This window comes from Vanessa tameamea, chromosome 16 (assembly GCF_037043105.1).
Source record: "Vanessa tameamea isolate UH-Manoa-2023 chromosome 16, ilVanTame1 primary haplotype, whole genome shotgun sequence".
Lineage (NCBI taxonomy): Eukaryota > Metazoa > Arthropoda > Insecta > Lepidoptera > Nymphalidae > Vanessa > Vanessa tameamea.
In genome coordinates, this window is record NC_087324.1 from 9236646 (window position 1) to 9380824 (window position 144179).

A 144179-nucleotide genomic window follows, 5' to 3' on the forward strand; every position below is an offset into this window, starting at 1 on the left:
CTTCCCTTACCGCAGCCTTATGCCACTAGAGCAACAAGCCAATTAAATAAGACATACCGTACCGCATGACGCCGATTTGAAAACTCCCTCTGAGCAGCTGTGATGTGTGAAATATAGTCTTGAATTAGAAATATTCGCGAGTACCAAAAGTATGCGAATATCTTGAAAAGTCATATTTTATTAATCTTAATCGAGATGAGACCTGCTGTGAGTGAAATGACCTCTTATCATCTGTGAAATTTACTTTTGTCATATTTACATTACACGGTTTTTGAGACTTAAACGGGAATAAAAATGAAGTCATCTCCGAACTTCGGCCACTGAGACTAATTTTAAAGAGTCAGCCAACTGCGTAGAAGATTTTATACTGAAAAATTGTGTGGACATACAAACGTACACTTTCAATTCCTTCATTATCATAATCCGATGCAACGGCAATCCAATACCACCGGGAGAAATCAGACAATACTAAAAGCTACAAGGTTTTCCGAGGCACAAGATCTTATCACCAACTTTCTAACTTGCGACGGTTACAGAGATTTTTCCGACAAAAAACTATTTTTATCGTCCCAACCTGGGAATTAAACATACATCGTGATTTACAGCCTTGTAAGCTAACCACTAAACTTGCCGTTAGCCGTGAATATTTAATATGTAACAAAACGAGCAAACTTACCTGAGTATAATATTAGTATGATAAGGGTTCATTCGCCGGTAGAAGCACAAGGTAATCTCCACGACTCACATTGATTAAAATTTACGCTGCATACTAGTTCCTATACGGGTATTAAATGCACCGTTATGAGAACCTATGTAGGCGCATTATCAGAGTTAGCTCGTTGATAATAATGGCGGTCAGAAATATTTTTATGAGATAATGCTAAGATACTTAGCATTATGTTGGTTTTATCTTTGTTATTGAAATTATATATTGGAAAATTATTATTAGATTTAGACACAGATAATTTTACAACTATTTACTTGTATGACGTTCAGTTATTCCTATCTAATCACTAGTTGATAATGAATAAGGAATAACTAGTTATTTCTGATGCAAAAAAGCAGATCAAACAGTCAAGCAGCACAATTACAAAATATTATAAAACAAAGATGCCCCCGCTGCGATTATCTGACAATCCGTTTGAACTCAAAATCTACTGAACGGATTTTCATACTGTTTCACCAATGGAGTATCATTAAGATTTTATGTAAATAGGCTAACGTGTAACGATGACGTATTACTAGTAAACTAGCGTGCTGTACTTAAACCAATAAAGTCATATGTTATACGAAATAAACGTTTTATATAAGCCCTTATTCTGTTAGAAGCCTATCCGGACGTACGAGTATGTACGTCAGAAAATAATCCCACTGTTTCATGTCACCTATGTATATATATGTATGAAAATTGTAATATGAATTTATTTACATAAGAAATTTTAACATAAAGTCCTAAAGAAACATGTATTGTAATGTAATTTAATATTTCATGTAATCTGTATAAAAACATCCTTGACGTTATCATTAGTAGTTTTAGGTATTATGGATACGATTCGGGTTGAATGCGAATACAAAACAAAGTATAAACTGTTTCGTACAATTAAATTAAATCTCTTACACAAAGTTAAATCTTTTTACAATGATTACTTTCCAATTACTAACATAATACTTCAATCAAAGGGTTACATTCGAGTGACGGATTCGCTACACCGATCTAACTCCACTCAACATTATTTAGTAATAAATACTCTCCCAATGTTCCACTTCAATCCAAAAATTCTTCACCCTTGTTGCTAAATTTCCATCACTGGCTAACAAATACGTCATTCCCGCCAAAAACTTTAAGATGGCGCTTCACCCCACCAGAGGCCTCTTCTCTGATTGGTCGTGAAGTATACTTTAATATAGTTGTACATTTAGAAAGTAATTAGTATGTAAATTAATAAATTGTATCATCAAAATGTAACAACTGCTAGCAAACCTAATTAAATAAATAAATAAATATTCTAATAGCAATTTTGAATAAATTCGTAAAATATTACACGATAACAAATGTAACAATGTAAATATACATTATCAATTTTATAAACTATTTAAAATGTTAACAATAAACTATATTCCGTCACATCCTCCAATATACATATATATATATATATTCTAATATCTGTCACTCTTTCACTATCAAACCAATGTATCGAAATCGATGAAATTCTATGAAAAAGCCGCGAGCGACAGCTAGTTACTTTATATTTTTGCACATTCATTTTTCTCAGAACGTCGGTACAAGAGTTTAACTTTATTACACTAGCCCGACGCTTACCTCAGTTATTATATTTTGCATAAAAATGCATAAATAGCTGTCTGGATACTACATTTTATTTAAAAATATCCCAGGGTGTAATATTTCACGGCAACTAGCAACAAAACACCAATATTAGTTGCCTTTGTTACGCGCAGCTTTCTTCGAGTAATTAAATCTGTACGTACGCTTCAAACCTGAAAATAACGCCTAAACAGTTTTTACATATATTTTTTTAAATTATAATATTTGAAATATAACGTAGATATTATTTAATATAAATTCATGAATAATCTTTATTACTACACCAGATATTGACTATTTATTCATTTTATTTTTACTTTAATTTATATTATATTAATAAATAAAAAAATATATATATTCAATAGAAATTTATACATAAGTTATTTATTGTTCATTCATTTTATATCTATTATAAAGTTATTCGATTCTATAATAAGATTCCACAGATATTTTTGTAATAAATTTAGAGACATATTTGTCAATGTTTTTGGGAATTTGATGACAATAAATATCATATAACTGAAACAAGGCTTCTATTCTTGTTAAGAAGAAAGATTTCCCTTGATGGTAGGGCTTTGTGCAAGCCTATGTGGGTAGATACCACCTACCACCACTCATCACATATTCTACTCCCAAAGAAAAAACTTAGTAGTGCTGTGTTCCGGTTTGAAGAATGAGTAAGTCAGTGTCACTAAAGGCAATATAAATAACATCTTAGTTTAAGGTTTCAGTTTAAGGTTGGTTGTCAATAGGCCAGCTGATGGTAAGTGGTCACATAGACATTGGTACTGTAAAAAATAATCGCCATTCCTCATATCACCAACGCGCCATCAACCTTGGAACTAAAATGTTATTGCCCTTGTGCCTGTAGTTACAGTGCCTTCACCCTTCAAACCGAAACACAACTGAGTGATGAGTGAGTGGTACCAACCAAAGTAAATAGTATAAGCATATGATAGCTTCTTATTTAATTCATCTCATTAAATGACAATTATAATTAATTCTTTGTACGAGTGTATTTGTAGAATGAAATAAAGCCCAATTTGATTTGATACAAGTTCGTATTACATTTACGAGTACAAAAGATTACCGAAGAAGATAAGTAAATGGCATAATATATTATATTTATATAAGAATGCTTGTTAGATTTTAAATTAACATGGTTATTTTTATTACTAACAGTATTTAAAACGTCACGTAAAAGAATTTAAAAGTCTCGTGAATAAGACATTCGTAGATAATGTCGAAATATCGAGCTCCACCAAATAAAAATAAAAAACATGGTAAATATCCCGTTTTAAATACTGTTAGAATACTTGTTATTGAATAGATTATTTGTTAATTATTTTATAACTAAAAAGCTTCTATTACAAAATAAATCATTGATATATTGTTCAAGTAGATACTCAATGGGCTTCTCCCATATACTTTATTCAATAAGGTTTTTACAACCACTTTTGAATACCACCAAATGTGTTATGCTATCACCGGATCGGAATGTAGGTTCTGAGAAGAACCGTCAAGAACCTCAGTAGTTACTCTTTTCCAACGTTAGAAATACAATATGCTAGTTAAATATAATTACATAATATTTCCTGGTTGAAAGTCAACAAGTTCCACGCTTTTTTATCATCTGAAAACATACAATCTGTTTCATACAATTCCACGATATTTCCAATTTAATCCAGTTAAATATTGTGCAAAAATTTGACTATCGATATTGATATTAACCCGACTGTGACGTTACTGACACGTATCTAGTTAGAAGTTTAAGATGCCGCTTTAAACATAGTAACATCGTCGACATCTCATCAACTAATTAGCTATTGTGTCAAGTATTCTGTCCTTGAAATGAAAATATTAACAGGTAAGGTTATACCGACATTTACATCATTTTAATAACGATAAAACAACACTGTAAGGATTATATATATATATAATTTGTATTATAATGGCGTTTATTAATAACGAATGTTATCAAATAGGTTTTATTAATAACGCTTGTTATTAAAGTATGTTTTCATAAACGGGTCGAAGGTAAATATGTACATTAAATTGATTAAACTATCGATCTCTTTCAATTATTATTATTAATTCTATAAGTGAAACTTGTATATTGATGACCATTAAATACTTTCTTTGTGTAAAATTTCATAATTAATATGTCTAGCTATTCAGAGACGTGCCGTGAAAAATAAATAATCTTACATTTATATTCCTAGACATTTTCCTTACTCACTGTTCGTCCTAATTGATATTTCTTTCTTTACTATGCGTAATGTCTCTTTTAACGCACAATGCAAAACGTGTACTTGAGAATAAGATAACCTAAAAAGGCCTGCCTTTATGATTTTCATACCTTTTTCGGGTATATTTAAATGCCAACTGAAAGGGACTCCATATTTTTTTGTCGTAGTAACATTCAAGTGACACAAATTGATTTTGTGATTTTATAAAAGGTATTTTTTGGTGAGTGTTATGACTTTTATAAATTATTATGAAGTAAAATGTCTTTCTTCCTTTCACGGATTACGAAAATAATTCTCAAATCTAATACGACTAAATCGGAAGCGTCAGGCTAAGTAAGACACGAAAATTTTGAATTAAATTACGACTCCAAATATTATACTCAAGTTTATATCATAAGTTTTACATATATAAGTCGCAGTGAATTTTTTCCTTACATTATTCATTTTTATTCTAATCAATTACGAACGAGATCATGCTGCTAGCATTATTGCCACCATTCCATACGGTCATGATTTTCACAGTAACTATTTATGATTTTTATTTTATATTATTTACGTATAAGGAGCCGAGATGGCCCAGTCGTTAGAACGGATGCATCTTAACCGATGATTTCGGGTTCACCCAGGCAGGCACCACTGATTTTTTATGTGCTTAATTTGTGTTTATAATTCATCTCGTGCTCGGCGGTGAAGGAAAACATCGTGAGGAAACCTGCATGTGTCTAATTTCAACGAAATTCTGCCACATGTGCATTCCACCAATTCGCACTGGAACAGCGTGGTGGAATATGCTCTAAACCTTCCCCTGAAAGGGAGAGGAGGCCTTAGCCCAGCAGTGGGAAATTTACAGGCTGCTAATGTAACGTATAAATAATTTTAATAAAAAAGAAGTACCTATAATAAAAATATTGAAAACAATTATTACGCCATCTATTCAATAGAGTGGTACAGTTTTTTGTTATAGAGAATCGTTTGATTTTCGCCTTTGATGCGAACAACGATAAAACGCTTGGAACTTAAGGGTGAAACACACTGCTAATCTTTGGGGGAAAAGTTATAAGAAGACATTAGGTAAACACTGGTTTTATTAAAATTGTTTACATTGTATGGTCAACTTCTTTTCTTTGCTGACATTCTGAATATTTTATTAAAAATTTGATCCGTGAATATTAAATAACTACTTGCCTACAAGTTTAAATATTGGATCTGTTTCAACTATATATAAGAATCATTTTGGCAATAATCACCACCCAGAGTTTTGACATTATTGGATATATAATACATGTCTATTTGTGAATTCGTTCGGAAATTGACGTATTTTGTTTATATATTTTTTTATGAAAAAACTTGTAAGTTTTATTTAAGGCGAGATTTGATTAGATAAATTAATTGAAATTTTCTGTGGGATAATAAAAGCAGATTTCGAAAAGTTGTTAATTACTCAGAAAAACTTTAAATGGTTAATTTGGGAAAAAAAAAATCTGTATTTTTATTTGTTAAACAATGTGTTTTATTCATAAAAAATATCTTATGTTCTTAATATTGAAACAAATAAATTTAGATTTAATTCCGCAAATTACGAATATAGATTATAAAGAATAAATATATATGTATCGTCGTACTATATATATATAACATACAACTTAACACATTCGATACACAATACACAAACAGTAATGTGAATACCCTCACGCACAGCTCTTCCAACAAAACAGTTCCGATGGTTGCATGGCAAGTTCGCAACTGGTCCATGTAAAATATTCAAGGTGGCCGCTTCTGTTTTATTCATGCATTTGTTGTCTCTCTTTGTTATCTATAGGCACGTGCGTGCATATATTGCTAACCCCTAAGAACAGGGCTGGCAGGAAATTATACGTATTTCCGGATGCTAAACAAGAAATCTTTTTACATTATTTTTGTCACTACTTCCTTTTATACTTTGAGTAGTCACACAATTGAGTTCTTCTTCCTTTTTTTTATTTAATTTAACAACATCCTCGGGCTCACAGTTGCCCGTGCCTTTTTTTACATTTAACTTTAATACATTTCGCGTTTAATATTTTACATTTTTTACTGAACATCAGCAGATCTTCGCTGGTGTTCAAGCTAATCGTCTTCTTGGAAGTCGAGGCCCACACTGACTTTTTTTTTTAAATTATTATATATAATTAAGAAAGTATTATATATATACATACACTTGGCATAAGATAGTAAGCTTTTTTGATCCTATTAAAAGCTTTACTGCAATCAGACGGGCCCTGCTCCGCGCTCGATCAGAGAGAGGTCCTTCTTCCTTTTCAGAGAACTAATGTCGATGTCAGGTCTTAAGCAAACATCGTCGATAACAAGAGCCCTTTTTAATTTAACCTTGGGAAAATAGTGACGGAAAATCTTACCTAAATTTCTTAGCTAAAATGAATATGTAATTATAAGCCATGTAAATCTCCTCTACTCTGTAATATTTTTGCCAACCCTATATATTCTCATGACCATAACATGAGATACATTTTGCTACAATAATTGCAATATTAATATTTTATAGTACACAACATTTGTATTCAAAGTCATTGTTATATTCTAATATAAAGGTAGTAATGTGTATAAACATTACACGTATACGTTTTATTAAATTAAAAATACTAAAGACCATCACTAATCGCTTAAAAAAATCACAATTCATCGAATTGTATCCCGGCCACACCTCTAGAGACTTCAATAAAGCGACTTTTGCACAAAAGTCCGTGACGTCGAAACAAAAAAAAAAAGTGTGAAAAATAGATAACTTCGCGCAACTCGATTCAACCGAGTCTGTCTACGAGATCACTCACCGCAAGTTTCACAAAACAACGGAACGTTCACTGCTTTCAAGAAAATGAATTAAAATCCGATTTACTTTGAGCATACAAATTCCGCTGAAATTATTTTTGAAGACTAAATATTTTCGTTCAAATGCAAACACAAAGAAATAGTTTACATCTAGTTTTGTTTTCTGTTTTCCTTTGCCGTTATTAACTTACTGCTAACGAGGCGTCGTATATGTATTAAAAGACTTCGTATTAGTAAGATAGGGTGGAAAAGGATATTATATGTATATAGATTAGGACATAGAAGGATGGCAAATAATAAAAGAAATTACATACATGTACGATAAAATTATAAGAACTCAAAGTACTAATCTTAATTTTCTTCTTCATCTTCTTCATTGTCTTCTGGTTGTTGAAGAATACCAAATTTATCTTCATTATCGCCGTGTATTTGAGTAAGTTGCCTTTTTTAATTCCTATGTATTTATTTAGTGGTTTAATAAAACACTTTATTATACAGATTATAAAAGTACTAAAAACAATTGTTAATATATAAGCCAATCATTAAAGAGCTGTACCAATATTTGGTAAAAACCAAAAAGCTTAAGCTTTCAACCAGACCACTTAATAGAAAATAAATGTTATAACAATAGACAAATAAAAAACGTATCTAGTAATTATCTATTACATATACAAATAAAAATATGAACACATCTAAAGATATAAACATATACTTTCATATATGTAATAAATAAAAATAAAATTTTAGTAAGTTATTATTGCTAATTTTTAAATGAAAGTTAAGTAAGTTAGAAAGACGAAAATGAAATTAATTTAACCGTAGCGTTATCGTAGCACGAGCTCTACATAAACATTGCAGAGATTCATTCCATTCTAGAAGATAAGATCTTTACTATTCGAATACTCACTGTTTCCCTAATAAAAGTCAGTATTCAAAAATCTATTGAGTACACTTTTATTACCACTTTAATTGCCTTCGTGCTTTACTTAAGCAGATTATTTTGATTAAGTAATGAGCGTTCGAGTAAGATTATATAAGATTATATAGCTAGAAGAACTAATAGCAAAAAATCGCCTTATGATGAATGATGGTGGTCGGGCTTTGTGAGAGCTCTTCTGGATAGGTACCACCCATTCATCAAATATTCTACTGCCAGCAATACTTCAGTTGGGAGATCTAGTTGGGAGGGTGAGTGAACCAATGGAACAACAGATACGGGCATAACATCTTTATGTCCGTCCCATTTACCTTAACCGTTTTGTATCAATGATCGCATTGCCACAAATAGCCACCAGTTTGACAGTTTTGCTTTTGATCACTGCAATTTTAGTTTATTCTTGCCCTTACAAATCTTACCCATAGCCAACCTAATCAATGTTTATTTCGAAAAGTTAAATCCCCGTCTTTGGTATTAACCAATACGTATAATAAGTAACTTACAATCGTATTGCTATCTGGTATACCCTGTTCAAGTTAGCTTGATCTTTTTGACAGACGGGCTAGTGATGAAACAGAAAATATAACTTATATAACAGTCGATGAAACGATGGAATGCGTAATTCAAATTAGAATTCAAAAATTTTTATTTCTATTTTCTAAAACGAGCTATACCAGTTAAAGAGACCCCAACCACTAGCCAAAGAGATCCCAACCAAAGGGACTAAATAATGATTTTTTTGTAATCGATATTTGTAACAGTTACTGCCTGTCATTCATATTTTTTTAAATTCTTTTACAATTTTTAAAATCATTAAATTAAGAAAATAATATGTTCGTCATTCCAAAGTTGTGTCGATCAGAAAAATTTACATCTGTCAAAAAGATCAAGCTATCTTGTACAGGTAGTGCATAATATATCATCAGAAAACAAATCTATAAAACTTGAATATTGAATGGAGGAAAACCCGTCGATCTTAGTCTGAATTTAATTTTATTGATTAAGTTTTCATCATATATTATTAAGAGAAATCTACAGCTTATAAATAGTCTTTATATTTTTAATGTATTAAAATCTTAAACATAAAATATACATTACCGGTACAAAAACTACAAACAATATAAGTTACCATAAGCCAATTAAATTGTAATCCTACTTACAACGATACAATAAATAAAATGAATTACCAAGTTTAATATTAACTCTGTATATATGTAGCGAATAAAGTTAATGGCATATCTTTCATTCGTCGATATATTTAGATTAAATCTCAGAACTGGCACATCAAAGGCTACGTAAAATATAATATGAAATATGTTTCAGCCGATCCATTACAAAGAAAACAAAAATAAAATGGTTCGCACACGTTCATTACAAATAGTCGCAATTTTTTCATTGTTAGGTGTGTATCAGTTTGCTAATGTCGTTAATCATTGCTTCGGTCGCTGGGTGTTGTGTTCGTCACGTGTGTATCTCCAGACAGCTATATTTTTATGGGTACTTAATTAGTTTACAGTTTGCTTTGTAAACGACTGCAAATAAAAACATCGTAAAATAAACCTACACGTTTTACGATTAAATATTCGTACATCGACCTGTAATAAAACTGTGTAGCGAAAATAAAAACAAAATTATTATTTTATTTAAATATTTTGTGCAAGCCCCTCTGGGTAGGTACCACCCCCTAGTCATATATTCTACCGCAAAATAGCAGTACTTAGTATTATTGTGTAACGGTTTGAAGGGTAAGTGAGCCAGTGTAACTACAGGCACAGCGGACATAACATCTAAGCTCCCAAGGTTGGTGGCGCATTGGTGGGATGTAAGGAATGGTTATTATTTCTTACATCGTCAATGTCTATGGGGGGTGGTGACCACTTACCATCGGTCCTTCCAGTTGCTCTTCCGACTATCTATCTTACAAAAATGTAGAACAAAATAATAAATTTAAAGTTTTTTATATATTAAAGTGTTTGATATTTAAGTCAGATATTATTATTAAATGATTTGTATAGAAGATAAAACTGCATAAAATACTATTGTGTAATAAATAATGATACATATTTGTATCTATTTTATTCCCGATAACATATTTGTGCCACTTGCAGCTTATACCATAGAGGAAATGAGAAAAAAGAAACAATGTGAAAAAAGCGTCTCATTCCACCACCAGTGACAGATCTTCATTATTCACCCAGTCAATTAGACTTCTGATTCAAAGCGATAAACATAGATACTGCTAGAGGTCTGCCGTTACACGTGAAGAAGATTCTGGACAATCGAAAGTAAAATAAGTAATCGATCAAAATAAATAGAATACGTTAATAAATCATTGAATTTTCCAATGTAATTAGAGCGTCATAAAAATATATCAAATTGTATACGAAATACATATTAAAAATCATAACATATGTTATTACTATATACCTCGTTAATTACAAATTAAGATAAAAGACTTATGTTTAAATACATAGATAAAATATAAAAATATTTACTGTTACAAAAGTCGTGTCGGATGTGCTCGAATACCTTTAGGCAATATTGGAACTAATTCCAACTTATTGCTTCTTAGAAACACTCTGCTACACATAGAATATTATAATGTTATTGTTGTTTTAACTATGTTTTTTCATTTATTGTATTTGAAAGATATATATGAAAAGTTTTGCTGTATATTCATTCATGAATACGTACTAGAATATATAAAATAGAAACATTCTGACTTTTGATATAACTTAAACAAGTTATTTTCATTTGTTTATTTTTTTTTTCAATAAAAAAAATACATTTCAATATTGTGTATAACAACATACCTATATAGTTGATATGTAAAACATAACAGAAGGGTTAAACCCAAGCAATACTGAGTTTTCAAAAACTTGATTAATGTTTTTCCTGTATGTTAAAGGTAAAAAAAAATATTTTTTTCCTGTTATACTGTGGATTATTTTTTGTAGGATATATAATCATAATAATTTATCTAGTCTGTGCTTGTGGCTTTACTGACTTTTGGGAAGTTTAGATAGAGTCGAGGAAGCATGACAAACAAATAAACTCAGTTTCACATTACCATATAACCAAGACAACTTGAGTTATTATTGTCAATAACAACAGACTAATACTAAAGTATTAGGTATATAGGTACTCATAATGAATATAGGATATTATATCAATTCTAATGAAAAAATAATTAGTATTTCAAATAAATATAAAAACGTATGTGTGAATTCCTGAAATAAGAAATGTATTCACAATAGAAAATCTCATTTCACGTACTACAGCCGAGAGCATTGAACTTGTATTTGTAACTGACGAGCTCCTCATAGCTATCTATGTACGCACAAAAGCGTTGCCATTCCTAGTAAATACGAGTGTTACAGTTTGTTTCGAATATGGAATACCAATACATGGATACATACCAATAAAATGGGAATATCTGTCTGTTTCAAAATAACTACCATTTTAAGTTAATATGGATATTTTCAAATTACCAAAACAAAACAACCATTAATTAAATTTTCGAGATATTTTAGAGGTATTCTACTTTCGTTTACTTTTTTTTACAATAAAAAAACAGTTATTCTAACAAAGGTCACATTTTTACTGCCGCTACATAAAGTAATCAGTAACTACTTTCTAGATAAGTCCGGAATAGGAAAAAAAACGTTGCTTTAGTATTGTTAAGATTAAAGACTTTTTATCAATTCAATTCAAAATAAACTCTGGTAAAGTTGCAAGGCGGTACATCTACTAAAAAACAGTAATTAATAACTGCATATATGACATTTTAATTAATGCCCGTTATATATTTGCATAGAACACATAAGAAAAGCAAAAAATGCAGAATTGTCATACGGTTGTCATATGTTTAATGCAATTATATTTCTTTTTCAGACAGATATTTAGGCAAAAGGCCTAAGTTGTAACAGTTCAATTGGCGATGTACGAGTAAATAATTTAATATAAATTATATAAGATTTTAAATGAACATGGTTATTTTTATTACTATAAGTATTTGAAACGGGATATTTACATTGTTTTTTATTTTTATTTGGTGGGTCTCGTGAACAAGACATTCGTAGATAATGTCGAAATATCGAGTTCATATTGATTGCCGTTTTATCTGTGACGTTATGTGCTATGTCAAGCGCAGAGGACAATTAGCACACTACCCATCTGGCTCTCCAATGCAAATCATTAGTGCTTAAAGGTAGATTGACTGACGTTATGGTGGGATATAATTGGTATTGAATAATGTTGAAATCAAACCTTTCTATTTCGATGTATCAAATGTTATTGTGATCTTTAACTTATCAATAAATTATCGTAAGTTTTTTATACAAAAAAATATAGCTATTTTTAACCCAGACTATGTAAACATTTTAGATAAATATTTATCAAAGGAGAATTTAATATCTAATTTATATATTCCTAATATAGAATGTATAACATTCGGCCCCCCTGGGAAGGTACAACCCGACACATACTTAAGAACTCACTCGTGATGCTAAAACCAAAGGAATATTTTGTATTACTTTGTTTCATATTGAATGGTGAGTGAACCATTGTAATTACAGTTTGCTGAGGATTAAGAGTGGGTGGGATGATGACCACTTAAATTCAGATAACTCATTCATCGTTTTAGTAGTTAACGTATTTTGCAAAAATTCAAGACAATTTTAATTTGGCTTACAATATATCAAGTAACATCGTAAGCCTCTTTAGCTCAGTGGCAGAGCACTGGTCTTGTAAACCAGGGGTCGTGAGTTCAATCCTCACAAGAGGCACAAGCAAATGTTTACTAAACAAATATTTTATTACTCTCAAGTATATATTTTTAATGTATTAAAACAAAAAAAATAATTAAAAGAATTGATACATATGTATATATTATATAATTATTACTTATCAAATTACTATATATATTATAATTATATAACTTGATAAGTAATAATAATAATTAGACAACTAATAAAACCTACACTAAATGAGCACATGTTATAAATTCCTGTTTGTGCACTGACAACAGACAAACTCGGTTCTTATCTCATTAGTATATTGCGAGTATCCAAACTGTGAGCACACGAGACGCCGAGCGTAATAACTTTAGCAATTTGAAACAAGCTACAATACATTTAATATGTCTGATTAAAAGTAAATTTACTTATGTGAATAAAGGAATTACTATTTATTTTTTATCACTGTGTATTTACACACGAAGACATATGTACATACTCCACACACGTATATTCTATAAAAATGATGACACCTTCACTCTGTGGTAGAGATTTGTCCAAACTCGTCTGTGTGGGTACCATCCACTCATCTAACATTCTACCGCCAAACAGCAATTTCAATCAATGGGATTTTTATAATGAGCAACGATGATTTTCAAGACACAACGTCACACGATGTCGCAACGTGCTCTGTCACGACAATTTAACGTGTTTATTTGTGGTAGCCTAAAGTCTTACAAAACATTGGATAACAATAACCCGAGGGCTTTGATCGCTGATTTCATTTCAACATGAATACGTCATACAGTACACTCTAGATTATATTACACAGACATAAAGCCTCAATTCTTGAAATGTCGTGGTTGGAACCCTTTTTATCTTGTGGAAAAGATAATAATTGCACTGTTTCGTTTCGTATAAAATATCTTTCGCTAAATAATGTCTGTGAGATATTGCTTTAGGCAATAAGGTCTTAGTGTCACATATTTTTACTTCTATGCCATCATTTATTTACTTTTATGGAATAAAGTATAAATAAATAAATAGTAAACTTCTTGTAGTAACCACGGATATATTTTATTACTTTTTCGAACTCTTTAAAAGTCAACCACTTCTACCATTTGACTGTGCACAACAATATGAATGAAAATAATAATATATAATCTATAACAAAGCTAAATTTTACATTTCCAGTACAGCTATTGGTACTGTTTATTTTTTTTTATATAATGTCATCATTTCTCGGTATAGAAACGCAGTAAGAAATACTTTTGTGATTTTTTGATAATACGGGACTGATTTATTCCTTCAACTTCAATCAATCAAGCGGTTAAATCATGCTTCCTAACAAGCCAAGACAAATAAATAAATATGCCAATATATAATACATTTAATATCATTTTTATATTACGGTAATACATAAATAATAACTTTGTACATGGCCAGCGCAAATCGTTTAAAACTTTAATGCATCCTACACGTGTAGCATAAATGTATTGTACTCTAGTCTGATTCCAATTTCAAACACAATAATGAACTGACGTCGTGAAAATGTTTTATCTGTACATATGTATAGACAACTATGTAGTAACAATTTCCGCTTCGATATAAATATTAACATAATAATATATCTTCTTGAATTAAATTTGTGATTTAAATAAATATATACTAAAAATATAAATATAAATAAAGTTGAAAAAGGAATTCCATAATAATTTTAATATAAAAAAAAACTTTTTTTCTTAAATGATTATTAGGCATATATTCAAAAATTAAAGATGCTAAATAAAAAATAAATGTTTCAGAATGATGATTAATTTAACTCTGTACTATATTTATGTAATGTGTGTTATATGTAGGTAACAAAATAAACGCTATGGCCCTCAAGATAGGGAAGCAAAAATCTAAATCATTTGTTAAAAATATGTTACGATATTAATAAACGAAAATAAGTGGTCAATAGTTGAAATGTACGGAACCAAAAACCGATATGTCGGAAACGACTTGGAATTTATGACACTATTTTCAAATTTTAGACGAGTGTGATTAAACTAGACTGATACTCTATTTCATGTACGTAAAACGAAACGTCACAATAGTTAAACGTCGCAAATTGAATTTGCTTAAAGCCTTTCTCCGTTGAATCGGATATACAAATAGTATTATTTATGGCTGTATTTCGAAGTACTTTTACTGGAGCCTTATTCTATCTATTTATTAGCGTTATCTATACCATTTACCATTTAATTATATATATATATATTAATGTTATAGGTAGGCGGACAAACAAATGTGCCACTTGATGGTGTGCGGTCACCACTGCCCATAGACACCGGCGCTGTAATAAATATTAATCATTCCCAGACGGCCTTGCACATAGAAATTTTAAAGTATTCAAATTGAAGTTATTAGGCATAAAGGCATAAGTAGGATTATATTATTTTTTATTTAAAATACAAAATTTTAATGCGAAGCCCCTCGACCGAAACTGGGTTGCTCTCCCCTAAATCCGATCCTGAACCCTGTACAGTACCCTGAAACTTAAGCTGTAAGAGAGACCCTACCGAAATGTTTACAGATGTCGAAATTAAATTGTCGTAAAGTTTTGGTATGAATATATATAAAATATATTATAATATACATTATAGTTTGCTAGCAACCCGTCCCGGCTTCACGCGAGTACAGGTCTATATACAACTTTTAAATTGAAGAGCAAATATAAAAACAGTATTATTTTTTCAGGCTTGAAAAGTTGAAATTCTTGGCTTCTCTCTAGGGGAAATTATATGTATAAATATGGATTTATACATATAATCTCCCCTCTCACTCTGTTTATTTATGAAAAACGCATTAAAATCCGTTGCGTAGTTTAAAATATTATAGCAAATAGACTGCGGAAAGCGACTTAGTTATATATGTATATTTATATCATAAAATCTATATATATTAAATTATCGTAATTTATAACTACTTACTATTAATTATTTGTAAAACTAGATGGAATTAAAATAATAATTTCCAATTTAAACGTTTTTGACTGGACCCATCTTGTGGCATAGGGGTACAATCGAACCTTTTTCAAATAATTTTAACTTTGCGCATTTTTTTGACCTTACGTAAGAACTATCGAGACTCCTTCCCACCCCCTTGTAAGAAAACATAAGACATGGTCGACCCCCACCCCCCTAAATCGTCTTACGTAATAAATGAATGGCCCCATATTAGAGAACTGTTAGCCTATTCTGTAAGAAGAAATTCGAAACTCAACGCAGAACACGATGTTGAAATGTCAGAATGTGATATAGACATCTACTATTACCAGCAATATTGATATACGACATTGACTATAATAATAATAAAAAATATAGAACACACGTATCAAAATTGCGTTTCACTGTAAAATTGATTGTCAATATTTCAAGAGTGAGATCCAAAGTGATTTCTTACAGAATCGGATATCTGGGTATCGGTTTTATAAGTAATATATTAATAGTTACCTTAGTACATTAGTAAATCTCAAAAATGCAGTAATTGATAAAAACTTATCTTTTGCACAGAATTTTTAAACCAATAGTTTGTTATATTAACACATTAATTATTAAGTACTGATAGCGGTCTTGAAAATTACTCTTAAACAGCACTTTTTATATACATAAAATCGGCTTAAACGACCGTTGAGATTACTTTGAAAGTCTGAAGCCTCGAATTTCACAAGAAAAATATTAGCGACATTTATCCCTGCCAACTCCATATTTAATTTAGTTCTGGCCTAATTCGAATCCAGACTCAGACGCTAAGGAACATTGTATCATTAATAATTAGTCGTGAACTTATGATAATTGAATTTGTTATCAAGGTGAAATATTAAGCAAAGTAGAAAAAACATTTTAACAGGCAATATTTTTTTTGAAAATATTCTTACTGGAATGTTATAGTAACATAGATTATACTCATACCCATACATTAACTCTATATTCGAATCTAAATTTCAAATAATCGTCATTAAAAACTTGATTGTTTTTCTTTTATTCGAATTCTCATTTCTACGGAAATTTAATCGTAATTTGTGAATTTTAGATCAATTCTAGAATGTAAGTTCCAAATAAAGAAAATTAGAAATGCTCTCAGCAAGAAAATATGAAGTTGGTACATTTGTTTTATAACTTTATTATTACCTATAAATATGTAAGAAATTAATATAATAAAATAAAATGAAAATGATTTGATAATTTATATTATTATATTGATTGAAATCGTAATTTTATTGTAAAAAATGAATAAAAATTTATCCAAGGTTTAATTTAACGACTAAGGCCAAAATTGTACCATTACTGCCCATTTCACAGGAACGGTTTTTTGGTTGCAAATTACATATTTGGAATTGATGATAAACTCTAACGTATTCATTCGAATGATATAATATAATAGACAATTTTAATGTACTATAAATGCCCAAGGTTACTAACATATGTATCTGTACTGTGTGTATCTTAAAAGATAGACACATCTATACTTTTCAACAGGCTTTTTTTAAGACCTACAATTTTCTTCTACGTTGTTTTGATGTACCTCTTAATGTTTAGACACCGTTAACCATGTAAGCGTATCAGAACCATTTTTGAAGTGATAACTTCTTATGGGAGGGTAAACCGCTGCGTTACGTAACGCGTTACGGCGCCAGTCTGTCTGGCTTCCCCTTCTCTTGCGCATACGGCAACGGTAGCCAGACTCCTCCTCTCTCACTCTAACTCTCTGTCGGACGTCCCAAGACGCACACATAATTTTGTATCAAAACACTATCATAGTTCAACCTACTCTACAACATTTTTACAAATTATACATATAAACCTTTCTTTTTCAAAATCCATTAAGTGGTTAGAAAAAAACCGCGGAGATATAATTAGAGACAGCCACATTATCCTATTTATATATCGTATGTAATATAGTAGATGTCTATACACTACTATTGTAGAAATATTTGGATATCGTTTTAATTTCGCAATCCATTAAAAATTCGTATGCAGTCCCGCTTTAAAATCCACGTCGGGCCGCGTTAGCAAATAGGTTTAAAATATTCAGTAGAGACAAACGAGTTACAGCCGAAAGAGTTTAATTTTAATCCCGGTTCAGACTCGCCGATCTCGCTTTATGAGAATTTGTTGTATGACTTCATTATTAACATTTGTGGCAAGGATTATTAATGTCAGACCTTACTCGGTATTAGTATTTAAACTTATATTTAGGTAAACGTTTTAATAAATTGTTTGGTCGTCTTAGTTAAAAAACAATTTTCTCTTTTTAAATCATAAGTGATATAAATTTTATTCATATAAAAAAGAGGATCCATTCTACGGATTTAAAATTAAATATACCGCAATGAAAATCTACAATCTTGTCACTAAAATACAGATCTTTTCTATGCAAGCTTAAGGTAGAGTAAAGAAAAATAATAGAAAGGAACACGACCAAATTGAGTAAGTGGTCTCCATTAATAGATAATGATTGCTGATACCGTCAATTCGCCGCAGACGATGATAATTGAAAAAATAAATGCTATGTTCCTTGTGCTTGTAATACATAATCACACCAAATCACACATATAACTAAAGTTTTATAGTGTGACATCTCTTTTAATTAGTTAGATAATAATGTAATATCTTACCTTTTTTATAAAATACCATCTAGAGAGCTTATTTAAGCCAATATTTATGGATAATTTTTGGCTTTTAGGCATTAAATACAGATAACTTTATAGGATCCCTTGAAACTAGTGTAGGAAAGCAACGCTTATCAACATTTCCCACAAACACAGAGAAGACGGTCGGTAAATTATTTAACCAGAAAATACCATGCTGTCTAAAATCTGAACGTGATCTACAAATCTGGGGCTCGCGTTTATCTCATTACGACTGTTATAAAATTTATGAATGAACATTTTTACAAAAGTAACTTCTCGCTCAGATTTTTTTTCTGTTATATTTTCGTGATGTTAAAAGGAATGAGTAACCTCCTTCGCTGTGTTCGCTTTCTGTGCTCTTTTTATAATTTTTGCTCACCATTAATTACTGACTTTGTGAATAATATCACGTTTTACTTAGCTCCTTACTTATGTATGAAGTTTAACTCACGCTTTGTTCTTTATGGTTAAGTCCAAGATCTACAAATATATTTACAAATTTCTATGGAGATATTTTTAATCTTTATTCGATCGTCGCCAGGCTACTTTAATAAGTCGACTTAATATAGTAACTGCGACAATATTACTGAAGTTGAAAGACGATTACAAAAATCTTGCGCCATCATCCGCATCGTATCTAATATCTGATTTCCAACAAAAGTTAACGAACATATACTAATATACTTAATAAAGATAATAATTTTTTTAACTTTGAAGAAAACATGAAATATTATTCGCTATGGTTTTATCTTAATCGTGTAATGTCATTATAGGTCAAAGTTACCGTCACTTGTCATTGACGACTACGAAATTGACTTTAGTAACTACTTTACATTAGTTTAAGTGTAGCTCATTGTAGATCGGTTTCGTCACCATTGTTTTGGAAAGAATCAGAGAATTCAGGTCGTCAATTTTCTCTTCGATTACGTTACCATAATAAGCGATCTCAAAAAATATGCCACATACGAAAATATATTGGAATATTCCGAAATTTAAGACTAATATAAATATGATATTAGTCTTAAATTAGTATGATAGATTAGTCGCGTTACAGCAATCATTCTTTTAACTATTGCAACTAAGACTTTAGTTGAATGACACTTAAACAAAAAACACTCATGTGTTTAGAGTGAGACAAAGTGATTTGTTTCTGAAAGACATTTTAGTAATCGTTTAAATTAAAATGTCATTAATAACTAAAAACTGAACTTTAAACGGATATTTTCTTTGAATTCACTTAAGCTACATTTAGAGATCAGACTATGTGTTAAAGTGGTAGAAACAAAAAAATGACCTAGTTCTAGACGCAGGGTCATACTAAAGCGTTACAGAACACGATGACCTTGTTAACTCTTTCGTGCTCTGAGAAAAATACAGACCAGGTGATAAATATTTAAGTCAAGTTGGTTTGTACAAAACGCCAACTTGCCTTATGTTAGTATATAGGTCAACTTTTATTTACTAGCTTTTATTTAATTTGTACATTTGATTTTATTTAAAGACGACGAACAAATGGGGCACTTGGTGGCAAGTGGTCATCCTTACCTATAAGGGGCATAATGCGCCGCCAACCAAGAGACTAAGATGTTATATTTATTTGAGCCATCACTACATTCGCTCAGATCGAAACAAGACTCAGGATGTTACTATTTAAAGGTAGAATAATTTGTAAACGAGTAACAAGGCCAGACAGGGCTGCACAAAGCGCCTGCATCATTAAAATTTAATTATGAAACATTTGAAACTGAGAAAAAGTTTCAAGAACAATATAATAAATCCTGAACTAGTGCTGCAGCAGCTTAGGAAATGTATCCTTAAGAGAAAACTGCAAGGCAAATGTTAAATAATACGATGCATATGAGTTTTAATTTTATTGAAATAATTAATTCTGGGGAATACTATTACATGTTAACAAAGGATTACCATCGTCGACGCAAAAAACATTCGGGATGTATAATTCCACGAATTAAAAGTAATGACATTTCTAAAAATAAAGAATTAACCTATTTTGATATTAGCAAATTCCTATTTATTATTAGTAACAGTAAAACATTTAAGAAGACAATAGCAACTGATATTTCCCTCAGATTATTATCGGTAACGCAGGAGAAAAGTAGGTCACCTAATCCATATCGCTACATCAGAAAAATTGCTACAGGGGTCATGTATTTCCGTGTGATAATTTAATTTTCTGAAGTACATCTGAACGCAACATCTTCCTTAATTGCATTTTAAATTTAGAATATTGGATATCGATATTAAATTAATTGGATACTAGTTTATCGATATGATAACATCTTCATAATCATAACCACAGCTATTTTTGTTAGGTATTCTATATTTCGAATTAGATGAATTTACATTAATATTATATATTTAATAAATACATACTTTGTTATTGTATCCGAATTTATAAAAATAAGTGTAATCGATTTCAGAACGTTATTTGTATTGCTTTGGAATTAATACTAGATTTGTCCCGAGTAGAAATAGAATTAAAAGGGATGTCATGATTTTATTCCAACCTCAGTATTATAAGGTTTTTAAAATTACTAAATATAATTACAAATAATAAAATGTATTCCTTATACTATGTTATTTGTTATGAGTATTATCGAAAATGATTTTAGTCTTTCTTGAGGTCGTTTCGAGGAATCTTCACCTTATAAACAACCTACTTACTTTCATGACTTCAATTTTGTAAAGTTTTAATCGAAGTATACAGACTGCGTTCCTTTCGGACCCGGACTTGTGTAGGATATTAGTATGTCAGACCTTCGTCTAACCGCAGACAGTTGACATTTGGCAGCTCACGTTATGTTCTATATTTTAAGCCACCCTTGTGATCCTTAGATGGCAATTTGATTTTCACTTAGTATACAACTTTAGTTGATTATACTTTTCTGTATAATATAACAATGTAAATCTTCGTGGAGCTGAATAAAATATGATTAAAAAAACATTTTTTTGTGTTATTTTGTTTTTCTTTAACCTTATTTTGCTACTCTAACGTGTTGTGTACTTTATGTACATGATTTACAACGAATTATAAATAAATAAGTAGCACTGTTCAACTAATTAGGAACTTAAAACTACATTTTACAACCGTAATAGGTGTAGTAAGCAGATGCATAGTTAACATGACTCCCCGTGCAGTCATGCAATTATTTATTATAATTTAAAGTCAATAACACCTACTAAGTTTTTAACGGTTTTGAATAAATTAAAGATTTAGCATATTTTCAACCACGGCGGCCAATCTCAAGGAGTTGCTGCATGAAATATTACAGTACATAAGTATGTGCGCAAACATGGGGCGCTCAGTATTCCCTCACTCTACTGACATTTTCTAGCTAAACTGTCGCAATTCTTGATCTGATAACAGGAACTCGGGATTTAAAGGACCTTATAAGTTAATCACTTCCAACGAGACAGACAAATCATAATGACTATTCAATAATTTATCACATCATTTCGGTGAAGAAAATGTGCGAATTACGCACCCCTTTATGAACCCTCGACTCCTCATACGGGAGATTATGTAAATGCGTGCAATGCCAGCGATAACCGTTTCAGAAAACGGATTTAAACAAATCCAATTTGAAATATAGAATACTAGGTAAGCTTAGCGACCCCGAGTTTGTAAGAGTGTAAAGTAATGTTTTTAACTTAAAAATATTTATTTTATATTGTGAAATACTAATATCTCACTAATTACCTACAAATGTAGCAGCATAAATCTTTGTCTTACTATTATATCATGTATTTTATCTTGCAATGAACATTTCTTGACAGAAAAACTAAATAATTATTTATTTGGCCTCCCTCGGCACTGAAATCTGTAGTTATATGGGTTCGTGTATAAATAACTCCTTCGATTAGGAAGTAAACTCACTAATTATATTAGTAACCTTTCGCACACAAGCGTTCGATAACATTTTTTTAAATTTAGCAACAGAGGCATTTTGAACGCTTTCTGGGATCCTGTTGTAAAACCATATACATTGCCCCACAAAAGAGCTATGCAGTCGAGTAACAGAAGTAACAAGTTTGTTTTTGTATCTTGTACCAATGCTACGAGTATCACATTTTCTCATAAAATCATTAATAGTTTTCCGTACATACATAACATTACAGAATATGTATTGAGAAGTAGCAGTTAATATCTTAATTTCTTTAAATTTAGACCTTAATGATTGCGCGAATAGCCCTTTTCTGTAGCAAAAATATAGTATGGATAGCGGCTGCGTTACCCCAAAGCATACCGTAAGACCTGACATCCTGACTCCCTGACATTTATCTATTATCTGAATGGTAGCCATTACCAGTTTCTATGACGACATTTTTGTTTGCTACGACTTATCACCAGGGTATTCCTAGAAATGATTTTTTTTATGATATCGGTAGGCGCACGAGCAAATGGGCCACCTGATAGTAAGTGGTCACCACCGCCCATAGACAATGGCGTTGTAAGAAATATTAACCGATCCTTACATCACCAATGCGCCACCAACCTTGGGAACTAAGATGTTACGTCCCTTGTGCCTGTAGTTACACTGGCTCACTCACCCTTCAAACCGGAACACAACAATACTGAGTACTTCTATTATTTCGAATAATAATAATCATTTTATGTTATGAAATAATTAATTCAAAATTAGTACATTTTATAATAAAATTTCCAACATCAAAGGCTAAGTTTCTTCTTAGTTTTTTATAAATTCTGAGTTTTCTTACAGTATTGAAAATATTAAAATGACAAAGCAAATGATTCCAAGTAAATTTTTAAATTACGTTTTTAAAAAATGCATGCTCATGCACATGCAATATGCAACGAAGTTCATGTAACGTCACGTATGATGACGCTGTTATCAGAAGCGTCTAGTTTGCATAACGAGATAGCAGACATTTTTCTGTTATTCTACGGCCGCTGGTAAATTTTTCATGAAAATTTAAACGTTTCAGTAACATTTCAGAGATTATTTAAATGTTTTGTCTAGATTATGATTCACATTCAAAATGTTTAAAGCAAATTTAATAAACTTGTTTGGTAAGTACAGAAAATATAGAGCTTATCGATAAAATAAAAACTAAAAACTTGGAAATATTTGTAAATAAGGAATATACATATTTGTTATTAAATATATATTCCTCAATGTTCCTGTTGTTATATTATAACGAATTAATCAACACAAAAGTATTTCTCCAATCATATTATTTACGATTAAGGCAATTTTTTTTTAAAAGTTCATCAAAATATACATAAATGCAACCGGTGATTTCATTTTTATTAAATATCCAGAAGCCTCTCCGTATCGTTTATGTCATAAAACGTGAAACCAAAATATTAATACTGGTAAATCACTAATTATTTCACTAATTATATTTAAAATAATTATGCATGTGGTTAATAAGGCTTAAATATGATATTAGTCGTATCCACGTATATCGAGAAGTACTCGTAACTATCTACATATTATATTAATACGCTTACATCGAATATTATCGATAGCAATAAATACATACATGTAGTGAAAATAAATAAAAATGATTTTTACTAATAAAATAAATATATTTTTCGTATTATTATAATAATTTAAAACAACAATGTATATCTAAATACGGAAATACACATACTTGCATATTATCATGCCAACTACTCGCACATGCCAGTTACTTTCATGTGTTAACTGGCATACTTGTATCAGGCAAGCAAGTCAATTATATATTTGATAAACTGGCATGCGATATGTGGAAGGATATCGCGTACCCTTCACTATATTGCATGGCTGCGGAACTGGTACGTGTGAACTTACACGACAGCAATGAGCATGCCAGTTGGTAACCAAATCTTTTTTATTTCTCTCATTAAGTTAGCCACACATATCACTATGTATCCACAGAATGCCAGTTACTTAATCATGCTGTTAACTAACATACAGGCTACTGCTTCGATTCACAGGCAAGGCTTCGCCTTACGGGATTTGAAAGCGGAGAGGGGAGGGGGCATGACCATTACAAGAATTATTATTATTATTATTCGAAACTAATGTTGTTAGTTAACAACATTAATCTGGCTGTACAAAGAGTACCTACTATACATAGGTATAGTAATTTGTTTGAATGTATAGGCATTCTATATATATATATACAATATGTACATATTATAAAGATACAAGTACAAGCATTCAAACAAGAATCAACTGCTAATGTTAAAAAAAAAACCATTGGAGTTAATACGTTACTTAACTATCAAATTATGGTAAGAGTCAAAGCAATAATGGATCAAAGAGAATATGCTAACAAAAGTAATTTTACTTTTAACACTCATGTATACTGTTATTTATATTTTTCCTTTTTCAGATCCATTTGCATTCTACGTTTATACCAACCCACATTGGTCAACTTGGTGGAATAAGCTCCAAGCCTTCTCCACAAAGATCAGAGGAGGCCTTAGTCCAGCACTGGGATATTTATATACTGTTACGTTACTACAATACTTGCAATATCCATTAAGTGTAGATGAATGCATCAGATAAGACAATGTTTCATACGATAGATCGGATAAACAACAACACAATTTCCAAAGCTAAAACTTGGCTAAAACTCACTTGAAATTGTGATTACTTTCCTTTGACAACACCATCAACCGTTTATAAATCTGTGATCCATAACATTAACTAAAGACAGGATACGCTAAATTTACCGGTATACCGTTATATTACAGTGTATATTGCTGTAAACGCTTCATAAATTTCAAACGTGTACGGTTAGTGTTGTGTAAGCGATGCACTAATGGAGTACACTAGAAACAATGTGAAAATCTCAAATAGTACCACAACGCCTTATGGAATATAGACTATGGATCATACGCTTGTAACATTATAATGGCTTGTACTATTAGTACTTTATATTGATGCATAAAGTATAAGTTTAAAACATCCGTGTAATATAAAATAGTATATAATTATGTTATTTGAATATATATATATATATATAGACTATTCCGATGGAAGTAGGAAAAAATATAAACAAACTTTAGATTTACGTATTCCATGCGATTTGCTAATAACTCAGCTATATTGTGCACCACTAAAATTTAATTATTAATATATCTTTATTTATAATACACCACTATAACAGTTACCTACTTATTTCCACTTTAATTTGACTTCCAAAATTATGAAAACAGTTTCGTCGATATTCAAAACGCCATTTATCCGCAAATCCATAATGAATAAATAGATTAATCAAGCTCTCAACCAATGATATCGCATCAATTTGGTGTCAAATGTTGTTTATTTTTTCCTGTTGTGGTTGAAATATAGTATATATATATACATATATATATATATATACATACATGTCTGACAAACAGAAATGAAATAGGTAAATTTATTAAGGTCGAATCCCTAATGTATGGGTAATCAATCTCTGATAGAATTGGAGCTATAGAGCTCTATAGATATAGAATTGGAAAGATTGGAAGGATATCTGACTATTATCAAGGAAACCATGTGAATACATTTTCTCTTAACTCTTTCAACAAACATAATTTTAAAGGTGACAAAATCATTGAATTCATTCATTCATTGATTTCATTCAGCGATTCTTATATTTATATTGTTTTTACCACTCGATATTTTTAAAACGAAAACAATTGAATATAGAATAAAGAAATTGAGTATTTATTTGAATTAAGAAACTACCTACTTTTCTCACCAGAAATGTAAAACATAATGATAATTCTTGAAAATAAAAGCTTCACTTCAAAAATTTAATCACTAAGATGAAAAGATTCTCAGCATCGAGTGCAAATTTCGCTAGGTATAAATGAACCGATATTGCCGACGCGGACTATTCAGATTTTTGCTGTGAAGTTTAAGGTCAAGTTCCCCAATCAATAAATTGAAGTACCGGAATTTTTATGCAAAAATCTCTTACATGACCTCAATTGTTTTGCTGAAATATGTAATATTTCAGATAAAAACACGGAACAAGTACCAGTTCACAAGTTAATTTGTTTAAATATTCATGTGGAACGAAAAGAAACAATGAGGTAGGTAACCTCACATCACGTATGTCACGAACGGAAGTCTTACAAGGTACAATGTACATACGACCCGTACCCAAAACCAAACTGACCCTTAGACCGATAACCGTAAACAACTTTTCCTTACGGGGTTAGGACTCAAGAGATGGTCTTTTGAGTCCAAACCAGCAATTAGATACAAAATATAATTTAACTTAAGTGTAATAAATAGAAATGCCAGTTGTTATCGGTAATATACCATCCACACTGCAAACCATCGGTAGCTACACATTTAATTTAAGGCATATGAACCTAAAAGGTGGAGTAGATTTTCACAATAAGTTAAAAGTAAAAACTAAATTTCAATCTTTTATTTTTCTATATTCTCGTTCTATATTACAACGAATAAAAATTCATAAAACTAACCTAAATTTTAGAAAAATGCAACCGGAAAGTATATATATGGCAATTTTCATATTTTGACGGAGAACAGAGTTATGGCCAAACAACAAAATTTACTCCTTGTTTCATGACGGCGGCGACGGCTCATAGGACATCATAATCGCTAGGACGCTACGCAATACCAAACAATCTGCCTTCTCGTTTCTCATGTATTTATACGCCATTTGTTCCAAATGACTGGACTTCTTCTTCAATGACGATTCAAGTGCCAATCTGTTCAGTCTATTTAAATATTATGTTATTATAGGATACAATCAATAACAAATTTCTTTTGTTTCGCGTCGTTATCATATCCTGGGTGTGCCTAGAGATGGAGATTAGAATCTTAGATATATGTATAATAACTTTCTACTATACCACATAAGTTCACCGGAGTATCTGTCGTAAACAACTGAACTTTGTACTAGTTTACTGTAATGATCAATCAATACAATCATCTTTATTTCTGTGGTTTCCATTGAAAATATAAGAAAATCGTTATATTTCTCGGAATTACCACTACGTTGTCGTTTAAAATGTCTGCTTTCCAATGCGATAGACTGACTGACCTGCCCGATTTCGGCCAACAGGACATCAAAGGAGCGTAGCCAATTAAAAGGAATATAAGTGTGTGTGCAAATACAGATGCACGCTCGATTCCCTCAAGAGTACGGAGGGAATTAGGGCATACAACCAACGTACTGTTCGAAGCTCGGGAGTGTAAACACTACCTACATATTTCCTAACTTCGGGCTACAGCTGGGAATTTATTTTCCTTTTTTTGCACGACCCGGAATTGGAAAGCAAAATCTCGAGATTTTCAGCCTTTAGAGCTAACCAGCAGTTATACAAGTGCCACAAACCATAAAAGTAGGAAAGGTAAAATAAAACAATCAAACATTTGCTTTATCCGTTCATATTTAACAAACTTAACTGGTATAAATAAAATCATTTGATAGTTAGAGTGAAGAACATTAATTAGGCGCGAAATAAAAAGATATCAATAATAGATATTACAGTAGAAAGATTACATGATTGTAACGTTAATTGTCAATAATCCTATTAAATTGTTTTATTTCATTGCTATCTACTTTACCCGAAAGTAATTCAAATTATTAACAACAAGCTAAGGAATTATATCTCCTAATTTTGCGTACAATTATTAAGACTTTTTTTTCAATTTGGCTAAATTCTTTCATAAACTTTAAGTAACATTTTTATTTGTAGTAAAATATAATTGTTACTTATAAGAGTATAAAATTAATTTTGGTAATAATTTGTAATTTTCTCTACGTTGTTGAAATATAATGATACATTTATACTTAAGAACAAGTATTCAAATAAATGTCAGAGATTATGTGATATGTTAAGTTGAGTTTTGTCTTTTATAAAGATTTCCAACTCAATATTAACATCATATTTTGTTCGAATTTAAAGACGATTTTCAGTATATAATTGTTATACATCTCAATATATCAATTCACTGGCCATTAACATTTTAGGCCACCTCTTTCTAGAAGATGCGTACATATCACCATTTATACTAAAACAGCGTAACAGTCAACACAAAGACGGATATTACATATTTTGAACACCAATGAGTATTTTTATGTTTGAAATATTTATGTATATATATATATATATATATATATATATATATATATATATCCGTTTATTATCAAACGGGTATACTTCTATGATAATAACCAACAAGAATTTTTAATAAATGTATCAATTACGAATTCTAATTTTTTCTAAGGAGTGTAGAGTTAAGAAGTATTCATGTGGGTCTTCTGAAAAACCAAAGTTTACAGAAATATATGAATATAATAAAGGTTCGATAAATTGATAAACATTAATGAACTGAAAAAAAAAACATTTACGCGTTTATCAATTGGTATTTATTATTTTAATTACCATAATAATTTGATAGCGTCTTTTAAAGGCAAATGACTAACTTTTTAATTTGGAAATTCTACACTAAATAGCACTAGAGCATTTCTTAAAATTTCACCGTCCATCCATTAGCGCCATCTACATTTCATACATTTTCAGGGTCACTTTGTATAAGCAAAGATACTCCTTACCTCTACACTCCAAACGCAAAGATTGCAATAATGTATTTAATCCAATTTTATAAAAATACAGAACGTTATGATAACACATTCATATGAAAATTTAATTCTTAATTATCTGTATAAGCTTACAAATTATGTATTTCATAAAGCATATTATAAATGATTTGAGATTCTATATTGTCATCAAAAGCTAAGTATTATAAAACATGTAGATTATATAAACTAGTTTGACCATAGACATTTTTTTTTATTTGTATTATGTATTGCTCTCCATCGTGGTTATTTTGAAATATATAAAATAAAAATCATAATTTAATTTACGTGTCCGTACAACCATCGTCAGTCTGCAGTCAGCATGCATAGCCCTCCATATTTTATCAAAAGCTACAATCACCTACAATCATTATCACTTCGTTCCTGTACCGTAGTTAATTTTATTATATATTGTCAATAAGCCAAAAAAATATCTATAAATTTATACTATCGTAGTCAAACTACATTTAGCTAGCTTCATGATGATATCGAGGCTAGGCACCCCTTAACGATAATTAAAACTTTTTACGATGACATTATTATAAATACAAGAATACATCTTTTATGTCAATAGTATATAAATGGAATTTACAATGTGTATTTCATGATTATTTAATAAATGGAACGTAAATAAACAAAAAAATGTCATTTCAAATCGGCGAAAACGGAAGCAAACAATAGTATTTAACAAAGTCTATAAAATATCATATTATTTATATGAATTAAGACTTAAAAAAAAGAACAAGAAAGAATGACAAATGACTCAACACGATAAACTAAAATAAATAACTTTAATAACTTCCCTCATTTGAGATAACAGCAACTTAGCTATATACATTAAAATACTTAGCGTCATTATATTGATTACCCATTAGTTAACTGTTATGACTCGATAACTCACTATCCCAGGACTAACTCAACAACATTGTATGAATGCAGTCACTTTTACGAATTACTCATTTCGTTTTTCGTCACTCTATGTGAAGTCGTTGAACTGTGCGAGCGCTGTTTTCACTCTGCGGAAAGAAAACCTGTTTAAAACATTTTTAGGGAGGACGATATCCAAACAAATTAAAAAGGAAACTAGATATAATTATAAGTCTTACACGTATTTTTTTTTTTATATAATGATACAGATATAATCTATAATAGTAGTAAAAATATTCGGTACGAATTGTAAATAATAGCCCACCACATGAAATAACACTCAGAGTTCTGAGATGATGTGTCTAACTTAGTTTAGAAAATGTAATAATGACTCACACGTGTCGTCACTCGTCATCGCTCTCTCTTTTAGACATGCATTAGAAAGCTAGCCCGCCAGCAAGTCGGCGCTGTATGTTAACGTGAGCGCGCAGCAGGCCGAGGTCCGCGAGTCGCGCGCAGTACTCACTTCTCGTGCAGGTGGTGCGCGTCGTGCCGCGCGCGCAGCAGCTTGAGCGCGCGCAGCACGCCGAGGTCCGCGAGGCGCGCCTGGCGCGCGGCGGCGCCGGCCTCTCCGCGCCACACTAAGTTGCCGGCCACGAACAGCGCCGCTTCCTGCAGTTTGCTCTCGGGGTGCGCCTGCGAACGTTAAGACGTTTGTTAATAAAGACATCATACCTATCCTACCCACCTACATTCGTCTACTACTTCAATACCTATAATTTACAATGCAGTCCATTGTAAATTATAGGTATTGTGCACTTTTTATTGACTTGAGAACATAAATAATAAAAAACAAATTTGAATAGAATAACATTTGAATATCTACAATATTTTTCCTATAAGGAATATTAAGGCTTCTACGCCTATACAAGCGTAACGGGACTCAGGCGACCCACTTATCCTACGCCTACGATTATTAAACTTTACCACTTTTACCCGCATATTTCAAAAATATCAATCACACGATAGAAATTGGGTTAGTATTGAATTTCTGGAGAACCAGAAACAATCATTTGTATGTACTGCAAATATATATATATATATATATATGTACTACGTAAATTCAACCACAAATGTGCATTTAGCTTAGCTTTACAGCCCGCACTTTTGATATTATATTACTTACTAAATAATCTACAAGTTTCCTTAACACATCCTCGTTAGCCATTATTAGATCTTTTGCCTTTTCTCCATCGCCGATATTTCCCAAAATACACAGCGCTTGCTCTTTCACTTCAGCTGGATAGGAACCCTCTAGTACTACTATGACTGCCTGTAGACAAATTTATATGGTTATTATTTTAATAACAACTAGTTATTATTTTTATGGAATTTTCAGATTTAAATATAGGTAATAACAGGTATTTTTACTTATAGTATTTTTCAACAGATTCATAAAAAAATCCCTTCAATAAAATGTAAAAATATTGGACAACAGTAACTTGTTAGCTTACAAACTAAGAGACAGCCTGTTATAATGTCAGTGTCTATCGGCAAAGGCGACCACTTAGCATCATAAGGTCCAAAAAACGTCATCTGCACCGACCGACCTGCATGACCTGCGAGGAGTACTCCGCCATGATGGCGTCGATGTGATGTCTCGTGGAGAGCAGGTTCCGCAGCAGGCCCAGAGTCTTCATGATGACGCGCGTGTCTCCGTCGCCCAGCAACCGGAACATCTGCTCCGTGCCCAGGCAGCACAGGATGCGCTGCTTCACCTTCTGCTCCGCCTGGTTGTTTTAAATAAAAAGATTTAAGCCACACACAAAAAACAAAACTTGTAGCCGTGTTATTATACTTTCTTTTATAAATAATTAATATTTTACCTGGAAAGCCATATTCATAAGTGCCCAAATTCCATTTAATCTTAAAGCTGCCTCGGGCCTCTTTGTCAAGTTACACAACATTTCCACAGCACCTGAAAATCAAAACTGATTTAAAGTTTATATAGTATAGCAAGGAACATGCTGATTAACGTCATTGCTTTAAAATAAATATAAAATTCCACAAAGAAAGTTGACATTAATAATAATAGATGATAAAATAAAAGAAACCTGCTAACACAATACAAATCAAACCTTGGTCTAACATGGGCTCTTTTGCTGGAGAGAATTCCAAGAGGAGGTTGCATAGAGTTGATGACCCCACTGTTAAAAGTTCTGTTCCAGGTGAATCATTCAGGAGTTGCATCAACGGTCTCCAGACCGAATGGTCCTAGAATAGAGGAAATTCATTTTTAAACTCGATACAATTCCAAATCAAACATTACTTAAGCTTATACCAATCAAAGTAATAGTGAAAACATCAACAACTTTTACATTGAATTGACATGATATTCATTATGAATTTGTGAATTCTTTTCACCAATCCGGACTTTTGTCGTTTTTGAAACTTTTATGTACATTCGTACTTAAATGTATATTAAGAAAGAACTGTTTTGTGGTACATAAAATAGACAGAGCAAATCGAATGAAGTATATGTTTAAAAAAAATTATTTAGATTTCTAAGTATTGTTTATATTCACTCATTCAATTTGAATGAGCTATACATATTCTAATTTTTTTTATTTTTCACGGCCATACCACTGAACCGAATTTTATGATATTTGGCTTGAACTTTAAGGACATATTCTTTATACCCAAAACCATACGAAGACCCCTAAAACGTGAGCGAAGCCGCAGGAGACAACAAGTATCAAATAAACATTTTCTGTGTTCTTATGTGACCCCAAAATCACTTTAAATTATTCAAAACATCCATTGTAACCTTGGTTACATCTTATTATAAAGACATGATTGGATACGGTTGGCAGCAAGCCCAATTTAATTAATACGTATATTCTATTCATTTACCTGAAATGTCGTCCGTAACTGCTGAACTGACCTTGAGAGCGAATGCAGACATCTCACAGCTGCTAATCGCACCTGAAATAATAAAATCAAACTATAAATGTTCTTTTAATTTCAATTGTTACCACCAAGAAATATTTTAAAAAGCCCAATCTCTGGGATCCTTGTGAAGATTCGAGCCATAAAAGCCAATAGCTGCCTCAAGTCAGGAAGATGGCAAGTTGATTGTTACTCTTCAATGCCTCTGAAAGCACACAAAGTGTGCCCGATCTCTCTGCATTTGAGTCGGATTACATATCCCATCGGACATAGAGTGAGTAGTGAGTAGAGTGCACTTGTCTGCACTCACTGGCGGCCACGACACTCGGACTGCACTCACGGAGGGCTCGGGGTTGTTCATGCCGTTGACGACGTGCACCATGAGGCCGTGGGTCTCGATGATGCGCTTACGGATGTCCTCGTCGTTGGCGCCAAGCGACGCGAAGCACTTGAAGGCGCCTTGCTTGGCGGCCGCGGACGGGCAGTTCACGATGTCCGCCAGTGAGCTCATCAGATGGTTGGATATTGCCGCTAGTCTTTGTAGGGACGTGTCCACCTTGTGAGGATCATTCAAAAAGATACTTAAAAAATGTTTTATTAAAATAGCATTTCATATATTTGCCACTAGGGGGCAAACGGGTGTTCCTGTTATTCTTACGTATATACTTATGTTTAACTTTAGTGGAGATAAATTTATTGTTCAAAAAGTGCAACTTTCCCACGGCAAAGATATTATATTCGTATTTTTTTATCGCGTTTGAAATAATATAATTGATACATACTTCTGCTAAATACGCTAGCGTTTCAGCTGCTGTTGCTCGAATATCTTCGGGCATATCTTTCGTACAAAGCCGAGCGAGACATGGTAAAGCTCCAAAGACAACTCTGTAAAAATATATTTATATTTAAAATTTTCACATCTCTAAAAACTACTTACAGATATTCCTTGTGGGAAAAAAAGCCTAAATTATACCTTAATAAATCAAGAAAGGATTGCACATTGCGTCATATTTTTCAAACAAGGACCAAATATTTTGTTGATTACTGTAACTGGATATAAATTGTTTTTTAGAACTTTGAAGCATTCAATAAGTCGAATATTCATATGAAATCATGGCACAAAATTGTTACAACCATAACAATTGTTAAATAGTTAATATATACAATATACATCGAAGCACAAAAAGAAAAGTCAAATAAAGTACATTAGTAAAAATTATTTAATATCAATATGTTGGACTCTATAATTAATTAAAGATCAACTGTATTTTTTTTAATTAATTAAATATCATGATTATCTAATGACAGAGATATAAAGATGTATTATAGCCACAACATAAATACCTGGTATCATCAGCCGTCAAAGCTCCAGCTCTATGTATGAAAGTAAGACATCTTGCAGCACCCATAGCAATTGCCAGTGGTTTGTCTCTGGACACGAGAGTTGTGAGCAATTCGGGGATTGTTTTATCTCCAAACCTAAAACACAGATAACAAGTTATTAAACATTATGTATTTATAATAATGGAACCAATTATTTATATATATCTGTGTCTTAAATCCAAAATTGTATTACCCAATACATATCATACAGTTTCAGCAATAATACATATAGTTTTGAGATCATAGATTAAAATTATAATTTTATTTAACACTACTTAATGGTACTAATTTTCTTGCATGTTCCTCTTGATAGAATATAAATCCTAAACAAGTGGTAGCTTTACATTTAATAAATATTGTAAAGTATATTATATAAAAGGTACTTAAATAAAAAATATGTAAATTTCTGAAAGGATATACAACAATAATGTGATTAGTGGTATCTCACAGTACTATTACCAATCATTCTGTAACTAAAAGTTAGGTTAGTAAGGTTTTGCCCATTTACTCACTTTTCCAAACAACCTTTTGTTACAGTATATAACAGTAATAAAGGGGATTTAGAAGGGGTTTCAACATTCCCATTATAATAAACAATTCTGGTGCTTGTGTCCTATCCTTGTATACTCAGTATTGGAGGCTTAACAATTTTCCAGAACAAACTTACCCTATATAATTACTACTCAATATAGATGGGTAACCTACAGTTCTACACCATTTTTAAAAACCAATTATACGAAGCTCGCATCAACTTACCTCGTATTGAGAGCAACTTGTGAAACATTAGCATTTTCAAAGCACATGGCTGCTAACAAGTCAAGCGCAGGGAGTGCTCTTGCTAAAGGTGGTGATGAGAAGCCTCTGCTGGCCAGCAACGCCGCTACAGCTGCGCATGCGCCGGCAGCACATAGGGCTTCTTGTTCTATGGGACCACTGCACCATATTGACAGAATGCGAACTACACAAGCTCGTGCCGTTGGTGAACCTTCACGTGCTATTTCTGCATGAAAATACATTCACCACAATATTACTTGCTAATTTATTTCTAATAATAATGACCTTCGATTTATTATTGAATGCACGTTATAAAATATTTAAAACATTAAAATAATATTAATCAAGATTAATTGACATTGAAGTTAATTGAAACCTAATTGAGAAATAGTAAATTATAAAAAAGATTAAGCATTATGTAATATGTTTGATACAAGAATTCAATTAGCAAGGCAATTCAAATTACTATATAACAGTACAAATCCATGAGCAAAATAATACTTACGTGTTAATCTGGTCAAAAGTCTCATATCAGCAGGCAATGCTGATATTGGCGCTGGAGGTTGCTGAAAGATACTCCTTAAAGCACATAGACAAGCTTCAGCTAATCTTGTACCAGTTGGCACTATCTTTAATAACTCTACGAGTACTATGGTTGTGCCTTGATCGACCAATGATGCTACATTCTCTGGTGTGCCTTTTGCTAAAGAACCTAAATGAAGAAAAAAGTTTTAATAGCTATAAAAATTTTTAAAGAAAGTTTTTTTTTTTTTAATTTATGTATTTTTAAAACAAATAACACTTTATGGAATTTACCAATAATATTCCTATTTACCACACTAATTATGTTTAGAGTTCAATTGGAGGGGTAAATTAAAAAAATGTATATGGGAATGGAAATAAAAGTAGATAATAACAGTAAATTAAGTCAGTAAATAACACAACTGGGCAAAGAGAACATCTTATCATAAATTGCAGGTGCTACTCCAAAGGTTGATGGATTTAGATGCAGCTGAATTTATTTTTATATTTTTCCTTCAATATAAAACATGATATGAATTCTAAGCCCAAATTTAGTACATGAAATCTCACCTGTACTTGCTTGGGTTTGAAGCTATTATATTTTGTTAAAATTAACACATTGAAACCACTGAGCATTCTCAGTTTATTAGGTTAGGTTACAATATGAAGAACTTTTTGATAATTTTTACATTACGCATTGTACACATTACCCCAACGAAGGCAATGGCTTATGAAATATAATAATTCTATAATAACCAATAAACTAAGAAGAATATAACATATATAAGAAGACTATAACTGAATAAGAACATAGTGAAACTATTTCAGATTACAACACTTTATGGTATCACTAATGTTAAGTGTCAAATGTAAATTAAATAGTATAACAAAATAAACATATATGCAAAAATAAGATAAGAGAAGATAAAAGAAGAAAAATATCAAATAAATGTAAAAAATAATTCTCAGCTATTGAACTTGATGAGGTCAATTTATTTTGAATACATATTTAGTACTAAATAGTTATATTTTTAATGTAAAATAATAATTTTAAAATACATATATTCCATATATATGTTATTATATTCATTTTTTGCCTTTATAATTTAACATATTAAATCTGTTATAAAAATAAGATGCAACTTGAAGCTATTTTTTTAAATGTAAGTTCATTCGTAAGTTTGTGCATAGAAAGTCAAAAATTCAAAATATATATATTTGTTATTTTCTTCGAATAAGTTCTATTAGAAGAAAATAATAACGATCTTCAAATCGATTCACTAGAATAGTATATGACATGACATTGATAGTAAAGGGCAGCTTGTCACTACATTTTGCTGAGGCCAAACTTTTAGAGATATCAAGGCTCATATGAAATATAAGAGATAAGAAAAGTCAATATATATCCTCACCGATTGTAATTGTTGCTTCGAGTCTTATGTTCGGATCGAGGCAATCGTCCGTCATCAATTGCAATAATCTAGGTACTATTCCTTGTTCGATTACAGAACTCTTTTGCCTGTTGCTACCTATCACAGAATTCTTCAGTGTAACCAATGCATCCATGATTTTCTCCTGATTCGGCGAATAGAGCTCGTCGATGTAGGAACGTGAGCTTTCAATATCCTTTCGGCAAAATATTATAGGTTATAAAGTTAACTACTTTTTATTAGATTTTGATAAAATAAGAAAAAATATATATATATACCTACCATAAATATAGTGAGCTGCTGCATATTTTGCGATATCTACGCCGAAGTGTTGTTAAAAATATCACCAAAATTACTTTGCGAAACCGATTGGTGAATACGCTGTAGCTGTCAGACCCGCGAAACTGCTGTCAATATCATGGCAATAGATAACATATTTTATCATAGCTAATAGTCTCTTATGTAATGCAATAGTGTACCACAGTGTAGAATCGTAATAAGACTTTTACTAAATAGGTTAACTTGATTCTTTCGGAATCTGTGGTAGGTCACTTTGAATTATTATGACAATTTACATAATTTGACATTTGTCAATTTGTAGAAAGTTTTGTTGTCCTCAAACTGTTATTTCTTAAAGAAATTGTGTGGTCTTCCGCACCGTTGTAACGGCTGGTATGTGTCCTAAATACTTTATTTAAATAGACATAATAAATATGGCTGATTCAGGTGTGGACACAGGTAATGAGAGTAGCGACAATCCTGTTTTCGACCATTCGTACTGTGTGTTAGATTTCAATCCACGAGCAATACCAATTAATTTAGCTGGACAACCAATGCCAATTGAATTTTTAGACGAACCTCATGAACATATTGGCAAAATAAAATGTTCAACAAAAGCAAGGCATTGCAGATTGAAATATCGATATGTGGGTACAATATGTTCTTCGAGAAACAAGAAGTTACGATTTGCAGCGTCTACAAACAATACCGATCTGGTTGAAAAGCTGCTTTTATCAGGTGCTGACCCAAACTGTTCTGATGAACACAAAAGAAGCCCTCTGCATTTAGCAGCTTGTCGCGGTTATGTCGAGGTTGTTAAAATGTTAATTAGACACGGCGCTAACCCGAATATTAAAGATACTCTGGGTAACACGCCTCTTCATCTTGCAGCATGTACAAACCACATCCCTGTTGTCATAGAATTGCTTGATGCAGGAACAGATGTTAGCTCTCATGACAAGAATGGTCGTAATCCCATTCAGTTGGCGCAGAGCAAGTTGAAATTGATACAAATGCGACCTAGTGGTGCTGGCCACTTTGAGGAGACTAAACAACTTATCAGCGAAATATGCTTGGTTGTTGAAATGATGCTTAAATACATGAAAATACAAAAAGCAGATGCATGTGAATTGGAGTCTGTACGAGAAAGATTAGAAAATGTTAGCACAAGGGAACAAGTTGATTCTGAAGTACAAAACCTTCTTGACAGTCTTGACTCATTGAAATTAAGATAATTCTGTCGATTTAAAATATTAAGACTGTTCAAAAAAATGTAACTGCCTAAATATAGGAGCTCATAATAAAATAGTTTTAATAAAATTAATTGTAAGCTACAGGTGTCATCATTTTTATTTCTTAATTTAGAGTAAGATTTAATAATCATATAAAATAAGACAAAATTTCAACTTATTATTGTAAGTACTCTAATTGTCTTATTGATTGAAAATATCCATTGTTGCAACTAGTGTCTTGTAGTAATAAATTTACTATTGTCTTTTGAAATTTCATTTACTTACACACTATTATAAAGAAATAAAATAACACAATAAATGTATAACCATTTATTGAAAACAATTCTTATCATTCAATAATTTAAAACTTAATATGAAGATGGAATGCCTACTGCAATTATTATATAAAAAAAAAACAAAACATTATTTCCTGTTTTATTTCCTTAGCCCATATAATAATAAGGAAACAATAAAATACAATAATTATCTGTATAAATTTTTAACACAATTTTAAATTCTTATTAAATAAATCCATTCCTTTGAAAAGTTTTTAAATAATAATTAACATGCATACATTGACTATTACACTACACATTTTAAAAAATAAATGAATAAAGTTATTATAACATGCATGCAAAAATAACAATTTTATTTTAATGTTTTTTTCACACCCAATGCCTTGTGCTTTATTATGTTTAAAAAATATAATTATCACAGAAAAATAATGGAAATTATTATTAACACAGCTCATTCATTTCTAAAATGATAAACTCAACTGCAATGAAAATAAATACAAAATATTTTATTCAGAATCTTTAAAATAGTAAAAAGTATTAAACTTCTTATTTTGATTACAGAACTTAATATTCTGTTCTGCCAAAGATTAAATAGATAATTAAATGTATTTAAAATTAAAAAAAAAACTAAGTGAATATAATTTAAAAAAAACAATTCAAACAAAGCATATATTTAGTAGTGTAAACCTTTTAAATGGTTGTCAAAATTTATGAAGAATAAGATTAGGCACAGACTGTAGGGTTAATGTGAAACTAATAGACCATGTGATAGAAACTAATGTTATCACAGAAAATTTACAATATGTAAGCTAATACTGCTAAATATATTAAGTATAGTGAACAAGATCCTTATTTTATCATTAATTATTATTTATTATAAAGTTTAGTCATAAACGACTGTTCATTCTGAAGTAAATAAGATATGTTCACAACTTAATTTTAAAGAATTGTTTAGGCAAAAAACGTCGAGCTATCTAGAGCTTATTAACTTTATAATAAAAAGCTATGCGATGATTTGAATAAAGTTTTTTTGTGATGTAAATTTTTATATAATTGTAGCATTTCGTATTTATTTTTTTGGAAATATATTGAAAGTTCTTAGGTATCTAACAAATAGTAATCATACTAATTAACTATTTATTACCAACTGTATTCTAATTTAATAAAATAATAATTATGCTATAAGTAAAACCCACTGGATACGGCAAGCTAATGGAGCAATATGAAAACAATAGCCAAATTTTGTGCTCTAATGTGCAAAAACATCCTTAGAATAATTTCTTTGAAAACAAAAAATATTGAGTTTTAGGATTTCCGTTTATAACGGGGAACAAAATGTATATGAATATTTAAAACAAAAATTTTAATAGATTAACAAATTGCTTTGAGCTATAAAAAAAATATATAGTGCATTAAATTCAGCTAAGTAGGTAGTTTCTGTCTTTGTGTACAAGTGCCCTACATTGAGCAACGTGTTTAGAAGTATTGACAAGTTATTAGTAGTTATTACTGATCAATTCCTTCCAATAAATGATTTAAAGTGCGGAATATTTGGCACTATTTTAAATTTCGATAGTTTTGACTAGTCGCAATAATTGGATTTGCCTTTATCGACAGAACCGATTTACTTAAAATATTATCACAATTTTCGCTATTAAACGGATACATTAAAGTCATCATGTTTAAAATATTGAATTGATAATATAAATCACAATGATATTGGAATGGCATAGTCGATTGTACTTAAATATCTTACTTTGGTATTAAATTATATAAACGTGTTTTCTGGCACAACCATTTTTAGATATAAGAATATTTTCTATTTAAAATATTTAACACCATTTATTGCACAAACATCGGCTCGGTAAGTTTCATCTAACTAAATCAGTCAAATTAGAGGCCAACACATCACATGTGAAATTATCTAAACGTTATTTTGTATCCGGTACCAAGAGATTAACTATGTTTGGAAATATCTCAGCCTGAATGGGACCGTATTCGACGAGTTCGCCATCCACCGTGAGATGGCCATTTGGACCCTCCGGTACTATCCTAAATGCACTGACTGGAATCATTTTAATATGCTCCGTGTTTATTTCGGAATGATTTCCCTGGCTCATACCTAATAATAGTGATAAAATTTGAGATCTCGATATACCAGCTTTTATGATAAGCATCCACATGATGCCGTCTGACAGGTGGGATCGTGGAGCAAATAGTAAATCCTCGCCGATATATGACTGATAGGAAACGTAAACCATAACGAATTCGCCTTCCTCGTGCACCCAATGAGACGGCAATTGGAACATGAGGGAGGGTAAATGGGAAGCGGGGCCGTGCATGCACGCGTGAACAGGCGACCGCATTTCAGAGCCACTGCTCGTTACGCTATGATACTCCGAACCTCTAGTGCTATAAAATGCACTTCTCCTTGAGTTTACGGAGTACCAGGAATCGACACGTTGATGTCGTTTGCCGTTAACGGCGCTCGTAAATACTTCGGAATTTTCGTCGCAATCAAAAAATGCGTCAGCTTCCGGCGAATCGAGCGCACCGTCTTGACTTACGCTATGGCTGATCGTAAGCGGGTGCTTCGGCTTCGGTAAATTGCTCACATCCTTTATTTTAGCGTAACTCACCACACCTTTGTATTTCCTCAATCCCACGAGCCTCGCTAACGCCCAAACGGTGAACCTTTGCCCTCCGATTGCTCTTAATCTTTCACTCTCAATATCGATGTCTGATAATAAGCCCCAGCCGACTGATAAGAAGGAAAACATTATCTGCAAATGAAAGTAATTATTTATACGTCAAATTTCATGAGCTATATGTTTTTAATTAAGAGGGGTAACATGAGTTATAATTTTGAACATATGTTGAATAGAATATACGACAATGTATTTGTATTGTAAAAAAATATTAAGCTAACAAATACGCGTTAGGGAGATAATCGCAGATACGGATGTAATAGAACGAAGTATATGAGTATAATTGTATCCGCACTACGCCGTTCCTTGTTTGTTATGACGGACGCACTCAATTGTATAGTGTAACATTACACTTGAAGGTGAAAAGAGATAAATTGTATATTATCTACTAGTAGAGACACCATCTAATTGACAATAAAACAAAAAAAATCTGAGGTAAGTAGGTCTAATGCATAAGCTAATTAACAAAACGATAACAAAATAACGCAATGTTGTAATCACAATTAGGTGACCTTCGTGAAGTAGATAATATGTTTCAAAAATTAAATTACAAAATAAATCTTATGTTAAAACCGCTAAAGGATCTTGAAGCCTCAATAGCTCAACGGCCGTTTAGTCGTAGGTTCGAACCTGATCCCTCAGGCTATTGTGGTAGCCACTTCGGAATTAGATGAGAAAAGAGGAATATTAGCAAGCAATATAATGGGTAAGTAGGATTCAAACGATTACACGTCATCAATTTTAATCAAAAAAAATCAAACATATTTTGTTGCACCTCATGCAACTTTTTGTTTCAATATTGTAATTTTTAGTTTTAAGTTTGGGTGCAATAAAGTATAAATAAGTAAATAAATATTTTCAAAATATAAAAATACTTCTTCAACAAGGCTCTAAGCGGATTAAAATCGATATTCACAAATGTAGTAAGTCTAAATATGTGTGAAGTTACAACCCGTTCGGAATGTGAATTTTAGAAGCAATAAACTCAATAAGGAGAGTTGATTAATTAATAGCCAACTTCAAATAAGGAAAAAGAAATAGTAAATATTTTTTATTTCATTTCAACCAATCAAAACATTGGAGAAATCAATATTGAATGTTTTTTATACTTGTATTTCTATTAAAGTATCATATCGATTTTATCTTGAACAATTAAACAAATAAATAAGATACGAATGACACAAAAATTACGTCTCCTCAACAAGTGTTTTCGTACGATAATGAGGTGTTTAATTAAGCTAGGTGTTCAATTATGGAACATTAATACATACTTTTGATTTAGTCTCCACTCTGACGACATCCATATGCGCTGTTTTACCTCTTGCGAGAGCCATCGTCAATCCCGTCAAATTTTGAGGGATGTAAGGTTCACTAAAACAAAACATCCAGGTTTTAATACAACAACAAACTAATTTCACTTATATCAACAGAACCCTTTGACCGGTCTGAAAAAGGAAAAACCAGAGAATACCCGATAAGACAATGAATAAATTACGATATAAATGAAATTTACGTTGTTGAAACAACAGACGATTTAGTAAAATCCGATTCTAACCTCGCTCTACTTATTTAAAAAATGATGATTTATGTCACCGGATCATTGTTAGTAATCAATGAGACTTAGTGAAAGATAACTACAAAGTTGAGTTTATTTTAAAATATTTTATGACAATTTATTAGCAATGTGATTTGAAAACAGAGGTTGTTTATTTAAAATTGTGTGCGATAGTCGATTAATAGTAACATACAAAATGATAATTATGTGCAAAATGTTAAAAGATTATTTTTTCGATTATTTTTTATATTTATTGGAAAATGATTACCTCATTTATCTATTTTCTGGGACAATAAATACTCGTGATTAGTGTACTGAAGAAGAAATTCTAAGAAGCGAGATGTTAATAGATTATTTAAAACGAAAATACACACTAAACTAATATATTATGTGATAACTTTAAAAATAAATGTAAATTTGGTACTAAGAAGAATCAACAAAGTACGAGATTTACACTTATAGGGTTATTTGAAAACAATATATTAAGAGAAACGTTAGGTAAATAACTCGAAATTTCGAAGCCTATTAACCGGATCCCCAGCTTTCTTATTAAGCCTATAAGCTACTATCTTTGTTGTGGATATCGTTCGTTCTCTAGTTATCATTTGCCATCCGATTCACAACAAAGGTTAGTGATGTTTAATTAACATCTGATAACTGATATCCTTAGGAATCCATAGAAAAAAAGATTAAAACCAATTATTAGGTATTAGTATCGGAAATTGGAAGTAGCCAGTGTTATTTTCTCGTGCTTCGTAAAACAGAAATCACGACAATATCTCCAGGGCGACGACTTATCATTTTAGATCGCCGTCGCCGAAATATAAAAAGGAGGACGTTCTTATTAAAAACGTTCCAACAGCTGTTAGTTACAAGCTGTACAATGTCGTATATTTTTGCATATTTACAAAAAGATACCCTTATTACTTAGTCTGCATCAAATTTTCATCAATGACAAGATTATTTGTAGAACGCTTTAGATTCGGATAAGATCGTAACCGAAACTAAAGCGAAAAAAGTGAAAGTATTTATAAGCGGCCATTGAATACGAGGTAAAATAAGAAGTATGAAATAGTAGTCCATAATTCTACCGGATTAAGAAATTGTGACATAACAACAATATAATATTTAGCACGAAACATAATTTACGCGCAACGTAGATAGTAGAAATACTTTTATCTTTATAAAAATTACAATAAAATGTATGTCTGTTTAAACATATTTACTGACCTAACCTTGGCCACGGAGGTTTTTCACGGCGTTACCTCATTCCACTACTTACTTGCTTTTAAATGTTATTTACACATCTCTTAACACAAAGCTCTCTTACCACGTCCTAAATCTGTATTCATTTTATAAAGAGTTAATTGTACCTTAATATTACATTAATTGTATACGAAATTAAAGATCTCTCTTTAAAATCTTTACAAAAAATATATACAAAAAGTATTAAAGTCATTGAAGCTCCGGAAAACTACTAGTACATTACAATACAATGAGTTATTGTCTGCATTTAATACTAAAATCAGTTGAGAAAAATACAGAATAATGAGTTGCCGGTAATATTTTTACAACGTAAATACATGTATTTTTACACACACTTGTAATCGTCACACGAAAACATCTTGAGAAAACCTGCCTGAGAAGGGGATAAAAAATTGCCACTTATATACAATACCACGCATTGGAACAGCTTTATAATAATAACATTTAGAATAAGCTCTGAACCTACTCCTCAAACAAGGACAAGAGGCCTGCCTACTTTTCTGCTTTTATATGTGTATAATACTTTTATATAGCCCTATACGGTTTCGTTATAAATGGATAGACAACTAACGCAACAAGATTTTTAAAATCAAATGATAAATCCTGAGATAACGGGGGGTGGTTTAAATGTACTAACAAAAAAACTCTTGTACTTTATATTAGGCTAAATTTCTCTTCAGTTATTATACTAACTCGACTGAGGCGCACAGCTTTAACTACAAGACATCGGGAATTGAAATTGGGGCGTTACGTAATGAAAAAGCGCAGTAATAGAGAATTACTAAGTTTTGAATTTAAAGAACGCTCGGCGTACACTTCGTCTTCTATGCTGGTTTAATCAATCTTTATCACACAAAGAAACAATAGACAATATCCGTTTTTAGGATTAGAGAAGGGTGTCGCTATGAAAATGCGACAAATAAGGTTAGTAAGTTACAAAATATTTGAACACGATTAATATAATATAAGAACGTGTAAATTGATAATGAAGATTACGATGCGATAATTTATTAGGTATAAATAGTAATCGTGAAAAAATACAAAATTTACAAAAGTTAAAAAATATTTTAAAATTATTTACAGTTACATAGACATTATACAATATACATAAAGACGACATAACTAGTTGAAAAATTAACTCTAAAATTTTGCAAGTATTTAGAAGTATAAACTTTGTTAAAAAACAAATACTTCACGAGTAGTATTTTCTTTCATGACAAATTTGTTTAAATATGAATACATTTTTATGTCAAATGCAGATTATTTTGAAGAAACATAAATTGTCAAGACATCGTTATATGTACAACAAACTATAATTCTGCTGCAGACCTATTATAATCAGATTTTCTCAACTCGTGTAGATGAATCAGCGATTGAATGTAATTTATTATTTCAATTGAATTATTATCTATCAAATGTTTATTACACAAGTGAGATAAACACTTCACTTATCTTCTAAAGACGTTACGACGAGAAGATCTTCAACAACACTTTGACCAAGGGCAAACCAATAGCCATGCGAGTGTCTTTCATAGCGGAAATTGAACTTGCAATCATCAAAATGAGATGGTGTGAGAGAAATGTATTTCTAAATCAACTGTGGTAATAAAATTTTAAGTTAAAATAGATAAAACCTAAACCAAAAACTAAACCTAGTCCATTTTAACCCCAAAAAGACGCAAGTTTGCGCGTTAACCGCCAAAAAAACACTATTCGTCGTATCTCCACGATTTGAGAACATTCCGATAGCCGCCACAGCTAGTATCGGAATACTTGGCGTTGATATTTCGAGCCTCGTTCAGTTCCGCGGTCAATTGGAAGGCAAAGCCAAATTGGCATCAAAAAAGTTTGGTGTGCTCAGCAAGGCAAGACAGTATTTCACGTCGGCCCATCGCCTAAGACTATACAAGGCGCAAATTCGGCCTCACATGGAGAACTGCTCTCACCTCTGGGCGGGTGCTCCCCAGTACCAGCTCCTTCCATTTAACCGTATCCAACGTAGAGCAGCTCGAATTATCGACGATCAAGCTCTTTCTGATCTGCTGGATCACTCTGCATCTTCTACCGAATTTTCCACGGGGAATGTTCCGAGGAATTGTTTGGATTAATCCCGGCAGCTGAATTTCACCTTCGGACATCTCATCAAAATTCTAAATTTCACCCGCACCACGACAATCCACAACAGCACGATTTTTAAGGCATTTTCTGCCTCGCACAACCACTCTGTGGAACCAGCTTTCGCCGGCGGTTTTTCCGAACCGATACAACTTGGGAACCTTCAAGAAAAGAGCGTACTTATTCCTTCAAGGCCGGCAACGCACCTGCAACCCCCCTGGTGTTGCAGATGTCCATGGGCGTAAATAATCACTTTCCATCAGGTGAGCCTCCTGCTTGTTTGCCCCCTATAACATAATATAATAAAAATAATAATAATAAGAATATAATACAAAACAGTATGTATTGTTTTAAAACTTGTTCGTCATCTTCAGTAGCATATACCCTATTCCAACCGGAACAGGAGAAAAGCCAAATAAACAACATTTGACAGCAAATTGACGCGATATAATTGGTCGAGAGATTAATCTATGATATTCACTATAGATTTGCGACAAAATGGTATGTATCTAAATTTTATTTTAAATTTGTATTAAGTAAGTATTATAATTTTGTGGGAATTTTAAAGAACGACTTTTAGTACGAATTCGGTCATGTTCGATTACGAATTTCCACCAGCGTCCTTTCTGATCATTTTATTTCGGTTGCTTTGAAATAAATTCCTAGTTTTTATACATTTTCGGAAAGCTAAGTAAATATTTATGTTTTTAAAATAATCTGCAGAACAAGTTTCATAATGATTTTTTTGTTTTTCAGGCATATTTGAGGGAAAAAAATAAAAAATAAATTTAAATAATATCGTTTTCTGTCTCGCATTTTTAAATTTGGACCGATAATTATTGTTTAAATATTGAAAAATATCCAGTTTAATCGTTTTTATAAATCAGAAGAAAAAAATAGATTTTAATTGATACTTTTTTTTTAAATAAATTTTTGAAGTGGCAATTTTGACTTATTTTGAAAAATCTAAAAAACGTGATAACTCAAAAATGGTTCACTTTTGCATCATGCATATGGGGGTTAAAATTATCGCAAATAATCACCCCTATCACCTCCTAACGGGAATACGTCGAATTAAGAATAACACATCATTTGATGTGTTTTTCATAATTATTACGATTTTTTTTTGTCTTATTAAATCCATTTTAGTTAGGTACGTTTGAACTTAAAAAATAAGACAAAGCATAAAATTTAACATCCTCCTTTGTTTTACATAAGAATGAGTCATGACTTAGATTAACTATTGCTAACAATAATTATTGTTAGCGACATGTTCAAAGACAACAATTTGTGACGAATATTCTTATAGTTTTCTTTATTTATAAAAGACGGACGTAATTTTAAATACAAATAATGTAAAATTGTACATATATGAACAAAACATGTTTTTATAAGATACTTGATATTTGCGTGCTTAAAAATAAAACACGATTTCACTTATTACGAGTTTGATGGTGTAAATAATAAATTTTTAGACAATATATATTTTTTTTATTATTTGTTTGTTACGGCAATGCCGCTTCTTGTCAACTCTTTGTCTATTATAAGGACAATATAATTGACTTATAATTGTCAATTATCATCTGGACCAATATCTTATTGTGATTATTGTCCGGGAGTATCTCTTAATGGCATAAATTGAAACAAAATTTTGGTATAAAGACCTTCGAACTGAGTAACATATTTGAACAGGTATCCTAGTTGACAGAGAAAAACATATTAAAACGTTATAAATATAATGTGAAATACTAATTGCCTTGTGTTGTCTTGTCTTAGATTTTACATCGCTAAGCTTTCAATATACATGAAACAGGAATTAATAAAAAAAACTAACAGACCTCAACATTTTTATTTTAAATAATATATATAGCATCGTACTTTTACTACTGAGTACAGACTTACTTGTTATCAAAGAATTAATTAAACGCAGACAAAAAGAGTTAAGAAACAAATCATAAATTATAAAAGTAATAAGCTACGTTATGAAATGTCGAAATAATTAAAACCATTTATAGACACGGATTACCTACTGATAAAACTTTAGGCACCAACGATATCAAAAAAACAATAACTAAAAAATGATATCACTTACAAATATCATAAATATAACAAACGAGTGTCCTCATATTACACAATTTATGAGAAATGGACTAAATAACCTCATTAAAATAATGATAGCAATATAAGGGAAAATGAGGAAAAATAGGGACGAATAAAATTAAAGAATATGCACAGTCATGACGATAATACAATGTTTTGCACGTGTTACAAAGCATTTGTTGTGGGATAATATATTTTTAGCAAGAGGCAGCATACTGAGTTCCTGTCGCCTCGAGTTTTTTGCCAATTATAATAATTAATTTCATGTAATACTTTGACTATAATAATTATTGTTTAAATTTGGATGAATAATTTTGTTTTATATCAAATACCTTACATTTTCGTTACACTCACAGAAGTCAAATTATGGATATCTTTTACCTCATACTTTTGCCAGTGCGAGAGCGTTGACAATATCTACATTTACTTTTTCATTTTATTTTCTTTCAGAATAAACTATTAATGGTTGTGTACCTAACATCATTGATTTCAGTATTACATTATTACAGATAATCGATATATATCTATACATTTCTTTGCTTAACTTATAAACTATACAATTTTAACTAGCGAACTTAAAGAATGTTTATGAAATTTCTGATAAAAGTAATAGCCGAGACAGATCGTTTAAGGTAACTCACGAGAAACAATGGAAACTGCAAAGAAATATACCAAATATAATTAAATACTTTTGCTTTATTAGCAATAAAGTTGTTTTTTTTTCTAAAGAAATATAAATTTATTTAATAATACGAGAAAAAAAAATAACCGAATAAATTCATCAACACTCGTTTGCCAATGTCCCATTTATTTTATCCCAAAGAGTAGGCTCAATGTTTTCCTGTATTTTATATAGGTAGTCCTTTCTCATTATATATTTTATATTTTTTTATTATTTTTAAATTGCGATCGATTCGCATAGTTTGCAAATTATCTAAAAGGTCTATTCAAAATCAAATTAAATCAAAATATTTCATTAAAAAAATTGTGTCATCATGTTACAGTATTGAATTAAATGTAAATCTTCCATCGGTTCGTAAAGTAGATTCGAGACGAACCGGCAAGAAATTTTCTAGTTACTTTTTTAATTAGGAGGATTGTCTAATCAGTCAATCGAGTACAATTTTATCTTTTTATATATCCAAGCATATATAAGCAAGCATCGCATTGAATACGTAAATCTAAGGTTTGTTTGTCTTCATTCGTTTGCCGATTGGAATAGGCTACACGTATATTATAGCTCTGTAAAATATTATGTTTACAACTAAACCATGTTATGTACAAATACAAAATAATTATAACCGTTGCTTATAGCAACTACGTCGAGTCAAAATTCGTTTGGCATTTGAGCAATACTTATTTATTTAAGTACAGGAGCGTGGTACTCGACCTACATCGCCTACTTATCAGACCAGTTCAAATTATTTAAACATGACGTTAAATTGAGTATCTCATAATCAACGTTTGAAAACTTTGCGAATCCATATGCGTCAATTTTTTTTTTTTAGATGCCGTAATTCCCTTACCTAATGTAATACTGCTGTCCTTGCCCAGCTCCAAACCGCCCTCTGTATTGAGTTTCATTATGATTCAGTAATTGGTTTATTTTAATTGTACAAATATTTAGAGCTACTATTAGTATGATTTACACTTGCAAATTTCTAATTATAGGTCATATATCAAAATAATTTGTTCTTAATTTGAATTAGAAAAAAAACATAGCTTTTTTTTAACAATAAGAATATGTAGTAACTTTGTTTTATTGTTTTCTATAGTTTTTTAAATGACTTTGATCTGTGCCTCAATAAAAGCGTTAGTCTGTTTTAAAACACTGAACTGGTAGTTTCATTAATTCTATTCATTCGAAAAGGTTTCATTTCCAGCGTTTGCATAACATTTCGGATTTTATATTTTGAAAAAATAATTAAATAAGAATCAAATACCAAGAAAATAGTGAAGAATAAACTATAACCGTTTCGATAGACCACAATAGCTATTGACTACTTCGTTTCGAATTACGAACTACCGCTTTATATAAAAATGATTTATAAAAAAGTAACACATTTTTATTCCGTAAACACAAGACACGAGTAACTTTAACTATAATATATATTATTTGAACACTTTTAGTTGCATTGTAAAAGCGCAAAACAGTACAGAAAACAATGACAGTTATTAAAACATTTTAAATACTTAATAGCCGTGTACCCTCTCTTCGGATACGTTATACAGAAACCCACCGATTTTTTAAAGTATTTCCACCTTTTCGGTGATGAATTTTCAAAATTAACTTTAAATCTGTTTTTAACTCATTAATAAACCCAAATACGCATTTTCATCTCTAACTTCAAAAATAACGAACTTACATACATACATACGAACTTTCATCCCCTTAGAATACTCAGTTCAGGCGCTATGTTATGTCAGTCAGTAGTCATTTTAAAATTCTATTAAGTAGATAAGAATCGCGTATCATCCGAATAAAGCAACATCTTATATATTATTATAATATTAAGATGTGGGTACTATTAACACAATTTATATTGTTACCTTTACGAGTTTTTAAATAAAGACTTAAGATAATAGAAAATATTTTTTTTTATTTAATCTATTTACATATTAGCAAAGAAGTTACGTTATTATCATTATTGAAAATGAAACATGATAAAGTAAAAGATAAGAAAATCCAACATTATTGTCGCTTACCTGCATAATTTGCATCAATTCATGGATTATACATAAGCATAAAACTATATTATTTTTACAAGAGTGCTTCACTAGAAGCTAAGCTTTTATTTTGTTATTACATAAAAAAACGGTAGGGATATGGTCAAATGGGTCATCTGATAATATTTACCATTCCTTACATTGCCAATGAGCAACCTTGGGACCTATGTTATGTCCCTTGTGCCTGTGTTTTTACAAAAACACATGTTATGAAACATAGCTAAGCATTGAGAATGTTTAACAAGGAATGCATTTAGGCCAATATTTTCAATACAGCACAGCTATTAATAATGAAAGGTAAGAGAAAATAAACACACAGTTACATTACTGGACTAAGGGTTCATCTACTTTTTAGAAGAAGGTTTGAAGTTTCCCACTCTTCATTAAGATCCACATAATATTCTATCTACTAAGCCATCTTGGCTCGTTAAAATTGAAAATAATTAAGTAAAAATAATCAACACAATAAAATAAATAAAAGATTTTGTACGTGACTTTAACAAAGTGTAGGTGTAATTTTAACTTGTTTGTATGCTTTATCATCTTAGCATTTCATGGTCAAATGTCAATGTACTATAGCCAATTCTTTCTGTGGCAGATTCATTAAAAATAAAATAAGATCTTACAACAAAACATAAAATATGAATATAGCACATAACTACAACAGTACTATTTATATATTCATATATTTTAACCTTGATACATTTGAAACAACCATTTTAAATATTTTTCCTGACAAATTGTAGTAGGTATGATTATTTTATTATTTAGGCTAGTAGTAGTATATGATAGTAATTAGCATGAGTCGTTTTTAAAAAAAGATGTTCCACAATTTTAATCCTTTTGTAACTTTAAAACGGAATAGCTAAAAAATTCAATATAGGAATAGCTTTATCAGACACCAGTGCAGTTTCTATACCAAAGAAAAGCGTTGTGGATCAAGCAATAAATCAAAGGGTTTTGTTGGTTAAGCATAGCTTTTTGTTTTACTCAACGTGTTATAATTTTTAAACAAGAATCATGGCTTAATTCTTTCATAATTGTAAAATGTAACCACTTTATATATTAAAATAATATTTGCTACTTTTCATATAGGCTGGAATCAAAATGAGGAATATATTTAATAAAAAACCTTATTTAACATATCTGTACCAACCAAATTTTCCAAAGAACACATCTAAAACAGACTGTCAAATTTTTCCTTTTATAAAAAAAGTATATACTCATACAATTAAGAACTTATCTATTTATAAACGGATTGCTTTTTCACATTTCATTATCATGTATTTACAATATTTTTATTAGCTAATAAAGATCCAAGGTTTATGATAATTAGCAAAAACTCTAAGACTTATGAGAAACCTGGATTAGTAGTGGGCCGGGTTAATAATTAAATTAAAATTATTATTATAATTTTACTTACTTGTAGTGATGACAAATAGTTCTCGCCAAGCCATTGCCAGAACCACATGGCAGAATAGCTAATGGAACTTCAGCAAAAGCCTGTTGCCAATCAAGTCGCTCAAACATTCCATTCAATATTTCAAACAAAACCCCGTCACCTCCCACTGCCACTATTCCGCGCCAAGCGTAAACATTTCTCGTACGCACAAATTCACGAGCATATTGGGCATACTTGGTAACATGGAGATCGTAAGGTGTATCGGACTCTTGCAAAATTGGAGCGGCTTTTGTCTGAAAAAGTTCTCTTGCCTTCCCGGGACCAGACTTTGGATTCAATAGTATTAATAATTTCTTATCATTATAAGGTAACGTGTACGTAATCGGCTGATCTACTAATAAACATTTTATTGTTGTTCGCCACTTTTGTGCTTCCCTGTTATTATCTTCGTATTTATCGTAAGACCTGAACCTGAGTGTTATTGTTGTTCTCTCACGTTTGAAACTACGGCGGCTGCGCTTTAAATTGTAAGCGTATATGTAAAGATACGCACTGATATCGCTTTCATCAAGGTCGCCACTGTTTTCATCTACTACCTTGAGCTGTTGGTGACCCACAAATGAACTGCAAATACAAGATCTGGCTCCAACACGACGTCTCTTACTTCTCATACATTTACTGCCGATAATATCCCGCAATAGTATGGTTTGCTCTTTTGAACAGTCGTCAGTTTCTTTTATTAATGATAACCCTTTTGATGTAAGCCTCACACGAAACACAGACTTCTTCTTAGAAAGAATGTAAAATGTTTCTTCAAGGTAAATATGCTCTTTCGAGTCGGCATTTTCATCACTTTTGACGTTATACACGTCTTTACTGAGCTTAGGTTCCGCCATAACTGCCAGAATCAAGGCCATTAAACTACTAATACTAAGTTTACCAGTTGTTTTATGATTTTAGTTGACAATATGAATAAGATAAATGTTAATTAAAAAATCTTTTATCAACTGATCAAAAAATAATTTGAGTAAATTAAATGTTATATTTATTTACTAATAATATATTATATGTAGGTATATACGAATTGTTATTTAATAATATCCACAGATCAGTTGATATCTACTAAACATAAAAATAAATTTTTACTTGTTAAAATTCTCATACCACATTTTTATTTAGTATTTTTTATAAATACGTAATAAAATATGTTGTTATTTGAAAAATGAGTAAAGCAACTTTAAATCAGATCCACATATTTGTGAACGTTTCACAGAATTTAAGCCACAATTGTTATATCTAACATCCGGGGTAAATGGAGTTTAGTTGTAATTAACTCTTACACACATTTATTTCAATTTACAAATCTGAGTTGAATCCAGTACACATCAAATTCTTTATCTTTGATAATTTAGAAATTAATAATTAAAAAACATATAAATAAATTTCGAAAATTATTTGAGTTAGTATAGCAAGCAAAAAATAATTAAATATCGACTTTATAACTGATTAAATTCATTGTAGAAATTATGTTAAAATACCGTGTCATCAAAATACATATTTAAGATTTTATTTATGGGATTTTTTATTGAAATAATAACCTTGTGCAACTTACAAAAAAGAACGGATAGAATGCAAGTGCGTACTGATTCGACATATTATCGTGTATTATTGTATTGGCATTTGGTAGGTGCACGGAGTACTGTATGGCACATTGTGTGGCATAAATCTTTTGAAATGAAACGTGTACTTTTTTTCTTGATCTCTCATTTTTATATCAACATTTAAGTTATAAAAATAAGTACACAAATTAATGAAGAAAATAGGAAATATACGAGTAAAAAGCATTGTAGTTAACCCTGAACCTAGAAATTTTTTTTACTGGTAGCACCATATTAAATTATACAAATCCTAAATTTATTTTCTAAAAGACTTGTATCCAGAGCTGTCAAAAAATATATAATTTTGAAGTTTTACAAATTACAATATTAGTTATAATGAATATAAGTTATTACAAATAAATAAATTGTTATTCGTAATCAAATTTCTTTGACTTTTTAACTAATGAAATACTAAGTATACTTTGTTAAAATCATTGTCATATTTATAAAGAATATTTAATTAATATGACGTTACGACACAGAATCTTAGAACTGTATAGCGGTATTGGTGGCATGCATTGCGCATGGAATGGTAACAATATCTTTAAATGTTATACTTTATCATATCACAATATATAAATTATTCTATTTTTCCTAATTTTAGAATCGGGGTTGGAAGGTGAAGTAATATTGGCTGTTGATATAAACAATGTCGCCAACGAGGTTTACAAGTACAACTTTCCCAGCACTCCATTACTGAATAGAAATATACAATGCTTAACACCAGATTACATCGATAAGCTTAATGTGAATACAATTCTTATGTCTCCCCCATGTCAGCCCTTTACCAGAAACGGTAAATATTTGGACGAAAGTGATCCTAGAACCAATTCGTTTTTATATTTAATTGACATGTTTATACACTTAGACAATATTGAATATATTTTATTGGAAAATGTAAAGGGTTTTGAATGTTCAACTGTTAGAAATATATTTATAAACAAATTAAAAGAATGCAAATTTGATTATCAAGAGTTTCTGCTATGTCCGTCCAGTTTTGGTGTGCCTAATTCCAGATTGAGATATTATTGTATAGCTAGAAGAAACAAGTCTGAATGGCTTTTTCGAAGAAAAGAGGATATTGTAAGTTTATCTCATTTTACAAAACATGATAAATCTTTAAAAAAATAATAATTATACTGTTTTTTTTACATATTCAGATCAAAAGTCTTCCAAAAAATTATGGACATCCTATAGCTTTAGAAGATATATTAGAATTGAATGTTCCAGAAAAATATTTAGTTAGTGACAAATTGTTAAAGAGGGCTAAAGTATTGGACATTTGTTATAAGAATTCTAGACGATCCTGCTGTTTTACTAAAGCATATACACATTATGTCGAAGGCACTGGTTCAGTTTTTACTAATGCTACACCAGAGGAAGTAGAAGAATGTTATAAAGTAGCAAAAACATTTGGTGATAAAAGTGATGATTTTGTAGACACAATAAAACAATTAAAATTGAGGTTTTTTACTCCCAATGAAGTTCTATCACTTATGTCATTTTCGAAAAATTATAAATTTCCTGAAAATATTACAACAAAACAATGTTATAGGTTATTAGGAAACAGTGTAAATGTTAAAGTTATTACAGAATTATTAAAAATACTCTTTGAATGATTAAAGAATTTATATCATTTTTTTTTATTTTTTTTATTTTATACATTCTGATTTGCTTCATGTAGCAGTTTCATATTTAAATACTTTATTATTATTTTTTTTTTACATTTATTTAATATTAGATAGGGAGGTCTAAAAGTTCACTGGAATAAAAGAGAAGAGATGAGGTTAGTAGGTAGACCCATTATCTGTGTATAAAAGATAATTGAGCATGTTAAATTTCTTAACACGTTGACTGTCCAGGCCAAATCCAACAACCTTCACGTGGCGTCCTGCGGTTTTTTTATTAAAAGTAGTTGGAAATACTTCACATTTAATAAATATATACTTGAAATCTCCGTCACTGTAATATTACAGCTATTTTCAGCATGTATCACATGTGATACAAGGACGTCTCGTCCTTAATTTTAGTGTATCACATATGATGCAGGGAACGTCGAAGTAAAAAATGTGGGTATTCATATAACTAATTGTTTTAGTTTTCTTGCGGTAGTTGCATAAAAATAATTATAAACGTTAATCATAATTAATCGAGCATCGCAGATCTATTGTTGCACAAAATAGTTAGCAAAAATGAGTTCCCGACCGTTAAGTGATGCTAATTATTATACCAGTGTACCTTTAGCTAGATTTCTTAAAAACCAGAAAACAGATTTTTGTGGAACTGTCAGAAAAATAAGGCGAGGGCTTCCTTATGAGGTGGTACACCAACCATTGAAAAAGGGTGAAGTCGCCGCTCAACAAAATGACTGCATGACGTGCCTCAAATGGCACGACAAACGTGATATTTTCATGTTATCTACATGAAATGTAATGCAGCTATCTGGAGGTTTTCGACCTATTATGAAACAAAAGATGGTGCTTACGTACAATAATGGAAAAAAGGGAATTGATCTAGCGGATCAATTAGCAAGCTACAATTCTCCTGTGCGAAAGACATGTATTTGGTACAAAAAGATAGCAGCAGATATTTTGTCTATTGGAGTTGTGAACACCATCATCCTTCACAATGGATTAAATCCAACCAAAAAATTTAGATTATTAGCTGGCCATGAATACATAATAAAAAAAATATTGACAATTGGAGCATTAGCTGTACCCGCTACAGGGCCATCAAGATCTCTAATGGCTTCATCGCATAAAATTACCAATATACCTAGAATAGCTAATGGTAAAATTGCAAGAAAACGTTGTCTTAGTTGCTACAAGAAATTGAAGGATGCTGGCAGCACCACAAAAGAAGCTCAGAAGAAATCACCTCAGGTACACACAGAGTGTAAGCAATGTAATAAGCCATTTTGTAGCCCATGCTTTAACGAATTTCATTGATTTTTTGTCTTAGCAATATTTTCATTCAGTAAAAAAAATGTGTTGGTTCATTGGTGTTTTACTTTTCTTAATATCTATTCTAGACGTCCTAATAATATTTATTTCCCTAACTCAGACGTCCTCGCCAATAAACGGTGTAGAGTCTGTACGCCTACTTGCATCAGATGTGATGCAAGGACGTATGGTGAAAGATAAATTTGTATCATATGTGATGCAGGGACTGTCAACGTGTTAATAAGCGAAAGAGATTTTTCAGAAGATAATGAAAGAAAAAGATAGTGACAAAAATATTTGAAGACTAATTTAACCCATTATGAGGGCAAAGACAACTCGTTTTATTGACGTTGAGGCTTGGTATGCCTCAACACCAATAAAAATTAGATTTATTATTTTATGGAAATTATTACATTTCTGGATGACAAACTTTTGGACCTCCGCTCATAAACAATATAAATAAGGTTCTTTTTTAACATATTCATATTGATCCATTGCTGAGAACTTGACGAGCTCTTAGCTTTGCTTTGTAGTTAAGTACTCTCATTCTAAGCATGACAGCTAATGATGACACCATTCCAATAACAAAAGACCAAATAGTAAACTTCCAATATGCCCTTTCTTCTAAATAAGCAACTCGATCACAGCTGTAACATAAAATTCACTGATAAATAAGAACTAATCAAAGATTTAAAATAAAGCAAACTTTACTTGTCAGGTAAGTTTAAAAATGTAGATTGATGCAAAAAGCACTGAATTCATATAGTAGGCAATTCATTTGAACCATTATTATCACATTATTGTTTTTTTTCAAAAGTAAACAGCATTGTCTTCATTTGAAAATGTATTTGATTATAAGTCTATTACCTCCGAATTAATACAAAAGATACAATACAAGATTGTTTCTCTGAATCCATAATAGTGAAAGTAGCACAAGCTATTATACATATATATATAAAAACTTTTATTAATACCTTCTTGTTACTGTTTCACCATTATCACATTTCAGAATTTCTTTGAAATTTGTGTGGATACATACTCCAATGCTCTTACTACGTATCTCAAAATCTGTAAAATGATAACATACATATTATAATTATTTAAAATAATAGTATTATCACTTGTTGTGTACAAGTATGGTCAATTACCTGAACAGGGATGACATTCACTAATTATAGTATATGGTTGATGCATCCAGCATGTAGAATTGTTCTCTGTAGGAAAGGTCTTGTTTTTCATTCTTTGGCTGCCGGATAGTGTATCAGCCAATTGTGATTCTAATATAAGAACCACTATGGTTAAGCTGAAAATTACATCAAACGTTAAAGTCTAAAATAATGTAGTTCTAATGTACCTTCAACACAAATTGTTTTAACACTTACACCCCCAAAAAAATCGTTCCTAAGAGCATACATCTTTTGGAACACGTCTCAATCATTTTTTTTTTATATGCAGGACTATTTCATCATGATTATTATAAAATAATATTACGATTCAAAAATTCTAATATCGAATAAGTTAACCATAGTATTTCTTATTTATGATTTATCGTAATAACCACTACTTTAAATGAATAGTAGTCACTAATTATCTTAAAAAAAACTATCGTTTTACAAAAATTAATGGTATTTATTAAAAAAATAAATAGATTAAAGCCATTAGCCAACGAACGAAATGTCAATACTCAATTGTCATTTGTCATTACACAACTGTTTGTGTTGTTGCTAAAGTTACAATAGTCTGGGGTAATGGGTATTTGCGATTGGGGTAATTAGATTTTTACAGTAATGACAAATTGTTGCGTGAGTGAAATGGATCAAAAACTTCTTAAATGTATACACACATAGGTGTACTCATTATTGAAACAAAATATAAAAATACGTAAACTGTTGAAATTAATGTTTTTTATATGATGCTTACAGACTGTCGCTATAAAGTATGAACTCTGACCAACCGCATTCGACACATTTGACAGATTGTTTTATTCGTTTTATTTGGAGATTACAACAACCGTTGAAAATGTTGAATCTATAGTATATTCTATATATATATTTGTATTTTACAATAGTTGAACCCGCGGCATGCTCCAAGAGCTTGGTTGTACACCAATCATCTTTAACTAAAAGTAGCCTTTGTCCTTCTTTGGGATTCAAATCTGCTTGGTATCGAGTCACATTCAGAGATTAAGCCGCGAAGGCGTAAAAGACAGACAAAAGTAGTTACTCTCTTATTGATAACTAATTTTAACTTTAATTATTGTTAAAATTTGCACAAAACCTGATGTTGATCAATTTTTAATTTCAATGGCTTTGGTTTTTATATTTGTTATGATCTCAAATCTAGAAAAAAATAAGCACTTTTAATATAATCGATGTTTTTTGTAGGTTTGGAAATATAGAATAGAATGTTACAATACCTAGGTTATACAGTTTCTCATATTACACCGAAACCTTATGAAAACATTATTTAATACAAAAAGAGAGCTGCTCTCTTTTTAAAGGAACTTCATAATGAGGAAATAATGATTATGGCAGTAAGAAATATTTAAAATAAAACTGTATGTACTAATACACGTTTGAGTGTTTGAGTTATTTATTAGATAACTAATCTAAGCTACTAAAAATGGCGATAATATTCGAGTTATTTCGTTGTACAATATGTTATAATTATTGGTTTTACAATATATAAATAAACAATAGTATTTACGTTTAACTACGATTTAAAATAATTTAAATCACAGCCGGCCAAGCTAAGTTACACCTAATATCCTCTATGAACGTTGTGTTCGTTAAATTGCACGAGTGTGACCGTAGCTTATGAATAATTTAGAATAACTCTACATTTTATTTATATCAGAATCTAGATACGATATAGATGTTATTCAATTAATCGGACTAATCATCAGTGATTAGACATCACTAATTCACTATCTCATAGACAACTTTAAAAAAGTAATGCAAACGAATCAAACGAAGCGCCATGTTAGCTAAAAACGTAAACGGAAAAGAAAGTGTTTTTTTTTAAAGATTTATGGTGTTATTGTCCGACGTTATAAACGTTCTTTATTTTCTTATAAGAGTTATGTGATTAAGTATTTATTTATCCTATTAAGAAAACGTTATCTGAAGAAAGGTGTAAGCCATGGCTCTACCTGCAGAAGCTCAAAGATCTTTCAGACTTTACGTGACCCATGTGGATGGTGAAGGTCTTTTTCTGAAGATAAGTGGTCAGCTAGATCAACAATCTTCCCTGATGGTCGAAAGTTTATTTGAAACCGCTCGAAATAATTTAGAACAGGGCGTAGGAGTTGTACCACCGACAGCTATCCACGAAGGTGTAATTTGTGCCGCCAAGTATAAAGATGGAACCTATTATAGAGCAAAAATTATTAATGTGACGAATCTCGCTACCGGCTTAGTCGGAGTGCACTTCATTGATTACGGTAACAAAGACATTATTTCATTAAGTACTATACGCTTCTTAGATAGTTATGATCCTATGTTTTTACAATTACGAGGCCAGGCCACGGACTACTATTTATCTCGTGTCATGCATCCGTCTGGAAGATGGGACGAACCTTTACTTTTAAAACTTCAGAGTTTGCTCTGCTACGCTGAATACCCTGCGACAGTTGAGGCTCAAACAATGTCATTACCAATTATATCAATACAATTTAAAGGGAATGATTTATCAACACATCTTGTATCAAAAAGGTTTGGAGTTGCATTACCGGTACCCAAACAAGAAGTTCTGCTGTTGCAAATGGCTGACAATCAGCATGGAACAAGCTGGTCACCAACCTTGCTGACTGACACTTCACCTTTCACGGAACATGTACCATTCTTAATTAATCAAAACTTCCCTAACCCTGCATCTGCTATGCGTTTGAATCAAAATGTAACAGTACCATTTAATGGTCCCCTTGTTAACTCTGGGGTGGGCCAGAGATTACTAGTCAACAGAGCCTCAAGGAACATGGTGAATCTAAGAGCCCCAGTACGTCAACCACAAAATGCTCAAACTTCAGCTCCATTAGCTTTACCTACTACACCACCAGCGGTATCTACAATAACAAACAAATCACCGTCTCCTAAAAAATCTATAACTTACAAGAGTAGACTTCTTGAAGTTAATTCACAGCACAAAGTATTTGTATCATTTGCTGAAGAAGGCCCTGAGCTATTTGCTGTTCAACTTGTATCAGATGCAAAGAAATTGCAAGACATGATGGATGATATAAATAGAAGGCCACACAGTAGTCTCACCGAGCCTCCTATGATTGGAACAGTGTGTCTTGGTAGAATGTCTGGAGATCGTATTATTTGCAGGGCAATTGTAATGAATTTGTCTGGATCTCAGTGTAAATTATTCTTTGTGGACTTTGGAGATACAGAAATGGTGTCATACTATGATATTTTTGATATTCCTGAGGAGTTTGTTAAGCCAAATGTTTTTGCTATGCGTTTTTGTTTATCTGGTGTAAAGAAGTTACAGAAGAGCCCGCATTTGAATGAGGCATTTAAGCAACTAGTTAATGGTAAGGTTTTGACTTTAAGAGTAGTGTCACCGGAAGGACCACCTCTGATTCAGTACGGAGAGCTGTTTTTGGACAACAAAAGTATAATCGAATTGTTAATGACAAATATGAAAGATAAATTGCAATTTAAGTGGATGGAGATGCTGCCATTAGGGAGTAAACAATCAGTATTAGTGTCATATGTAGATAGTTGTATAAAATTCTATGTACAATTGTCTGACAAAATTGATGATCTTAAGGCTGTCATGGGTGCTGTTAAAAACCACTGTGAAAATACTTCATCACCAGGAGAGGTAACTGTGGGTTCTGTATGCTGTGCAAGGTTTCCTGATGATGATAACTGGTACAGAGCAATGGTTATGGAAACTTCAGGGAACAAAGTTGTTGTTGCCTATGTAGACTATGGTAATGAGCAACAAGTCGAGATCTCAGACTTGAGAACAATTACACCAGAGTTGACAAGACTGCCTGCACAAGCCATGAAATGTGCGCTTAAAGTAGGTTATATAATTTATTTTTTTTTTTAAAACAGTTTTTTTTTAAATATTTATTCTATTTGCTATGACACAAAAATCAATTTACAAACTGAGGTACTGAAAATTTCAATATAGTACTGACTGATTGTATTTATTGACAGGGGTTTGAAAACAGACCGATAGAAACAAAGACATCGAACCAATTGGAAATGTTAGCCTTAGAGAAAACTCTAATGGCACACATAGGTGGTGTTTTGTCCAATGACACTATGCTTGTTACGTTGATTGATGACACTGTTACACCGCCACTGGATGTGGCTAGAAAAATGAACCAGCTGTCTCAACCAAGAAGCAACACAATTGAGGTGAATTTATATTATTATGTAGATGTTGAGTATCAATTTTTTTTTATTTTAACCTTTTTGTATCAATTATTTGTGTTAAAGTTTTGTCTTCTTAACTTAAAATTGCTCTGAATAAAATAAGTCAACTGAGAGAACTACATAAAAATATTTCTTTGTTATAATTATTTGTGTAAGATAAACTTTTATATAAAAACTATTCTGTATTTGTACAGAATACTTAGTGAAATAAGTTTTGCAAAGAAAGTATTTATACAGGAAATATATAATTTTGTAATCAGACCAAAGCGACAACACCGGTACGTAAAGATGCTCCAGAACCTTTCAGTTCTCCGGAGAGTAGTGTTCCTGATGACAGTAGGAAAAGAAGTTTCAAGCGCGAAAAGAGCTTCAAGGATGAGAGACGTAGGGATGGAGAGGAATTCAGTCAAAGAGGAAGCAGCTTCCGTGGACGGTAAGTAAACATTCTTGATACCTGTTATACTTGGTTATTCAGAAACTAGGTTAGACTCTATTTATGAACATGAGACACTACAATTTTTAAATCTAACAATTTAAATATTTTTATTGAGTGTTTATTACATTCGCAAAATAATTATCGAAACAAAAAGGGAAGTAATTTTGTTACGAAATACGAAACCTAACTCACAAAATGCATAGGTGTTAACTTTGTACATGAACGCATAAACAACTCTATGTAAACAAACTGCTGTTGTATATCAATTATGTATATCTCATAAGTTATAACTGCCTCGTATCGCTAAGTCGCTAACATAAACCGTACGCTAACTGAGCCTATAGATAATATCAGTGTCATCCCGGAGTGTTGAAATTAGTAATGTTTGCACTGCTGCGCCTCGATAAACTAAGACATTGGTGCCTGAATACACCGGTTGGTTTTTATAAGAGGGACTATAACGCACCTTTTGCTTGCGCACACACTTTTGCACGATAATGTTTTCTACGCAGTTTGCTGCACTCGCCGCATTTCATTCACATGGCCGATTTTCTGCAGGATATCATATTTTATAAAACCATTTAATTGTTTCTTTAGTTCGTTGGCGTGTTATACACCATTTAAGTTTTATATTTACGATAATAAGTACTTCTTGTTTCATTTAGTTTGTTGTTAAAATATTAATTTATTCTATTTTTATTTAATTTACAAAAAAAAATTGTTATCTAAACATTATTATCATTTCATTACGTCTTGAATCTTGAACGATTTATTAAAGAGGGTACATTTAACATATCACGTACTAATCGTAATATAACTTTCAATTCAATTGACACTTTCTGTTCACTACTACATAACAGTCTTAGTACTATTATATGTTTATATAATACAGTTTATTTTACAATTCAAGTTACCATGGAGAGAAAAAATGGACAAAAAGAAATCATATTTTCGTATTATTTGTAAGCATTTAAGTACAATAATTTATAACTTGCGTCTTAGTTCTTTCAAATGGTTTAAATTTTTGCATGTATACTTTCTCGTTCTTAATAACGGTTCCTGCGAATACTTTAAATTAATTACGTAAGTCATATAAAATCGTCGTAATGAATATTTTGGTCTAAATAAATTTCAGTTAACTTTTTCTTTAAACTGTAACAAAAAATGTATAATGGATCCTGAGTCATGGTAACTGTGGCCTTCGTGCGCGGTCTTTGAACTCGTCGAATGAAATTTTTAGTTGATGCGAGATTTCGTACATACAGCATGTATAGATACTGGTACAGGTAAAATATGGAATTTACATTGATATATCATAATAGATGCAGTGAAAACGCTTTATTGTTTCGATTATAAAGATGTAAAATGTCCAAAGATTATAGTTTTGAAGTGGTCGTTTCTGTCTCAGAGATCAAAAGGAGGGCTTCGAGAGATCAGGCGCGGGACGTCACAGTGAAAAATACGGCTCGAAGCCCGAAAGAGGCGAAAGGTAAGATCATTATATATAGTATTTATTATTTTAATAATTAACAGGTTATTTATATGAAAATGGGTTTAATAGTTTTATACCTTTCACGTTATGATAGGTTATCGTATACACACGTTTTTTTGTATATTTTTTTAAATATAGCATATTATGTAAACAAAACCTCTTAGAAAATTATCGGCTCAAATGGTTTTAGAAGCGATCTGTCATATGATTTTTTTTTAATGAAAGTCTTGTAGACTAGACTTGTAAGTAATTGGTAGATTTTTGACTTGGTATGTATATATATAGCTCAAGCCATTGGTACATAACTAGGTAAGGCATTTTAATAATGTATACGTTGAATTTATTTTAAAATATTTGTCTCACAGTATTAATTCTGTACAAATAATAAATATAATACCATTTAGAAATCTTAATTTTAATGGTATTATTATTAATTGTATTAAATATCAAATTATTTATAGCATTAAGATACTTAATATTATATCGTGATCATACTTTACTATTATTAAATATAAATATTTATTAAACACAAATTTACCACTTAGTGCGTACATTTATTTGAATAAAAATTGTTAGATAATGATAAATAATTTGCGATTTCCGATGTAATACACCAATGCAATTGAACGCAACGCTCTCAATGAAATTGATCTAATAAGATTCTTTAATTAATCGTTATCGATTCTAGATCTTCTCTTTCCACTTTGTATATAAAATATATATATTTTTGCTTTGTTTATGAATATCGTTTTAGAAGAAATAATCTGCGATTGGGTTCAATAATATCACGGTCACAATGATCAAATTCTTTATTATCTACATTTCAGTCAAAATTCAAATATTTATTTCAATAACAATATATTAATGTTTCATATAAATACGCAATAACTATTATAATAATACGTTTGTTAATATATTTTCAAGCAAAACTAAATCCGTTCCCACCATACCGGTTTTATAATAAAACGAAACATAAATTAATTCGAATAATTAAAACTATGAAGGTTTGTACGTGCATTTATGATAAAAAAATAAATAATCGTACTGAGTGTTAATCAGGCAGCTGAGATACGTGACAAAAAGGTCACGAATACAAATCCTTGTGTTCGGTATAATCAAAGAATGTACTTTAAAAATGTAATGTATACTAATATTGTAAATATGAGAGTGATTGTATGTCTCTTGCTATTTCTGAACTAAATTAGATGATATTTGGTATGAAGCAAGGTTGAACACCAAGGATATGCTACTTTTCTATGTCTGGCACCTGATGACAAACTCCTAAAATGAACGAACAAAACCACGGGCGACAACTAATCTTGACTTTGCCAACGAGCCGATTTGTTCTTATAATGACTAAATGACTGTGTGGTATCTCTGTATTTAACAATTTCAAATATTATCGAAATCTATAACATAATCATAAACATAATCAGCCTGTAAATTTCCCACTGCTGGGCTAAGGCCTCCTCTCCCGTTGAGGAGAAGGTATGGAGCATATTCCACCACGCTGCTCCAATGCGGGTTGGTGGAATACACGTGTGGCAGAATTTCGTTGAAATTAGACACACGTAGGTTTCCTCACGATGTTTTCCTTCACCGCCGAGCACGAGATGAATTATAAACACAAATTAAGCACATGAAAATTCAGTGGTGCCTGCCTGGGTTTGAACCCGAAATCATCGGTTAAGATGCACGCGTTCTAACCACTGGGCCATCTCGGCTCACATCTAAATCTATAACTATAACTGCAAGGAGAATTCAACTGTTCATCGTCTTTCACCTTGTACTTGTTAGGGTGTAGTTTTTACGATCATTTTCCTAAAACGAATCCACCATGGGAATTTTAACGGTGCATCGGTTTGATCCGCTTACGTGTTTAACTGATCGTTAAAAATAAATCTCATAGTCGGTAGTTACGACAGGGATACCAATAGTGTTTCTTATTTCTCTTGGTTGAAATAAGTCTAAAGGGCTCAATCGGTATACCAATCGGTAAAATCAATTTTGATACGTACACGAAAACCTAAATATCCTTTACTATTTTATGAAACCTATTTTGAGTATGCTTAAGTTATCTTTTAAATACACACAGAGCTCAGTCAGTTATTAATAAGATATTTAATTTTGCTTTGTGGAAGATAAATTGGCTATGATGGTCAGTTTATAAACACTATTTTGATGTCACAATTTAATCTTATATCAGACGTGGTCCACCGAGGCCTCGTGAAAACAACGCTCCGCCTCCCACGAATAACGTAGATGACTGGGAAGAAAACGCTCAGACCATGCCTCCGCCGGCAAGGCCCAACAGAGACAACGCGAGGGAAAGGTGAGATATGATTCCAGGATCGAACACACCGGTTCAACAGAACGAACATAAGTTTGTATAATTAATATCGCTTAGTCACAAATGTGACCGTAGCTTTACAGATTGCGTCGCGGTGCAGTTTGTTTGGACAGGTGTGTTCGGCCCTTACTAATAAGCAACTACTTACTGTGTTATATTTGGATCAATCGTTTTTTTGTAAATGATAGATTTTTACAGGTGAAAATTCTTAGTTTATATGACGATATCACAATTCTAATGTTCAACATATTACATACAATACACTAGCTGTGACCAGCGATTTCACCGGCCGTTTAATTTAAAAGAAATCGGATTATTTATAACCGCATCGCATTGCGCGCTCGCGCTGTTAATTCGTTTTTAATTAACGTTCTTTTTTTTAAAGGACAAGGGTCGTATCTTTAAGGCATAAACTTCGTCTAGACTTTGGCTATCAAATGTAAAAATATTTCGTCAGCTTTATTATATTCGTTTAAATTGAGCTAATTTACCTAAAACTTATATTCTGAAAACTGAAACAGGCACATATATAATGGATATGATGTGAGATGAGTGAATTGAGGAAGTGCAGGAAAATATAAATACGATTATCGTATAATAAACATTTCGAATTATGGTAAATTCTTAGGAAATAATTAGCTCGTTATGGAAATGTGATTAATTATTTTTTTGCTCACTTCTTCGTTGTTGCGCAAAGAAGTTATGATGAGATTGTTAAATAAAAATTAAATTTAAAATTAGAACAGCATATATTGAGTGCCTTGCTTGAAAATAACTATACACAGTGTATTCAGGAGTTATTATGTACTTGTAAAATGGGACGTTCGGCAGATTTGAAAATCGAAATTAATGAGATTTTGAAATTAAAAAAAAAAAACAGAATTACTTTAATAAAATTAATAACCACCAATGCCCACCATATGTATAAGAGAGTGTCATGACGTTTTTCGTCACGACATACGCCTCTTTCTAACACACAAGATGCGCCATTTTGGTTCTCATTTTAAAACAAAAAAAAAAAAATTACCGTTAAAAATGTTACAATCAATATATCGCAACATCCTAGCTATCATTATTATATTTGGCAATATGCCTTTTTTATTTGACTCTATAGGCACATGCTCTGTTATCATACATACTTTGTTTTGTATTCAATCAAATGATACAATAAAAAGAAAGCTGTTTTAAACGCTACACGTTCGGACTAGAAAATAGCTAGCCTTCAATTTCAGTTCGGTTTCGAAACGGCGCGTTAATTTACTTTTCCTTATAATTTTTCCAACTGAATGCACTAGTGTTTATTTATAAGAGCAAAAAGTTTAGTATACAGCAAACGTATCAGTTAATTTTATTTGTGTGCAGGTTTATGCAAGAAGTTCGTTTATGAATAAATTGTATTTATAACGATTTTATGCATAGCTATGCGTATTGTAATCGTTTTTAAAGTTACTTATGAAAATGTACTGTTATATTAATATTATTCTGTTAATCTAATAATTGCTCACATTCTCTATATAATATCAGAATATCTATATACGCAAAAGCATTCAATTCTATTTAATATTTAGACTTTACTGTACTGTTTCCTCGACAAAGGATTTCTAGATTGTTGTCTATAAACGTTTAATTTATAATCTGTATAATCAATACCAACACCTACGAAGCGATCACATTCAAAAACAGTGCATATTCGAATTCATGAAGATAAAATACTTTAATAACAAAATTTATTTTCAATTATTATATTATTCGCTGGGACGATAAAATATAACTACTATAATTAAAATTGTATATGTTATATTTAAATAATCAGTTTGATGTTTACATGCCAAGGATTAAAACAACACTTCTCAAGAACTATGAAAGTTTTTGTATGTTTTCTATATTTAAATTCACACTATAAATGACAACTGTTGCTGAATTATTTCAATATAACAGTTCGGTGGTTAAATTTAATTTGAATCGTCAAACAAAAAAATCATAAAATGACCATTTACTTCATTATTAATATTAAATGAGTTTAAAGTAATACAGTTATATCGATATATTTATATTAAAAGTTTATTATGCTAGCAAATAACGATGTATCAACAGAAGAAAACCTAGGACAGAGCTTCAAGACAAAAGAGGCGCGTGGAAGAAGGAAGGAAGTGGAGTTGGCAAACGACTAAGGCAGGCAGCTGAAGCCGCTTCGTTAGACGCGCAATCGCATACGCTTACCGGCCAACAAAGGGCCACCTCCATACAGGACAGATTGAAACGGTATTGAGTGTATCGCTTTGATCCACGCAATTAACGCTTCGTAATATGTACAGCACTGCGTCATAGTTAATATCACACGTCATTGGCAACATTCTTATGTTTGTGTTGAATAAATTATTGTTATATATTGTAATAATTTAATCGCCGAAACATAAGTTTTAATGTTATATAATTTTTTTCACTCGAAGTAACCGATTCTATGTGAATTAACAGACATGGATAAATGATACTGTACAGTTATAATAATTGTAAAAAACAAGAAATAACAGTTGAATCGTTTGTGTTTCCTCGCCCCATTTGCTTGCCGTCACGCTTGGTCACGCAACAGTTTGTAACGTTTCATTATTTTCATTGTACGTTGCAACTTTATCTGAAACTACATACAAATCGTTCTATTATATAAACTCAAAAGTTATTTTAATGAGTATGAAATTACTACTTGCTTTGTTAATTATGACGCAATTTATTTTATTAAACATTCTCTTACTCAGTTTAGAGACGTTTTGTATGTAGTTTGCTTCTTACATGCACTGATATTTCCAGTTTTTTGTCGTTTCAGCACGATCTTCATTATCATTCGTTTTCACTTGTCTTTCGTGTATGTAGAAGCTTGGTGTGGAATGTTGTGTGTCTTCCAGCGGATAACCGATTTCTCTTTCTTTTGTTGAATATTTTTATTTCATTTATACTACGACTATTGTTAACAATTAATTTATTTCTAGTAGTAATGTTAGTTTTTTTTTTTAAATATATTTTCACTTGACAATGCTATTACATAAAAGTTAATACAATAATCTCTGTATGGATCTTTCTATTGGAATGGATTGTATATAATATTTGTTTCTTTGCAGTGATAATAGATTCACTCAAGATGAAAACCACAGGACTGATGATCGCGGCAATAGAAACTTTAGACCCGAGAGAAGGGACAATCGAGGTGAGAGACGTGATAATTGGGGTGACAAGAAAGATAACTGGAACCAAAAGCGAGATAACAGAAACGAAAGAGGAGAAAGACACGATAGAGGTGAAAGGCATGACAGAGGAGAGCGAGTAGGCAGAAATAATTTCTCGCCACGAGAGCGAGCTGAAAGAAATGACCGTTCGTTTGCGGCCGACGGTGACAAGAGATCCGAAAGGAGCTTCCGGTCTCAAGATAGCGGAAGAGAACGTAACGGCCGAGCACCGCCATACAAACCTCGGGGCAAGTTTACTCAAGTTCAATACAAAGAATTAACCAAACCGCTACCCCTAGAGACACCGTTTATTGAACCGTCCGTCGAAATAGGATCACAGCATGAAGTGTCCGTCACGTGGATAATCTCACCAGAAAACTTTTACACACAAATATTATCGTTACAACCTAAATTTTTAGAAATGATGCACATTATTCCCGAATTATATAAAGGAGTTAAGTCTTATTCTGGAAACGTCCCAGTTGGTGCTTCGGTATTAGCCCGATACCCGTCGGATGGTGTACTCTATAGAGCAACAATAGTTTCAGTCCAGCCGTTCTCAAAGTTCATAGTTCGTTATGTGGACTTTGGTAACAAGCAACTCGTGGATGCAAAAGATATTTGGCAAATGGAGGAACAATTGATGGAGGTTCCAAAGATGGCTGTTCATTGTTCCCTGTCTGGTGTAGGCCCTAAGGATGGCGATTGGAAGGCAAATCCAGAAATAGATCTTTGTTTCAACGCCCCACGTTACCAGTGCGTGTTCCAAGAATGTTTAGAAGATCAGTACAAGGTGTCTCTATGGAACAATGGCGTTAGTGTAGCTGATCATCTCGTTGAAAAGCAGCTAGCTATTATGTCGGAAAATCAATCGTCAGTCACTTTGAAAGGTTAATTTGTGACATTTTAAGTTATATGTTGAGTATGTTTTATATTTTATATAGTGTTATATGGTACATTTTCAGATGAGGCAATTGACTTGACAATCATTGTTGGCCAACAAATACTATGCAGGGTGACACACGTGGAATCGTTCGATAAATTTTTCGTTCAACTTGATTTGGATAAAGCTGATTTGGTTGAAAGTGCCATAGCCAGCTTCGATGAGGCTAAGGTAATATAGACGTGCTAATAACTGTGGTTTTGTGAAAGTCAATTATTATATGCATTGTAATTAATTAATTCTTTAAATGTTAATTAACAGTTAACGCCACTGATTGCTGAGAGTCTTCTAGACGGAGTCCATTGTACAGTTAAACATGACCATAAAGTATATCGCGCAATACTTAACGATGTCTCCGATACCAACAATATAGAAGCTATTTTACCAGATTACGGGAATTCTATTACTACCACTTTGGATAAGGTATATATACATATATAAATTATATAACTGCACTTGTGAATTATAATATTTATTGCTTTTTTTTTTAAATGTAATGTAGTTAATCTCTAGTATTTTATTAATATAAAATTATTTTAGTAAAAAAATATACTTGTACCTTAAATTGCATGTTGTGGCCGTCATAATGAGTCGTACTTTAAATTGAGTATTAATATGTTTTTATGTATAACTTGTGTAAGTGTAGTGACTGCTGAAGGTTCTTAATAAATAAATATATATAAGGACTGTCGGAATTCTTAAGAACACTCACTATTAAAGTAACGATCAACCTAATTTTCATTGTATTTTTATTTTTTCAGCTAATGATACTACCAAAAGAACTGAGTGTTTATTATTATCAATCTCTACAATGCTGTCTAAATAATTATACAAAAGACTCGAAAACTTTAATGTCTGTTGATGACCTGAAGAAAACACTGACTGGAAATAAGTTTATAATATTCGTTAATAATGTCGAAGAGATCTCGTAAGTATTATATCATGAAAAGTACAGTTCAATAATAAAATATTTTGTTACTAGAGAAAGTATTGTCCGTAAAATGCATCAGTTGGTTAAGCTTTCTCTATTAAATTGGCGACTTGGCAAAGCATTGCATAACAAAACAAATGGTTCTATATAGTTATGCGTTCATTAGAAAGAGAGTAGCAGTATAGTTAAGACAAATAAATAAATAAATTAATAAAATGATTAATTAATTAAATTCTATAAAAAAACACTAATCATTTATAGCCGAGAAATAACCAGATTACGCAAGTGTTAAATGAATGTTGCGTAAGCCTGGGCAAAAACTATTGAGTTTTCATGTGCTTGGTTTGTCTTTATAAATTACTTTTTGCTTGGCGGTGAAAGAAAACTCGTGAATAAAACTGAATGAGTCTGATGAAAATGTACCAAATATGTATCTATACACAATACATTGGAGCAGCATTATGAAATATTTCCAAACCTCCTTATTAGGAGAGAAGTCTTTAACCCGGTAATGGAATATTTGCAGCACTTTTGAATCCAATTATGTTTTATTTTTATCTTTAGGTTGATTTCAACATTGTATGACGGATTAACTGGTCATAAGGTAGCAATATTCGAGCCGGATTATGGAGCTTATGATGAAGTAGTGCCCCTGTGTACGAGAGCCGTGTTCAATTACAATTTCGGAAACGCTTATTTGTCACATATAGAAAACCTTAACGAATTTTATTTGCAAAAATCTTCCGATGGTGATAAGATTGCTCAATTCTTAGAAGATTTATACAAATTCTACGAAGAAGGTAAAATACGTTGAAATTAGCTTTTATGATTGCATTTAATTGTTTATGAAATTTGATTTTATTAACTTTGGTTTTATTAACAGGTACACCTGAGGCTCTAACTGAATTTGAAGCAGATGCATTATGCGCAGCTAAATCATCTGACGGTAACTGGTATAGAGGAACGATACTTAGCTCATCTGAGACTGAAGTGAAAGTACAATTCCCAGACTATGGTAACTCTGAAACGGTGTCTAAAGAATCGCTCAAAAAACTCGATTCTAAATTCTTTGAACCGTGTTCTTTAGCTCTAGTCGCTAGCTTGGGTCTTGTCTCTCTACAGGATGATACTATTAGTAAACTGCTAGAATGGACAACTGAAAAAGAAATTCAGGTCACTCTTGCATTTGGTAATGATGGATGGCTTGCAAATCTACACTTAGACGGTGTCGATCTTTCTATAAAACTAATTAATGAAAAGTTAGCTGCCCCTCAGATCGCTTCTGATGAAACATCCGAAGAACCCACATCCGAAGTTCCTGTGGAAGAGCCAATTTCATTACCGGAAGGTTGTACACAAGTTTACATTAGTCATATTGATACACCTGGACACTTTTGGTTACAAATGTTAAATAAAGTAGACAAAATAGAAGAAATCCAAGCAGAATTGCAAAGTAATGCAGATAGTTACACCGATATTGAAGCTAGAGAAATGGGAACATTATGTGTTGCTAAATATTTAGCAGATGATCAATGGTACCGAGCAGAGATTCTCGATTCAGATTCGGATATAACAACTATTCGTTTTATTGACTATGGCAACACTGATGTTTTAGATAATCAACCCGGATTACTAAAAATTATCCCAGAACATTTAAAAGAAATCGAACGATATGCCATTAAGTCTAGTGTAAATGCGATACCGACAGGCACTGGGCAATGGTCGGAGCCAGCATCCGATTACTTTACACAGCTTGTTGGTGATGTATCGTCGCCTGTAGATGCACTGATCGTTCTTAAAGATGTCACAACTTATGTAGATATCTTCGTAAATGGCCAAAACGTAACCGATAAATTAGTTTCAGAAGGCCATGCTACTAGATCCGAGGAAACGGAATGCGGTGATTTACCATCTTGTTTCGCTAGTCATGTTAACTCTCCGTCCGAATTTTGGATTCAACTTGAAACTGCAGCTCCAGAATTACAATCAATGGAGGCAGCGATGATTGATGCCGAAAACTTCCCTGAACTCACTGAAAAAGAAGAAGGCGTTTTGTGTGCTGCTAAATATCCTGAAGATGGTGCCTGGTACAGAGCACAAGTTATTGTTGACGGTTCTGAAGGCACAGAAGTGTTATTCATGGATTACGGAAATGCATCAATTGCAAACGAATTACGTAGTCTTCCTGATGAACTGAAAGTTAAACCGGCTCTTTCTAGAAAGTGTGCTCTACAAAAGCCTCGTGATGTTAAAACTTGGTCACGAAAATCTGAGATCAAATTTAATGATTTGGCTGCTGAAGGAGCCACTATTTTTAATGTACAGTTTATTGCCTCAGGTGACATTTCTATAGTAGAACTTTATCTGGAAGGGAAATCTGTTACTGAGGAGCTGGTTGGACTCTGTGAAGAACACCCAGTCTCTGAAAGACCTACTCCTGTAGGACAAGACTTGAATGCTAATGGAAAAATTTGTTATGTTAACTCTTTAGATGAGTTTTACGTACACTTAGATGACTCTATATCTAATCTTGATAAAATTACAGAGAAATTAAGGGAAGGTGAAGAATTCGAACCTATCACGGAGCTCAAAGTGGGCTCTATATGTGCTGCTTTCTGGGATGAAGACCAACAATGGTACAGATCTAAGATCTTAGAGTTTTGTGACACAGGATATCATGTGCAATTTATTGACTACGGCAATAAAGCTAAATGTGAAAAATTCAGACAATTACCTGAGTATATTGCAATTATTGAGCCATTGGGTAAATGTTGCCGTCTAGCTGGATTTACTGATTATGTTTCAAATGAATCCGCCAAATCAAAACTCGACGATTTAGTTGCTGAGCTTGTAACATTCCAAATAGAATTTTTAGATAGCCTCAAAGAACCATCTCTAGTAAGACTATTATTAAATGGTACAGATCTAAGCTCTGTACTTAAAAGTGATTCACCAGATATCGCCGACGAAGCCGATCTGGTAGATGAAAAAGCAATTGATGCACCTAGCAACCAGAATCATTCCGAAGATTTAAATTCGTCACAGCAAGACTTGAACGAAAGCATAAGTAGTAGTAACACAGTAATAGAAAACAAATCATATGAAGAAGAGAAAGACAACTTAAATGAGAGTATTAAATCCAGTGAATCAAGCAAGAATCAAACGCTAACACCTGAGAAAAATGTTTCAACAGATACTCTAGACAGTTCTAATGAAGCATCAACAATACATGAAAAAGTAGATTCTTTGTCAGCTATGACTACAGATACTAACAATATTAGTGAAGAAAGTCAAGATAAAATAAACAAAGATGCAGTCTCTCCTGAAAAAAAAATTGAATCAAAGGATGATCAAAAAGTTGAATAATAATATTTTAAAGTTAACACATACCAAAAGCATATTAACATAACTAAATGTTTTATGTAATATTCCTTGTTAAGGATATTTCATGTTTATGTCAATATGTATTTTACATATTTACCCTTGAAATGTAAAGACTCTCGAGTTTGTTTCGGATCAAATTTTACGATGTGATAATTATCACAATAAAATATTGTGTTGTTTTAATAACTTATGCAGTTATTATTTCATTTGTTGAAATTTTTATTACTTAATTATAGTCTTGTGTTATTTTTTTTATAATTTTGTTAAATGTCTGTACTTGACACTTAAATGAGCAGTCATATTATTGTTGTAACAAAAAAATAGATTTACTATTGACCGTGTTGTATAAAAATAAGTGGTGCTTTTGACAATCTAATTATATTTTCTTGTACCCATATAATATGTTATTGTACTTTAAAAAATACTCATTTTTATAAAGTGATTTTTCTTCTGTGTGAAGATTCTAGAGAAATGAATAAAGCTAAAATCACATTTTTTTTCTTAATATATAAATTTCATTTTTGCAATGATTACTACAACATTTCTTACTCTCTGAAATATTTGAATGTTTAATAAGTACACGGAAAATATTTTCATATATAAGGAGTGCAATGTAAAGTTAATTTTGTTAAAAAAAATAAAGCTATGTAAATTAAAACGTTAAGTTTAAATCCCCAAGGCTTTCAAGTACCAAGTACTGAAGAAAGAATTACAAAACATGAATTATGGTTTCATAATAATAAAAACATATTAATAAGAATTAAAAAAGAAAGAATAAGAAAAACATTTTAAGATTAGGCCTTAGCCCAGCAGTGGGACATTTATAGTTTGTTACTTATTTATAAATATTTGTTAACATTTGGAATTTATGATAGGCGAGTTATTTTTTTAAAATACGCAGAACCGCTGACCTTGTTCTGGTCATCGGCTCTGCTATAGCTATAACAACTTTGTTTATGCTGAATAGAAAATTTAAGATATAGAATGCATTGCTAAAATATTACGAAGTTTAAGGAAAACAAGCATAACATAAGTTAATATGATAAATCAGTATTCAGTAATCAGAAATAAATACCACAAAATTATATGCTAGTTGCTATGACCATAAATTTATTTTGTTTATTTCTTCTGATTTATTTTCAAAATTTTGCTTCTTTGATAATAACCAGTCATTTCATTTCATACTTTATTGCAATATTTATTATAATAGTAACAAACCCAGTCTTCAAAATAAGAACTACCATACTATAAAGGGCTATTGGTAATTCGACGTATTCCCGTTAAGAGGTGATATATTATTTTGACTATTTTGACCCCTATATGCATGATGCAAAAGTGAACCATTTTTGTATTATTAAGTTCCACAAAGTGGTTGTGCGAGGCAGAAAATGTCTTAAAAATCGCGCTGTTATTCATTTTCGGACATCAAGGTGATGCGAGTGAAACTTCGAATTTTGACGAGATGCCCGAAGGTGAAATTCAGCAGCCGGGATTAATCTAAAAAAAAGCCGGGAACAATTCCTCGGAGCATTCCCCATGAAAAATTCTCAGTTTCAATTTAAAATCATGTTCATTGTGGTAGTTAGTAATCCCATCTTGATCGAATATGGATTCGTCGGTCCAGGGGATTTTTTTCAAAAACGACGCGTTTCCTTTATTCGTATTAAGAACGAGTCTATAAAAACAACTCTCCCTTCAGGGTCCTCTTCGTAAATAACATGCGCAGGAGTATAATGATAAGGATCCTATATTATGCACTGTAGACCACGCTTTCCATCATGTTACAGAGTCGTGCCGGGACGGTGGTGTTTAATTTTATTATAAGGAAATTAAAACTGAGTTAGCAATTATTTTTTAATATTTTAGTCTGAAGTTTTATTTATATACAACGCTTATAATGCCTGTGATATTGATGGAAAAAATTAGCTTCTATAAACATTCCTTCATACATTCATTTCTCGTCCACGTCAAAAATAATTCAGAGTATGCTATAGCATTGGAGGGTTCTATTAAAATTCTTATATTTTTTGGACCAGGGTTTCGGCTGGTACACGCAGAACACTTCACCAAGTTTCATGAATAACTAATGTTAGTTATAGTTAATTTTACAGAGGTGGCAAAAAAAAATAATGTATCGTATCATACTTTTATTTTTTGATATTATTCAATATGGATAATAAAGAATACAAAATAAACACATAAAAAGATTTGTACAATATTAGAACAGAAACTTCATTGTTCAATAAAAAAGGGCAAGACCATACCAAACTATATTTACAGAATAAATGTCCAGCACTGGTAATTGAAGGAAAACCCTAAATTAATATGGCAACAGCATAACAAAGTCATTAGTTTACAACTATTTAGCAAAAATGAGTCGATCTTTAGCTACATGAGAAAATATTTCTCAATTAAATACAAAAAACAGGTCTCAGTTTTTAATAAGACCTAAAATACCTATATCTTTTAAATCATCTCTCTTTTCTAATATAAGACCTTTTTCATTTGCCAAATGTAGAACTGATAATAAAGCGAGTGGAACACTTAATGATTCTCTCATGTTAGTTGATAACTTATTTGGTAGCCGTGAATATATGGAACAAAATGTAGTCTTTGAAACATCTTCTTTTTCTCCTTCAGGTGTTTCTTCTGTTAGCATTTTCCAAGTGCAATGCTTTAATTGCTTCATGTCAACTTTTTTCGCACGCATAGCATAAGGTATGAAGATCTTCGCAACCTGTTACAGAGATTAGATTGTTAAATAATGATTTGTGAAAATTAAGTATTTTATGTCAGCATATACATATAATAAAATTATAACAACTCGACATATCTTACGAATTAATATAAGAGAAAAATTTGTTATTTCAGTATTCTTACACACCTTAGTTGGTGGTTCTAACATATCCCCAATCTCCTCCGATTCCATAGCTTTAACTTGATCATGTAATTCTCCAGCTGCTGTAGCATCTTCGTTACCCCATTCCTCGCCATCCTGATGATTTAAAAATATTTTCTACTTAATTCAAGTTAATCTTGGTTGAATGTCAAATTTTATTTTGTATTATTTTAAAATTTCTGAATTGCTTTTGTAAGCTATTATCGCATTATCTAATATACAAATAAAAAGTCTCGGATTACTGTTTAATTTGTATTGTTGATTAACATTTAAGCGTAAGTAATAAACATTAAATAAATTTTAAATATTTTAAATACCGGCACATGGTTAGGACAATAGGACGCATCGTTCTCATTGTTGTAATCGTAATCTTTAGTTTCTTCTACAGTGACGGGTTCAGTATTACGTTTGCTCAACTCTGCATCTTTATCGCGCATCATCAATACATTGCGTCGTAGAAACAGTTTACGAAAATGTGACTCATCTAGTCCTCTGAAAAATAAAGATATGATATAGGAAAAATATTTTTATTATTTATAATGATGCAATCACTATTTTACTTTAATTTTTAATGAACTACCGTCAAAGCGCTGTTGCAATTCTGTTACGGCTTCAGAGTAATAAAAAACTTTGTTACCTATCAATTGGTGTTTTAAAATTAGCTTCATTCCAAGTATGTCCAGTAGCTAGGGTCTTTCTGCTGATCATGATTTTTGTAGGTTGAGTTGGCTCATAGTCGGGAACATTCGTTGTACGCGCATCAAACGCAAGTCCACACCCCATAAAATCTAATTGCCTTTTCGTTCGCGCTGGCTTCTTGCCTTCGACAGTCAGTCTACCTGCCATTGACTGCGTTCTTTCAGACATTTTTGACGCTGTAAATTTAACATGTATTTAATATAATGCCCTATTAATAAATAATTACGATATCAGGGATAATTATAGCCATCAAATATATATATATATGTATATGTCGTAGAATAATGAAATAAACTATATATGATTGTCAATTATTAATAATTGTCAGCACCTCTGTTGTTCTTGAGACGCCAGTGCGAAGGCCCGGCCCAGGCGGCGACGATGGCGGTGCTGTAGGAGTACTCGAGGCGCGAGTGGTGCGGCGCGCTGGGCCGCATGTCGGCGAGGCGCGCGAGCGGCGCGGGGGCGATGCGCGCCACGAAGGCCGCCACGGCCACGTCCGCCTCTTCCTCGCTCTCGATGCCGCCCAGGGGCTCGTCATCTATTCAAATATCTACTGATTCATTTCACGCGTTCCTAACCGTAAAAAATATTTTTCAACTTTGAAGTAGAAACACAGAGTTGCTTCACTTTAATTAAGCCAAAAAATTATAAAATAATAATCTACCTAAGGTTATGTCGAAAGTTGACCAAATTAGATCATTGATACACATCAGACAATCACAAAGTCGACTTTTTAATGGAATCTGATGGTGGATTTTATTTTAGCTAAACAGCTACCAAAAATGAATGTTTAAAGAAGAATTGAAGGACCCTTTTGTTACACTTTATGTATATTGCTGTATGTTTATTTTTTATTATATCATAATGCATGCAAATTAAAAATATATTAAGATTACATTTGATAAAACCAATTATGTAAAAGTTATATACCTATAGATTCTATTTATAATTTATGATCAATAAATAAATATTTAGATTTTAAACACATACCATGTAAGTCATTATGAATTTCATCCAGTGGTATAGGCTCCACTTCTGCATTTACATCAAAAGCGAGAGCTTGTTGAGACAGATTCAATCTGTTGTCTTCTACCCAATTTGTAATGCGATTGTCCCTGCAACATATTCAAAAGTTACAAAAGGGAACAAATAGTCACAAAATGATTGAAAAATGGTTGGCTTTATTATGTAGACAAAAAGTGTGCAATGGTATTACAATTACAATGGTTGTCAATCATTATAAATATCCAATTAGCTAACCTGTGTTCTGATTTGTATGGTGAGTGATCCAGTGTAAATACAGGCACAATGAACACCATGCTTGTTGATATCATAATAGATTTATAGTTCTTAAGGTTTATCCATTATTATTTATTAAAGTGTCAGTTTATATGAGCAAAATTACTACAATAATTCTATTTGAACTATATGATAGGTTAACTATTTGCATTAACTGCTTTCCTTTTAAGTATTTAAAAAAATTTTATCTCATATTTATCACTTACGTATCTTCGGTTTCTGGATCCCAATTGTTAATAGAGAAACTAGAAAAGGGCTCACAGAGCTGATCATTTTCTTGAAAAGCTGGGAGCAGCTTCAATGCTATTGTTGTTCGCTCTTTCAAGTCTATGCCTGCTGGTATATTCTCTTTTATTGGCTCTAAGAAACGATCATCTGTCCTAAAATAAATTCAGTTTTGTTAATAGGAATAATAATTTTTGCCATTTATTTTAAATATATTTTTTTGGCATTTTATGGGAACCCTAATTTAACTTCCTGTGATAGTAACTACCTATTATAGCAATGGTAGTATTGCAATAACCTATTAAGTTTATGTATATTAGATGCATAGGCAGAATTGTTAAATTGTTTAGCCTTTTAGCTTATTAGCAAAAATGTATTTATAGAATTTATTATATAAGGTTGAAAGCTTGTTTTAATTATAAAATACTAGGATATAAATATGCCACCTCTGAGCAGTTGTTCTCTTATTTTAAAATATAAGTTTACCAACAAACTGCTTCTCTGCTGGTTGGATTTTAAACTTTTGACAGAATTGAATTCAGGCTTCCACAACATTTTTTCCATCATTCTCCAGAGTGAAGACTTTATACCATCTAAACTCAAGATATTATTGCTAAGTTTCACAATTTCTATACACTGCACCATCTTGTATGTTTTATATTGAAATTTATTATTTTTTTAAGTATTAATAAAACAATGAAATTACCTTAAAATTAATGCTAATGTTTTGTCATGAATAGGCAGTGTTGCATTAAAGGCTCTGTTTGATGATGTAACATCACCTGTTGTAGCTGCAAGCCGCTCGAAGAATGGATCTATAAAATTAAAAATAAATATAGTCAATTTTTTTTTTTTTTAAAGTAGTTTTTTTGTTAGGAGTGTAAGGACTACAAGCGTATCTTGGGTTGGTATCACTCATTTCTTAGATATTCTACTGCTAATGTCAATACTTTAGCAATATCTTTGGAAGGTGGTTAAGGTGCATATCAGCCTATTTTATATGGGAAAGTGTTTGTACTTGCATGTGAAAACTTTGAGTGTACCAGTAAAAAAAAATGTAAATATTATCAACTCACCTACACAGTCATTGGCCTCAAAGTCTCCATTAAACACTTCAGGATTAGAAGCTATTGCACCTTTAGATCTTTTCTTTTTCTTTTTAGGTGCAGCCGTTTCTCCATCTGCTGGGTTTTCATCTTGGGTACCAATATCATCATCTTTTTTACCCCTTTTAGTCTAATAAGCAGTTTCAATAAATAGGTGAAGGAAAAATAAATTAAAAAAAATATTGTACAAAGAATTTAATATTTATATAAATAGTTAAGTGGAAATATTGCTTCATCATACAAAATGTAGTTTAACTAACCTGAGCAGCCTTGCTCAATCCACCAGCCATCTTAAGAACATCATAGTGCACAGCATCTACCCTAAATGAGTAGATTCTAGCTGATGCATCTACCACTGTAGATGCGGTTTGGAGATTGTCCATTCGGGTATCATGCCGCCGTAACATAGAAGTCATAAAGTCAATGAGCTGTAGATTCCATGCATTGTCCTTATTTATTTTCTGCAAAATAGACACTTATCAGAGTTTAGACATAAGAAAAATCCTATATCCTATTTTTTGAATATTTTCTGAGGATAAAATACTAAATTTAAATGGACTCTCATAAACACTTTTGAATTATCAGGAGAATCAAAATAAATCAAGTAAATAATTCTATTAGAAATGTGCATTGTTTATTTACTATTATATTTGTATATTGGACTAGAAATTTAAAAATACTAATTAGTATTTCCAGTTACAATCATATTTATGCAATTTTATTGATATTGTCTAACATCTCAATATAATTTTATTTTGATTTGAGGCTTTAATAATGAAATTAGGACAGTTGAATACTTTTTCTATTTAAACTAACATTTTCCGCATAAAGTTTTAAGCATCCCTGGAAATGCTCTTTCTGTGGAGAAGATGACATTGTGTCCCTGCCTCTACGCGGGGAAGCAAGAGGTGTTGGAGTAGCCACCGCTCGTTCTGAAGCCACCAGGGAAGACCTCTCGGCTTCGTCATCATTTCGCTCCTTGAAAACATTAAATGTTAATAGCATGAGTTTCGGAATGTATGACAATGATTTACTTTCGTAATTTGTTATTAAATAATGTATACCTCATCTTTTAATTTTGTTATGCGAGTTTGTGGAATTAAACTCCTTCTTCGTATTGAACTATTTCCACTGCCGCCAACACTTAATCTTGACAAACTAGCAGGTGTTGATGTAATTGGATTTTCAACCATCATTGCACATAAGTATACAACACCGTAAATTAACTCAATACAATGCACATTAACAATAACTTAAAAATACAATTAACGTATATTAATTTAGGAAATCAGTAAACGTTTAATGTTTATAAAATTAAAAACTCAACGGACAGATCCAACCTTTACAGATTAAAAAATTACATGGCTATAGAATCAATCAAAAATGTAGATAAAAATATATTAAGTTCTAATTATATTACAAAGCTGATTTTGTTAGCGCTTCCCTTACCAAAATACAGTATAAAGATTAATGAGGAATTAAAAAATAAAACAAATTATGCTTATTCAAATAGTTTTATTCTGTTAAAATTTAAGCTTCTAGTACACATTGGGCCAGAGTATTCGGCCTGTTGGGCTAAATAATTAGATCACAATAGCAATGAGAGTACTATTTACAAGTTTACGTATACTTATAAATTATAATTCAATCAAAATTGTCCGTTTGATAAGGACTATTATTATAATGAATGACTGTAAAGAAAGTTTCCAAGCATAATTAATCGGACATCAAAAATAATAAAAAAATATGATACTAACAGAACTAAATTATCAAAAAATATCTGATTTTTGTTGAGGCTTTACAACTTAAATAATTATATTTACAATTCATATTTATGTAAAAAAATAGTTTATATATAATATAGTAAAAATATGGGATAAGGGCAGGAGGATGATGATGATAATAGAAAATATATTTTGTGTTCGCATACATAAATAAAATTTAGTGGTTATAAATAATATAATGTATTCGATTATAATTATAATCACTACCATTAAATATGTAATATTAAGAATGAGTTTTAAATATTTGTACAATATTTTCATTTTTATTTGGATTATTGGAATTTATAATAATTGTATGTGGAATCATTTTAATAAATTTATATCTTTATTTTTATTTACAAACTGTGAAGTATTTTTTATTGATGTTCATAATATATATGTTAAAAAGGCAAGTATAACTCAATATATTTATAATATTACAAGTCATATGCCATGTACAGAGCCCCGTATTGCTTCGAAAGTTTATTTTTTATCTATATCCTCAGCTGTTTGTAAACGCCCCGCTTGTTGCCAACTTCCCGTCAGTCATTTTATTCGCTGGCTGTTAGTTTACGGTCGACAATATCCTTAAAAATCTTCGTCATCGGAAGTTAATTTCTAAAGTGACATTATGAGTTCTGGTATGCCTGAATTGGGCTCCAAGATAAGCCTAATATCGAAAGCAGATATTCGTTACGAAGGCCGACTCTTCACCGTCGATCCTCAGGAATGTACCATCGCTTTAGCTAGCGGTAAGTTGACAAATGGATGCTTGTTGTCCTGTAATGTATTATTTTCTATCAAAACCTTCCGTTATGTTATTGTAATTTATTGGAATCTATAGAAATATATAATTTTCAATCGAATTATTACAAAATTTCATGAACCAAATAGTCTAGTTTCCCTCCTAATGTTCAAACCGCTTATATTGTTTAAAGTCTTGAAATAGTTTAATTAACTTTTTATAATTATGTAAAATACTGTTCAATGATATGCTTTTTAAGATAATTATCTGCTTTACCACATTGTTTTGATACTACCCTCACTTTAAAATCTTGCTGAACCATTGTGACCGCGGTTTCACATTGATGACGTTGATAACGATTTGTTCTTGTAAACAATAAGTTTAGCGTTAGAGGATTCCAATTTGATTTTAACAATTACACCTATCACACAAATGTAATTGTAGAAATAATAATATAACAAAAACTTTGGTTTGAGCTTGTTATGCATTATTAATAACATATGCTTAAATCTCAACAAATAGTAGAACTAATATCTTTAAATTGTTTAAGATTTGTAGAATCTTTGTATAAATATGAATATATTTTATAATATATAAATTATGAGCATCATACTTATTTAGATTTATGGTTATCATGTAGGTAAATATTTTAGAAAAAAAGCTTGTCATCAAATTTCTGCTTTCACATTTTTAAACTGATTAATAAAGTGTTAATTCTTCATTTCAGTGCGATCATTTGGTACTGAGGATCGAGAGACCCAATACCCAGTGGCACCGCAAAGTCAAGTCTACGACTACATCTTATTCCGTGGATCAGATATAAAGGATATTAGAGTTCTGAACAATGTGCCTTCATTGCCAAATGATCCAGCCATTGTGCAGATGTCTGTACCACCGTCCCTTGGGACCGGTGGACAGGGGCAGTATACAGGGCAGTACAACCACCCTGTCGTTGGACAGACGCAATATCCTCAATATCACCCCATGGCTGGCTTTCCTGGGAGTGTTCACCCTCAGCTCAGCAAGACCAGTGAGTTATCCCCACAAACCTCCGTGGATTTGACACCACAACCTCAACCTGTTAATGCACCAATTGGATCAGGAGTGGTGCATCACAATCAAGTGAAAGACCAAGGTTTTCATTAGATAATTTCGCTTCAGCTTCCTAAAATGCTATGCTTGCGATTTTCCTAGCACATTCACCTTACTTATTTTCATCATCATCCATTATGTTAGATATATTTTTATTATACATATATTTTCTCTAAATGCTTGAATTTCAAATTAATTCTGGAGAAGGTGATAAATTTCTGTTTCTAACATTCAAATTAGGCAGAACTTAACAAAATTAAGTAACTTTTGTTTTTATATCCTCAAAGATGTCACTTTGTTGAAATGGCTGAAAATAATAATTTTGTCTTTTTTTCCAATAATAATTAATAATAAATAATTCTAGCTATCTAATAAACATGCATAAAATAACCAATCAAAATCGCAATCTGCATTTCCCTTGGTCTGTTACTTGCAAAAAAAGGATATCAAAGTATTACTTATACATAGTATTTTTTGCTTTTTTTTATATTTATAAAGGCTAGAAGCTAGGCTAGGAAGGCTGGCTAAGAAGATCAACAGAAGACTATAAAATGAGTTTTTATGAATGAATTTTTTATTGGCCTTCTGTGTTTAATATTCTCTTTATAGGCTGTTTTCAAATTATAGCACTATATTCATCATACATTTATCATGTAATATGTATTTTTTTAAAGTAAAATTTTGTTATTTATTTTGTAGATGGTATCAGTATATTTTGCTTATAAGGTGCTTTACCTTAGCACAAAAATACGACAATATGCTTATGCTGTTATGATGCTATGGCTATGGTGAGGTTTATATTCCTTCAAAAAAAACTAATCATAATATTTATTAATTACAGGTTCGATGTTAGATCTTATTGGAGGTGGTTCTCAACAAAGTGCTTCTCGATCTGGTACTCCAGCTGCCGTGGGACATAGGAAGAGCCCTACAGCTGATCAAGGCACTCAGGTAACATAACTAAGGGTCCTTTACTAATAATCTTAAGAAAGTGGTAGTAGAAAAAGGAAATAATAACAAATTTATTTATCTGTTGATATTATGTATCAGACATGTAAAATTTAATACAACATTTAACACACACAAAATTATTGCAACAACAATATTTTTACTATAATAATGTATAGAGGCTTAAATGTTAATAAAATATATATTTACATATATATATATATCTATATTAAAATATAAATATACTATGATTTTAAATAACTTTTCAAATTCATAATTACAAAACACGCAACTCCTATTCTATCATGTAACAAAAATATCTTAGGCTGGCTCTTTGGCACCTATTTGTTGAAATTGGCTAATATAATATAGGTAGGCAGACAGAAAAATGGACCACCTGATGGTAAGTGGTGACTACCACCCATTGACATTGGTGCTGTAAAAAATATGAATAATTCCAAGCTTGTTCCTGTAGTTACACCAGCTCACTTACTCTTCAAACCAGAACACAATAATACTAAGTATTGCTGTTTTGTGGTTGAATACCTCCTGACAGGCTTGCACAAAGCAAAGACTACCAACGATTACGACTACTAGACCAAACCTAACCACATTGCACAGTGTTAGATACTGGTATTATCCAGATTTCTTCATTTACTGAACACTTTACATTGTTAGCAGGCGGGCTCTGGAGCTAGTGGTTCGGGCCAGCGTGACAGCCGACGCACGAGCACCAGCGGTGGCCCTTCCGCCAAGCCGACTGGCCAGCGCCCGCGACCTCTCTCTCGCACACGCCAGCGACAGCCTAGCGGATCGCAGCCTCCACAGATGCACAATCACCAGCCTGGTGAGCATGTTGAAAGTAAGATGCACTTATGTTGTTATATGTCACCCATGTGTATGAAAAGAAAAAAGTTAAGGTAAGAGTTAAGTAGTTGCATGGTCACACTTTTTTTTTCGTAGTAGACCAAAAAAATAGTTTTAGATGTTTGGTTTTAAAGAAAAAATACTTTTTTTTTGTATTGTGTTTTGTTTTTTTTCTTTTCTTACATAATTTTAATATTTTTTATCAATGAAATTAATGAATTGAAATTGTTTGCACAGGTTACAAGTGTTCATGAGGTTTTACGTGAACATTACTATTTCTTTTATGAATTATTATTATTATAAAAACTTAAATATAATTATATAAATTGTATTGACTAATAAATATAAATATTCCTTCAGTGCAAAATTACAACCGTGGTGGATGGAGGGGAAGGTCACGTGGACGTGGCCGTGGCTTCGTGCCTCGTAACAAAAACACGCTCAAATTTGACAATGACTATGATTTTGAGCAAGCTAATACTGAGTTTGAAGAACTCCGCAGCCAGCTGGCAAAGGCTAAGATCTCGGATGCTGATGTTAAAGTTGAAGTAAGAGACTTAGAAGATTTAAAAGAGAAAATGGTACAATATAAAATTTCCCAAATATTTTAGATATACATATTTATTTAACATTCATGATCAGCATTTTAATATTATGCTTCTATTATAATATGATACTTATTTGTGGTAAATTTTTATGCTAAATTTCAACAGTAATTAATATTCGTTGATCTTAAAGGGTGAAGTGGACAAGAAGGATGATTCTGGTAATGAAACTGGAGCTGGTGAACCCGAGTTAGAAGAAGACAATCTTGCATTTACTGGCTATGATAAAAAGAAGAGCTTCTTTGATAATATTTCCTGTGAGGCTGTGGAAAGGTGAGTAAAGTAGTAATACCTACCTAAAATAAAACCTAGTTTTTTAACCTAGGTTAATTTAATTGTTATCATCATAATTATTTATCATGTTATACAGACTTTTTATTTGCTTAGGATTAAACTAACTAAGGTCATTAACAGTATAGGAATTTATCGTATCTCTAGGTCAAAGGGTCGCAGCCAGCGAACGGACTGGAGAACGGAGCGTAAGCTGAACTCTGAGACGTTCGGCGTAGCGTCGGCGCGTCGCGGAGCTTGGCGCCCGCGGGCCACCTGGCGCCACCCGCCGCACAACCCGCACCCGCACCCGCACGCGCACCCACACGCGCACCCGCACCATCCGTGAGTTCATGGCTTATGGAGAACTACTTATTTGTATCAATGCATTTAGCCTACAAACCAGTAGTACAGTAAATAAATACTTAAAAAGTATTACTTACACAATATTATAGAAGAATTATTATATTTGTATTATAACATATTTTATCATGAAATAATAGAATTGAAATAACATTTATGGAATTCTTAAGGTAAAATATATTTTTTTAATTTAATGTATGCTGTTTTTCTGCTTGCATATTTTTTCAACTCCTAAATAATAAATAAATGCTTGAGAACAGTAACCATAACTCAGAGGATAGTATGTCTTACTTCCCCAGCTGGAGGCCGATGCGAGGCGGGCGCGGTCGACTCAACCACAACAACAGTGGCAACATGAATAACAACCACCACAACCAACACAATCAACATAACCAACAACGCCGCAACAACGCGCCCGCTGCCTCTGCATCCGTACAGCCATCGTCGCAACAAGCCTCCGCTGCAGGTACATACTCAACTTATATAATAAAGATAAATGTGTCTAGTTATTTTTAAAGCCATATTTGCTATGAAAAAAATCTTTATAATTACTAATAAACTTGATAGAAGTTTAATTTTGTGTTTGACAGGGTAAAGCCTCTTTGACTTGAAACAAAATATTAAATGATTATATTTAGTTATTTGATTTCATGACATAATATTATAAGGTTACATACAGAAGGCAAGCTAAATAATAATAATAAATATAAATGAATTTGACAGAATTTTATTCTTTTTCAGCGAAGTAGGGGTCAAATGACGTGAAGAGTATACTGAATCTTAATTTATTATCGCGAGGACTAATCACAAATGGATAAGTAACGGAAAAGTGTATGTTGGTGATTGAAGTGTGTAATTATGTAATCGATTTAAATATGTAAAGGGAGCTGTAATACGGGAAGACATAACAAGGTTAGGAATTAAGTGATGGACATTGCTATGGTGTGATAGTGTTGTATCCAATATAAGGAAGGTGTTAGAAATGATTTCCCGTAAGCATGCGACAGAACAAATCGTCTTCGTCCAGGCGCTTATGGCTAGCGCGGTGTAAGTATATGAATAGGTGAGCCACACATTCAGTCAATGGGCTGTATTGACCTCTCGAATCTTGTCACAAGTCGACCGATACGATATTAGGCTAAATTCTGTGATGTGAGGTTTCAATATCATTTATTGTAATTGTTGCCTTTTGTAAAGAATATAGAGCCGTGCATTGTATAATTGAAATCTTTATTTATAATATGCCCAAAAAATCTTTATATTTTTTTTGTCCTAGCTTCTCACCTATTACGCGCATTTGTGCCTATTAAGAATTGTAACGAGAGTTAGATTATAAATGTGTTTTTATTTTTTCCAAAGTGTCATTGCATTTTTAATTTTTTTTGTAAGCAATGACGCAATGGTCAGTGTTACAGCAGTCCTACTAGATTATAGTAAAAATGAGCTTATAGAAATACCCTTGAGTGCGTTTGATCCTTTCTGCTGGACAGGTTTTCTTATGAATGTAGAAAAATTTATTAGTGTTTACTAAAGTACTTGAGGTGTTTCGGCTCAAATTAAAAATCCTTGCAATGATTCGATGTGATTTATTGACTGTCATTTTTTATTGTTAGTTTTAGAGTAAATGAAATGTGATAGTAGGACTGCTGGCATGATCCTGTGGCAGTCTCACTGGAGTGTAGTTTGTGATAGTAGGTGAAGATTTGTTAATGTTGAACTGAATTGTGATCTGCCACGAGGATTACAGCCAGATTGAGCTGCAGTGATTCAAAGTGTTTTATCACACAAATTTTATGATAATATTTGTTTAAATAAGGACTCCTTTGTTTCTCATATCAAATTGCGATCATTATATTGTAAATTTTAAAGTCGATTGGCTAAAGTTCCGTTTTGTGCGGATTATCGAAATAAATTTTTTGACAAAATGCAATATATTTGTAAATCTGTAACTCAAAAACTGTACCTGGTGATTGTATTAATACGGAAATATACATTTACTACAAATCTTCCATATGGCTATTTGATTAAAACATCTTTATATTTTCAAATTCTTTTTATTGCAAATTAAAACTCAAGCTTGTACCGAGTGTACTTAGCGATAGTTTTAAATAACAAAAGTACAAAATGTTTATAAAACATATAAAAAATTCTCAAAACAACGGGTTACCATAATCGTGTTTTACCAATACACAAGTAAAACAGATTGTAACAATTACCTAAGTACAAAAGTGTTTTATAAGGATCATACTACCCAAACAAAATAAGTCTGGGGCATCTTTTGGTACAATGATACATCAATAAAGCTATTTATAATTAAAGTCACTTACTTAACTTGTGTTGCTAAGTATCAATTTTAATAGAATTATCTTAAAATTTCGTATAGGAAAAGAAACATACTGAACTAGATAAGTAGAGAATTTATATTAGTAAAGTCTGGTTTTTCAAAACATTCACGATGCCGTCAACACGTATAAATGCGTACCATGTCATACATTCGTAACTCTTAATAATTCAGTGTTATTCATTACTCAAATACATGCTCTAAATAACTATAATATGATAAGAAATTCCAATAATTACATACATGAGTGAGAGTCAATACAAGACCTTAGGACCTAATTTATATTACAATTTATAAAACACTTTAAAAAATATAAATACCGTTCTTAAAACTACTATTACGAGAAGAAAATATGTACACAACCGTATATTACGTTTAGTATATAATGCATAAAGCCTATCACCCACAAGTTCTGATAAAAACGGTACTAAACAAAGACATAACTTTTTTACCAGGTAACGTAACGCCATTTTTTTTTTATTTAGAATTTAGCAAATTGGATTATTTTAATAGCTTATAAGCATCTTATAAAAGCAATTACCGCTCCTTCCTTTAAAAGTAATTAAGAACCGTGAGCTTGTTTTTAAAGCTATTGATGTAATTAATAAGTCTTTAATTTTATTGGTTTTTCTAAATAAATAAAATAAATAAATATTGGACAACATCACATACAAGACAACATAGAAAACTAATGTACTTTTTCTACATTGACTCGGCCGGGAATCGAACCCGGGAGCTCGGAGTGGCGTACCCATAAAAACCGGTGTACACTACTCGACCACGAAGGTCGGTTTTTTTTGGTTTTTGTAATACACATATCACATAATTTGAAGTTTAAAATAATCACTTAACTGAGTATATAGGTTTTATGTATTACAATTAATGCTAGTATTATTAGCTGTACTTATTGTAAACATCTTGAGCCTTATATAAAGAGACTTTGATTTTAATTTAATACAGGATTACACAACAATGGTATACATACATATTTGTGCATATTTCATTTTATTTTATTAGTACTTTAAAAAGTGCTTAGGGTAATTTTCACACATCTTGCACGGTAGTCGGTAAGTTACGAGGTCCCATATGTGACACCTGTGTTCTTAAGTGAACAATATTTATTTAATTCCCATTAGTTTGGCATAGAAAGAAATAAATATTACATTATTATTTAAACAAAGTTTATAAAGTTAGTTTCGTGACTTGTCAATTGGAGGTCAAAGCAAGACAAAACTATTCACCACGATTTAAATTGTCATAATTATGATTCAAACATTTCTATATAGAATAGGTATTATTATCTACAAGCAACATTCTCAAAGTGATCATTATTATTTTTTAATTAAACTATTTGTAAAAATACTAGAGTAAAAATTAAATAAAAATATGTGTACATATAGGTACGTGGCACTAAATCAGATATTGAAAATTAAAAAACATATTGTGTAAAAAAAATTAACCACGCCATTCCCTTGCCGGTTGACCGTTTTCTACTATCCAAACAGACCCGCTCTGAGCCTTCATCAAGACCTCGATCAACGTTCTCCCAATATGCTCCGGGCTGGAAAAGTCAAAATAATTAACATACATCAAACATAATCCACAGATTAAAAAGAACATCGCTGTAAAAATATATATACAAGTATTTTAAAATATATGCGACAACTTATATCATTCATGAAAGCATAAAACATTGAAAACAAGAGCGCAACCAACTCGGTGCTCACTTTCTCGTGACAAAAGTGTATAATAATCACGTCACATTGCTCTACAATTTCACCTTGAACTCTCTACCCAAAGAAGTTTCTCTTCGTGTAATATGTCTCTAACATTTAATGGAAATCTTAGAAAAATTACATTTCGTTTTATACATAATTTCTTTATTATTTTTTTTATTGTAAGGCATTACCTCTGAGCCTTGCAGTTGGCGTTGTCTCGCTGCCAAGCGGCTTCGTATTCAGAGGACATCAGTTGCTTGCGGATCTCTTTTACAAGTCCTGTATCTGTCAAGCCCGGGCATAAGGCTATGCTCCGAACACCAGTCAAGTTCACATGGTATTGGTCCTGCGTTATGAAAAAATATATTTAACACAAATTTAAAAGTAACTAACTCATAGACGAATTTACTACTGTTTACTATTTGATATATACAATGAATGAATAAATGCATTAAATGACACACTTTTGGGTCAATAAATAATTTGAAAATATAAAAAAATAACACTGGAAGACAATTTAAATGCTCCATTCGCATTAGTACCTAAATTATCGATTGTGATGCTGCCTGGAAATAAAAACAAGCTGGCATTCGATTCTTACATCTACAACATACTATTTAAAATAATACTAACGATTTTTGTTGACAATTTAGTCAAAACATTTTGATTGCCAAAAGCTTGCACGAAAGAAGACTTTTACAATGGGTATAAAAATCTCCATACTATTCCACCTGAAACTTACCCCATACGATCTTGTAAGACCAACAACAGCATAGTTAGTAGCGGTGTATATTGGAGTTGAGACTTGAGGTCTGACGAAAGCAGTCGACGCTGTATTAATAATCGTACCGCCCTGACCTCCGCGATCTTTACCCATGAACCGGTAAGCAAGAAGAGTACCGCGAATGACTCCGTTCTAAAATACATATAATTTTTAAGTAACAACAAAAACCTCAAGTACAATGTATTATATATAGCTCAGAAATTGATTGAATATTAGTAATAACGAACCAAATTAACGTCGACTTCCAATTCCCAAAATCTATCATTCATAACTCCAGCATTGTTGATCACTATATCCAGTCGATTAAACACCTTTATGGTCATTTCAAATGCCTCTGTAAAATAAATTAGGATTAAACAAAGTTGTCCCCAGTAGAAAAAATATTTTAAAACGTCGATACAATATTTTCACATCACAAATAAAAATGTTTTTTTTTCAAAAACAAATCTGACCTTCGTATTGTGGATAATCAGTAACGTCACATTGACAAAATAAAACGTTTTTCCGACCATACTTCACGCCCAACTCATCGGCCACCTGTTCTCCGATTTCAGAATCAATATCACACAGCGACACCTGAAAAATAAATATTGTATACATATTGTGTACAATGTTTTTCGGCTGCGGTAATAATTTATGAAAACATATTTAAGTAAGCATATAATTTATTTCACATCCCATATAAATAATTTTAAAATAGTAAAAACCTTTGAAAGAAAGTGAAAATTAGTATCGTCAAATATCCCTTTATATTTAATTCACATTTTACCGTTTCTATAATATCTTTATATATAGTCTCATATTATCAATAATCAACTCACTGCCCATATAAGTAATTGTATATTTCAATCAATTACTTTATATTTTGAATAACTCAGAATCAACAATTTATCATTTATTAAAGTTTACTTTACCTTTATCATGAATCAGCGAGGGCATAAAAGATTTACATTTATAAATGACGATGGCCAAATTCGGTTTGCAATTACAATTTTGTGCAAGTTTGTTCGGTTAAAAAGCTCTTTGGTGTTAAATTGAATCGTCGTGTCTGCTTTAATATTAAAAACATCCATTTATACATTGACAATAGGGTAAAATAAATTGTTCATGAATAATAATGAATTTCAGAATACTCCGTTTATTTGTTAATAGAATCAATTATATTACTTTCAAACAATTTCAATTAAGGATATATTTCTTTTACAAGCGTTTCATTGTCATTCATTGTCATCAGCTTTATTTAAAGAGTTCACTATGATTTTTTACGACAGTTTTTCAAAAATGGAATCTTATTTTAAATTTGGACATAAAAGTCTGTAAATATCCCACTGCAGGGCAAAAGTTTCCATCTTCACTAGAAGTATATTGCTAACTCGTTAACGTTGTTCCAATGAATTTGATTTCGGTGTAGAGTGTAGACATAATAAATACAAATAGAAGGCACACTACAAGGCACTTGAAAACTCATCGTTGGTTGGCCGGATGGCCGGGTTTGATTTTTATTATGTACTAAAATTTTTTTTTTAATCTTTTGTAATGAAAATAGAAACGATGAAAAATGACATCTTTATAACACTTAGTAGGAAGAGTAATAAATATTTAAAATATTTTAATGTACTTCAATCATTGTAGTATACGGTTACGTTTTTGTCGAAACTCTTTGTTTAAATAGGTTTCTATAATAACCACAATCATATATTTTAATGAAAAACTAATCATTAAAGAAAAGAATAATATTATACCAATAAGATATGAACAACAAATAAAGAGAAATATATACTTTAAAATGTAATTCGATTATTTAATAAGCCTTCGATTCATCGTCTTTTTGGACATAAACATTTTAAAAAAGGGTCCATTCTTAATTCCTAGACTATTATCTTTTATATTTTAATAAAAAATATATGAATTTAACTTCGACAATTAAGTAATCAAATATTTAAATTTTAAGCACAATAATGACATCGTTTTTAACGGGTTTTATAGGTTATCGCAAAGCGCAAAGGCTTAAAAAATTTAAGCCATTTTTTTTTTGAGAATGCAATTTGAATGTACTATTTAGCTTTTTTTATCTAAGGCTAATAATATTAACTTGGTTAATCATTTATATACGCACCCGCCTTTTAAAATGGTTACACATACGAGTTTAATGAAATGTTTATATTTTACATATATTTTAAATTCTCTTTTAGTTGTGAACACATTGTAAATATAACGCCTATTGTTTTTTTTTTTATTTTAAAGTATCGCTTTAAAATAAGTAGATATTTTCCGTTTCGTATTGAATTGATTACTTAGGTACCTACTTATGTATTTAACGAATAACAAAAAATCCCTTACCTACTTTCATAATACACAATAATAATTCCAATATACATAGATATATCACGGATAACATGTGAGTGGAGACTAAAACTTTTGATTTCGACACAACAACAAAAATCTATAAAAATATATTCATTAAAGAATATATATAATAATTCATAAGACTAATGTGATAATAATTAAATATTACCTACTAATCAAGGAAGATATATACAGAAAAATTAATGAACAGTAATATCTAAAAACCTTTTAATTTTCTTTAACATGAAAATCTACTAATTGAAAAGGTATGTACAGATTATAATCAATACTTTAAACTGTAATACTTCATAAAAATAAGTAAACATAAACGAAACGAATCAACGACCGAGGCGCGGCAAAAATCAATACAAATAATAGCTGCCTGTGAAGACACTTGACATCTTTTCTTACATACTTTACGTTTAGGTATTTTACGCACATATGAATTATTTACGACTCAAACAGTCAGTTTGGCTTCTTTCCAGCCCAGTTTAACCTTTTACCTTGAACTTAAGATTAGTAATGCACCATGAACGGCTTCCGTTTACTTAACCGCCGACTCACCTTAGCTCCTTGTTTCAGTAATTCCTCGCTATAAGCGAGTCCGATACCTGCCGCGGCGCCTGTTATTAAAGCAACTTTGCCTTTTAACTCCATTTCGAATTTTTTCTATTTTAAGAGGACTGCGCCCGAATGCGGCAACCACTACGCTCAATGTGGGTGTGCTTCGATCGCGACGGAATCTCGGGCTAAAAGGGGAGGTTAGGGGGGTGTACTCCCGGGCCTCCCCTATTCCCCTCCTGTAGTAAATATACGCACGATTGCACGCCACTCTCGCTATCCTACGTCGATTCAGACTCGTGTGGACGGTTCACAGGACACTTTGTATACCGCTATAAATAGGCCTCGTAGTACGACACTCATATGTTTTATGGTATGAATGCGTTGTAACTATGGCGCCTTGCAAACTTCGGTCAGTATTGCGATATAAATAAAACAAATCGTTTCTTGTATTTTACTTTATTTGTCAATTTCTTATTAGTTCACTTGGGTATAATTTTTCTCGCTAATAAACAATTTTACATTTTTTAATATTATTTATCTATTTAAAATATCACAGATCAAACGATTTAACGGATTTTCGATTACCGCTGCATCGTATTTTTACATAGGAGTTTAAAAACGCAGCCCTTTCGATTGCAATGGACGCGAGCTATAAAATACCTAAATAAAATTTATCACAAACAACTTTTTAATATAAAAAAAATATTTCAAAACCTCTTTCTCTAAAATGACTTTCGAAGTAAAAACTAAATATTTTATATTTTGTCATGATTTTAAATAATTACAACACAATCAAAATGCGATATCAATAAAATAACCATGATTTACGTTAAATAAAATAGGATAGACAAAGTCTTATGTACAATATTAATATATAATATATCACAGTTGTTGAGACGGATACGTTTTAGCAAAATAGGCACATAATTAGTCTCAATAATAAGCGTTTTAATAGTAAAAGAATAATTCGATAAATTATTTCTGTCCTATCAATACTAAATTATTTGAGCATGAAAAAAGGGTGACCTAAATTTTATCTTTCAGAACAGGATATAAATAGAAACTTTAAATTTAATCATGAGTTTGGTAATAATTTATGAATGATATACTTGATCTGCGCCAGCTGCTGGCACGGCTTTTGCAAGGTATGAGAATGATCGAGCGTTAGGAAGACCGGCGAGGACACAAGCGCTGAGAGCGGAGCGAGTGAGGTTCATAGGAGCTGCGTCGTACCATTCCAATGTGTCTCCATCGTAGCATTCGACATGAGGTATCGTTGTGGAACCTGCAAAATTTTATATTTATAGCACACATCGTTACTGCAATATGTATGTATAACCAGTTGTAGAACGCGGATCTGTTTGCGTCAGGTGTCAGGCAAAAAAATGCCCTATCCTTCCTTGCGGTTCAGCCTTGCTTCATACCAAGTTTTATGACTTTCGGTTCAATGGTTTGGCCGCGATAAAGTAACAAACAGACAGATTGAGTTACTTTTTCATTTGTAATATTAGTATAGATTATCACTATTGAGTTCTTAGCCTTGTTCAGTTTAATATTTACGCTATATCACTACAGAGTCCCCCAGCATAGACCTACTCTAACAAAATGAGATTTAGACAATTTTATATCATACAATATATTCTTAGAACAATATGAATATAAACTGCCTCTTTGATAGCCAGGCTAGGTTTATAAGGTAGATCCTGAAGTTCTAGATCCAATTCCCGAGTTAGGATGGCGATATATATTTTTTTTATGAGTAGCTCAGAGTAGTAGGACGTTGACTGTGTTTAATCTCCTGTGCAAAACCTAATATAAATTCATTTGTTCGTCGCCTGAACTCGTATAGGTTCTGAAACATCTTTCCATCGCATTATAAGAGTACAATTGCATTTACGCATGCTTTTGAGCATTATAATATCCCCTGTGCAAAATGTATTCGTTCTCAATTGCACAGAAAATCTTTTTAAATATAAATACTTAGGTAATTTAAAAAAAGTAGGTGAATAAGATATGGAATAAATATAAATTTTCAAAAAAAACCTCAAACGTTCGTTGACGTTTCGCCACAGAAATATTGAATTGGACTGAACTCTCATTCCAATCGAAAATCTAACATAAAACCTTAGTTATCCGGTTAAAAAAATCCCATCACTCTCAAAACACGCATATAATGGAATAGTTAGTAATTTATAAAATAACGAACCATTGAAACCTCCTATTACAAAAATCATGTCGTCCAGCAAGACTGTAGCAAAGTTGCTTCTGGCGCTAAACATTTCCGTCACTTCCTGCCATTCGCTACCGCGCTGCGGACAAAACCGCTCCCCTGTGTAAAAATAGTACTCTCATAAGGGGACTATCTTACCTCCTTTCTGATATATTAAGTCATCAAGTTATTTTGAAACTTATACAAATATCCGAGCAGAGCTTAACGTGAAATATTGTTTCATAGTGTCGATGTCAGTATAGTTAAATTTACAGATTAAGAAACTTCAATACATATTTTTACATATTTTATTCTGACAAATTTTGGGTTTATTTTTCAATTGAATTAAAAAAGAATAACGTACCGAGCCAATGTCTATGGTACCTACCTATGATAATCAATAACGAAAAATGTCTCGAAATGCCTTAATAATAAAAATTTGCATTCACCAGTATTAAGACGACTGTAACCATTAAATCCACCCAAAGCGTACAATGAGTCTCTGTACGCAATTAGACTGACTCCGGAACGTGGACTGAGCATTGACCGAATGAAACTCCATTGCTTAGTTTCGGAGTCAAAAATCTCAGCTGAACTCAATACCTCTTGACCGTTGAAACCTCCTACTATGTAAATCTGTAATGATTTGTTCTTACAAAAATATTTTTTAATATTTTTAAACATCAAGTAATAATTATATTAGAATAATCAAACAATAAATCCTGTAAAAAGGTTTTTAAAATAAAATTGTAATCAAATTTGACTCTTTGCAACAGTCTTATAAGCAGTTAAATTATTTAGTTTTCTTAACTTAGCCGGGGAGATCAATCATTTGAATATGAAATTTTGATTTCTCTGTAATCACTCGGAACACTTCTAAGTCTAATGACACGAAGACAAATCAAATAAGAGTTTTCCAAATTACTTTAAAATAAATAGTATCGTGTTATTTTTAATTGATTGCAAATACCTCCTTATCTTAAGAACATTTTTCATTTTACATATTTAAGGATTTATCAATGTATATAAAGTCAAATCCGCAGTACTATTTTTAGGTTTAATTTTCATGTCGAAATGTCAATACATACATACAATCATTTAGCTTTGCATTTTATAATTTGTAATGAAAAAATATGTACATATATATTATATATACTGCTAAGTGCTGCGTTGTCGTATTTACGTCTCCAATTAGGTGAATGTACTCAGTTGAACAGCAGTTTACAGAACGCTACTGAAACGTCAAAAGTTAACTACGAATATCTCGATAACGACATCGGAAACAGCTTTCTTTTCGTAAAGAAAAGAAAAAATGTATGAAGTTTCAGAAAATCGTTTTTTTGACCGTGCATTGACTACGATACATATTATACTTTTTTATCATCTTAGTTCGATTTCGTCAACTTCCGTTACGAATAACACGGGACTTTAATGAGGTTTTTATTTTAAAATATTTCTATCGAATCATCGGCTAAGTGCCTTTTTCTTTTTTCAATCGATGCATCGATCGATACATGTGATCTATTACATATTACAAATTTATGAAAAATTAGACAAGTAGATATATTTTACAGTTATCCTTTACAGGTTTTTAGGTGAAACCTAGTACTCACCTTTCCTCCAAGTGAAGCCGCACTAGCATCAGAGCGTTGTTTATTCATTGGCGTTGTCATTTCCCACTGGTTCTTTTGTGGATAGTAACGCTCGACTGAAGACATACGAGTACGACCATTGTAACCACCTAATGCGTATATTAAACCATCTGAAACACACTTTTCTATTTAATCAAGGAAACTTAAAGTATAACGCAAATTTATAAAAAAATCTAATTACAGTATAACAATGGTAAATAAAAGATATTGAACCAAATTGACTTAAAACTTTACTAGATTCATGTAATATTTTTTCCTGAAAAAAATGTTTATAACTTGGTCTTGTAAAGATTCTCTCGGCTTAGCTGTCAGGATTCTGAACTAACCGTGAACGACAACACTGACGTAACATCTTGCTTGATACATGCAAGCTCGTTCGTGCCAAGTGTTGGCAACCGGGTCGTAACATCGAACAGTATTGAAATGGTCGCTGCCATCGAATCCGCCAATCATATATATTAAATTATTCAATGCACACAGTCCGTGATAAGCACGAGGTGATAAGTCCATATGAATAGAAAGAAACCAGCGGTCCGCTCTATAAATAAAAAAGTATCATTTTTACAATGTATTTTCTTTTTCAGAAATACTAATTTAATATATAATAATAATAAAATAAATTATAATTTTGCAGTACATACCAAAAATAAAGTAAATTGGTATACGTAATTAGAATAATTGCTAAAAAAATACCGTGTATCATAAGTTTCAACAAAGCTTGTTGGACTGCCAGCGCTCCAACCACCTACTGCAAAAAGTATTTCGTAAGGAATTCGTGGTCTCGCTAAGGGATCGTTAAGATCAGCTTCCCCATCTGGCCTCGAGTCCAAAACAGTAAGAAACACTACAGCTGGATACAACGCTTCCTGGCATTTCTATAACGAAATAATATTTAAGTATAGAGCAATCGCATATACTGATGTATCTGAATAATACTCTTACTTCGTCATCAATAACTGGCTGCCACTGTAAAATTTTTGACTTAAAATATTTGTAGCCGATGTGACCATAGCGCACGCAAGATAATAATGATGGGATATATTTTCTTCTATTTTCTAAGTCATGCTCTACCCACATTTTCACAGCTTGAAATACTATTTCTTCGTTTCTAACATTCAATTCATCGTCGCGTAATATATCTTCCAGTTCTTCGTGAGATAGTAATTTGAATTCACTACATTCTTTCAATATTCTCGCAATATTTTGTCTTATGAACAACTTTCCTTTATTTTCTAGCTCACTACAGAAATAACACCTGGCAAATTTAAATATTCCAAGACAGTTGTGAGGTCGTAATTCTTGTAAAAGGAATTGGCAACATAATTGTATAACCCCAACGACATCAAATTGATCAGCGTAAGGTAATAAATATTCCACATTTTCAGCAGTAACTACACATGTCCCCGTATAAGCATAGTCAAGTATTAAATTCATATAATAGGAAGGGACGTCTACGATTATTTCTGTTTCTTCTGGTTTACCTTTTTTTAATGAATTTACAAAAATTGCTTTAAAATAAGGACTAACTGCTGAAAGTATAGCTCGATGTACTTGAATAGATTTCTTATCTTTACAAACGATTACTCCATCACATAATTGACCGTTTTGTCTTAACTCGTTCCATATTGCCGGAAATTCAACTACAGAATAATTTTCAGGAAGACACACACATTTTCTTTTTCGAGCTATAATTCTCCTTTTTGTTAAACGTGGCTTAGTAGCTGTTGCAGTACGCACAGAATTTTTGCTTTTTGATAGTTTTCGATGTTTCGAATTAAATTCCATCCCTTTCGAAAAAACGGCGGTCGAAACTTGTGGTCTGTCACGACGACAGTTTTAAGACAGTGGTCCTTTCATTTGTTTCAATATTTTAAATTAAATAAAATATATTTTCAATTTAATTGAAATATTGTTATTTCGTTGGCCAGTTTGAAAACACATGTCTATGGTTTTTTGTTCATGACAGACGCATACTGGTAACATCGAAATCTCCGTCAATTATTGTTTTTGTCTATAGACTCTCTTTTTCTTCCGGTTGTCAATATGGTGAGTTTCGCTCAAAGAAAAATAAAAATTATCCATAAAAATCTTCGTGATATCAACCCAGTGTTAAAGTTTTAAGTGATTTACAGTTAAAGCAGTGAAGTTAAAATGTGTTACTATATTTATTTCAGGGTGTCGACATCAACCATAAACACGACAGGAAAGTTAGGCGTACCGAAGTTAAATCTCAGGATGTATACTTGAGGTTGCTTGTTAAAGTAAGTAAATAAAGAAAATTGTAAATTAATTTACTTGATAATTACTAGTTATATCATTTTTCATTGATCACAATTATCTTATTATTCTAACCTAAATTTTTGTTGACAGTTATACAGATACTTGGCCAGACGTACAAATGCCAAGTTCAACACGATTGTCTTGCGACGGCTGTTCATGAGCCGTATCAACCGGGCGCCCATTTCTTTGTCACGTCTTGCTCGCCACATGAAGAAACCCACCCGTGAGGGTCTGATTGCTGTGGTTGTCGGAACCGTTACCAACGACGTCAGGCTGTATACAGTACCTAAGATGTCTGTTGCTGCACTTCATGTGACTGAAAAGGCACGCGCCCGTATCTTGGCTGCTGGAGGTAAGTAATGTTATATTCTATTTTATTGTTTAAAAATGTTAGGTTATGTAGCATGCTAATGTTTATCCTTTTGAATGGATCGATATGACTCTCATAACCCTACAAGCCCGGATATATATAAATTAGACGAAATATTATATATAAATTATATTAATAACCTTTGTATTCAATAACAAAAAAGCAACAAAAACATTAATAAATGATTTTTTTTTGTTATTATAATAACTTATTATAATAAGTTGTAATAAAAACAATTGCCAATAGTTCAGAATATCTTACTACAAACTTATATTTCGCTTAATATATAATATTGTCAATTCAATTATTTTTGTTCAGCCCCTTAATGTATCTTAAATTATTTAAGTTATTGTAACTCATTTAATGAAAATATATTTAGTTACGTCAGAATATCACTTGATTGTTCTTTCTTGAGAATACATTATAATAAGACCTTTATAATGCGTAAACTCGTGTTATAGCATGTGGTACTTTTAGTATAATAAAATGCTTAACTAGAATTAATATATGTTACCAGTTTGACCTTTTACTTCTTGATACTATAATTAATATCTGTAACATTGTCATGATACTATTCACTTTTCAGACGTTTGTAGTCTATTTAATATATAAATTAAAATTAATAATAACTCTTGACAATCAATGTGTGCCTAATTGAACAGTAATTCTCCTATTTGTTTTGTTCCATTGTGATGAAGTTGTGTTAAATGTGATCGTATATGGTAAATATAATTATTTTTCTAGGTGAGATTCTAACTTTCGACCAGTTGGCACTCCGTGCTCCCACCGGCCGCAAGACTGTTCTGGTTCAAGGATGTAGAAATGCCCGTGAAGCTGTACGTCACTTTGGTCCTGCACCAGGTGCACCACGCTCACACACTAAGCCTTATGTACGCTCAAAGGGCCATGAGCGTTCAAGACCGAGCCGTCGCTCAAATGTGTAATCTTTTTAATATAAGGAGTACTACCTATTTTTGAGTTTTCATTTATAATTCCTTTAAAATATCTACTACATTTAATGGTCATAAGGAAAACTACTTATCTATTTTTTATGGTGGAAAAGTATTATAAGAATTATAAATATACATACATGTTGAAAAAATAATTTAATAACAATTGATAAATAAATATTTTTTATAATAGCCTTATAAACAACAGAACGATTGTGACCAATAATTCACCAACAATTCATCGTTTGGTGAAACTCCTAATATTTGTTTTAACTTGGTAACTGCATCTGACTTTCCAGAAGATTGTAAAGCCATCTTGATAGTTTTCGCAATTCTGCAATAAACACAGTTAAAATAATTATTATTTTAAATTCAGTAATTATACAGACAATACAATTTTGATAAAAACAGAATGATGTCTTCACTTAGTTTAATTAAATTATATGAAATAACATCAAGTTCCATGATATAAAAAATCAATTCTTACCCTAACCACTCAACTGTTAAGGATTTTATATGTTGATGTAAAACAACATCATTGAATTTTTTATTTGTCATAGCATTCACTATTTTGTTCATCAAGGTAGGACCTGCAACAGTTAATTTGAAATTATGCCTTAAATATTTAAATTCTAGAAGAAAAGACATGTATGTTTTACACTCACATTTGGTTGGCAATGTGCCACTCCATTTGCAACTGAAATTACTGTTATCCATTTCTTCTAAAATACATACATCTGGTGACTGTGCAGCTGGTACCACATTTATCGGTCTGATCTTTAGACCAGTATTATTGTTAGAGCTTGGCAATAATCTTGATAAACTATTTATTATTTTTGATGGCTCTGTTTGTTTACTTTTTATTTCAATCTGTAACAAACTACTGTTAAATAAAATATATTTAATAATGAATGAATGAATTCAAGGGTTAGGTTGTTATATTTTGAAGTAAGAATTTTTCTGTCTTAGACTCACATCAATTCCTGTCAAAGTACAATATAGAATTATCCTAAACACAGCATTTGTCAGTAAATTTTCTAGTTCTCTCAGAGATATATCATCATTTTCTGTCACCATACAAGCACTTTCATCAAATATCGTCCCAATAGTCATTTGAGGGTTTAGCTTTTTAAGTAAATCTTGACTTGTATAAAGAGTTTCTGAGTAAGTTACAGCTCCGGTCCTTAGCATCCATGTGAAATGAGAATGAAGTTTTTTAAAAATATCATCGTCTCCTACAAGTTAAAAGAAAAATCTTCACAATAATTAGGTTAACTATATATTTCAAGTAAAATTAATTTATAAAATGTTATTTTTTGTTTTTATATACATTTCACTAGGCTTTTGTCTCCTTTCTGGTTTCATACATTTTAAATAAATCATATAAAATAACAAGAAATATATACCTGTGAGCTGTGTGAGAGATCTAGACTGGCCAAAATCATTTCTTCCTGTATTCAGCCTCAAAGCTCTTTGAGAACAAATACTTTGTTCATTATCATATACTATATCTGCTAATTGTTGAAGTTCCTTTGCAATTTTCTATGATAATAAAAAATTGCATTATTACTCATATTGTCTAATAAATTTTACTTAAATAATATTTGTGATTGTTTTAGTGTAATAAACTGTTAATTTATATCTTACCTGCATGTGTTCCGAAAGCACTGGAGTTACATTAAGAAGTAACATTTTATCTTTCATCAGAACAACTATTGAAAATAATCTTTTGAGACCCCTCGCCCTTGTATCTTTTAAATGAAACATGAGACTCAGGACATGTCCTTGGGTATCACTGAAGTATACCACTCCACCTTCTTTACTCCAACTCACCTAAATAGTAATAAGAAACTAAAACACTGTATAAGTTAATGAGAATTTTATAAAATAACGAATGAATTACTATGAATAGTGTGTTTCTTAATATATTATTTTCTTGAAATTTATGTGTTTACATAATGGTTTTAAAACAAATATTTACTTCACAAGTAATACTTCGTAGAGCAGCCTGCCTCAAGAAAGCAGTGACATCAGCGTTAGGAACCGACTCTCTGCTACAAAAAATAATTCCGTCATCATCCCTTGATACGTAAACAGTTTCAGGTCCTACAGAAGTACATCCACTACATTGAACTGCGCAATTCGATGACTCAGTTGTATGTGCATCATTGTCTGTTGTAAATGTACAGAACAATGGTCGAGGCCCATGAGCTTCACAAAAATGGCACAAACCAACAATTGCATTCATTTTTTCATTAAAATAACACAATAATCAGTATAGGCTTAAAACTGTAAGGTGAGCTTAAAAGTTCATTGCAAACAATTTATTTTGATTTCATTTGTAATTTTTTTATTAAAGTTTTCATAAATTTAATACTTATACGCTTTCATTGATAAATAAAAATAAAAAAATACTTTTTACTTCGAATTGGAAGATAGGTAATAATTATTTTATTTTTAAAATGTCAAAATCGATAATTGTCAATGTCAAATCCAACTTCATATTTTTTGCGGTATTCAGTATTCTTTTCTTTCAGAAAAAGGCTCAAGTATCGAACGTTCAACCACAACCGCAACCATTTGCAATATTTATCTATAGTAAATTTTACGAAGAAATATGTCATATTATATGTATGTAAATAGTCAGTATGTACATTATTCAAATTAATATTAAATGGGTTCTGGCTATTTCATCATTATTAATTATTATCGCAATCTTTCTTACAATTACTCAATGATGTATAGAAAGTTGAGAGAACACGTGAATCTTGACCGATGATTGCATGTTCAAAACAGAAAAAAAACCTCATATGTATTCACCAAAACGCATTGGAGCAGCGTGGTGAAATAAGCTCCAAACCCTCTTCAAATGAGAAGAAGTCTTTGTCAAGCAAAACATCTAGGCTTTTAATCAAACAAACATTGCAGAGATATTACAAAATAGTACAAATACAATATTTATTTAAAGACTCATTTGTATATCCAGCTTAGGAGCACGTAGACGAGGTCTTGGGTTCAAATCTCGAGTGGAGCTAATAGAAAGTTATGAGGGTTTTCTGAAAAGGAATTTGTGTATGTAGGAGTGCTAATACTATCTTGCCTAGGAAATAACCTCCAAAAAGGTTTAACATTATTTAAATTCAACTATTTATTATTATATAACATTTAAATATTTTTAGTGAAATCACTTAATGCAAGTAAATATTACATATATTTTAATTTAGAAAGATTTTACAATTTATATAGATATATAAATTGTAAAAACTATTCAATAGTTATGGGATATAAGACACGGCATTTTAATTTTTTGGAAAAGATTATGTTATTATATTTTAAGCCATATTTATTATAATTTGTCTATGTTACTTAGAGAGAAATTAAAACACCCATTCCACGATTTTCAATAACTCATTTATTGAACTGTACACGGATTCATAGTTTAATTTTCATGGAACATCACTTGCACAGCTTACAATTGTACCAACTGTGCCGCATTCACCATACGACAGACGTTAATACAAGTTTAACATTACATAAATTATTAACAGTTATAATATTACCCCGCTACAACTAGCCAGGTATGAATGGTAACTGTGGTTAGCAAAGCATGAACATGATTTTAGCATAACAGAAAAGAAAAATTTTCATATGAAATAAATTATTTTAATTATAAACAAATAACATTTGTGTCACCTATTGAAAAAAAATTGTCTAAATTTTACGCTTTACACTACTATGTCTTATTTCTTAGAGACGGGTTTGTAGGCTAGTTTCCTGGATTTGAGTGTAGACCACTTGTGCCGTTTATAGTAATATACTATAGCGGCCAACACTGAAAAGATGCCTATGGCCTTGATAGTCATAAGACGACGATCGTCAAGTTCTGGTTCAGAACACCACCGGAGGAAAGTGGCAACGTCCTTGGCCAATTGGGACGCCGTTGCTGGTGTCCCATCACTATATTCTGCTGCCTGTAAGCAAAAAAAAAAAAAGAATAATAGCAAAAGATCATAAACTTTATTTGTTAATTTTAGCAATTAAAATCATTGTGATCATGGAATAAATAGTGCAATTAATGTTTGTCAAGTGGTATTTATGGTAGGTAGTAATTACATTATTATTAAATCAAATACAAAGGTTGATTCAAAAGTGAAATTTGTGCCTTTTTTTAGGTTTTATATGGTACCCAGCGATAGGTAAAAAAAATATGATAATTTTTCTCAGCAGTCATATAGTGAATATCACAATGTATTTCCATTATTTGTATTTGAGCTTTATTGTATTATAATTATAGAATAATTAGTTAATACAGGTTAAAATGGTTAGTTTCTTACATTTTCCTTATACGCACCATAATGGTCAATTGTTGAAGTGACGGAAAAATTCGTAGCAGTCATTTTATAACAAAGAAGTTATAAAACACCTGTATGACGTGTTATGTAATCAACTGTCATTCAAAATAAATTAAGATGGATTTTATATAGCCCATATTATTTTACCTACATTTGGCCTATATAATCCGAGTTTTTTGTCTATTATCTAGGTTAAATGTTTTGCCTCAAAACTTATAAAGTCCATCAGTTACTAGCATATACATTTTGGGATAAGGTATGTTTTAAATATCAGTCATATCTTCCTTTAATTGAATTCACATATTTGTTCCTATTTAAAAGTGGACTTTAGTTTATACACCTATAAAAAATATATATTGACCTCGATAAATGAAATGAAAGGTCCTTGAGTCAATACAGAAAACCACACATAATTATTCTGGATTGCTATTTATCTTTGAAGGGTGGATGAGCCAATATTATTACTATCACTAGAAATATAACATCTTAAATGCTATATTAGTCGGCAAAATGATGTTATCCAAATTATTTTATTGACTGTTTTGATTTTAGTTTAGGTGAATATAAATAATGTGAACACTTTTTTTGATGCATTGCACTTTACCTCATCGAACAGCACTTGTGCCATAGAAATAGCACCGCCAGGGAAGTATGGGTTGTAATTTTGTCCCTCTCGCAATATGATTCCAGCTGGTGCATCCATATATCCAGTCAGTAGGGCAAAGATGTAGTCCTCGCCACCCTTGCGAGCTGATACTATGAGTGACAGGTCGGGTGGGTAAGCACCTGGAATAAAATATAAAGTACATTAATTTGTAATAAAAGTTATAGGACCAATAATGTACTGACTTTAACACACATGAAAACAATATTGTGCCATCTTTCACATTCAGTATCATTCACTTCAAAATTAGCTCGAACCTATGCCAATTTCAACCATATAGAATGTTTAATATTTATGGATGCATTATTATTTTATCTATTACATAATTGAACATGAGTTTAATAAATATTCAATATGTAATTTAATTTCCTTTTTAATTAGTTCTGCTATTATTATTTAAGTTACCGTTGTTTGCAGCTCTGGCAGCATTCTCATTGGGGTATGGAGATGGTAAGTAGTCTGAGAGTTTTCCGGGTCTCTCAAAGTAGTTGCCTTCTTCATCGGGACCATCTTTTACCGTCACCTTAAATTAGTTTTTATTTATAGAGATAGATAGAGATTTTATTATAACTAAAATTACAGACTTTGTGAAATGTTCAAATATAAAAATGCTTCTGTTGTGGAGCACTTTGTGGTAATATTTAATAATATATCAGAAGTATGTCTAGAATAAATGCATTAGTCCCTTGACTGCACTTTACCTGACCAACAACGGTTATTTAAAATTTCTTATTATTCATACCTCAGCTGCTTCAGCCTTTGCTTCGTCTTCAGTATGGGTAACATTGACCAAGTTACGGAAAGCAATGTATTGCAGAGAATGACAGGCTTTGCACACTTGCTTGTATACTTCATAGCCACGACGAACACTTAGAAAAATTATAAAATTTACATTATAAGCGAAGCAATTTTTTTTTTCAATATAACATTTTTGATATGATAAATTAATAAAAGATTATAACATTCCATGTGATATGACCCACTGCTGCAATCTCTCTTACTCTTAATTAAATGGTAGTTAAGGCTTTAACTACCATTTAATTAAGAGTTAGGAGACTATTTTACCTCTCTCCTTCAATTTATATAGAATTTTCTTCTAGTGTGCAGGATTCCTAATGATGTTACAATTTTTACAGCTCTTACATTTTTTTTTACCTTGTATGTTCCTGCCAAAATTATCTTATCATTTTTTTTTTGTTTATATGACATGACTTTTATATCTAAAGACATTTAGCATATAACAGTATCCATACTAATATTATAAATGCAAAAGTAACTCTGTCTTATGTCTTTCTTTTACTTTAAGTAACTTTCTTGCAAGGCAGAAACGATGGGTTGAATTTGATGAAATATAGTATAAAGCAGTACCAAGAAAAGATATAGGGTACATAGTATATAGACATAGGGTACTTTTATATATCTAAAACCTACCGCTTCCCCTACGATGCAGTTGAAATTGTGGGTGAAACTAGTTCTTTTATATACTCTTTTGACTTGTCTAGAATTTTATTAAACCAAATTGAGCCTTACCATTGATTTTGTACACTTGAAACGAATAAGATAGATAATTGCATTTAAAAATCTTACCTTGCATGGTCTAAAGATTGGAACCAGCCATCATGGCTCCAAGGCTGGTGAAATGCATGGGCCCTATCATCAGAAGCTTCAACAGATTGCTCTAGGGCAAACAGTAGAGCACCTACTCCACCACCAACCACACCCAATGTGGATAACAACTGAAAATATAATACCGCACAATTACAAAACCATCATTAAAAATAAAATAAGAACATCATAAACATCATCATTTAATTATTCTAACTTTAACTTCGTTGGATGCATTGAATTCATTATAAAAATATAATCAGCTTGTAATGCAGGGACTGCATCATTTTATATAATGTTAAAAAAACATTAGTTATTTGGTTCTAATTTTAGATAAGATAAGCGTATTCGATTTTTAATTTTTATTTATTAGTACAAATTACTAGGAATATAGTTTACTGTGACAAATCTTAATATTATTCATATTTTAAATCTATATGGTGACTTAAATGCCATTTGTCAGGGTTGCATAAAGTTAGCAATATTGGCCTATAAATAAAAAAGTTAATAATATAGGTAACTAAACTTAAATATATTGTTGGTTTCTTCTATTTTGTAAATTATTGTGATTCTTTTTTTTCTTTGTTATTTTAGTGCCACTTTTATACAAATTTTGAAGTAGGTACTTACCAATTTCCTATTCTTTGTCCATCCCTTAGCAGTGGTGGACAGCTGACGGACCTGCAAGGGATGATCGTAATTAATTTTCAATATAGTAGTTACATAATGTTGAGAAGGTTATGCTTCGCCCCGATTATTTTTGCACACACTGAGCAACCACCTATCTTCGATTACTTTCAACACCCACTATTTAAAGTTTAACGCGATATTAACTATTGTAGACGTATAAATTTAATAAATTGCACTAGTTTTCCTCAGAGATTAGAACTTTAGTAACCTTTTTTTTTTGTTGCAAGGGGACACTTTAGAAACACTAGCTAAAATGTAATTGTACTGGAATTAGTTTTATATTTATAGTTATACCTTGGGTCCAACTATCCCATAATTTTTCAAAAGTCGTGCCCCACAAATCCTGCCTACGGCGGCCGCCATGATAGTAAAACGTCGTAATGAAAGACGAATCGACTGACATCTACAATCAAAATTTCATTGCTAACACTAAAAATCGGATATGGTCTGTAATATACTGGTTATTTAATTGTTAAAATTATTAACCGAATAAATTCTTTCCGTGATATGATAGTATAACAACTTCATTGTTTTGCTTAATATTCTATTTATAAATCCATATTGATTAATTATAGAAATAATAGGGCATTTTGGAGTAGACTGCAAAGATTTCTTGTACATAATACGTATATAAAACGTAGTGGATAAGTATTGTCTTTTCTATAGTTTTTCGTGTATCCAAAAGAATACATTTATTTTCTTTATTATGTATCATATTTTATGATTTATATAAATTTATTATAATAATAATTCCCATTGATTTTGCTTGTCGAGATAGCGATTATCTATTTTACCTGTAGGCTAATAATAATTGATAAACAAAGGTACATATTATATACTATTATTATCATATATATACTATATACTTTGCTTATCAAAACTTAAAAAAGTTAGAAAGATATTGTAACCTTTATTGACTATAAAGTGTAAAGTAAGGAGAGGTATGTTTGTGTATGAAAAGAGACCTATAGCCAATTCCAATGGAAGTAGAATAAAAGATAAATAAACCATAGACAGTGCATTGCTAAGCGTTTATGATTAATGTATCTTTATTTATAATACAACACTATTACACTCAACCACTTATATCTAAGTTAACGTTCAAAATGCCATTTTTAGTGAATATCATATCATAGTGAATATCATAGATTAATGAAGCTCTCGACCAATGATATCCCGTTAATTAGCTGTCAAGTGTTGTTTATTTGGCTTTTTTCCAATTATGGTTGGAAGAAAGTATACAAAAATGTATTAAATTTGAAATGTTGCTGTGTTTGAGTTAACCAGATACTTGGTAGAGTAAGCGGAATTAAAGAAACAAAGTTAGACATTCCATCTTTAAAACGCGCTATATTCAAATGACATTTATTCTGTTAATGGAATTTATAAATTCTAATTAATAAACACATAAATATAGCTATATGTAGCAGGTAAGTCATTTAGCTGTAGTAGGGTAATTCTGGCAATTTATGAAAAACTTACTATACTTTTTTGGAAGAAAAATCAATAAAATTGATACCTATAACATGATTGCAGTTTGACATTGACATTCCGATTTTTGTATTCACACATGGAGTTGGTTTGAATAATCTCGTATTGCAAAAATATATAAAATGTATAATTAAATCATTGTAAGTTCTAATCTTCAATGAAATTTGATCTTATTAAAGGATTTCGTAGTTACTTATTATGCAACTCATTTAAAAGGTTAATACTTAATTCATAAATATAATGAAACCGGTGTGAACTGTGAGTGGAGTTCTTGTAACAAACATTACATTATAATAATTGAAATAATTTTAGTCTGAGAAATTTTTCAAGCACAATTAAAATGCAAGTTTTTACCCAAAAACGTAATCCAATCACTGGCGATACGGAGTGGGACGTTCAACATGAAGATTACGACTATCACCAAGAAATAGCCCGATCAGCTTTTGCTGATATGCTTCACGATACAGAAAGAAATAAGAAATACCATAGAGCTTTGCAACTTGCAATACAAAAAATGCATAATCATGGCAAGAAAGCAAATGTATTGGACATAGGCATGTTTCGTTCATTTTCAATATACTTTTTATTTATGTAATTATTTTTTTCAATTTTAAGTTACTAACATTCTAAAATTAACTAACACAGATAATTTTTTCGTACAGAAAAACAAAAATGATATCTTTATTTATTTGTTTGCAAATATACACATATATTGAAATGTATTAATTAAATAATTATTTTATTAAATATTCATATATTTGTATAATGACAAGTTAAATCGAATATTACAGGAACTGGTACAGGATTACTGTCTATTATGGCAGCAAAGTGCGGGGCTGATACTATCACTGCCTGTGAAGCATTCAAACCTATGGCAGAATGTTGTATAAAGATCTTAGAGATGAATGGTGTAGCTGATAAAATTATTGTCATTCCCAAAAGATCCACAGAGTTGACAGTTGGTGATGATGGAGACATGAAGCAGAAGGCTAATATATTAGTTACCGAAGTTTTTGATACTGAATTGATTGGTGAAGGTGAATATTAAATTTTATTGTTAATATTAGTTAATATAATTGTCAAATCCTAATATTTGTCTGTTATGCGTTTATGTCTTAAATACTCAATCTATTGTTACGAAATTTTGCTTACACATAGTTGGGGTACAGAAAAGGACCTATACTTGCACCCTCAAACAATTGTGTTATTTAATTGTCAATGACAATTATATTCTTTGCGAATTCATTTTGCATTTGCTTTTACTTTCATTAATGTATTTTGTTATATAGTCAACTGTTGTAACTACCATAACGAACAGTGATGCTTTTATTTTAAGGTGCGTTGTCAACCTTTTCACATGCGCATAAATATCTCCTAGAAGAAGAATGTATTGTAATTCCGGACTCAGCTGTAATATATGCTCAGGTTATTGAAAGCCCTCTACTGCAAAAATGGAATAAAGTAAATGATTTAGTCGATGAAGATTTGCATCTAATACTACGTACACCTAAAAAGGTATTAAAAAGTTATATATTTATTCAGTACTTACAACAGAATTAACAATAATTAGAACATATATTCAAAAAAACACTTCAAAAATAAAAAAATTAAGTAAATTGCACTTTTTATTAAAAGACATTACATATTATGAATAATTAAATTTTCAGATGAAAGATTGTGCAGGTTCTGCAGCTGTCCATGATATTCAGCTGTCACAAGTTCCTCGGGAAGCATTCAAGGAATTGTCTGATCAGATCCCAATATTTTATTATGATTGGTCTGGTAATTCCTCAATTGACATGAAACGTAGTGTCCAACAGCTCTTCACAGTGACTAATACTGGCAAAGCTCAAATGATCTTTATGTGGTGGGAACTCAATATGGATCCTGAAGGTTAGTACTATTGAATAGATTACTTCTTTTAAATTATAAGGCTTAGAAATTTTAACAACAAATTACATTGTTCATTTGTTAGTTTTTGTTATAGAGAAGTTATAGCATATATATATATATATATTTGTAGCTTTCATGATTTAGTGTTTTGCTTTAATTTTGATGACCTTCAATGTTATCTCTATTGACGTAATAATGGAATACTTCTTTATATTTTAGGTAAAATATGCTTAAGTTGTGCACCATGGTGGGCACATCCCGATGCTAATTTATCATCAGAAAGCCCCAAAGACACCATACCATGGCGTGACCATTGGATGCAAGCAGTTTATTATCTACCAAGGGAATTGACATTGGAAAAGTATTCTGACGTCTCTTTGATATCCTGCCAAGATGAGTACTCTCTATGGTTCTATTTACAAGATGAGAAAACAAAACATAAACATTATCAGAGACCCGTATGTGAGTGTGGGGTTCACATGGCTCTATCAAGAACTCATGTTTCTTATTTAAACGATGGAAGACGAAGTAAAAAATTACTTCAGAAAGTAATTGAAGAAATTTCAAATGATTCTGTAGTTTTAGACCTAAATGGTAGTAGTTTTCTTGGGCTGGCTGCTGCAAGAGTTGGTGCTAAGTCCGTTTACATCATTGAAAATATGAGTTTAAATATTGGAATCTTGAATGACTATATTAAAGAGAATGGAATAGAAAATGTTCAGATAATTTCAGAACCGACAGATGAGATATTAGAAAATGTGACTAATATAGTCTGTGATCCCAACTTTAGTAGTGCAATACTACCTTGGGAGAATTTAAAAGTGGCGTACTTGTTGTACAAGTATAGCAGTAAATTGAAGGATAATATTTCTATAATACCTACAAGTTGTGAGTTTTGGGCAATGCCCGTTGAATTTCAAGATTTGCATAAGATAAGGATACCTCTTGGTGTTTGCGAGGGAATTGACATGTCTATATTTGATATACTTGTTGAGGTAATTTATGTTTTAATACTTTTTATTGTATATTTCATTCGCTTATACAATATTTCAATGCTAGGAAAGCCTTTGATTTACATATCACAAGGGATTTGCTATTACCTCTTTTAGTTCTTGGTTAATGTATCTACATAATATATTGACGGCCTCGTTGATCTAGTGGTGAAAAATCGAAAAAATTCTTTGTAAAATCGCGGAGTCTGGTAGTTGAAAGTCTGTACACTCTCGCGTCATGGTAAGCACGTAAAACTTGGTCCTGTGCTTGAACTTTTTCACGTCGAATTACACTTGTGCACTGTGATGCGTCCTGCGTAGTTGGCTGGTCTCCCTTAAAATTGTACGCCATGACCAAAATCTGTCAGGACGACATAAATGTAACGAATTCCACCTAAATACTTATATCTACTTTAATTACAGTTCATAAGTTTCGATAACGAAATTCGTAAAGCTATTTTAAATGCTACAGATAATTAAAATCTTAACCAATGATATTATGACAATTCAAGGTTAAAGTTGTTTCTTTATCTGAACTTCTGCTATTGGCATTGACTATGTATACTTTGTGATGCTGTTTTCCGCTTTGATTGGTCAGTAAGCCAGTCTCATTACAGACATGAGACATGTCATCTTTGATACTATGGTCGGCGGTGTAAGGAGTATCTTTGATTTCTTCAACTGCCAGTGTCATTCGGTTGGGTTAGGCTACCATGCAATAGACATACAAATCGGTATGCCATGTAAACATAAAAATGTGTATTTAACAACACATAAAAAACTTTATAATCCCAGAAAATTCGACCATCATGACATTTTGCACGCATTGTCGCATGGGGGTTAATTAAGTATACTTATATGTTATCAACAATTCCAATGTGTAGTTATATAATAACAGGTTTGTGTGTAATTACGTTCCAGAAGTCTCGAATGATCAGCGATGCGGAGATAGAAGCTCAGCCGCTGTGGGAGTATCCTTGTAAATGTCGTGGACTGCCGAGGAAACTGTTTGATATCCACTTGAAAGATTTGAAGCCTACTTTCGCATTTGATGGGAAAAATCCAATCGTGTGAGTATGATATTTATATAGACCTGTTATACGCCAGTCAAGTTTTAGAATTACACTTCTCATATTCACTATCGTTCATTTTGATTTGCAATCGTAATTTATTTTTTGTTGAAGAGAAAATGTTGCATATCAGAGAAATGGCGCGCGAGTTTTTTTTTCGAATAAATGCTATTGTTCTACGATATCTCGGGTACCGGGACTTCAAAAATGTCGAGTCTTTCCGAACCCTGGACGCAACCTATTCCCGAACAAAAATACTCGACGTCAAACGTTTCAATATTAAAAACCATTTGTTAATATGTCGCCAATATCTGTATGTAACATAATATTGCAATTAAATATATGGTAAAGATAAATCTTATATTTACATATTTAATTTATCTCTGTTGTATTATGTCCTACAAACATATTCCTTATAAATATATTTAAAATTATATTATTATATATTAATTCTTTTCTTAAGACACCACTATTCTCCACTCCACAGAGTGGTGGTGGCTTATATTTAGTATGAGAAAGTTGCTCGACATTTATATCGCCATTTTTTTTATCTTAAATAATGAACACCATAGACTATTATAATACGATCGATTATTATAAAACCATTGACATCTCGTTCCGAGTTGTTTATTTTTTAGTCTTTACTCCTGTGCTAGTGTAGTGTCTAGTGTAGTAGAAATAGCTTCGATACTAAAACGTGTATATTTTATGTTTTAGGGATTCAGAAATTGAAGGTGTTAATTCAGTGAACGGTTTCGCGATATGGGCCGTGTGGGTAGTGGGAAAGAACCGTATTAGCTCGGGGCCCGTGGACTGGCCGAACTTTGGGGAGAACGTAAATTGGGATTTGCACACCAGACAGGCGGTGAAGATACTTGTAAGTATTAGAAGTGAAATATGGAAACATTATTGGGACTAACAAATTTTGGCCGAATGGATATTTAGAAGAAAATGTGCTATTTATAAGATTCGACTCAATTCTTCGAGATATATAGTTTAGTATGTATAATATAATTTTATTTTGTTTTTAGATTTTGTTACCATTGATGTTTAATTTTTTTTTTTTTAAATGAATACGTAATTCATGGTTCGTAATATGTCTCATTTCTTGTAAAAGTGGGCATAAGTATTTACTTTCGTAAATGTGTTATACTTTACATTTTTTCTAAGTATTGCTTCATCAGCTTATAAGTCGGCTTAAATAACTCCAACCTGGGAATGTCCACAGCACGTACAGTTGTTGGGTCTGCACTTGAATTCATTCCGATCTAGTTGCCCTACATATAAAAAGGTTTCGTCGCGGAATCTGTGTGTAATTAATTTGCGGGTCAAATATGGTATCAAAAAAAGTTTTTTTTTCTGTATGTACGTTTTGACTAGAGTATAATCAACAGCCTATAATAACACACGGTCACTCGGTCAGCGGTTCATTGAAGTAAAAATGACCTCATTTTCTGATTTTCGTAGGGAATATTTTCAGCATAATCTTCCGTAGCACAGCACTAAAGACGGTTCTGCTCAACTTAACAGGTTCCCTGTCCAAATAGCCGATACAATTTTTACAATAATATAACAATTTGATTTTAAACTTACGTTTCTTTCTTTGATATTAATTTATTTTCAATATTTATAATCAATGTCATTTAATGTATCAAAAGCGTTATGATCATTTTAGTTTGTAGTTGATGTTGATATAGTACCCTATTTTTATTATAAAGAATTTCCATTTATTTCACAACCCTTAGAATCTCCATAAAGTACTTGTAAAGTCGATTAGACATATATATGATATATGAATACCTGAAGACTTTGCGAATTGTTTAATTCGAAGATTCGAATTGTTCGTTTAATTCGTAATTGTTTAATAGGTGTTTTTCGCTCTCCTGAATAGTGCTGTCTTATGCCAATTTGAATTACAGGTATTCATATTTTAAGCCATGCGCCAGTTGAACGCTGCTCGGTGAATATAAGGGTTTATTGTGTTTACCATCAAAGCTCCAGATTAATAAGCGAATTAAAATTGATTCAGATATTTTTTTTTTGTGATAATCACAATTACAGAACGGACTTTTTTTTTGGTGCCGTTTTAATTTGGATGTACTTATTTCACGGATGAATAAATGAATATTTCTCGTTTCAGAAACATTCAAGAACAGTAACTGACTCGGACGTATGGTATTATCAAGTAGCCTGCGATTTAGAAAAGGGCCAATTCAATCTTCATATAGACTGGGTCAATGAAGAATAATTATAGTCTGTGTCAATCATATATTTAATAAACATTGATGTGATGACTGTATGCATAAATAGTTTTATTTTAATTAATAATAAATAATATTTTTTTTAATAATACGATTATTAATATGACTCTTTTCACGATGTGTCATTTTTTGTCATAGTATTTATTTACGATTTTCAGTTGCAGATGTTTTGTTGATTTCATTCAGTTACAACTGAATGAAATCAACAAAACATTTTTGGTTTATTACTGTTTTTTTAAAATGGTTTATTTATATTTTGTTACAGACTCTTTCGAGTCCAACTATATACTATATATCTGACATAATTATCGATACCTACATATGTGTCTAATGAAATGAAGAATAAATGGATAAAATGTACAACTGGATTATTATTGCATTTATTATATGTGTCCTTATTAAAAACTATAATAATATAACACAAACTAAACAATATTATTAATAAACATTACGTCATACCATTAATAAAACAGCTGGACTAGACAAAGTCATAGTGAGTGTCGATTTCGTTCGTAGAAAAGTATGTACCAAAATGTGCGTAAACAACATAACGTATGTATTCGATTTTTCACGTGATAAACAATTGACGTATATTTGTATTGAATCATTTTCTCGATACCGAAGGTCGAAATCCCTTCGACAATAAATGTCCAATGCATTTTGTGTCGCCTTACTGATCGAAAATCGTTTAATCGCAGCTAGTAAAGTATACCTAACGTGTTTTTTTGAACGATAAATTTTCAATTGATCTTGATTATGCTTAGGAATTATTTTATAGAAAAAAAAATATATATGTTTGACGTCAATGAGATCAGAAAAAGGAGACAGATACGGTGATGAAAATGAGAGAGCACGAAATAAAATCTAATATTTGGCGCTGAATGTTCTTCGTTTGCATTTTGCGACAACTTGCAAGATTACTTACTGTTCTTGATTAATATATCTTTATTTATAATACAACAATATTACACTTAACTACTTATATCCACAATAATTTTATCGGAATTTTCCGAGAAAAGCTACGTTCGTACGTAAGTCGACATTTTTTCGCGTTCTAGACTGTACATTTTACTTATAATGCTAGTAATTAAAAACAGTTTGTGTACAATTCACAATCGGTAGAATTGAAACTTAATAATTAAATTAGAAAAAAAAGTTCTTGTGTGTCGTTTTGTAGTGACACATTTTCGTTTTATTAAGTTTCAAATCACTTTTTGTTTTACTTTAAAAAACAAGGAAAATTAATTTCATATTACATGAGAATGCTGAATGCCTAGCTTAGTTCAAAAGGGTAAGCCCTCCCATTCCCTCCTAGCCAACGAGGCCACTCACATGGTCCGCCCTGACGCCGATCAGGGACGTACCAGGAGCGGCCCCGCGGCATCCCTCCCACCAGTCTTAGCCGTGGCCGACGAGCAAGCTCAAGCCGGCCCCGTTGCCCAGGGTACACCACGAGGAGGAGACTGACATGTACCCCAACCTTTAAACTAACCTAACCTAACCTAACATCTGTCTGTCTTGTTAAAATTAATGTGCATGACACGTACATAAAAGAAGTACGGACGCAACCTCGTCTACCCATAGCTGAAACATGCTAATGACTCTCAACTACAAATGTGCGTGATTCCCCTCATGAAAGAGTTGACAATACCGACTTTGTGTATACATATGTATTCAAATAATACCTCTAAATATAACTAAGTAACACGATGTAAATAATTCCTTGTACATATGTCTATTCTTTGTGCGTCTATTTTTAACTTTTATGAGGTTATTTGTATATGATTTCAAGACAACATTTTTTGAATTTTTAACTAACTTCAAAAAAGGAGGAGCTTTTCTATTCATCTATCGTATATTAAAACAATAAAAATAAGTGGAATAATCACATCGATGTAAAGTACTTAGATATGTTTCAATACAAAGTAAAATTTAGGTATGACTGTACTAAGATATTAAAATTACTAAGAATACGACATATGGCACCAAAGTATGAAATCTGTCACATTAATAACAGTTTAGGTGCACTTTTTATTAGTGACCCAAAAACCGATTTATATTAATTTTAAATAATTACCATAGATAACTTACATAAATCAACATCAAAAACAACAGTTCTTGGTGGTAGGGGTTTGTGCAAAGCCGTCTTTGTAGTACCAGCCACTCAGTATTGTGTTGCGGTTTGAGCCAGTGTACTACAGTCACACGGGACATAACATCTTAGTTCACAAGGTTGGTGTCGTATTGACGATGTAAAGAATGGTTAATATTTACCTAAATATTACATAAAATAAGTCTACTTTTGATATCATTAAATATTTAAGTAGATATTCGAAGCCGTTTTTTGCACCGCTAAGCAATAACTAAGGGTTATATAAACTAAAATGCGTAAAGTATATATAGTCGTAATATACTTTACTCATTATTTATAGTGTTTCGAATCCGGTCAGAACAAACGCGTTCCGTTATCAAAGATCCGGCACGTCTTATACAGAACTCCGTAAAAAGATGGGATGTTAAAGTATGGTAACTAGAATCTAGCATCACCTACCGCAGTAACACGAAAAACTTAATGGCAACTCAGCGATTCCACACTCGTAGTTCGACCACGCTTTTTGCCTCTACTTCACGCAATCTCATTATGCTGTCGGGAACTCACACGATTAATTAATTATTTATGGCTTATTAGAAAATCAGCTTAGCGCCCGGATTGAAGCTCGGATGCGGAATCAATCTGTGTTTAACGGTTTTATTTTTTGTTTTAAAATTATATGTGAGGTACATGAGTTTGTCATAGTTTTAATTTTTTTTTCTATATATATTAATATATAATCACGGATATTTTATAACTCCTTGTTAGATATATGTACTTACATACTATAACATAACTGTTGCATGATATTATTCTAACATTTATAAGTCAATCAACAAATTAAGGAATAAATCATTTTATTTGTAAACTAAAATGATTTATTAAACATTAACTGTTAAGTTTCTTGTCGTTCCAATTTCCTTGTAAGAAAATGGCATGCATTTAACTTGTTTTCCGTTTCCGTAATAATTTATCTTAATTTTCTTACACCTCAGAATAGATGTTCGTGATGATAGTTTTAAATTAAAGTTACTATAATATCAAGATAACAATCTACCTAAATAGATAGATAGGTAGATTGTAGATATACATCAAAACACAAAAATACAAAATGTTTAAATATAGTTAAAACGTAGAAGTTGTCGCTGGGAAAATATTATAATTTTTAAAAATATGTATAATTATTAATGTATTTATTCTATACTTTTTTAAGTAAAACAAATTATTTATTAAGCAAGCCAAAACAAGAATTGCTTCTTTAGATTATAATTCCACAGAAAACCTTGTTGCTCCTAGATTAATAACTATTTTTTGATTTTGTATTATTATCTGGAAATCCTGTAACATATGTCTTAGATATTATGTAGGTATAATGTCTATTAATTTCTGATGAATTGTTTGTCCAATGTTCGTGTAAACCGAGGGACAAGAGTAAACAAAAACTGTTAAATTGTAAATAGGTACCTACGATACAGGAATACCTAGTATGGGTTCCATAGGATATATTGAAGTTGTAAACGTTGTTTTTTGTTAATAAACATTTTTAAAATTTTCTGTACTATTATGTGATGATAACATTTTATATTAAATCAGACAGACACAGATCTATAGTAACATATTAATTAGCATTAGATTTATATTTTATATAAATATATATTATCTGTGTATTTTATGCATCTGTCATCTCGAGTGAAACACATCGCAAAAGCGCGGGAAAAGAGGATAGATAAAAAAGGGCGCGCGGTGAAGACGGTGTGTGTGCACAGCGAGCTGATATTTAAATATCATATTTATTTTATTTAATTGGTAGATCGACTTTACACGTGAATATTACAATATTGTTTATTAAAACATCAAAACGAACTATAATATCGCCTTAGGTATACTTTTTTGGTTACCTAGTCTTTTTAATAGTAAGTTATATATATCTGTAACTAATTATTAGAAATGCGATTTAAATTGGTTTACTCGTAAATATATTAATTAAACTAAAATAAATGTATACGTAATCAGAAAGTTAAATATCTCTACACGAGGGTATCCATACATAACAATCATATGCAGGTCGTGAAATAATTATTAGATAAGGATACGTGTACACAAGCTTGATCTCTTGTTTTTTAAATGTCTCATGTTTATTCTTTGCGTTATTCAAAGTATATTATTACAAGAACTTATTAACACAGACTATATTCATGATTTAATAAAGAACTATTAAGAAGCGTAACTTCGTTCGCTTCGAAGCTTGTCAGAATAAGAAGTAATTTGTATGTTTATGTAAGGTATAAGTTAGCTTTATTTCACACATATCTTGTTCTATAGTTTCTTTAACATCTATCACGTAGTTTAAATATGTTTGCACAGGTAAAATTATGGATTTTATAAAAAAAAAATTGTGGTGGATAAAGGCCTAGACTATAGTTTAAAAAAAAACTATTTATATAATATGCGGAAATTATCGTGTATCTATACTAATTTGTCCTCAGTAACTAACCACAAAAAAAAGATTGCCATCGGCATTTAAGGCTTATTAAGGTATAATTTTTTAAGCTTGCAACATACGAGTAAGATAATTTTGTATAATAAGACAATTATAAAACATTACGAATTCTTTGTACATATAATCAACTTCGGGATTAGAATTTTTCACAAGAATAGGTATCACGATAATTTAGCTATGATTATTCAAATAAGTCAAAGTACTAAATATTTTCATTTAATTGTATTAAACACGATACCTTTCGTGTGGCGCCAGCTTTTGTATCCGGAGACACGCATGTGGTCCAGTTGACAGTTCTAATCGAGCATTGAAGACATAAGTAGGCACAAAAGTAGATAAAGTCATGTTTTTGTATCAACTAATCGTTGGAAGGTCTCCGCATAAGAGGCAAGAAACTGGTTCGGCGTTTAAAACGTCTCCTTATTTAGTTCTTTTTTCCTAATTATGCATTTACCGATGAAGAATGTGCAAAGAGGTAGCGATAAACAAGTAATTATTCGAGAAATAAAAAATGTAGCAAATATAAGGGTACAAACAAGCTATATTTAAACACCATTTATAGCATTCGGAAGTGATTAGTGCATTTCAACTGCATGTTAGATGCCACGTGAAGAATGGCTTCGGTATTCCTTGTTAGCTTACAATTATATTTATCTTTTAGATCCAAAATTGTATTTTAATTTACTATTTTTTGCTTTATCGTTGACAAGTAACAGTGCTTGACTTTGCAAATACTAATCAGATGCTACTTTCTGAGATAAATAAGTGAAATAAAATGCTTTCCCTGATTGTAATCGTATTTGTAGTATTATAATTATAATACAATTTGTATGATAAAAATACTATTTGATTGAATTAAATATTTACGGATATGGCTTTAATGAATGGTCTTACTAAAATTGTTAACCAAAACAAGAATGCGAATATCAAGGAATAAATAATTAAAGACATTTAATGCAAAAATATTTTTTTTGTTTAGCGCACCGAAATTAATACAAAGGTGTTGCATCAGCAGATATTAAAAAAGTAAAAATAGACCTGACTATCCTTTCGAAAATTAAAATAATATGTATTCGAGTAGGCTCTTGTGGATACCACCAGGTCGAAATATAGATTCTACTGAGAAGGACTGGTAAGAAACTTAAGTAATTGCTCTTTTCCGATAATAATTAGTTACATAGATTATTAAATACAATCATTACATTTTTATTTATTTAATCCCTTTTATCTTTGATTGTTATTTAGTGTCGCATACACTTAGCCAACGATAAAATTAAAAGTATATTAAAATATTTTTTTTGAAATACTGACATTCGTCTATTGGTCTAGTTTGTCTATAGGTAGATAAAAAATCTTCATTATCCAGTAGAGGCACTAGTTAATCAAGATTTTTTTTGAATTTATGTTTAACGTTTGACATTTTTGAATCGGCTGTGAAGTTATAAACTATATTACAATTTTTAATATTTTTAAATTGATTACCAATAGCGTTAGCTTATTTAATATCGTATGTTAATGATATAATTATTATGAAAGCAAAGTAAATATCAACTAAATAGCAGTAGTGCAACATTGTATGAGAAATAAAGGTGAGCAATTTACAATGCGGTTACACGGACCCCCTGATGAGATATTCTATCTATATTACATTTTTAAGCCACGAAGCTATACAAGAAAGTTATTCTATAAAATACAATTAATATAATAATATGATTGAAAAGATACTTAAAATGTTAATTACTTAGGTGTTGCGTGCATGAAGTATGAATAGAAGAAATACGTGAGCTTTTGAGTAGGTACCTACTACAATTACAATTACTACTTATTGGAGTAGGTACATGTTTTTTTATTATTTATTTTATTAAGGTCATGAAATTAAATGACTTTATACGTGAAATGTTGTTGATGTTCACTAATCTTGATACTTTCAAAAAATCAAAACAAATTTTGAGAAGTTTGTTCAGTTGAGTAGACTCATGAGTGTGTCCTTTTTTCAAAGTAGATCTCTATATATTTTTTTCTTGTGTAATTAAAATGTAATCTTAAGTTGTCTTTCTAGCGGAGATAAAAAGTGACATCGTGATAAATAGACAGCTCGCCTGACATTCGACATGTTCATTGTGAATCAGCTGTTTCGAACTATCGGTAGACCGTGTCTTGTCTCGGTAACTTACAGTTAATATTACGCAAAAGTTTAAGATATGAATTGATTTTATATTATAATTTCTTGTTACTTTCAAAAAGTTTGTTCTTCGGAACTTTCAAGTTAAGGTGATTATAATATATTGTTTTCGTAACAAATTATTATATGTAAACACATTAAATGCACGACGGTTGGAACATCTTCGCCAAACAATGATATTCTAATAAATAGATATGTTATACACTTACTAAACAATAGAAAAAAGTGATCCGCGCTGGGGGCCGTTTATTTTACATTTCGCTACAAGTAAAAAGGAAACCTTGATAAAACAATAAGAATGAAAGAGACAACACGATGTTTTAATTGCGTGTCAATGTAAACAAATATTATTCGGGCCACCAATCACCGCACGTTGCCATCATAGACTAACAAATTCATTAGGCAGAAGGTACAAACCACGTGTACAGAATTTGTAGTCGGGATTTATGCCTATATAACAAATAAATAGTATAAAAGGTAGGTGAAAAATTTAAGACGTTTTAAAAAGAAAGAAATACACATATTATAAAAACAATCATACACCTTCGAAAAGATTCAATTTATTTCTTTTCTGTCTCTTAGAGAGCATTTTAATTTCGGGATTATTTTTATGAGCGGAATAAATTTAGTTGAGTAAGCTGTTCTTTCGAAATGTAATCATTTTTCTTTAAATCTTTCAATATCACGGCTATGTTGGCAACACGTTTCTTCAGTCTTTTATTTTGTTGAACTAGTACTTTGTTTTTTTTTTTGCAACAGTTTTTTCTTGCATGTTAATTCACGTATCTACCATATTCAGTATGCTGACATTGTCGAGACTTGTCGGGGAGTTTTCAATATTTATATTGATGTGTTCCTGGGAAATGAAACAATATAAGTAAAATATATCTCGTCACTATTAAGTGACGAGATACATATATATATATTTCATTTAGTTTTTTACTCTTTTTATTACCTCTATAACGGGAACAGCGTCCTTTTTGAGAAGTGTACGACCTTTGTTTGAAGAATATTTATCGGTAGCTTTGAAATGATTGCTACAAATTTTACTACTTTTTGAAGGCGTCCAACTGCATTCACTTCTTTGTTTACGAACAATTGCGAACCATTCTTGAAGCCGAATCTCAGAAGTTGGAAACCTACGAAGAAAAGACGGTAAATAGTCAAACTCGCTGTTGTCACACAGTAAGGTAATATAAACGATTTATTTCTTTGTTTACGAACAACAGCGATCCACTCTTGAAGCATGATTTCAGTGGTAGCTTTATTTTAACATATTATGTTAATGATAAACTATTTATATTTTCTTTTCTTATATTCGACAAGTTCAATTTATAATTAAGTGTATCAAATAAAATTATAAAAAGGTTATTAAAAGAAAAAGAGAACTCTGGAGTAAAGATGACTTTACTGCCTAATATTCGTATCTGTACTTTTACTCTATGTCCGGAACGCACGCATCCTTGTCGTTCTTACGACAAAAAATGTATTTATTTTATATATATTTTTTCTAACCTCCAAATATCAGAATATTAGAAAAATAAATGAAATATATTAATAAATCAAAGTATATTGCTTACTTACATGTGGTATGAGATCCCTTTTGTTTTATTAACTTTGGTAACCTAAATACACACGATGGCGTTTGGATAGTTATTACGAGGAGCGCGAAACATAGGTATTACTCGTTGTCGTGCGCGACACAGACTAAAGACAATACGTCCCAATTAGGACGTTTTCTAGTCTTCACCTTTTGCGCGTTTATAACATACCTGTTTACTAGAAAATCATTGTCGCCAAAGATTTCGGATATAAATCTGGAAAAAAAATAATGTGCTTCGTTTGTGTTTATAATTCATCTTCATCTCGTGCTCGTCTTTGAAGAAAAACATCTCGTTAAGAAACCTGCATGCTTCTGAAGAAAATCTGCCATGTATATCAATAATTATAATTTACTCAGAGTTCCAAACCTCATCACGAAGCGAAAAGGTTTTATCCCAGTAGTGGGATACAGGAGTTGATACATAAAATACAATATAATATTATAAGTGTCTGACAAATAAAATAAAATATATAGTATAAAACAGTCGTCCGCTTAAGCTGTCTCAAGAAATAAGTGACGGTGTTGATGCCTTTGACACACGCAGACGGGTGACAGCTCGGCTCGATGTGATGTTTCTTCAGCCACTATCCGTCAAATTAATAAAAAACCTATTATCAATCCATTGCTTTTCTCCATTGCACGGTCTTGGCAGTTTTATCAACTTTATAGCAACAAACACTAAAATGGAACATATAATCTATGAGGTTTATTAAATTAAAATAAAATAATTCTGTAATATATAATTTGAGCGATTTTATTTAAACAATAACATAATAAAAATTATCGCTTATTACAATTTTCATCTTTAATATTTTTGTGTTATAATAATTGTTTTAGATATTATCAGATAAATTTAGATTTGATCTTATATTAAAACTTTATTCAGTTAATATTCCATTAGATAATGGCTTAATCGTAATTAACAAATCTATTGTATATATTCTAATACGTGTATGAGTAATTGTAAAATTAACAAAATACGAAAGGAAAGCCGCTGGCAACTAATAGTTTTTAATGCAAGGCTGTCATATCAAATCATTCTAAATATTGAAATAACATGAGCCAATCGATCAGCAATGAGCTATTCATACGATTCCTACCACTTTATGTCTCAAGTGTCGGTCACACATCACGCAGGATTGCTCCACACAGCCTGACATAATGACTCTGTTGGGCTGTGATGGATTTTGGTGTTGCTGTGAGATATTTGTTTAAGTTACCTATATACAATATTAAAAAAAAAAAGAAAATTATATGCTCTTTTACAAAACACATATAATTTTAAATATTTTAAATCCGATTGTGGCAATATTATTTAAGAACAGTTTAAGATTCTTTTTTTAAATTTGATTATGTAAATTGTCGAAATATTTCTCATGATCTAAATAATAAAATAATAGATTGATAATCGAATAAAATATCAGCAAATATAAACTTTTATACAATTCAACCAAGTATAAATTAACATCAAAATAATTATTAATCTTAATCCATTATTTATAAATCGTTTAGAACCTCCGTTTATTTTGTAATATAATCCAACGTGTATAGCTTAAACATTCTAAAGGCGTAAATAATAATTAATTAAGTATATAAATACCAATAATCAATATTTAAACGTGTCAATTGGTTACAACCCTAGTAAATTGCCGTGTTTAAATTTACGAAGCTTCTTATTCCTTAATATACAATGGACAATAGGGTTTTAGATTGTCTTAAATACGGCAATTTTCTTGTACATGGCAACACCGGTTTCAAATGTAGGTACTCCGATTAACCTTTGCCGTCGCCTCGGGCGCTGTAACCTTATAATATCTTTGAGATTATAAATTGAATATCTACCTAACAGCCCACGGTTATGTTTGGTAATGCCGATACATAACTCTAATGCGATATCGAGATGAACAAATGCACGTTTCTATATGTCTAATGTATGTAACGGTCACTTAGAAAGTGTGTGATCTTTTAAATAATTTATTATATTCAATTACTGTTATTGATCTTTGCACTTTACATAATTAGTCTATTGTATTTTATTAAACATGTTTTCTATTTTAATACATATATAGAATATTACAATATCCAATTCAAACTTAAACTTAAATTCCTTTATTCAATATAGAAGCATTACACTTACTTATTGATTGTCAAATTAAACACTACTACTAATATATGTAAAATATATATAAATATATATATATATATATATAAGATCTAAGTACGGGAACAAAGAACGTTTAAATATGAATACAGTAAATATGCTTATGTACATAAATTATTAATAACATGAATTTCTAAATTCTAACCAATCAAAGTTATACAAACGAAAAGGTCAGCGGATTCAATAAATAACTATATTTATCTTTAATAGAGGTATTGCGATAAAATCATTGATTTAGGCTTATTAACAATCATTGCATTACACGTTATGCCCGTTATAAACGACCATTAAATTTGATCAAATACATGCAGTTGCTGAATTCGATTCGAAGAAATACGAATATTGAGTAGACTTTCAAGTATTGCGCCATTTAAATACATTTAATCTAGTAAATTCTAATGTTTTTAAAAAAATGTATTTTAGATAGGTTAACGAGCAAATATTGGTATTCACCTGGCAGACTCTTACACAATATAAGCCGTATGTGGTAGTTTATTATCCAATGGTATTGTATATCTTAATTGATGATGATGATGACAATGAAAGAATAATGGAGTGAGTGGATTATAAATACCCAGACTATTTATTTATTTATTTATTTATTTATTTATTTATTTATTTATTTGGGAAACAAACAATTTTAAAAACACTGTAATATAAAACAAAAATAACATAAAACACAAATCAATCAAGTTTCCACTTAAAGCTAATACACAAAAAAAAAATATAAAATTAAAATTAAAACAAAAATAAAAACAGCATATAAGTACTTATCAATTATAAATATAAATATGATATAAAAAAATATATGATACTAAAGACTACGACTACGCAAAATCCTACCAACTGTCAAATTTGACAAATTGGAATGAACGAAGTTTTATTCGCGTTTAGTTTTTTTGTTTAATTAAAAACTGAAAGTATAAACAAAAAACACATAAGAAACCTTAATATCAACACTGCATTATTAATTGATACATAAGGCCAGTACGTAAAAATTACATATTAGAAATATTCAATACTTTAAGTACTGTCCGCTAAATGTGTCCAAGAGAAGGAAATACGAAGTCGAAAAATGAAAATTAGTTTTAGTATTTTAATCGTAAGAAACCGTTATATTACTGTTCGTTTTATTATACACTAACAATCGTATATTAATCATATAAAGGTTATTATACAATTAGTGAGTTCATAAATGATAGCACACCTTTGGAATGAAACGATCGCTCCTTCTGGCTATTTCTGAATGATATTGCAAACAGTTAAAAATTAGACAAAAAACATTATTAGTTTTAGTGCTGTTAGTTGTAATGTTTCTAAAGTAAAGGAATACGTTTTTTTTTTGTTGTAAATTCTATAATATTTGATAGTAGATATTTACTTATTTGAATTTAGTGGACTCTTGCGTTTTGGGTGGTGGTCGTCAGGTGTAAGTAACCCATCAGTATCCTTCCTAGGCGTTCAAACTTGTTTCAAACAAAATTTTATCAATGTTGGTTCAGCGGTTTGACGTGAAAGAGAAACAGACAGACAAATTTTTACATTTAATATTATTAGTATTGTTTATTATATTCGCTCACATATAAAATAAGAAAAGAGTTTATATTATATGTACTTCAGCATTATTTAATTTTTTTTGAATTTCGTTCTTATTTAAGACAAGTAAACATGTGAGTTAAGATGTTTCGATATATGCATATTACAGCATAGCTTGAGGTGACTACAACTTTAGTAAAAGTTTTTTTTTTATAATTAAAATATATGTAAAGGAAAAATTACTATCTCATAATATAAACTATGTTTAAGAAACACTTTAATCCGTCTAGCTTTTAAAGCGTGCCGTCTGTGATGATATTTCGAACATTAAAGCACAAACTTTTAAAAATTATTACAGTGTAAAACCTCTCTAAGAGGCCCGTTAAGGAGTCTTGCAGATAATTTTTTTAGTATTTTTTCCTCATTCGATGGATATATGTGATGTACTTACCGTGTACAAGGAGGAAAATTACACCTATGCCATGCACATTTCTTGACCGCCGAGCGTAAGATGAATTAAATATCAATCAAGACTAAGTACGTAAAAAAATAGTGATTAGGAGTACTCGTGATCTTCGGTTAAGATCCAGATTTTCAGTCCACTAACATCTCGGCCTTCGAATTAATGAACATTATTATAATATCGTTCAGTTATTCAAAAAACTTAAGCATTCAACTATACTATATTTTATAATATTACACCACGTGTTATTTAGTCTAAGGCAACCCGAGTTTAATTTCATAATATAATCGAAACTTTTACAAGGCTTGTTAACAACTTACTTAACAGCTGTTCCCAGTGCTCAAATAAATTTAGCTTTACTTTACTACAAATAATTAATAAACAAGTAAATTATTTACTAGGGCTTTGTACAAGCCCGTTTGTTTAGATACTATCCACTATTCATATATTCTACCGAATAGTAACAATCAGTATAGTCGGGTACGGGTTGGAAGGCTGAATGAGCCAGTGTAACGTCAGGCACATAACATAACATAACATCTTAGTTGTCAGGTAAGGGATGGTTAATATTCTTACAGTGTCACTACAGGCCGATGGTCACCAGTCCGTATGTACATAAAAAAAAAATGTAAGTATGACGTATTACTTATAGAATATACGCTGTCTCAGACTTTTCTATAGACGACTTGGAAGTCTACAAATCTTACAAAGTTTTCGAATATCCGCTATGGTGTTGGCAGCGTTCAGCAAAAATATACTAACAAACTATATAGTATATTGGTTTAAAAAACTGATTTTGAAGATTTGCAAGAATCAAAAATAAAACATATAATTTACCACTTTATATTAATTCATTATTAATCTGATTAAATGTTCATGTCAAATCAAAAAGTCGAGACAGCACTGACTTATTCTGACACATTTCGATTGAATTCTAAACGCTAAATACTAAAGGTAAACTTGCTTAATGGTTTCCAGAGAACATTCATCTCGTTAGTTCGATGCAACGACACTTAAAATAGGTCTTCTAACCGCTACTATCTCATTAGCATAAAATTTAGTGTTTCATATCAATATGCGTTTCGACTTGGTCTATAAATACTTGCGCCGAAAGGTCAGTTAGAAATTTATACGAACACTTTCCGATACGTGTGAAGTGATAATATTAAATTAGTTTGATACGCAAGGAGTGCTTAGTTGGAAGTCTAGCACGTTATCGGGACTACCTGACAATATTAATTTAAGTTTCTGTAACATTAATAAAGGTATTGGTGTAATGTATACAGCCACATTTATAATGAAACTGTTAAAAGCTGTATCATAATATTAAAAGCTGGACTTAAAGAATTTTGATATAGTTTTCTGCTTATTCAAGTCCAATCTCTCCGATCCCGGAATTAACACTTTTTAAAAAATAATAGCGATTCTCTATCTAAGGACTAAAAATAAATATAATAACTACATAAATATTAATAAATGAAAATATTGTTATTTTTACATTATCGTTTAATATGTTTCTCTTTTTATTTATATAAATTAAAGATGTATAAAAACATAAAATATATAAATAATGTTTAAACATAAAAAAGATTTAATTATTTTTTTATTATTCTTGAATTAAGCAATTACAAAATATATTTTGGTCGAACATCAAGAATCACACGAACGAATGGATTCGCTCCTAAAACTAATATTTAGCAATACGCATCCAGATGTATTATGCATTTGTAAAATTTCATGACATGACATGACATTTAAAAAAAAATTTGAAATATTCCCGTCAAGTATAGCACCGATTAAGTCAACATAAATTACAGGTAATCGTATACACTGCCCATTCTCTGGAGTCTGTTAAAATGTTGCCTTTTTCAGTTTTATTGTTTATAAAAATCTTTCCCCGTGAGCAAGTATAATACTTGTTATTCGCCTTTATCTTTCCGGTGTGAAATAATGAGTGTTCATTAATTTCGAGAGCGAAATACTATGGTAACCTGTTATTATGATTTATTATTATTGATGCTTTAATGCTTTTGTCGGTATGGAAGAGAATGGAGCTTAATAACCTGATAATATGGTCTCTATTATCAAGGTCGTAAGGCGTATAAATTTATGTGATGTTATTCATTGCGTACATATAAACCCCGATTGATTTTATCAATGCCGTGTAAGGAAATGGGTGTAATTATATATTTAATCATATTGATTACGCTAAACCGTAGATCTATAATTACAGCTAAATAGGTAGATATCGAAATGACTACACGATAAATTGCCAACATATTTAAAGGTTTTAGTCGTGATTCAAAATTATCCTTTTTTCGAAGAAAAGGATAAGGTTTTATTGGGGTAGAGTCGAATGACTCTTACAGTTTAATATAATATAAAAAAAATGTATCTGTAATCCGAACGCAACTACAAAAATGTTAGGTAGAAATACATTAATAAAGTTTTAAAAAGCAATGACCATTTGTTTATGATTTTAAAGACGTATGCACAGTACAAATGAAAACCTTTACCTTTTTATAATCTCATTTAATATCTATGTATTTAATATGTAACTAAACATAAATAAAATCAATATTAAATACTACTTCGTACATACTTTGTGTATTTTTTTTTGATTGTATAGACTTATGGGATTTTGTAGGTAAGTACAAATTAACGATTATCACCCTTCAGATACGATTCATTTTTCAATTTCTTAACAAAATATCACCGATAGCGTATAAAACATTGTTTTTTAGCTAACAGTGAAGACGATCAGTTTCAGTACATTGATTGTTCATCTTTGAATGGGCGAATGGTATATGAAAATGGGTGTTACGATTGGCTCGTAATTTTAAATGTAACAAATTATTTGTTTGTTTGATCTTTAAGGTTAAATTATCTTTAAAGTAATAATACTTTTGTAGAGAGTAAGAATAGGCCTAAGCCATCCGTAGTCATATCTTGCTATACGAAGTTGGTATGTCCTTCAACTGCGATCTCAAAGTGTTTACACCTTATAGAACACCTAAGGTCATGGGCCAGCGCTTCTGATCTGTTGTAAAACAAAATGGAGATAGAGCGACAAATAAAGCGAATACAATCTCTATCTATCTGCCTTTTATTTTATAATCTGAGGTGAGCGAATGCAACTGCGTTGCACATACATTTATGCTTTATAATAATTAGATTAGTTATTACTTAAGATTAGTTTTCGTGACTGAAATACAAGTTAACTTACTTATATTGCTTTGGTACAAAAAAATGGTTATTAAAGCTATATTCAATAATTAGAAATCATTGACACCATATTTATTATTTTAATACATTCTACTAATATTAGTAGAAAAAAGTGTTTACATTATATCAATATGTCTATTTCATCAATATATTATAAATCACAATACATTTAAGGGCAGGATGTATAAAATTAAATTGTCGCCTGTTTCATTGTATCTTTTTTCTAGAGATTTTTTAACTTTTAAGTGGACATATGCTCAGTTACACATGTGTTTGCTAACGTACTTGAATTTTGTTTTCTTTAATCATGTACTTTATTTATATTCAAGTGTTCACATACACCTACGCAACAACTCCTTAGCAATATAAATTACAAAAAAAAACATCTAAAATTAAATGATATTCCCAGACATAGATCAATGTTTTAGCATATAATCGTTTTACGTCTAAACATGTTAAAATCTAACTTATATATTTATACAATTTTAATAGAAGAAAATGACAAAAATTCTTATTAAAAAACGCAGTATAGTTAAAATAGTATTTTTTAAGGTATGGTTTTCGAAATAAAGTCTAGTACGGTTGGCTGTAATGTCATTAAAGTTTAGAAAAGTATAATTCTGTTTACTCACGAAGGCGTGCATTAACAAACATTATCTAATTTTTATTTTTTTACTTCTTTATTCTTCCATTAGTCAGCTCACGCACACTAAGACATTTTAAGGAGTGTCACTCATACTAATGCATGTCAATAATTTATCGTGGTGGGGCGCGCTTTCGTGAGTGAATAGATCTATAGCCCAATTGAAGTAGGAATAAAGATAAACAAACCTTAGATTTGCGTATTTCATGCGATTATTTTATTTCCATAATTCGGATAACAGTTTTGTCGATGTTCAAAACGCCATTTTGTAGCAAATCCATAGTGAATATCATAGATTAATCATGCTCTCGACCTATGATATCGCGTGAACTTGCTGTCAAATGTTGTTTAATTGGATTTTCTCCTCTTTTGGACAGAATAGAGTATATAAGGTTATAAAATTATAGAAAACTACTTGTCTCAAATTGTTTGAGTTTGTACAGATAAAATGTCGTTGAGAATATATATTCAGATGGTGATTACATTACTCACTAAACATCATGTGGATGACACTAAACATGACACATGTGGGTGTGTCAGTCGTTTATTATTAAATACCAGGGTCACTGTTTATCAAGAACTGCATGTAAGCTGGGGGCGTTGAGGAGCCATCGAGATGTAATTGATACAAATTATATACTTCAACGGTTAGACATTAAGATCACGAAACCTATAATATAAGAGATGATTCCGCGCCTGTGACACATCGGTTCACTTTGAAAGATAATCACTCGTAATCATATTTAAGTATCGTCTTTAATGTCATTAATAATTTATTTTTATGAACGAATACATTTATGAAATTTTATAGTTGAAGGGGAATACGAAATGAAAAATTATTATGTAGTTAGCGTTAAGATTACTCTGTGATTATACTGATTTATTGTAATCATTCTTTGTCGAGTAAAATGGAGGTTATTTTTTTTAAAACGGTATCTGATACCAGGTTAATACAAACAGAGATTGAAGTTTGAGATAATAGGATGATGATGACCAGCCGTTGTTATTATTTGTTCATATTTTCGGTTCTTTTGATCAGAGGTTTTTTTATCTCATATTTATTGAGGGTTTGTTAAAGTTTTGAGCATGTTACCCTCATCATAACAACATCAGATGAATCTTATGCGCCGTTTGTTTATACAGCAACCAAGCTTTCTTTGAAAAAGGGTAAACAAGGATGCTGTTACACATTCCTATCTCATTTAAACTTAATTAATACACTTGACTAAATTCCTTTCAGTTTCGTTTCGTACACATTCGACCAGGAAGTTTATGAAAAGGTTAGGAAATTAAAGTACATAGTTTAAAATCAATCTATTTTTGAAGACCATAGACTAAATTATAATGAAATATTTTCTTGTTTCGTTTTATTATTATACTAAATAATATCCGCATGATGATATCTCCCTGACGGATTTCGGCTATATTAATGCTGTATGTTCGTAAAATCTTTATTTCTATATTATCATAATCCAATAGGATTGCCAACATAATTTTCTATTGAACCCGGGATACAAACCCAGGACTTCGGAATTTCCGGTCTCACAAGCACGCCTAGACCAATCATACCCGCTACATAAGTATAGCGTTATATCTATATAATATAAATTATTTGACACTAGTAGCATTTCTTGCTCTCATATTATAAATTAACAGTACGAAATGGTTTCAACGATATTATTGGCTATTAATGAAATATATTGGTTGTAAAGGTTCTGTTAAATTGTTCTACATGCTATTTCACACGAATTCACTGGTAAAACGCCTTGATCATTGGTATTGAGGAAACGCAGTTTTTGCGAAGTATTTGAAAACTACATGAAATATTTGTCCAACATACTTAATAATTCTTAATAGTTACTGGATAATACGGCAAGTCTATAAAGTCTAAGACGGTTTCAGTTGTTAATAACCGTTTTAATGAAGCTTCAAATAAGTAATTTATAGTAATTATTTATTTATTAATAAATGTTTGCGTTCTATAAGTATTAATAGATAAATTAAAGGAGTTATTAATTGAATATGAATAACTGCATTATTTATCAATAATAATATTAACGAATTCATTGCGCTATGAATGAATATAATTTATACGGAATGTTGTTTATGTTTTGTGTAAATCTTTTTACAATTATAGGTAATCGATAAATAGTCTGTTAATAGGTATTTCGTTTCACTCAAGGATTCTATGAATTATTAAATATTTAGGTTAGGCCTTTTGAGATTTTTCTTTTTGTGATTCCAGTAATGTCGTTCGAAATTCGAAAGTCGATAAAATATTCATTAAGCACACAGATTTTTCTATTGTTTAACCGTGTCTTACTAGAAGAGTTTTAAAATGAATAATGTCATTTTTTAATTGTGTATGCTGTTATTTGTATACTTAATATTTAGGTTAGGCCTATTGTGAGTTTTTTTTTGTGATTCCAGTAATGTTGTTCGAAATTCGAAAGTCGATACAATATTCAAATTTCTTTTATTAATTCACTGTGTTTTACTAGAATATTTATAAAACGAATTATGTAATTTTTGTAATTTACACAATTATGATGTTATTTAATATTTTTTTAGTTATTGATTGTTTTAAGTGGATATATAATTTTTTAGTTTTATTACAATAATACATACAATACAATCCTTATAACAATTAAAGTAAGAAATAATAAAAAATGGTGAAATTTGAATGTGCTACATTATTAAACAGAGCTGTTGGAATTTCATCATGTCGAAATACAAAGAATACAATCGATTCTGAAAGTAACTTCATAATTAAGTTTATAGAATATTTTTCTAAAACCCATATGTAGCAATTGTGTGTATGTTTTAAATATTTATAAAATAAAACAAATAATAAATAAATATTCTGTGTACTGGTGTATTTATTACTATAGTACCGAATAGAAATTATTTTTTAGACAAGCTTAAAATATGTTTGACTTAAATATATAGACATTTATCCGTTGATTTTAATAGCATCAGCGTAATCGACAATAGCATTGTTAATCGATTGAATCATAATATCGAATCGATTACATTCTTTTCTCGAAAAATATTTTTTCACGGTCGTTACGAATATCATAAACGCGAAAGTAACTCTGCCTATTTGTTACGCTTTCACGGCTAAGACACTGAATCGGTTTTAATGTAATTTGGTACGGAGTAAGCTTAAGCCCCAGGTAAGAACATAGGTACTTTTTTTTTTTTAATACATCCCTCTGTGCGGTAAAATTGCGTGTGAGGTATTATAATTAATATCGAGTGGGTAAAACCGCGGATTCAACTCGTATTATAATGAATACAAATTAATGACATTTTATTTAGGAGTACATTAACAGCTTGTAAATTTCCCACAGCTGGGCTAAGGCCTCCTCTCCCTTTGAGGAGAAGGTTTGATGCATATTACACCACGCTGATCCAATGCGGAGTATACGTGATACATACATGTGGCAGAATTTCGTTAAAATTAGACACAAGCAATTTTCCTTACGATGTTTTCCTTCGCCGCTGAGCACCAGATGAATAATACACAAATTAAGCACATGAAAATTCAGTTGCGCTTGCCTGGGTTTGACCTTCAATCATCGGTTAAGATGCTCGCGTTCTAACCACTGGCCCATCTCGGCTCTTGGCTTTGCTTTAGGAATACATGATGACAATACTATACAATATACATTTTATTCTACCGCTCTAGAAGAATAAAATAAGGTCAATAATAAAAGTTGGTAATTTACAATTATGTAGATGAACGATTCAGTGATCAAAAATAGTTTTTTGTCCGATTAAGAATTTAATCTTCTAGTCAAAGCTTCTGTCTATTCAAATGCTTTTCTCCTTTCGTCTAGAATTTGATAATTTTGCTCACAGTGCTGCTTAGTTCTCACTAAAATATATCAAGTTTTTATATAAAATCTAATATAATAATATATTATGTCAGTAGTTTAACATTGTGACAAATAAGACAAAAGCGTGATCGGAGTTGTAATGTTTATGGTCGACATTTTAAAACGTGACCACAGATTATTAATGTATAGTGTATTTGAGCTCTCGCGTGATCTATACATCATTTGTCTAATTTTGTGTTCGACTATCGTAAATGAGATCCTTTTTTTGTAAGTAACTTTATATTATTAAAATGTATTGTATCGTTGTACTTAGGTAAATATTACAAATACAAAGTTGTCTTTGATTTGATTTTGGAATGTTAAATGGTTTTTTCTTTTTTAATGTTTAAAGTAGACTAAGGTCCGAAATAGGCGATTTGTTTCTTATTAAACTATTTTTAAATATGTGTTAAAAAGTAAAATTGCTTTGTTTACGATTAGATACTTTTTTTTTATATATGTTAAGTTATCGTATGAAACGGGATTTAAATATTTTAAAGAGTTCGTATTATGATTATAAGTAGTGAAGAAAGCTTGGCGCCAATAACGGAATAAACCAGTAGCGTTGATCGCTGTGTAGGCGGCTTACCGTAACATTAACGAAAGGCTAGCGCAATATAAGTCCATTTCCTGTTTTGATTATTAACAAAATTTAAATAACTAATATAAGAAGAAGGTCGTTAATCATAATTTCTATTAATAAAGGCTATCAACATCGTAACGAAGTCCGTCCCGTGGTTAATTAAAATAAGAGATGCATAGACATACATATATGTACATATTTTTAGGGTTGTACTATACGAGTCATGGCAAATTAGCTGAATTGTTTAATTATCACATTCGTAAAGACTAAAAGATTATTAATAAAACTTTTAAACTTAAAAAAAAAAGTTTCATTCTGTCGTCGCCTGTAGTCGCCCTGACCGATTTTGGCTTCGTAAGCCAATCTCAAGACCTGTGCAAACGCAGCTGTATCCTCTTTTCCCTAACTCTCATAATCCGAATTCCGATGAGACGGTAAATCCGACACGACCTTTTTTTAACGTGCTTTCCGAGACACGGGAGTGTACACACTTCCAACTTTAAGACTCCTTTTTGCTACTGAGAATTTGTCGACATAATCAAATAACTTTTATTGAACAGACCACGGGTTTGAACTTAGGACCTCGGATTTGCTGTTGTATGTCTAGCCATTAAACCAGCTAGGTCAAAGTATGACTACTAATTATTCAAGTTACTATTTCTAAAATCTATATATTTTATTGCTTTGACTTACAAAAAACATGTGTTACGGAATTATTCTTAAATATCTTCTATAAATTTAAAATGTGCTATAATATTTAAGGTAGCTATTTATAGCGTCTATCCAATAAAAGGGATTAAAAGATTTCGAATGTTATTTAAAAGGCATTAAATCTTCAACACTTTATGGTAATCTCCGATAATGGGGCAATTACTAAAAGTTAATGTTCAATTAATTTCGTTTCTATTTCTATCTAAAATAAATGATGCTTTGTAGTCCAATTTCGGCAACGGAAGTCATTCCTAACGGAGACTACCTAATTGCACAGATAATATTATCTATACTAACGTTATAAATACATTATATGCCTAACACGTTACGCAAACAATTCTTTTCCCTAATTATATAAAAACAAAATACAAGTTGCTTAATGTGTTCAAGAAGGCTCTTACAAGCACTTAAGCTCTTAATGTTTTTTGAAAATAAATAAAAAGTTTTTTTTTGGTCATAATTGCCTTACACATAGACACCGTAAGTATTTTTAAGCATTCCTTCCACCAATAAGTCACCAAACTTAGGAACTAAGATTTTATATCCCGTGTGCCTGTAGTTACGCTGGCTCATACATCCTTCAAATCGGAACTTACCACTAAGTAAACTATTATATAATATATACCTGTGGGTCATCAAGTTGATCAACGGGTTCATGTGCTTTATGGGCCACAGTAATGTACCACAACTAACTTGTTGACTCCATCTTGTTTTTTTGACTGAGAGACAATAATAATAACTCTTTTTAGCATTGACCTGTGATTCCAACCTGGGATCTCGTCATCAACAGGCATGTAATCTAGCGAGCAGAACAAAGAAGGAGTTCGAAATATAATAGAACTTTTTTAATTGTTCCACGCTCCTGTTTCGCACAATTTACACTTTTTACTCGATATTAAGTTACGCTGAGTTCCCAAGGAATAATTTATATAACTATCATTAAGTAAAAGCTTCTCCCACTAATGAACGCACCATCATAAAACGATCTGTCCTTTATAAATGGTTTTTTTTTAAACCGAGGCGGAAATTCTTTGCGCACCACTCATTCGATAGATTCCACACACTTCCTTTTTGCGATACACGCGATAAAATAAAGCACACATATACATATCTAAGCAAAATTAAGCGTTATACGAATCTACCTTTAAATATATAGTATTTACTATATTGTAAATATTATCGGAATATTATTCGCGCCTATTGTAACTTAACGGTATTTTGACGGCAACTCTCAATACGGTTCAAATGACCTTCGAAATAGCGGTTGACTGATAGTGAGTTAATGTGGAAAAACACAACAACAATTGCCATATTATATAGATACCAGCTGAAACTGCGGCTTTACCCGTGCGAAATTTATAAAACATAAACTTCCAAACTCCGTTTTAGCCGCTTAAACTCCACCCGAGTTTCGTATAAATCTTAGCGGATATTTAGTCGCTATAAGGAACCTAACTGCCAAATTTCAAGTTTGTAGGTCTAATAGTTTCTGAGATTTCGTGATTAATCAGTGAATGGTATTTCGCTTGTATATATGTATGAATATATATTTGGTAGAGATGATAGAATGCTTGAAAAAACAAAAACAATCTAAAAGTTAAATATCAATGGATTATAATACGCATTAATATTAACAAGCATTATATGTTAATAAATAAACATAAATATGAAGAATGAGAGAAATCATGATTGAGGAAAGAGTTAATGAAAAGAAAAACAAAGATTTTATAGCGTAACATTATCCCAAAGAGGATCTATCGAACCGATGAAACTTATGATTAGTTGAATAGTTTACGTTGAATCAATTTAATTCTAAGAAATGAAACTAAAGTGTGATGAAAATCAAATGCGCTTGAGAAAAGACACCTAATCCGCTTTCGTGGGCGATCATCTTATTAAAAGATTTTATCACCTCCGAGTAGTAATAATATTCGGTGACAGGCATGAATGAAACGTGTTGGATTTGTATGTGGGCTTATCAGATTTCCGTAAACCAATTCGAAAGCCGTGCGTTACCAGTTTTATGCGCGGGCGACGTAAATCGTTTCGTTTGTAAAATGCTAATAAAAATACTTTGACGCTCTGAATTTAAAACGATATGTTTCATATTAAAACAGCAAAAAGCAATTACATAAATTAAAAATGTATTCAACAATATTAATATTGTTACAAATTTTATAATAAGCTTACGAAATGACAATGATGTCTTGATCTTGACCGCGGTGCTCAATCTCAAGGGAGACTAGCAAACTACGCAAGACATATTAAAGTGAGCAAGTGTGGGTAAGAACATGTGCACTCTCATAATCCGACATGGACGGAAACAGCGCATGCGCAGGATCAACGTCTTAACGTGCTTTCCGATTTACAGAAGTGTACACACCTCCAGATTCCAGGATGCTACTGAGAATTTTGGGACAGAGAAACTCAATAACTTTGTATCGGCCCAACTTGGGTTTTGAACTGTGAACTTCGAGATCGGCAGCCTTATGTGTTATCGCTATACAAACGAGACAGAATATGAAATAATAGACTAGAAATACCTAATGTAGTTGAAGCTCCTCACACGAATCTGTTTTGGTCGATCAACAGCTATATATTTACATTTCAATCGACTTGAACCGTATGAAATAAAATTCCCATCTAAAATCCCAATCTAAGCAACAAAAGTTATTGAATAAAAATTTAGAATTATCGTTTCTTTGGTATAGACTGCATCAATGGTAATTTTTTTTTTAATTTATTTATTTCAAAATTATTATTACGTATGATGGTCAACTTTAATCTAAGGGTAAAACGGACCCATTTACTAAGACTCCGCTATCCGTCCGTCCGTCCGTCTGTCCGTTTGTCAACAGGCTGTATCTCATGTTGTTGGCTGTATGGCTGTTTTTATAGATAATGGTACGAAATCCTTCGTGGCGAGTCTTACTCGCTCTAGGCCGGTTATATTTGGTTTTAACCTGTTTTTCTTTTATTAGGTATACATGTTAAAACGAAACAATTACCTAAACGAACATATTTTCACAGTACCTACAGCAGTACATTTGACAAAACCGAAGCTTCTCTGAATACATAAAACATCATCCTCCTGCCCTTATCCTAATTTTACTTAGGGTTGGCGCGGCATGTTTTCTTCTTTCATACTTCTCTGGCGGACGTCATCTCACAAGTAACAATCTTTCTAACCATATCGTTTTTCACACAATCCATCTATCGTTTCTTTGTTCGTCCCCTGCCTCTATATCCATCCACATCCATTCTCAAAACCTTTCTCACAACATGGTCCTCATTCCTCCGCATAACATGCCCATACCATGACAACCGGTTTCCAAATAGCTTCTCGGTTACCGGTGCCACTTTCAAACTTCCTCTTATGTACTCATTCCTTACTCTATCCATTCGCGTAACACCACACATTCCTCTCAGCATTCTCATCTCCGCCACATGCAATTGTCTTTCAGTCATCCCTTTTGTAGCCCAACACTCTGATCCATATAGAACAGCACAGCAGCTCTGAATACATAAAATGTATACGACAAACGTCATACTCATACTAGATGCTGAAATTTCCTGTCATTACCATCATTCACGAAACAAACACCCGAAGAAAACTCACTGCGAATATCCTACTAAATAACAAATGAGTAATTCATCTGTTAATATTTCAGCTTTATTACTAAAGAGAAATTAAATACACGATAAAGAAAGTAGGCAAACGCATTCAAACAAATTGAATTTTCTACCGTAATAAAGATTAAATCAGTCATTGCAAGGCAAAGGAAAGTTAACTAAC

At 31.3% G+C, this 144179-nt stretch overlaps 14 protein-coding genes and 1 non-coding gene across 22 annotated transcripts; 7 read left to right on the top strand and 8 right to left on the bottom strand.

The window, feature by feature from the left end:
• The first annotated feature begins 13050 nt into the window (after positions 1-13050).
• Positions 13051-13122, top strand: Trnat-ugu (transfer RNA threonine (anticodon UGU)). Its single transcript has one exon. It is a non-coding gene; the product is annotated as a tRNA-Thr (tRNA).
• A 16503-nt stretch (positions 13123-29625) lies between these two features.
• LOC113395646 (armadillo repeat-containing protein 8-like) lies at positions 29626-37703 on the bottom strand. Its single transcript, XM_026633295.2, has 14 exons — positions 37540-37703; positions 37240-37453; positions 35811-36017; positions 35288-35531; positions 34493-34627; positions 33931-34033; positions 33489-33704; positions 33113-33184; positions 32338-32473; positions 32086-32177; positions 31810-31989; positions 31386-31532; positions 30726-30895; positions 29626-30348 (listed from the first exon to the last, which is right to left on the bottom strand). The coding sequence occupies exons 1-14, from the start codon at positions 37561-37563 to the stop codon at positions 30309-30311; spliced, it is 1980 nt and encodes a 659-aa protein (XP_026489080.1). The 5' UTR covers positions 37564-37703; the 3' UTR covers positions 29626-30308.
• Positions 37704-37813: 110 nt separating this feature from the next.
• Positions 37814-39039, top strand: LOC113395669 (ankyrin repeat domain-containing protein 54-like). Its single transcript, XM_026633330.2, has one exon. The coding sequence runs from the start codon at positions 37971-37973 to the stop codon at positions 38769-38771; it is 801 nt and encodes a 266-aa protein (XP_026489115.1). The 5' UTR covers positions 37814-37970; the 3' UTR covers positions 38772-39039.
• Positions 39040-39667: 628 nt separating this feature from the next.
• LOC113395651 (sphingosine kinase 1-like) lies at positions 39668-53849 on the bottom strand. The gene is made up of 3 exons (XM_026633309.2): positions 52959-53849; positions 43044-43143; positions 39668-41847 (listed from the first exon to the last, which is right to left on the bottom strand). The coding sequence occupies exons 1-3, from the start codon at positions 53831-53833 to the stop codon at positions 40996-40998; spliced, it is 1827 nt and encodes a 608-aa protein (XP_026489094.2). The 5' UTR covers positions 53834-53849; the 3' UTR covers positions 39668-40995.
• Positions 53850-54905: 1056 nt separating this feature from the next.
• Positions 54906-56235, top strand: LOC113395658 (tRNA (cytosine(38)-C(5))-methyltransferase). The gene is made up of 3 exons (XM_026633320.2): positions 54906-55127; positions 55200-55678; positions 55756-56235. Exons 1-3 carry the CDS (start codon positions 55061-55063, stop codon positions 56212-56214), a joined length of 1005 nt encoding a protein of 334 aa, XP_026489105.1. The 5' UTR covers positions 54906-55060; the 3' UTR covers positions 56215-56235.
• A 1539-nt stretch (positions 56236-57774) lies between these two features.
• On the bottom strand, positions 57775-59214 carry LOC113395682 (protein JTB). The gene is made up of 4 exons (XM_026633334.2): positions 58920-59214; positions 58686-58840; positions 58512-58605; positions 57775-58184 (listed from the first exon to the last, which is right to left on the bottom strand). Exons 1-4 carry the CDS (start codon positions 58973-58975, stop codon positions 58019-58021), a joined length of 471 nt encoding a protein of 156 aa, XP_026489119.1. The 5' UTR covers positions 58976-59214; the 3' UTR covers positions 57775-58018.
• A 1191-nt stretch (positions 59215-60405) lies between these two features.
• Positions 60406-76215, top strand: LOC113395595 (maternal protein tudor-like). 3 transcript variants are annotated; one of them, XM_026633223.2, is made up of 12 exons: positions 60406-62571; positions 62712-62915; positions 63194-63366; positions 64778-64858; positions 67068-67193; positions 69306-69473; positions 70325-71319; positions 71374-71543; positions 71634-71795; positions 72134-72300; positions 72868-73103; positions 73187-76215. In XM_026633223.2, exons 1-12 carry the CDS (start codon positions 60679-60681, stop codon positions 75667-75669), a joined length of 6858 nt encoding a protein of 2285 aa, XP_026489008.2. In that variant the 5' UTR covers positions 60406-60678; the 3' UTR covers positions 75670-76215. The 3 variants fall into 3 exon arrangements, with proteins under 3 accessions (XP_026489008.2, XP_026489015.2, XP_026489024.2); XM_026633230.2 differs by having other exon boundaries at positions 71395-71543; positions 73187-76203; XM_026633239.2 differs by lacking the exon at positions 69306-69473 and having other exon boundaries at positions 73187-76214.
• Positions 76216-77823: 1608 nt separating this feature from the next.
• On the bottom strand, positions 77824-83269 carry LOC113395613 (condensin complex subunit 2). Its single transcript, XM_026633251.2, has 12 exons — positions 82983-83269; positions 82735-82896; positions 82179-82379; positions 81889-82048; positions 81519-81627; positions 80794-80967; positions 80279-80403; positions 79617-79826; positions 79224-79461; positions 78904-79078; positions 78572-78682; positions 77824-78424 (listed from the first exon to the last, which is right to left on the bottom strand). The coding sequence occupies exons 1-12, from the start codon at positions 83112-83114 to the stop codon at positions 78119-78121; spliced, it is 2103 nt and encodes a 700-aa protein (XP_026489036.2). The 5' UTR covers positions 83115-83269; the 3' UTR covers positions 77824-78118.
• A 918-nt stretch (positions 83270-84187) lies between these two features.
• Tral (trailer hitch) lies at positions 84188-90580 on the top strand. Of its 6 annotated transcripts, none has more exons than XM_064217349.1 (9): positions 84188-84433; positions 85154-85561; positions 86360-86469; positions 87145-87328; positions 87694-87914; positions 88072-88211; positions 88377-88553; positions 88853-89037; positions 89313-90580. In XM_064217349.1, the coding sequence occupies exons 1-9, from the start codon at positions 84313-84315 to the stop codon at positions 89318-89320; spliced, it is 1554 nt and encodes a 517-aa protein (XP_064073419.1). In that variant the 5' UTR covers positions 84188-84312; the 3' UTR covers positions 89321-90580. The 6 variants fall into 6 exon arrangements, with proteins under 6 accessions (XP_064073419.1, XP_064073422.1, XP_064073421.1 ...); XM_064217352.1 differs by having other exon boundaries at positions 87694-87881; XM_064217351.1 differs by having other exon boundaries at positions 87145-87313.
• A 1694-nt stretch (positions 90581-92274) lies between these two features.
• Positions 92275-96597, bottom strand: LOC113395563 (15-hydroxyprostaglandin dehydrogenase [NAD(+)]-like). The gene is made up of 6 exons (XM_026633179.2): positions 96325-96597; positions 93867-93990; positions 93642-93748; positions 93373-93546; positions 92822-92976; positions 92275-92473 (listed from the first exon to the last, which is right to left on the bottom strand). Exons 1-6 carry the CDS (start codon positions 96415-96417, stop codon positions 92368-92370), a joined length of 759 nt encoding a protein of 252 aa, XP_026488964.1. The 5' UTR covers positions 96418-96597; the 3' UTR covers positions 92275-92367.
• A 169-nt stretch (positions 96598-96766) lies between these two features.
• On the bottom strand, positions 96767-102003 carry LOC113395538 (kelch-like protein 10). Its single transcript, XM_026633142.2, has 7 exons — positions 101128-102003; positions 100879-101060; positions 100512-100723; positions 100147-100295; positions 98983-99169; positions 98531-98653; positions 96767-97609 (listed from the first exon to the last, which is right to left on the bottom strand). Exons 1-7 carry the CDS (start codon positions 101968-101970, stop codon positions 97419-97421), a joined length of 1887 nt encoding a protein of 628 aa, XP_026488927.2. The 5' UTR covers positions 101971-102003; the 3' UTR covers positions 96767-97418.
• A 131-nt stretch (positions 102004-102134) lies between these two features.
• Positions 102135-103806, top strand: LOC135193702 (large ribosomal subunit protein eL18). The gene is made up of 4 exons (XM_064217356.1): positions 102135-102231; positions 102360-102446; positions 102556-102817; positions 103580-103806. The coding sequence occupies exons 1-4, from the start codon at positions 102229-102231 to the stop codon at positions 103777-103779; spliced, it is 552 nt and encodes a 183-aa protein (XP_064073426.1). The 5' UTR covers positions 102135-102228; the 3' UTR covers positions 103780-103806.
• A 119-nt stretch (positions 103807-103925) lies between these two features.
• Bhd (Birt-Hogg-Dube) lies at positions 103926-106143 on the bottom strand. Its single transcript, XM_026633155.2, has 7 exons — positions 105767-106143; positions 105433-105618; positions 105192-105327; positions 104761-105020; positions 104451-104655; positions 104273-104375; positions 103926-104119 (listed from the first exon to the last, which is right to left on the bottom strand). The coding sequence occupies exons 1-7, from the start codon at positions 106031-106033 to the stop codon at positions 103981-103983; spliced, it is 1296 nt and encodes a 431-aa protein (XP_026488940.1). The 5' UTR covers positions 106034-106143; the 3' UTR covers positions 103926-103980.
• Positions 106144-107180: 1037 nt separating this feature from the next.
• Positions 107181-111527, bottom strand: LOC113395555 (cytochrome c1, heme protein, mitochondrial). Its single transcript, XM_026633167.2, has 7 exons — positions 111391-111527; positions 111037-111087; positions 110389-110537; positions 109544-109670; positions 109207-109324; positions 108742-108923; positions 107181-107756 (listed from the first exon to the last, which is right to left on the bottom strand). The coding sequence occupies exons 1-7, from the start codon at positions 111457-111459 to the stop codon at positions 107526-107528; spliced, it is 927 nt and encodes a 308-aa protein (XP_026488952.1). The 5' UTR covers positions 111460-111527; the 3' UTR covers positions 107181-107525.
• A 1126-nt stretch (positions 111528-112653) lies between these two features.
• On the top strand, positions 112654-118842 carry LOC113395529 (protein arginine N-methyltransferase 7-like). The gene is made up of 9 exons (XM_026633130.2): positions 112654-112803; positions 112900-113141; positions 113379-113624; positions 113924-114102; positions 114255-114480; positions 114700-115475; positions 116394-116542; positions 117260-117419; positions 118683-118842. The coding sequence occupies exons 1-9, from the start codon at positions 112745-112747 to the stop codon at positions 118788-118790; spliced, it is 2145 nt and encodes a 714-aa protein (XP_026488915.2). The 5' UTR covers positions 112654-112744; the 3' UTR covers positions 118791-118842.
• The last annotated feature ends 25337 nt before the right edge of the window (positions 118843-144179 follow it).

Bases quoted from the DNA above. Each gene is read 5' to 3' on its own strand.
- LOC113395669 (XM_026633330.2), top strand. From the start codon at position 37,971: ATGGCTGATTCAGGTGTGGACACAGGTAATGAGAGTAGCGACAATCCT.
- LOC113395555 (XM_026633167.2), bottom strand. From the start codon at position 111,459: ATGGCGGCCGCCGTAGGCAGGATTTGTGGGGCACGACTTTTGAAAAAT. The intron at 111,088-111,390 runs GTATAACTATAA...CATCCCTTGCAG, and splicing joins ATGGGATAGTTGGACCCAAG to GTCCGTCAGCTGTCCACCAC. The intron at 109,671-110,388 runs GTAAGATTTTTA...AATTTTTCTAAG, and splicing joins CAATCTTTAGACCATGCAAG to TGTTCGTCGTGGCTATGAAG.
- LOC113395613 (XM_026633251.2), bottom strand. From the start codon at position 83,114: ATGATGGTTGAAAATCCAATTACATCAACACCTGCTAGTTTGTCAAGA. The intron at 81,628-81,888 runs GTGAGTTGATAA...TTAATTTTATAG, and splicing joins TGAGGCCAATGACTGTGTAG to ATCCATTCTTCGAGCGGCTT. The intron at 78,683-78,903 runs GTATTTAAAATA...TTAAATCATCAG, and splicing joins ATTGTCCTAACCATGTGCCG to GATGGCGAGGAATGGGGTAA.
- LOC113395646 (XM_026633295.2), bottom strand. From the start codon at position 37,563: ATGCAGCAGCTCACTATATTTATG. The intron at 34,034-34,492 runs GTATTTATGTTG...ATATTTTTACAG, and splicing joins TTGACGGCTGATGATACCAG to AGTTGTCTTTGGAGCTTTAC. The intron at 31,533-31,809 runs GTCGGTCGGTGC...ATTTGTCTACAG, and splicing joins ACTCCTCGCAGGTCATGCAG to GCAGTCATAGTAGTACTAGA.
- LOC135193702 (XM_064217356.1), top strand. The intron at 102,447-102,555 runs GTAAGTAAATAA...TTTTGTTGACAG, and splicing joins ACTTGAGGTTGCTTGTTAAA to TTATACAGATACTTGGCCAG. The intron at 102,818-103,579 runs GTAAGTAATGTT...TTATTTTTCTAG, and splicing joins CCGTATCTTGGCTGCTGGAG to GTGAGATTCTAACTTTCGAC.
- Tral (XM_064217349.1), top strand. From the start codon at position 84,313: ATGAGTTCTGGTATGCCTGAATTGGGCTCCAAGATAAGCCTAATATCG. The intron at 84,434-85,153 runs GTAAGTTGACAA...TCTTCATTTCAG, and splicing joins TACCATCGCTTTAGCTAGCG to TGCGATCATTTGGTACTGAG. The intron at 85,562-86,359 runs GTTTTCATTAGA...TATTAATTACAG, and splicing joins CAATCAAGTGAAAGACCAAG to GTTCGATGTTAGATCTTATT.
- LOC113395658 (XM_026633320.2), top strand. From the start codon at position 55,061: ATGACGTTACGACACAGAATCTTAGAACTGTATAGCGGTATTGGTGGC. The intron at 55,128-55,199 runs GTAACAATATCT...TCCTAATTTTAG, and splicing joins CATGCATTGCGCATGGAATG to AATCGGGGTTGGAAGGTGAA. The intron at 55,679-55,755 runs GTAAGTTTATCT...TTACATATTCAG, and splicing joins TTCGAAGAAAAGAGGATATT to ATCAAAAGTCTTCCAAAAAA.
- Bhd (XM_026633155.2), bottom strand. From the start codon at position 106,033: ATGAATGCAATTGTTGGTTTGTGCCATTTTTGTGAAGCTCATGGGCCT. The intron at 105,328-105,432 runs GTAAGATATAAA...TTATTATCATAG, and splicing joins TGCTTTCGGAACACATGCAG to AAAATTGCAAAGGAACTTCA. The intron at 105,021-105,191 runs GTATATATTTCT...TTTAACTTGTAG, and splicing joins ATCTCTCACACAGCTCACAG to GAGACGATGATATTTTTAAA.
- LOC113395682 (XM_026633334.2), bottom strand. From the start codon at position 58,975: ATGATTGAGACGTGTTCCAAAAGATGTATGCTCTTAGGAACGATTTTT. The intron at 58,606-58,685 runs GTAATTGACCAT...ATCATTTTACAG, and splicing joins TGAATGTCATCCCTGTTCAG to ATTTTGAGATACGTAGTAAG. The intron at 58,185-58,511 runs GTATTAATAAAA...TTTATGTTACAG, and splicing joins GGTGAAACAGTAACAAGAAG to CTGTGATCGAGTTGCTTATT.
- LOC113395595 (XM_026633223.2), top strand. From the start codon at position 60,679: ATGGCTCTACCTGCAGAAGCTCAAAGATCTTTCAGACTTTACGTGACC. The intron at 71,320-71,373 runs GTTAATTTGTGA...TATTTTATATAG, and splicing joins ATCGTCAGTCACTTTGAAAG to TGTTATATGGTACATTTTCA. The intron at 73,104-73,186 runs GTAAAATACGTT...TTTTATTAACAG, and splicing joins ATACAAATTCTACGAAGAAG to GTACACCTGAGGCTCTAACT.
- LOC113395563 (XM_026633179.2), bottom strand. From the start codon at position 96,417: ATGGAGTTAAAAGGCAAAGTTGCTTTAATAACAGGCGCCGCGGCAGGT. The intron at 93,749-93,866 runs GTCAGATTTGTT...TTTATTTTACAG, and splicing joins TGATTATCCACAATACGAAG to AGGCATTTGAAATGACCATA. The intron at 92,977-93,372 runs GTAAGTTTCAGG...TTCATAACGCAG, and splicing joins GTCTTACAAGATCGTATGGG to GACCAATACCATGTGAACTT.
- LOC113395651 (XM_026633309.2), bottom strand. From the start codon at position 53,833: ATGGCGGAACCTAAGCTCAGTAAAGACGTGTATAACGTCAAAAGTGAT. The intron at 43,144-52,958 runs GTAAGTAAAATT...GTTTTGTTTTAG, and splicing joins ACTATTTGTCATCACTACAA to TGAACCTTACATCCCTCAAA. The intron at 41,848-43,043 runs GTATGTATTAAT...TTTCATTTGCAG, and splicing joins GAGTGGAGACTAAATCAAAA to ATAATGTTTTCCTTCTTATC.
- LOC113395529 (XM_026633130.2), top strand. From the start codon at position 112,745: ATGAAATTTGATCTTATTAAAGGATTTCGTAGTTACTTATTATGCAAC. The intron at 113,142-113,378 runs GCATGTTTCGTT...CGAATATTACAG, and splicing joins AGCAAATGTATTGGACATAG to GAACTGGTACAGGATTACTG. The intron at 116,543-117,259 runs GTGAGTATGATA...TTTATGTTTTAG, and splicing joins GATGGGAAAAATCCAATCGT to GGATTCAGAAATTGAAGGTG.
- LOC113395538 (XM_026633142.2), bottom strand. From the start codon at position 101,970: ATGGAATTTAATTCGAAACATCGAAAACTATCAAAAAGCAAAAATTCT. The intron at 101,061-101,127 runs GTAAGAGTATTA...ATTTCGTTATAG, and splicing joins AGCCAGTTATTGATGACGAA to AAATGCCAGGAAGCGTTGTA. The intron at 97,610-98,530 runs GTTCGTTATTTT...AAAATTTTGCAG, and splicing joins TGTAATAGGAGGTTTCAATG to GTTCCACAACGATACCTCAT.